The following is a 128,181-nucleotide window of genomic DNA, read 5'->3' as shown; positions in this document are numbered from 1 at the left end:
TCCTTCCTTCCTTCCTTCCTTCCTTCCTTCCTTCCTTCCTTCCTTCCTTCCTTCCTTTGTTTCTTTCTTTTGTTTTGTTTTGTTTTGTTTTGTTTTTTGAGACAAAAACCTTCTCTGTGTAGTTTTGGTGCCTGTCCTGGATCTCGCTCTGTAGACCAGGCTGGCCTCGAACTCACAGAGATCCGCCTGCCTCTGCCTCTCGAGTGCTGAGATTAAAGGCGTGCGCCACCACCGCCCGGCCCCTTCCTTTCTTAAATTGCTTCTATTGGGGCATTTTACCCCAGCCATGGCACTAGGACAGCACCTAATTCAAGTTGTGCAGGAGGCATCTTTATGGTCTGATGAGCTCTTCAAGGCCTCCGATTGCTGCCACAAGGGCACCTGAATTATGAAGGAGACGGCTTCTAAACAATACCAGTTACGAAATGTTATCCAAGAAGTGAGTGAGGGCCTTGTACATGGAGATGGGGTAAAGGAGTTCAGGGGATTGTGCCAATCGACAACGACATTGCATGAGGCTCCAGTAGTGAGTTGGCTTCCAGCCTTGTCCTTGTGAGACTGGACGTGGGGAGAGAAGCCTGTGGTGGTGACGTGGGGTGAAGGTGAGCCCAGTTTTGGATGGCCAGGGTCTGAGGTTGGGTGACAGGGAGATACACTTATTGAATTCATAATACCTCAGGTCATATGCGTATCAGTGCTTGGGGGTCACATCCGCATTGATGGCATGTATAAGTAAGTGTGTACCAGTGCAGTATAATGACCCCAAACCCAGTGGTTTAAATTACCACTTGGTTGTTTATAATTCTGTGGACAGGCCATCTGTGATGGACTCTGATAGAACGGCTCTTTGTAGTACCACAGAGTGAACCAGGAATTTGTGGTCAGTTGGTGGCCAAAGCCTCTTGCTTGCTGGTAAGCAGATGGCTTTGAGCAGGAGTAATGAGCAAGCATCGTAACTGGGCTGTGGGATAGCATCCAGCCGGCTCATCCACACTCTTTCAGATGATAATGCTTACAAGATTTGCAAGAGTACCAAGGGAGGGCAAACCATACTACGTGAGCATTTTCCAAGTCTGGGCTTGTGTCTCATTGGTTAAAGAAATTTATTTGGTCACTCCTAGAATCCCGGTAGGAGTGGGTTACTATATGGACACACAAAAGGCAGAGCAGATTGGGACTGTCACTCAAAGCATACATGTGTCCTCATCCTTGAGGCTCGTGGGGATAGGAAGGAAGACAGGAAAGAATGGTGCTTTTACACAAATATACACATACTCTTCACACTTGCATGTCTGGCATATCCTTCCACTTTCGTTCACCTGGGAAATGCCAGACCCCATGAAATGTTGTCACTATGCCTCAGCACGCCGATCCAACATCATGGATACAAACCTTTAAATGTCAAAGGAAGGCCGAAATAGCATCATATTGACACAGCCATGCAGACATGGAGAAAACTGTCAGTTTGTCAGGATCTAGGATCAGCTAGGAGACACGCGTCAGGGCACATCTGTGAGGAATTAGATTACATTAACTAAGGCGGAAGACCCGCCTTAACCAAGGGCAGCAGCATCCTATTTCCCGGGGTCTGGGCCTGAATAAAGAGAAAGGGAGCTGAGCACTAGCTTGTCTTTCTGCTTCCTGACTGAGGATGTGATGTGACTGGGTGCCTCATGCTCCAGCTTCGTGACAGGTGCACCATGATGGACTGTACTCTCAGCCAAACAAACCCTGCTTTCCTTACACTGCTTTGGTTAGGCATTTTGTTACAGCATAGACAAGTCCCTAATACAGGCTTTTCCCACCCAACCCTATTACTCTCATGTTCCCGGTATGATAGACTTCCTCCCAAAAATGTCCCTCCACCTCGCTGTGGTCAAATCCGTGAGACTTGGCTCTGAGTTCCAGAGCTGATCTTCATCGCACCTCTCACTCAGAGAGGTGCCAAAAGGAAGCAGATTCCACCGTGCAGAGCCACGATATCAGTGCTTTGGACAGACCCAGGCCACAGATCCAAATGAAGAGTCACCCAGAACCCAGGAGGACAGCCAGGAATAGAATTCAGGCCAACATAGCCGGGCGGTGGTGGCGCACGCCTTTAATCCCAGCACTCGGGAGGCAAAGCCAGGCGGATCTCTGTGAGTTCAAGGCCAGCCTGGGACTACCAAGTGAGTTCCAGGAAAGGTGCAAAGCTACACAGAGAAACCTGTCTCGAAAAACCAAAAAAAAAAAAAAAAAAAAGAATTCAGGCCAACACACATTTTCAAGGTTAGACAGAGAAAGAAACCTATGGAAATGAAGAGGAAATGGAAAATTGCGAAGCAGACTGTTAAGGGCACCAAGAGAAGGAGATGTCAGCCCCTGTACAACCACGCCCCAGGGCAGGCTCGTGCTCAGAGGAGCTGACGACTCGGCCTCCAAGGGTTTTGTGTGCTTTTTGTTAGCTGTTGTTATAGTTTGATGTTTTGTCTTCCTTCCTTCCTTCTTTCCTTCCTTCCTTCCTTCCTTTCTTTCTTTCTTTCTTTCTTTCTTTCTTTCTTTCTTTCTTTTTCTTTCTTTCTTTCTTTCTTTCATTCTTTTAGAGAGAGAGAAAAAAAACCCTGAAGTTGGGTGGCTGGGGAGATTGAGAAGTCCTGGGAGGACTTGGGGAGAGGGGAAAGAATATAATCAAGATATATTACATGATATGTCATATAAATGGCCGGGCGGTGGTGGTGCACGCCTTTAATCTTAGCACTCAGGAGGCGGAGGCAGGTGGATCTCTGTGAGTTCGAAGCCAGTGAGTTCCCGGACAGGCACCAAAACTACACAGAGAAACCTTGTCTCGAAAAACCAAAACAAACAAACAAACAAACAAACAAAAAAGAAATATAACATAAATGCAAAAAAAAAAAAACAAAAACAAAAAAAAAAAGAAAAGATGCCCTATAAGTGACCGCTGACGACATCAATATGGCAGTCAAGCAGGGTTCTTGCCTTGCTTTGCTCTGGGTTTTACAGCAATAGGAAAAGGCAGAATTTTTTTTTTCAGGGCATAAATACTGCCAGCATAGTCGGATTGCAGCTTGAGAAAATGTTTTAAGAATGAGTAAGCAAGATGTATGAATATTTGTGAATGAAGCACGGCAAGGCAGAACTAGGTAAGAAACAGGATAAGTCTTGATGTAAAAACAACACTCTAAATATGGAATGACTGGCATTTTATGAAATCTTTGTTTGTTTGAGAAAGTGTTTCTCTCTGTATCCCGGACTGTCCTGTAACTAGCTCCGTAGACCAGCCTGGCCTCGCACTCACAGAGATCCACCTGCCTCTACCTCCCAAGTGCTGGGATTAAAGGTGTGTGTCACCACTGCCCAGTTTATGAAATCTCTTTTAAAAGACAGGAAATGTGCCTATTTTAAGCCTTTAAAAGCCTGTTTTCATGACTTATCCATGTCGTGTTGTTAAGGGGTCTTCTTGGGGCCAACACAATTGACACCACAGTCAATGCAGACAAGGAAAATCTACTGTAATCAAGCCGCCACAGGGCCTGAGTAGGGCCACAGAACAGACTTGGGAGCTGAACTGTGACCCGGAGCCAGAATGTGAGAGGGCTTTGAAGCCTGAAAATCACAAACATCTGTGTCAAGTTCAGTTACATTTTCCACCAATCGGGATTCGAAGATTAGAACTTTCCTAGAAACATCCACTAAGCCATCTCTCCAGACCCTGTATTTCTTGCTAAATATTTGAGTTATATGCCTAGGTACTAGTTTACTGTACCCATGAGTTCTTGTTCTTTCTGTTCATTTTTCCACATGCCCAGTCACTGCTCTGCTGATATATCCCCTGGTGTTTTAGTTTCATTGAGTTCTATTTTATTCTCATCTCGATGTTTAAACTCATAGATTATTTAGAAGTGTTTAAAAACTTCAAAATGTCTAGCATCTTTCTTTTCATAATGAATGTTTCATCTCATTACCTTGGGGCTAGAGAACATGGCCTGTAGGATTTTCACTCTGATACTTGCTCAGACTTCTAGCAAGGGCAATCCTGTATATTCAAAAGTGTGTGTTTGGACTGGAGAGATGACTCTGTGTGTTTACTACCCTTACAGAGGACCCAACTTTGTTTCCCAGCACCTACACTGGGCAGCCCACAACTTTTAACTTTAACTCTAGGGGATCCAATGCCTTTGTGTGCGCGCGCACACACACACACACACACACACACACACACACACACACTTAATAAAACCAGGGCTGGAGAGATTGCTCAGTGGTTAAGAGCACTTGCTGCTTGTGTAGAGGACCCAGGTTCAGTTCCCAGCATCCACATGGTAGCTCACTACTGTCTGTGTCTCCAGTTACAGGAGATCAGGCTCTCTCTTCAGTGGACATACACACATGCAGGAAAAATACTCATACACATAAAAATATGTATCCTTAAAAATTAAAATAATAGCCGGGCGGTGGTGGTGCACGCCTTTAATCCCAGCACTCGGGAGGCAGAGCCAGGCGGATCTCTGTGAGTTCGAGGCCAGCCTGGGCTACCAAGTGAGTCCCAGGAAAGGCGCAAAGCTACACAGAGAAACCCTGTCTCAAAAAACCAAAAAAAAAAAAAAAAAAAATTAAAATAATAAAGGTTATATTTTCTCTTTACTTCAGGGCTTTGTGTTAATTAATTCAAGCTTGTTAAAATTTCTATACACTTAGATTTAAAAAATAAAAAATTTGCTGGGTGGTGCATGCCTTTTAATCCCACTTGGGAGGCAAAGGCAGGTATATCTCTGAGTTCAAGGTCAGCCTAGTCTATAGAGAGAGTTCCAGGACAGCCAGGGCTACAAAGAGAAGCCCTGTCTTAAAAAAAACAATAAAAAATTATTATTATTGTGTGTAAGACGTGTGTGAGTATAGTGCCATCACACATGTGGAGGTCAGAGAATTGTGTACAGTCACTTCTCCTCTTTCACCTTTACACGGGTTCCAGGATGAAACCCAGGTCACCTGGCTGGCCCACTCTGAACCACTGAGCAGCTCTGCAGCTCCATCATCTCTGCAGCTCCATCATCTCTGCAGCTCCATCATCTCTGCAGCTCCATCATCTCTGCAGCTCCATCTCTAGATCACCTTCCTGGGAAGGTGCTCAGGCTCCTTTTGCCATTCCAAACTCTCACAGTAGCATCTTCTTCATCTGGAGTCAAAGCTTTGTGTGTCTGAAGGTGCCCACAGCCTTGGGTCACATACCATTTGCTTCTTCAATGTGCATCAATCATCAGGAATGGGAAAGATGTGTGTTCTTGCTGTTATTCAGTAAATGCCACATGGCTACAATTCTTAGAGGGAGGCCTGAAGCAGGAGTACACCTAATAAATCATTCCATCCAACCATTCTATAAGCCGCAGATATCTAGTCTCTAGTCCCCAAAGAAGGAAAACACGTGCCTCTGTTTTTTTAACCAAGGAAAAGTTTTATTTAAACTGTGCAATCAATCAGTATGTAGACAGCAGTTTTCATAAACATTTTGGCATTTAAACTTTTATTCATTTTTTGGCATGACCTGTGGGGTAGAATATAAACTCCCCGGGGCGGGGTAGGGATACTAAGAAATATTTGCTATCATGCTCGGAAAAGAAAACAAACCCACATTATTAAACAAAAAATATGTTTTAAGAAGACATTTTAAGAAGTACATTCAAAAATCAAGGCAAACATTCACTTTCTTCATACGATGGAGCCTGCAGAGCTGGTCCCCTGAGTCAAGTAGAAATCGAATGTAGCTCAGCTCCACAGTCCACGAGGAAGCCAGCAAATGCTGCCCTTATAAGGAAGCAGAGAGTGGCAGGACCCAGAACACCCACTACATAAAATAACTTAACTGGCTCCCACACTTCATTAAATTCACATCTTTGAAATAGAAAAAAAAATTCCTACACATACAGACATAAACTTTTGTCCAACGACAGTAACAGACAGACAGATTTTCTTAATACCTGTCCTAAACTCTACCAAGTGGCTAAGGCAATGTCTGTGTTCAGGCTTCCCACCAGGAAAGGGTTTTAGTTTGGGAATGGAATGGAGGACGTAGAATGTGACAAATAAGAAACTCTATAACACCAGGCAACGAAGAGTGGTTTTTTTTTGTTTGTTTGTTTTTTAAGAGAGTTCAAAAGGAAAAGTAATTAACACTCTTTCTAAAGGTTTAAGTCAAGATGTGTTTCTCCATCATAGAATATGGCTGAGACAGAAACTTAAGGGAATCTGTATAACCTTGCAGATAATCGAAGGAGCGAAGCTGGCCGACGCTCGAGAAGAGTTCCTTTGTTAAAAAATGAAAGATGGGGCTGGGGGCAGAAGGATGTAACCCCTTTAATCTCACACTCAGAGGCTGAGCTCAAGGACAGTTAACTTCCCCACATTCCGCATCTCATCCTACGAACGGAAACTGCTTTCCCTCCTCTGCTGAAGAAATGCTAACGTTAGGGCGGAATCAGAAGCCGTTCTTCAGAACGGCAACAAGGCCAGTCTTGATCCAGAAATCAGAGCAAACTAGAGCTTTGGGGTCTAAACCATCCAGGAAAAGAACAACGAGAAGATGAAGCAGGAGAAAAAGGTTGGAGTGTCCCAGGAGATACCCATGCTGATGAAGAGAGGCAAGGTCGATGGGAAGCTTCAGAGTTGCCCAATCAGAAGGCTGCACATCCATCACTGCTTAAGTGAAGGCAGAAACCAGGCGGCAAGGCTGTATATGCCAATGTGCTTCGGAAAGAAAACTAACGATGAATCTGCCCTGTCTTGTTCATCTATCCAGGATCCCTTATGTGTGGAGACCTTCCCTCAACCCTTCTCCAGCAACATGATCCATGAGGAGAGAAAAACGGTTTTCAAAACTTTCTGATGAAGTCCAACACAGTTGGAGGGCAAACATTTAAGATACTTTCCCTTTGAAAACATAGAGAAGACCGGAGTTAGGAGTCGGGCGGTGGTGGCATATGCCTTAAATCCCAGCACTTGGGAGGCAAAGGCAGGTGGATCTCTGCGTTAAGGCCAGCCTGGTCTACAGACTGAGTTCCAGGATGGTCAGGGCTACACTAAGAAACCCTGTCTCAACACCCTCCACTGCTGGAAAAAAAGACAGGAGTTAGTAAGTGCATGAAGCTCACTTCCAAAAATGCTTAAAGTTAAAAAAAAAATGCTTAAAGTTGAATTGTCTTTGAAGGGTTTTAGAGACAGATTTTAATGTGCTTTCAACACACTACAGGGTCTATTTTTTTCCAGTCTTTGGAATTTAAAGGTCTCCCAGCGGCAAGGGAACATCAGATTTGCTATCTCTAGAAGACCTAGTACGATGCTACTGAGAGGAATTCCACAGAAGTCTACAGAGCAATCCCCAGAACCTGTGAGACTCTTACAATACATGACAAAAGAAACTTGGCAGACATGGTTCGTCAAGGACATCATCTTTGATCATGAAGGCCAGACAGTCTAACCAAATGAATACTCAGAACTGAAGAACCTTTCTTTTGGGGGGTCAGAAAAAGGGGAGGAGAGGGGCTACGTTGCTGGTTCTGAAGAAAAAGGGGTTCACAGTCTTTAGAAGTTAAAGAAGGTAAGGGAACAGCTTCTTCCCTGGACCTCAGAGGGATGCAGCCTCATCAGCAACTTCACTTTATCCTAGAGCTGGGGTGGTGGCCCACACCTATCATCTCAGGAGTATGAGGCAGGAGGACTGCCACCAGTTCAAAGCCAGCCTGGTTTACACAGCAAGTTCCAGGATGGCAGAATTTCCAAGCAAAAAAATTTCCTCAAAAAGGAAAAAAAAAAAAAAAAAAAAAAAAAGAGTTTGGACCTACAGAATTCTAAATCAGTTACATGTTGCTGTTCACAGACACCAAATTAGGGATAGTTTGTTAGAGGAAATTGCAAGAAAATCAATATGGTACCTGCCTGCTAGAAAAGCCTGCAACACACACATTGCATTAGCCCGTGAACCTCTATCCTGAGCATAGACAACCCAGCACAGACCTACGGTTGGTTGCCTTCCACACATCACTAAAACTCACAATTAGAGGAGCGGCTGTGCATGGTAGTCCCCAGAACCCACTGCTCTGTGCGCACAGATGGCAGGAGTGATTTTTGACTTCTACCACAGCAATTTTATCAGAGACACATGTAGTACATTTTCAGGCAGAGAAATCTGCAAAACACATGGTTGGCCTCAAAAATAGTAACAGCTCTTTACAATACAGTTCAAACTTTTTTTTTTCCACATCTGGTTTGCAAAATGGACATCTGATGATATGCAAATGTACAGAAGCGAATCATGAGTCACAACAGTCCCTGACCCACCCATGTATGGTAACGTTTCCTAGAATAACAACCCTCCTTATTTTGCTATGTAGAGCAGGCAGGCCTGGAACTCACCGAGATCTGCCTATCCTTCCTGGCTGTTGATTAAAGGAGTGTACCATGTCAGCTTTTGATGACCTGAAGAACTGTTTCCAACGGTGTCTCACTGAGGACTTTGAACAGTGCTCCTGAGTCGTCGGAGCTTTTTTCTTTTTTTGCAGAAGCCCTCCAGAAAGCACAGACGTGATCACACCCCAGTCACTGCCACATTGCTGGCGTGCTTATGTTTGAGGTAATGGTAGGAAAGCCTGTAGCATGTCAGCAGCGTCTAATTCCCTTGCTACTTTCCAAAAAAATCATTTAATGGATAAATCTGTCTTTTTTAAATCTCTAGGCTCTGTAAAAAAGCCATTCTTCACAAATCCAGGTTTCCATTTGAGATAGAAAGCCCAGCTTCTTTGATGTAATGAAACCCTTACAATTTAGGGACCACGTTTTAACTCAAAGCACTGCCCACCCAAACAGTGGCTCGTTTCATTTGCCTTCCTCAAGCTTCCTGAATCACCAGAGAATGACTTTACACAAGAGTGTAGATTATACAGGCAGATTTAGGGGTTCCCATAGTACCCAGTAACAGAGGCGCCTGATGTTATTGTATCTGTTGACCCATCACACTCATGGCCTCTTATGGAAGCATCACACCATTTAGCAAGAATATCCCTGTGGTTGAACCAGCAGATTTCACTGAAAATCCTTGGGATGCCCTCTGGACACAGAGGAGAGGTTCTGGAGAGAGATTTCATTAACATAAAAACAACAAACAACAGTTCAATGTACAGCTAAATTTCCCTATATTCGGAGGTAACCTTAAATATCTTTGGTTTTTAATTTCTTTTTAATTTGCGGATATAAAGTATTCAGATAAAAACACTGATAAATACCACTATGACTGTATTGCCTTTAACTATGTAAACTTAGTCTTTCGGGATTTTCTTTTTGCCACTAATGCTACATTCCCTATCTGCTTCTTCTAAATAAATTTATTTTAAATCTGCTCATCTTTACTTACAGGCTAAATTATATATTTTAATGGTCTTTGGTATGAAAATAACGATGAGCAGTATATTGTAATATTTGACATTAAAAATGACAGCCAGGTTATCAGCACTTCTAACAAATATGTCTTTGGAAAATGAAACAGTTACCAGTTTGCATATCAGCTTATTTGGAGTTGAAATATGATGAAGAAATAATACCATGAGAAAGAAATGCTAACCTTCACACTTTAGTTAGAATTTCATACTTCAGACTTCAAAGAAGCTTGCTTTCACCAAGCTGAGAGCCTCTGTTGAACATTAAATACCTTATTCTATGAGATCAAAATATTTATTTTAGTGGTAAGATTTGTTTTTTTTTTCTCTCCAACAAGTAATTTCAAGAATTTGAAATACATTAATACTATAGAGTTAAAGATTTCTTTACTCGCTGAATGAAAAAAAAAGCCCTACAGTTGAAACACTTTGTAACATCTTCTGGTGAGGAAATTACAACGTATTTTAAACATTCTGGTGACAGTGTAGTTAATGTCACTAGTCTAATTAAGTAACTGTAACTATCAATATAAACCCTGCAGTTTAGGGTTAGAAATTACTTGCAATTGAGTCTATTCATAGCTGTTATTAGTGAACTCAATTTAGGGTAATTATAATAGACATTTCATTTTCTATTAGAAATTCTTTGGTAAGAGAATTATGACTGCATAAGAATAGAATGGAAGGTTAAAAAATGAACTAGCAAATAGTTACAAGCTAAAGGTCTACTGGAACTAAGGGCCTATTCATCAACAAACAGCACTTTCTTCTGGGACAGTGTCCCCTCACACCCTTTCAGACGCCCCAGGCAGGGAACACAGTTCACGTGTGTGTGTGTGTGTGTGGCCCTAAGCCTGAAGTCTCACCTTTCCGTTCTGTTTGCTTTTGAAGATTGAGAACAGCCGATCCCCTCGGACCTCTCCGTTTCAGATACTGATAGAAGTTGGCCCACAGACTTCTACTGAACCAAACAACACCATACCCTGTCAATGCACCCGCCCATGTGTCATGAGCTCAAGAGAAACAAAACAAACAAACAACAACAAAACAAACAAACAACAGAAAAATTCCCTGAGTACAGGAAAGAACGGTAACACTAGAATAGCTTTTAAGAGGAGGTAGTATAAACAGGAGCACGCGGGCAGGGCAGGCCGGCTTTCTTGCCTCCCATTGTTCACCTAAAGCTCTGTTTTTTTCTTTCTTTTCTTTTTCTTTCTTTCTTTGCCCCCCCCCCCCCAAGTTGCCGAAAAGCCCACAACACAAGGAGAGGGACAGAACTGTGCTCAGAAGTGGCAGCTGGCCCACCTCGTGGATCGGGTTCTAAGCGCGTCCAATTTGGCACAAAACTTAGAATCACAATGAAAAAACCGTGGCAGGGTCATCGAGACAGATGACCCCAGGATGATTATCCAGCCGTTCCCTTGACTTTAGGACCCCGTTGGTCAGGACCTATTCCATCTGTAGAGGGAAGGTTTCAAGGGAAAAAACCCACAGAGGGTCCTTCCTTTAAAATGCAACTCAAAAGCCATTTCCAAAAAACCTGGGGGGAGGGCCAAACCCACGGTTTTGAAAGGCTGAGGACGTGCCTCTCTTCCGCGGCTCTCATTTTTTGTCCCTCCCATGCGGCTCAGCCCCTAGGTTGATGCCTCAGGACTGAGAAGGCCCTGCTCTAAGGGGCTGAGTCAACAACTTGCTGATTTCAAACCAGGCAGAGGATGAACTCACTCCTGGAGAGTGGGACAGTAAGCCAAGAGCTTAGCCGCTGGGGTGGTGGGGTACAATGTCCCCGGGGCAATCCTGCGCGCTTCAAAAAGAGAACATCACCAACAAGGTGCCAGGTAGCAAAAGAGCTATCGGTAAGACCCAAGCTTTGTTAAGGCAAATTTTTGGTACCCTTTTTCCTAAACATCTTCATGAATATTAAAAAGGTATAAGGCAAAAATTTTCACAATATATACTGGAAGGCACTGCTGTTATGAAAACCACAAGTTCATCTTATAGTCTACTGCTTCGTGGATCTTCGTTCTTGAGACTTCATGACACGTCTCCACCATTTGAAGCCAAACTGGGATTTTAAAAGAGAAAATCTGAACCATTAGAAAAAAAAATCCACTTTTCTACATTGTGTTTCGCAGCTAGCTTGGAAACTCTGAAGATGTTCCACCAAAGAGACAGCGTGGCCCTTGACGGACTGTGGGGCCAAGTGGAGGTGGCTTTTGCAGGCTGAAGGCAGGCTGGTTTGGGCTGGAGCACAGTACTCCCGACCTGGTGCTCCAATCCCAACAGCCTGGCAAGGCTATGTTCTCCTATATGCTATGGAATGGTTCTCTTCTCCAAAGAGACATATTTGTTTCATCCATTCAAATAAATATAGTCCCGAATTTTCTCCTCACAGCCAGAGGTCTTAACATTATCCAAATCACGCAGATGTCACAGTTGGGAAAAAAAACAAAAAAACAAAAAAACAGAGCTTCAGATCAACATTCTTCCTCATCTACCCATCGGGCTCCTCAGGCACACACATCACACACACAATGGACACACGGCGGCGGCGGCGGCGTCCCTAGGAAGTCCCGCTGACTCTGCCGCCGCCCAGAGAAACCAGCACTGAAGGAGGCAGCACAGCTCTTCAGAGTCCGCCAACAGCAAACTGAGGTAGCTATTCAGCAGAGGGCTCGGGCAGTCTTCCCTCCGCTCCAGTGATGTATCTGAGAACACAGTCAAGCATCCTGACTGCCCTTTTTCACATTGTTGACAGTTGAAACATTCAAAATTCGTGCGCTTAAAAATAATTAAAAAAATTTTTTAAGAGATTAAAAAAAAAACAAAAAAACAAAAACCAATAAACAGTTAAGACGTCAAGATTTTCACAGGCTTTGGCTCCCTGTTCATTGTCCTTCGAACAGATGCTTGTGAATCCCTGAGCATGGCTGTCTAGATGGGAAACCCCTCGGCAGCAAAGCGCGGCCCTGCAGACGGTGGCTGTGGGGCTGAGGAGGAAGTCTGCTCATCTGGCAAGGGCCCCGCAGGGTCTCCGTGCTTCTTCAGCACACCAGCTCCATCAGCATCACCACCGGCGAGGGAATTCGGGGTGGGGGGTGTGCCGCTGATGACCGAGGACAGGTGTATCTCATCATTGGACTCGTGGGAGAACCTTCCAGAATCCCCCGTCTCGTGGCTGCCTTCACTGTTTGCTGAATGCTCAGTGTCGAGGGCAGCCCCAAAGGGTCTTGGGAAGCCGGTGGTCTGGCCTGGGGGGCTGGGGGAGTCCTCATCGCTGATGAGCACGGTGGTGCCTGGCTGGTAAAAGCAGACGGGCTGAGTAAATCTTCTTGGAGTCTAGGCAGAAACAGATAAGGTAGCGATGAAACACCACACAGTCCACGTGCACGGACCAAAGGTCTCCACTGTGAATGGACTGCTGGGGTCAGTGGTTCCCACAGGCAGCTGGGAGCATTTCTGAACTGCTCTACCAACCGGAATGCTAAAGCCTTCCTTGGTGGGACTGGAGGACGGCTAAGTGGTTTAGACCACATACTGCCCTGGCAGAGAACCTGAGGTTAGCGCCTACCACCCACACCAGGTGACTCACAATCATCTCTAACTCCAGCTCCAGGTGATCCAACACCCTCTTCTGGCCTCCAAGGGTGGTACTCATGTACATATATCCACTCAGACAGGCACACACACATAATTAAAAGTTAAAAATCTTTAAAACAAAATACCCAAAACTTATGGTTATTTTGACACGAGCTCACGTCCCTCTCTTTTCTTACAGTCCTCACGGCCCACTGAAAACGACATCCCTGAGTACTGTCCCCCTGTCTTCCCGGCTGTCATTCACCACTGCTCTTCACAGACTAGAATCAGGACAATCTCAACTGACCTTTCGGCGGTCACTCAACACAGCTCTCCTCTGCCGGAAGAGAAGAACCTGGTCGGCCCAAGATGACTCACTTACATTCTCCCGTTTTCCTATTCCTTCCAATCATCATTTCTTATGTCATGGACAGAAAAGGATTCTCCCACGGGTGGATTACCTGTTCAACTTTCATCTTCTTGGTGTCTTGGAAAAAAAGCCACTTTTTCTTGGTGTTGTTTTTAATTATAGGACCATAGCTATTGATGATCAGATCAGTCCCTCCCTGAGGAAATACAAAGGGAAAACACCCCAGAATTAGAGATCTGAGTTTATCGCAAGAAGTACACAAAGGTTTTTAATGTCTAAAGAAGACAAAGGTCTCCGGGCAGTGGTGGCGCACGCCTTTAATCTCAGGACTCAGGAGACAGAGGCAGGTGGATCTCTCTGTGAGTTTGAGACAGTCTGGTCTACAGATTGAGTTCCAGGACAGTCAGGGCTACACAAAGAAACCACAAGTCTTGACAAAGACACGAAGTAGCACCCTCTGGTGACACTTCCTTGTAATATTCTGCTTCCTCAGACCATTAAGAGAAGGCTCTTTAGGTATCTACGTAGATATTTATTTATTTGTTTGTTGTTTATATTTTATGTGTACAAGTGTTTTGCCTGTGTGTACGTATGTATACCATGTGCCTGAGGAGGTCAGGAGGGAGTCAGATCCCTAGGAAGTGGAGTTACAGGTGGTTGTGAGCCACCACGTGGGTGCTGGGAATGGAACCTGGGTCCTCTAGAAGAGCAGAAAATGCTTCTAACTTCTGAGTCATCTCTCCAGCACGTATTTTTCTTATTTAAAAAAAAAATGTTCTTCGGAGGTGACAGAGCTGGCTCAATGGTTAAGAGCACAGGCTGTTCTTTCAGAGAACCAGGGACAAGTTACCAGGACCCATATGTCAGCTCATAACCATCTGTAACTCCAGTTCCAGAGGATCTCATGCTCTCTTCTCCCCTCCTTGGGCACTGGGCACACACATGATGCAGAGACATTATATGCAGGCAAAACACTCGTACATATAAAAGATTTATACAAAAGTGAATCTTAAAAAAATCTCCTTTGTATGTGATGTCCTCTGGGGGTCAATTCAGGCAACCACCATTCTCAATGTAAAATAATTTAATAAAAGTGTTGATGCCATAAGTGCAGGGAAGCCCAAATTATACTAAACAACAGCTAATGATGGTGTATCCCAGCTCCCCATAATCCTGTCTAATGTCTGTCTGTCCCCACCTCTTCCTGTATCTTCTATCCTTTGTGCTTTCATGTGTCCTCAACTTCTCCCCCCAAACTGTGGGTGGATGGATCATATAATTATAATTAACAGGGGTATGCATACAACACATTCAACACACTTTCCTGGTAAGTTAATGTCACACAAGGAGAGCAGCATCATGGAACGAACCTTCGCATCGATGAAGCTGCTGGGCATCATGGGTACCAAGGACTCTTCATTCTCTGTCGCCCTCTCCAGGTTCTTCCCCACGTCACTCCCCGCGGCTACAGAAGCACTGGCTCGGGATAACGGCTGGGTTCCGTTCTGTGCCGTCTTGGAGGCAGATGACTTCCTGAAATATTGGTAAGAAAAGAAAGCCTGCTCACCTGATAGAAGATATGGGCAAATGTACCAAATTTGGCATTTAATCAGAACTTTTTTTTTGACGCAGTGACTTGTGTATCCCAGACTGGCCTCAAGCTTGTAGAAGAGAATGACTTCGAATTTACTTTTTTGCTTTTAAAATTTTTACATTGATTTATTTACTGAGTGTGTGTGTGTGTGTGCAGACACACACACACACAGACACACACACACAGACACACAGACACACACACAAGTACATGTGGAGGTAAGGGATCAACTTGCAAGACTCGGTTCGCTCCTACCTCGTGGGTTTTCAGGACTGAACTCTGGTAGTCAGGCCTGTGAGCAAGCACCTGTACCCGCTGAGCCACCCAGAACCATCCTGAAGGCCCTTTGACCTTGAACTTGGTTCTTCCGTGCTACCCCGAGAGGTGTGTCCCCACACCTGGCTTTCTGTAGTGCTGGGGAAGGAACCCGGGGCTTGAGGACACAGCTGAGCACTCACGAACTGAGCAAGCTCCTCAGCCCCCAGCTTTCCAAACAATGGGCTTCTTCAATGCCTATGTCTCAGATAGAAATACTAGATCTTTAGCTTTATTCACTGCTGTGGTGTTTGTGATTTGCCTGACAGCTGATGGGTAACACATCTCTATTTACTTCATTAGCCTGTGGTTCCGGCCACTTGTCCTGTACCTCTCTTGGTGACTAACGCATGTCTGGTGTCACTACTTAGACATGAGATCATAAGGAATCCTCTGGGAAAGGGACGCGCTGGATCAAGTGTGCCATTAAAATAGACACAAAAGCAAAAGCCAGTCTCTCAAATATACTTCTCATTTTCTCAAAATGATATAGCAATGCAGAAACCAAATCCTCATTTAGGGATTTTTATTGGCACAGCAGTTTTTTGGGGTTTTTTTTCTTTTTTTTTTACTCCCAAATGGCAGGAAAATGATCTCAGTATGAATTCAGCACATTCCCGGCTGTAAAAACCCCATAACATAACACTCCTTTTAAGGAGGAAAACAACCCAGTTGATTCTACAAGGCACTTGATTTCAACTCGTTTCCTGCAGCTGCTGTCTTTGAAATGTTTTCTAGGCATTACAGCATCTCTCTCTTTGCATACATACATACGTACATTTTACATGTGTGTGCATGTGGAGAGCTGTGGTGGACCCAGGTGTCAATCCCTTCCCACCTTACATTTGAGGCTGAATCTCTCACTGCACGTGGAGCTCGCCATTTCCCCTAGACCGGCTGTAGGGATTTTCCCGCCTTTGCCTCTCGAAGGCTGGGATGATAGGCAGGTACCACCCCCGCCTTGCATCTCTGTGAGTCCTGGGATCTTTGGTTCTCACACTTGGCACCTTACCTGTGAGCCCTTCACCCCACGCCCTACACCAGCATCTCTAGCAAGCGAAACAAACGCACCTGGCTTTGCTTCGGTATACCAAGATGAGAACACAGATGAGGATGCAGGTCAAGGCTATGCCAACGCCTACGGCGATACCGGTCATTGACTTCTGGTCCAGATGGTAATAGCCTGAATAAACTAGAGCGGGGAGCACGTTTACACAGTCAGAAGAAACAACCACATTCCACACATCACAGTTCAGACAGCTGCTTTTCTGTAATTTGCCTTTATCTCATAGGGAAACTGTTGACATTACATTGAAGCAGAAAAGTCATGAATTGATTTTTGCCAGTGATTACAGAAGTCAATTTACCTTCTAGTATTGAAGATCAAGACCATATTTAAACAGCATACTATTATATCAAACAATGAACACCAATCTCGAATTTTATTTATTTGGTTTTTTTGGGGGGATAGGGTTTCTCTATGTAATAGTCCTGGCTGTCTAGGAACTAGATTTGTGGACCACGCTGGGCCTTGAACTCACATAGATCCACCTGCCTCCGCCTCTGGAGCGCTGGAACTAAAGGTGCTTGCCACCACACCTGGCCCCTTTCTGTTCTTAATTCTGACTGTCTGCTCTTCTTACCTTCTCCCGCACCAACCACTGAGTGACTGCCCTGTAGCTCCAGAGTTCTTAATGTGTATTCAGCAGGTAGCTTCTCTACTTACAGCTGCTCTCTTATTTCTCCACAGAAAAGCAGAGTGAGGTGTCCAGTCCTGGACCCCAGGGGGCACTGGCTCCCTTTAGACAGGTGGACATTGAGAGTCCTGAGTGGGGGTGGCTGCCGAACCACATTTCCCCCCTCCCAACTGTTTTTCTGGGTAAAGACTGTCTGGGAGAGCTGTTTTCCTTAGCGAAAGCCAGGTTCCTCCCGGCCTTGCTTCCACAACCACCTCTGCTGTGGTTTCCTGAGAACCTCCCAGGACGCTCACGCCCACCAGTATGCGGCTCATCTAGCCCAGCACAGCTGGAAAGCAACTGGGAGCTGAAAGTTCATTCTGGGGTGATTTTCCCTCTGCCTTCTAGGACCACAGAAGAGAGCCAGGCAGCCCAGAAACCCCAGAACTCCACCAGCAACAAGTCAGCAAACCAAGCCTGGAGCCTGGGGTGTGGCACCTGCGGGAGCTGAAGTCAAGTATTAGGGGAGGAAAACCCGTGACTGTGGCAGCATCCAGACCTTTGGCATCAGAAGCATCCAGACGCTTGGGTCTCTGGTTCGATTCCGAAGCGTCCCTGGGCAGGGCAACCAGCTCCACGGGATCGGAAAAGGGCCCTTCTCCCACCCCGTTGGATGCGGATATCTTGACGATGTACACGTTCCCCGCCACCAGGTTTTCCAGGAGAGCCATAGTCGTTGCCCCTAGAAACATACAAAAGAAGTAAACCTTTACAGCCATACAAACATGGACCTGCGTTTAAGAAGTATTTTTCTGGCCGGGCGGTGGTGGCGCACGCCTTTAATCCCAGCACTCGGGAGGCAGAGCCAGGCGGATCTCTGTGAGTTCGAGGCCAGCCTGGGCTACCAAGTGAGTCCCAGGAAAGGCGCAAAGCTACACAGAGAAACCCTGTCTCGAAAAACCAAAAAAAAAAAGAAGTATTTTTCTAAGGATAAATTGTTTAAAACAATGTTTTTTTTCCAGGGGTCTGGAGAGATGATGGCTCAGCCATTAAGAATGTTTGCTGAAGCTGGGAGGGGGTGGCACACGCCTTTAATTCCAGCACTCAGGAGGCAGAGGCAGGCGGATCTCTGTGAGTTCGAGGCCAGCCTGGTCTACATGGAGAAACCCTGTCTTGAAAAACAAAAAAAAAAAAGAATGTTTGCTGATGTTGCAGAAGGCCTGAGTTCAATTCCCAGCACCCACATCATGCAGCTATGCAGCTTACTCCAGCCTGTAACTCCAGCTCCAAAGGATCTAACACCCTCTTCTAGACTCCACAGTCACCCACACACATAGCATGCATAAAAACATAAATAAAAGTAGAAGTAAATCTTTAAAAACAATATTTTTACTGATTATTGGAAAACAGATTTAAATATGGATACATTGATAACTTCATTGTTGACATTTTAATTATTTGTACATGTGTACAAATGTATGAACACAGATTTTTCTGTTTGTTTACTTTTTCTTTTTGTTCTTTCCTGGAACTCGCTCTGTAGACCAGGCTGGTCTCGAACTCACAGAGATCTGCCTGCCTCTGCCTCCCGAGTGCTGGGATTAAAGGCGTACGCCACTACCATCTGGCCTGTTTGCTTTTTCAAAAACTATTTTTTGGTTTGGTATGGTGCTAGGATTGAACCCAGGTCCTTGTGCATGCTAGGCAAGCACTCTACTATCGAGCTACATTCGCACCCCAAATACATATTCACCTTGTGCACTTTCATAGCTTAATGTTTTCACTTAACACTGTACTATCCATATATAGACACCCCATAAAGACCTCTAGAAGAGTATTTTAAGTGGGTTTTTTTTGTTTGTTTGTTTTTTAAAAATTTGTTGTATTTATTTATTTGTTTTTGTTTTGTTTTGTTTTGTTTTTTCCCCCTGAGACAGGGTTTCTCTGTGTAGCTTTGGAGCCTGTCCTAGAACTCGCTCTGTAGACCAGGCTGGCCTCGAACTAACAGAGATCCGCCTGCCTCTGCCTCCCAAGTGCTGGGATTAAAGGATTGTTTTATTTTTAATGATATGTAAGTGCATGTGGAGTGTGGTACCCACAGATGCCAGAAGGGGCATCAGATTACATCTCGCTAGAGTTAGAGGCAGTTGTGAGCAGCCCTAATTCAGGTTCTGGATACTGAACTTGGGTCTTCTGAAGAGCAGTGTATTTTCTTAACCACTCTCCAGGTTCTTAGAAGGAATTCTTTAAACACAGCACATAGTTTTGTTTGAGTTAATATGAATATTTAAAATGTATGTAAGTTTATTTTATACTGTTTATTTATATTATATATGCCTCTATGATGCTTTACTCCTTATATACACATGACATTTAGAACACTCAATTATGGCCATTTCAACGCATACAGAAAGAATGGTACACGTAATGAGCCTGGGTCAACAGTTATAATTAGACTTTAAACAGCCAGTGTAAGAAAGAAATTCCAATGTAAGACCAATCTTTCTTTCTTAATTGTATTTGTTTAACTAACTAGGGTAACAGCTGTTTTAGACGACCCTGTTCTTCCTTCTTAAACAAGAACAGGGGCTGGAGAAACAGCTCAGCAGTTAAGAGTGTGTACTGCTCCTGCAGAGGACTTAAGTTCAAACCCGAGCACCCATGTTAAGTGGCTCATAACCGCGTAGAACTCCAGCTCCGCGGGACCAGGGCCTCTGGTCTCTGCAGGCACCTGCACTCACAAGCACATATCCCACAAAGACACACATATACACACATAATTAAAAATAATTTTAGCTGGGCATAGTGGTGCAGGCCTCTAGTCCCAGCACCCTGGAGGCAGAGGCAGAGGCAGGCCGATCTATGTGAGTTCGAGGCCAGCCTGGTCTATAATGCCAGTGCCGGGACAGCCAGGGTTACACAGAGAAACCATCTCAAAAACCAAAAGCAAACAAACAAAACTTAAAAAAAAAAATGAGGCTGGAGAGATGGCTCAGTGATTAAGAGCACTGGCTGCTCTGCCAGAGGACCTGGGTTCAATTCCCAGAACCCACATGGCAGCTCACAACTGTTTGTAACTCCAGTTCCAGGGGATCCAATGCCTTTTTGGCCTCCACAGACAGGCACCAGGCATGCAAGTGGTATACAAACATACATGCAGGCAAAATACCCACACACATAAAAACAAAATTAAAAGTTAAAAAAAATATTTAAATGAGAAAGAACACAAATACTTTCCAAATGTTGAATGAATCTTCCAGCAGCCGATTATCATAATGCTAAAACAAACAAAAAAAACCCCCACAGGTTTCCGTGGGAACCACAGAGACTGACGACCCCTCACAGGTTAACTTTCTTAGAACATTTTATTGCATTTCTGTTGCATGTGCACTGTGTGTATGTGGTTGTGTGTGCACTGGCATGCACGCGGAGCTCTCCTTTTCCCCTGGTATAAAGGGACCTACAAGAGCTTCAGAAAGCTTACAAGGGCTTGCTGCAGTCAACTGCAAAGCCAGGGCTGGCTTTTCCGGAGCACGTGCTAGGGAGCACCCAGCACGTAACTCTGTACCTCCAAAGGGAGGGAAGTGTGGGCAATCCCATAACTGAAGCCCTGATACAGCGGCTACTCTGCAGGTCACACACTGTGAGGTGGCCTGGCCATTAGTGGCAGTGTCAGGAGCCCAGCAGGACTTGTTTTCATGTTCTCTGGTTTCAACTTGGCCTGAAGAAAGTGTGAGTTACTTGAATAACCCAACTGCTAAGTAAACACAAGAAACCCTATTTAGAAGCAGGAAGAATCTGTACTGTGTACCTTGGATGCAGGCAGAGGCACTACAAAACAAAGATGTACCCTCACAAGTTAAAATTAGCTGGAGGGCCATTCCAATTTCTTCACAAGTAGAGATGAAAATTATGCTCCTGTTCTATCATTAAATACGTTTAATTTTTCAAAATGCTTGGCAAAAACTTACCACAAGCAAAAGCAAATTTTTCATTTAATTAAAAAAAAAAATGTTTCGGCCAGGTGGTGGTAGTGCACACCTTTAATCCCAACACTCAGGAGGCAGAGGCAGGTGGTTCTCTGTGAGTTCAAAGCCAGCCTGGTCTACAGAGCAAATTCCAGGATAGCCAGGGCTATGCACAGATAAACCCTGTCCCAAAAAAGTTTTATTTCATGAGACAAAGTCTTATGTACCCTAGGTTAGCCTCAAACTCACTATGTAGGCAAGGATGACCTTGAGCTGATCCTCCTGCCTATCACGACCAGTTTTATCCAGGCTGGGGATTAAACCCAGGGCTTCATGCATGCTAGGCAAGCATCCTAGAGGCTGAGCTACACCCCCAGCCCAATTAATTTAAGCTTTGTAAGTGAATCAGCACTATATGTAAACACACTCTTTCCATTCATCAAAAATGATTTCAGTTCAAAAAAAAAAGAAAAGAAAATGGCATAACATCTGTTCCCCTATGAGCACATGAGGCTTGTGTGTGAAGGTCAAAGGTCAACTTGCAGGTATCTGTTCTCTCCTTCCACCACATGGGTTCCAGGAATCAAACCCAGGAGGTCAGCCTTAATGACAAGCACCTTCACCTGATGGTCCCTCTTGCCAGCCGACTACCACAAATATTTTGATTCTCAAAAAAAAAAAAAAAAAATTAAATTCTTGGTCTATTTGGTATTAAATATGAACATAAATATGTATAAATTTACACATATTAAAGATCATCAGCAAGCCAGGCAGTGATGGTGCATGCCTTTAATCCCAACACTCGGGAGGCAGAGCCAGGAGGATCTCTGTGAGTTCGAGGTCATCCTGGTCTACAGAGTGAGATCCAGGACAGGCACCAAAACTACACAGAGAAACCCTGTCTCAAAAAATCAAAAAAAGAAAAAAAAAAAAAAAACAACAACAACACATTATCAGCTAGGCAGTGGTGGTGCACACCAGTACTGGGGGAGGAGAGACAGGCGGATCTCTGTGAGTTCGAGGCCAGCCTGGTCTACAGAGCAAGTTCCAGGACAGCCAGGACTACATAGAGAAACCCTGTTTCAAAAAATGGAAAGAAAAAAAAAAAAACTATCAGATATGACAAAATGCTTTTTCCCCCATCTTTTCCTACATTCTTACCTTTCTAAAACTGCTGTGTTCAGATACAAAAGAGTTTTCCATTTTAACTTTTTCTCTATTCTGAGCTGATCTCCTTGCTTTTTAAGTAACTGTAGGCTGACTTTTTCTATTTTCTCTCTCAAAACCAGGACTCCATTGCTTTTTCTTGTATTATTTACTTGTTCTTTCTGAGCCACAGCATTAACTATAAAGAAAGCTCTCTACATTTAACAAACGACAAAAGCTTTTCACAAGACTGTTCCTGAAAATCTCACCAAACGGAGCACGGATCATGTTTTCCTGCACACAATTATGTAGTTAGGAAGGGTGGTAGAGATGTAAAAGCCTGCAATTATTGTCCGTGTCTCCATGGAGCCAGAAATGAGGTAAGATATTCATTTCTGAGCTCTTTCCAGAACTCCCAAATGGGTCAATTTGAAAACAGGCAGAGGAAATGATCGCTTCCTTTTAGGAAGGTAAGAACGAAGTATTCAAAGCTTCGTGCTCAAGCGGCTCCTTATTAATATTTATGGCGCCTTATTAAATCAGATTTGTCACTTGGTCAAGTGTTGTGTCAATAAACCATCTTGGAAATGAGAGACGGAGGCTGAACCATGCGGTCAGGAGGACCCAAGCCGAGCTCCCAGCACCCAAGTCCGGCAGCTCACAACTGCCTGTCACTCCAGCTCCGGGGACTCAGCATTTTCCGCTGGCCTCTGCAGGCACTGCACACATGTGGTGCAGACCAATAAAGGCAAAAATAAATCTAAAACAAGACACATGTGGGGCCCTAAAAAGGGCAAAGAGGTTAAAGGCGCTTGCCGCCAAGTATGACAAACCAAGTCCAATCCCCAATACCCCACATAGTGGAGAGAACCAACCCCTCCCTGTTGTCCTCTGGCCTCCCTAACCACCCTGCTGCCACCCCCACCCCCACAAATGTTTATTTTTATTTTCAAAGAACATAAGCTTGACTATTGATACTAAAGAGCCCTCTGGGTTTCCACCTATTCACACCCCTGGGCAGCGCTAATTGTCACACGCTCCAGGCTTGGCCATGTCATTTACTGTATCTAATGGGACATCAGTAAATGTGACTCGGCCAAGGTTAGTGTCACATTGTTTCCAAAGGTTTATCTTTTTTTTTTTTTTTTTTTTTTTTTTTTTTTTTTTTTTTTTTAGGTTTTTTGAGACAGGGTTTCTCTGTATAGCTTTGCGCCTTTCCTGGAACTCACTTGGTAGCCCAGGCTGGCCTCGAACTCACAGAGATCCGCCTGGCTCTGCCTCCCGAGTGCTGGGATTAAAGGCGTGCGCCACCACCGCCCGGCCCAAAGGTTTATCTTTCCCTCCAGACTTTAAACCGCCCTCCCCACCGTTCCTAGACTCCTCACCCCTCTCAGACTCGAGATGCATGAAATCAATAAGAAAATACAATTGCTTGAAGTTCTAGAGGGGTCTGTGAAACTGCAAGACATGGACAAACATAATGACATCTAACTGTCAAGTCTGCAGTACTATCAACGCTGCCCGCCCTTGCAGAGGACCCAGGGTCACTTCCCAGCACCTACATGGTGGCTCAAAAGGCCTATTCTAAGAAATGTGATGCCCTCTTCAGGCCTATGTGAGGAACTGCATTCATATGCACAAACCCACAGTCACACATAATTAAAAACAAATTTTAAATCTTTGAAAAAAGGAAAATTCTCCAGCCGGTGGTGATGCGTACCTTTAATCCCAGCACTAGGGATGCAGAGGCAGGTGGATCTCTGTGAGTTCGAGGCCAGGCTGGTCTACAGAGTGAGATCCAGGACAGCCAGGGATATACAGAGAAACCTTGTCTTGAAATACCAAAAACCGGGCTGGAGAGATGGCTCAGTGGTTAAGAGCACTGACTGCTCTTCCAGAGGTCCTGAGTTCAATTCCCAGCAACCACATGGTGGCTCACAACCACTTGTAATGAGATCTGGTGCCCTCTTCTGGCCTTAAGGGATACATGCAGGCAGAATACTGTATACGTAATAATTAAATAAATCTTAAAAAAAAAAAAAAGGGAAAAAATGTATTACAATCCTTAAGTTTTCTGTTTTTTCTTTTTCTTCCAGGAGATAGGCGTGGGCTTGCTATAAGATTGGAATTTTTTTCATCTCAAAAGTGCCAGGATTACAGACGTGGACCACCACTCTGGACTCCTTAAACTTATAATTGCTCAACAAACCCACCTCTTCCCAGCATGTGTGGATTAAGGACATGCCAGAATAACACTTCAGATTCCCCACCTACACTCTGCCACATGGAGCATGTCCAAATGGGAGCCTGAAGATTTTTAAAAGAACGTAATGTTAAATGCACACAGTGAGAATACTAAGAATTTGGTAATTTAGTATTCCTCAGCTAAAAACAGACTAACGTTTAAGAATCTTACACAGGGGGCTGGAGAGATGGCCTACAGTCATAAATGCTGTATACATAATAAATAAATAAATCTTAAAAAAAAAAAAAAAGAATCTTAAACAGTGTTCTCAAGTCCTAATCAGGTTTTCTCTGTACTTAAAAAAACAAACAAAAAAAACCCCAAACAAACAAAAAACAAAAAACCTGGGGCCAGCAAGATAGCTCAGAAGGCAAAGGGCTTGCTGAGCGACCCTGACAACCCAAGTCTGATCCCCGGAACCTATGCCAGAGGCTGGATGTGGCGGCACACATCTGTTATCCCAGCACTCCTACGGTGAGGTGCGGGGGGAGAGAACTGACCAGAAGCTCTTGGGTCAGCGATCCGGGAGCACGCAGACGACGGGAGCACGCAGACAAAGGAACAAGTGAGAGAGATCCTGCCTGAACAAGGCGGAAGGCAAGGACCAAGCGTGAACACTGCTCTCTGACCGCCCCGCGTGCACCGAGACGCACGCATGCTCACACAGATACAATTAATGAGTTAACTGAATTGACAGATGGATTCCCAATGCTCACTGAACAAAACCAAAAAGCTTCAGTAATTTGCTACTTTCTACATAAGAACGTGAACTCGATGCGAGCTCCATATCGCTTCCCTGGGTGTCCGTCCCTGTGACACTGGTAACTTCCTGTCACCGTCCTTGACCACCGCTCCTCACACTCACCTTCTCGGTGGAGGACCTGCCACTCGCCCGCAATCCAGGCCTTCCTGGAAGCGTACAAGATGGTGTAGCGGGTCACAACTGTCTCTGGGCCGTCTGGGGGTTTCCAGGAAACAAGGGCAGTGTCGTCCTCGATCAGGGTCACCTTCACGCCCACCGGGGGGCCTGTGGGTGCTGTGGGGACATGAGAATGACACTGTATGAGCAGATCAGAGGGGTTATGAGCACGCCAATGCTGGCTGACAGACGGAGAACCACGGAGTCTGCACAACCAGTAACGATTGTAAGAAATCTGAACATCATAGCTTTTGAGGTTCGTTGTAATAACAGGAAATAGCTGAGGCTGGCCTTCAACACCTGACCCTTCTGTTTCCACCTCCCGAGAGCCGGAATGGGAAGACACCACCGTGTCTGGTTTGCGTGGTGCGAGTTTACCTAAGGGCTTTGTGCATGCAAGGCGATTCACCCAGCACTCGACCCAGCACTTTCCCGTTTAAACCAGTTTTAAAAAACCATAACGAAGAGGGTAGGGCTGGAGAGATGGCTCAGAGGTTAAGAGCACTGGCTGCTCTTCCAGAGGACCTGAGTTCAATTCCCAGCAACCACATGGTGGCTCACAACCATCTGTAATGAGATCTGGTGCCCTCTTCTGGCATTCAGGCAGAACACTGTGTAAATAAATAAATATTAAAAAAAAAAAAAAAAAGAGGGTAGACTCTAGATGTCAATGTCCGACATCTAAGGCACAGGATTTTCAGGACTTCTGAAATATTACTGTAAAGGACCGGTTAGAATGGCTATGGCAATAGTGTGCTTGCCCAGCGTGAGGCCACAGCAACACTTCCTAGTGCAGAGAGGGAAGGGGGGAGGAGTACAGGGTAGTATGTCATCTGTTCACCAGAGAAAGTCCCCGTCGGTACTGACTCCAAATTGTAGCTCCTTCTAAACTGTTTAGAACAATACCCAGATCCAGAAGGCTTGAAGCAAATGCTCCCAAGACTAAAGCGTTCAGCTGTTTCCCAAGACACTGAGAATCAGCGTGTTTATAGAACAGACTCAAATAAGAATTTCTGTGTGTGAACGTCAGTGAAATCATGAACATCAGCTGACTCCATGTTTAACAAGAGCTCAGAGTATGAAGAGGTGGGCTTTGGTGCTGTTTTTATGGGATATCATCAAAACCACCAGGGACACAAAACACTGCGCCTAGAGCCACAGGGGTCTCAGCTGGAGCACAGCCAGCTAGCTAGTCACATGACCAGCGATTCACAGGGCACCGGGAACAGCACCAGGCTGCCACTTATAGGAAAACGGGGTCTGAGGCGGGCTCCTAAGAGCATTAACAACCTCCTTCTGTTTTCAGTGAGCGGAGACTGAGGTTTGAACATCATGACTGACTGGAAAAAAAAAAAAAAAAAGAGGAGTCCTTAAAGGAACAGAAATTAAAGCTCACTGGCTTGTAAGTTTTCCTAAAAGGAAGAAAAAAAGACTTAAATATGATAGAGAAAAAATTCGAAAGGTAAGAAAATGAAGAAGCACATTTCAACTGGTAGGTGTTAGAGGCCGTCTTGCTCTCAAAGTGGCATACATACTTCCATTCTTCTTCTTCTAATCTCGGCTCACCCCTGAACTCACTATGTAGGTGAGGATAACCTTCAATGTCTAAGACCTGACTGTACTGTCTCAGTGGTGGTGCTCACCTTTAATTCCAGCACTCAGGAAGCAGAGGCTGCCTAGGCAATCTCTGTGAGTTTGAGGCCAGCTTGGTCTACAGAGCGAGTCCCAGGACAGCCAAGGCTACACAGAGAAACTCTGTCTGAAAAAATCCAAAAACCAAAAACCAAACCAAAACAAAACAAAAAGAATTCTTAATAGTTTTTTGTTTGTTTGTTTAAAGAGAGGCATGGTGGCACACGCCTTTAATCCCAGCACTTGGGATCAGAGGCAGGCAGCTCTCTCTGAGTTTGAGGCCAGTCTGGTCTACAGACTGAGTTCTATGATACCCATTTTGACTCTGTCTCAAAAAATCAAACAACAACAATAAAAACCAGTTTTAAAAACAAAACATATATAGGCAGAGGCAGGTGGATCTCTGTGAGTTTGAGGCCAGCCTGGAGATCTACAGAATGAGTAGGACTACAATGCAATGGACAGCCAGGACTGTTACAAAGAGAAATCTTGTCTCGAAAAACAAAAGAAAACCTCTCTCTCTCTCTCTCTCTCTCTCTCTCTCTCTCTCTCTCTCTCTCTCTTTATATATATATAAAATCCATAATGGGACTAGAGAGATGGCTCAGTGATTAAGAGCACCAGCTGCTATTCTAAAGGACCAGAGTTTGAGTCCCGGCACCTATATGGTGGTTCACAACTATCTGTACTCTAGTCCCAGAGGATCTGATGCTCTCTTCTGGCTTCTGCAGACACTGTACATATGTGCTGCACAGACATAATGCAGCCAAAACACCCAATCACATAATAAAGAAAAGAATGAATGAACGTGAATAAATAAAATTTAAGAGATGAACTCCATTGGGAAGCTGCAGTTCCTACCTTCTGGGAGTGTGGAATGGTAGACCACGGGGCTCCAGGGACTGGAGAGCTGCTCCACATGCAGCCGGACAGCAAATTCATACTTGGTGTTTGGTTCCAGTCCTTGAACCAACATGTGGGTCTCTGACCTGTATTAAAGAGGAAGGGGGTTGTTAGCGCCAGGAACAATTTCCAATAGTCAGTGTATCAATTCGTGTCAAGGAAGCATAGTTTTCAGAACTGAATGAACAACGGGAACCGAAACTTCCAGCCGTTTTAGATTACCAGCTCTGAGATGAGTGCTCACAGGCGAAGCCCGAGCTGAGCCCCAGTCAGCAGTAGGAAGTGTGAGCAGCCAGGAACACAAAGGAAACAACCAAGAAGGCAAGCTACATACGTTTGCAGGTAGAGAACCAGAGAGGCGTTCTGCAGGCCGACAGGGTTACAGCGGACAGTGTAGTTAACGACTTGGGCCATGGTAAATGCAGGCCTCCTCCAGTGCAGGAAGATGGAAGAGGAGGTGTTAGCCTTCGCATAGAGATGGTGGGGCGGCGGCGGCGGAGGGACCATGCGATCACGAACAGCTATGGAGAAATGCGACAGGAATTTACTGCTAAGGGTTGGTGCCGTAGGGAGCAGTATAATGGAAAATGAGAAAACACCCGCGTCGGTGGATCTGAGGTCTTTCCTCCACCAGTCTCATAGTGGTCTATCCCTGACTCACTCAGCTACCAAACTCTTCTGTGAGTTAGATACGGAGTCAAAGGCTTAACTGTTTGAAAAACAACAGTTCTAGACCGTTGTAGCAGCGCACGCTTTAACCCCAGCATTCGGAGGCAGGCGGTTCTCTGTGAGTTCGAGGCCAGCCTGTTCTACACAGTGAGTTCCAGAAAAGCCAGAGCTACAGAGTGAGGTCCTGTCTTGAAAAAAAAACCAAACCAAACAAACAACCCGCCCCCCCTAAAAAAAGCGAAGAAAGAAAAGGGGGAAAAAAATACTCCAGTGTGGTAGCAGATGCCTTTAATCTTAGGAGGCAGAGGCAGATCTCTGAGGTCAAGGCCAGCCTGGTCTATATAAGCAAGTTCCAGGACAGCCAGGGCTACACAGTGAGATCTTGTCTCAAAAAAAAAAAAAGCCCCCCAAAACAAAAATCCCCAATAACAACAAACCAGATGTTAAAGCAAGATACTAAGGTACTAGTCAAAGGCAGAGAAAGCCAGAGCTGCAAGAACACCACACAGAAGAAATTACAGAAACAGCTGGCCTCCAGGCAAAAGCAGACACAAGGAATTCAGTGTGTAGGTAACTGTGTGTTTTCCCCAGTTAATGCCTAGCCGTCTCCTGCTTGCAAAATTAAAATAGGTACTTAGAATTGAACACCCACTTTTCCTGAGTACCCACTTATTCAAGATGTGCCCAGCCGCTTGGAGGATATAAAGAAATCACCCCCCACCCCCACCCAGTCTTCCAAGTAGTAGCGAAACTGGATTTGAAACAAGGAGTGGGGTGGGGGGTATGTCTGAGCCACAGCACAGAGCTGTGTGGCTGTCACTCACACACGCATCCGGGAGTGCTGACGGTTTGGTCAGCCTGGTAGCCGTCTTCCATGTGGTTGTACGCCAGCAGCCTCACGTGGTATTTTCTTCTGGGGTCTAGAAAGGAAACCAGCAACACTTACTCAGACCAGCTTTCCCTCCGGCCATGGGCAGAGGCCGGGACATGGGCAGGCTTGGCATGAGCCTTTCCAAACATACGACAGTTCTCAGAACAGTGAACCTTTCTTTTCCCTATCCACTCACTTCCTGTGACACCACCACCCCGACTACTAGTTATCCTTAAGTTAACACATTTAACCCAATTTCAAACCGCCACAGGCGCTCCTCTTGAAATGACCAAATTTTCATTAAAATGTTTTGTCTTTACTTTTATTATAAATTACATTTTATTCCTTCATTTTGCATGTTCGTGTGTCCACGCCACCATCCCCAGGTGGCGGCGAGAGGACCACTTTGAGTCCGTTTTTCCCTTCCACTCTGAGAGTTCTGGAAATCGGCTTCATCAGACTTGGTGGGAAGCAACTTCACCCACTGAGGCATCTCACTGGCCTTAGTTATTCATGTTTTTAAGGATAGAGTCTTGCCCAGGCTGTCTTCAAATTCATTATGTACCCCACACACACACATAGTCCAGGCTGGCTTGGAATTCTACCCCCTCCTGACTCAGCCTCCCCTCCATGATGGATCCCCAAAGGTTATTTTATACAGACGCGTTTTGCTGAGGCAATTAAACTCAAGAGTAGTGTTTTCTCCCTCTGAGTTAGGGAGAATTAGTACAAATACCTTCCAGTAGACTCTCTGAGTATTCTAAGTGAGTCTCTTTCAAGAAAACTCCATTTTCAAGCCTTTATATAAACCAAGCGAGGTGAGCTGGAGCGCCCTCTACTGGTGTCTGTTAACTATCACAACATTAAAACGAAACCCATCCATAAAGTTTTTTTCAATGTACATGAATATTTATCTAAATCATTTTTCCTTAATCAAATAAAACACATTCTCATTCATAGCACAGTTGAGGAATTCATAGTTGTCCTAAGGGCACATACACATATTAAAAAATAATAAAACAACTCTTAAAATAACTCCATAGTGAATTCATTTAAAACTTGAAAAATAAACACATTTGTGAAATTCTCCAAAGTAATTTTTAAGATTTTTACATATCTACTTTAGAAGTTGATAAATAAATTTTAATATAAAGTATTAAATATATTTTAAAAGTGTCCTGGGCAGGCAAAAAGGCCCAGTGGGTGAGGGTACCTGCTGCCAAGTCTAACTACCTGACTTCAATACCCAGGATCCCCACAGAAGGACAGAAAACACCGTCTCAAAACACAAAATGTCTCTGTGAGTTCGAGGCCAGTCTGATCTACACAGGGAGTTCCAGGACAGCCAGAACTACATAGAAAGACTTTGTCTCAAGAAATCAGGCCAGCCGGGCGGTGGTGGCGGCGCATGCCTTTAATCCCAGCACTCGGGAGGCAGAGGCAGGTGGATCTCTGTGAGTTCGAGGCCAGCCTGGTCTACAGAGTGAGTTCCAGGACAGGCACCAAAACAACACAGAAAAACCCTATCTTAAAAAACAAACAAAAAGTTTCCATTTTTCTTTCCAATCCTTCCATCGAATCTATCAATCAAGTGAACTCCAGGCTCCGCCCTGCAGATACGCTGTGTTGCTACTCATGGAATGTGGTGCTAGGTCCCCATGAATTCAGAGTGCAATGTTGGCACATTTTTCTGCACTCAGTTAGAGGCTGGGTCTTTGGGAACGTCTGCTGATGGTAAAATGCCGTGCCAGGGATGGGGAGACACAGAAAGGGGAAGACGAGACAGACTTGTCCCAGAGCTCAACATGGTACAGCCCTTCTCAGAGAACACTGACTGAGGAGGGCTCTTAGAACGAGTGGAGAGCTCATTTCTCTGTTCTCTAGGATGGTGTGTGTGTGTGTGTGTGTGTGTGTGTGTGTGTGTGTGTGTGTGTGTGTACACATTCAAGTGTGCAGGTGATGTGCACAAACATGTGTCTGCATGTAGTCATATGGTTAGTGGTTGACACTGGGTGTCTTCCTGAGTTACCTCTCCATGTGAATCTTTGAGGCAGGGTCTCTCACGGAACCTAGAGCTTACTGAGTCAGCTAGGATGGCTGGCCGGCGAGCTTCAGGGATCCACTTGAATTAGTCCACTCCTGGCTTCTGTGTGGGTGTTGGGGTCCCAACTCAGGTCATCGTACTTGCATGGTAAACATTTTACCAACTGAGCCTCGTGGCACATTCCTGTAACCCCAGCGCCAGGAAGGCAGACACAGGATCCCTGAGGTTTGCTGCTCAGCCAGTCTACCCACACTGTGAATTCCAGGTTCAGCAAGAGACCCTGTCTCAAAACACAAAGTGGAAAGCAATAGAGGAACAGCCTCTGGCCACACACACACACACACACACACACACACACACACACACACACACCTGAAATTTATCAGTTGAAGAGGAAAACATAAAGCTTCATCATTAATAGAAGGAAGGGTACAAACTAATCAATTGAGCACAGAGAACTAACATTCGAAACAAGACGCAAAATCACAGAGACTAAACTGGACAAAACATAAAAGTTCTAACCCTGAGTTCTGCAGTCTCCCCACTCAGGTGGCAGAGCAGAGAATGGGGTCCACACGAGAACGCTGCTTGGAAAGGGTCCTCAGGCTGTCCCAGCCAGGCTGGAGTTAAGTACTGCCATACTCACAGTGTGTGGTCTCAAGACGCTCAGTAAACTTAGGTGATGTGGTCTGAAGGAAAACAGCAGAGCAAGGGAAGCAGCCCCAGAGGGCAGTGTGGGCCTTCTCAGGAAGGGAGAAGAGGAGGCGGACAGAAAGAATGCCAGTTCCCCAAACCCATTCACCACTCAGGTCTCTTTATTGCCTTAATTTTATTTTGAGATGGGTCTCCTTATGTTGGTCAGGTGGGCCTCGCCATCCTATTACCTCAGTCTCCCAAGCAGCTGCAATTACAGGCATGAGTCACCATAACGGTGCAAAGAGGTAACATTTGAACTTTGGGTTAAATGTGCTTTAAAGGGGTCTGGAGCGATGGCTCCCTGGTTAAGCATGCTTCCTGCTCTTGCAGAGAAGTTCAGTTCCTAGCACCCACATCAGGTGGCTCATAACCACCTTTCTATAACTTCAGCCCTGCCTGATGGGGTAGTGCATACCTTCAGTCCCAGCACTAGGGAGGCAGAGGATCTCTTGAGTTTGAAGCCATCCCGGTCTACAAAGCAAGTTTCAGGACAGCCAAGGCTACACAGAGAAACCCTGTCTCAGAAAGAAAACAAACAAACACAAACAAATAAACCTTCCAGCTCCTCCATGGGATCTGACACCCTCTTCTGGCCTCCATAGGTACCTGAACACTTATATATGGCATACACTCACACAGACACACACAAAAGGAAAAATAAAATTAAATACCCTTTAAAAAATGCTTTAAAAGTTGGAAATGTATAAAAATATTGGGTCAAGGGTGAAAAGCTTAAATGATTCGATTTAATATAAATTTAATCTTAAATGGTTTTAATTAAAAAAAAGGTGTGCGTGCCCCAGCACGCTTTCATGTGCGTGTGCACGTGTACACCACAAAAATGCACGTGGAGGCCCGAGAACAACTTTGTGGGATTAGTGCTGTCCACCTCTGTGGGACTCTGGAGCTCGAACTCTGGTCTCCAGAGTTGGACAGCAAGCACCTTTGAGCCATGTTGCTGGCCCCTAAATGTTTTGGTTAATAACAATTCAGCGCTGGAGTACCAGCTTGCATGAAGGTGGCTGTGGTCTGCAGCCAAATGAATGTGCCTCCTCTTCTCTAAGGAGTCAACTTCTAGTCCAAAAGGTAGGTCCTGGCACACTGCTGAGGTAGAGCCAGTGTCTTCCCTCTGCTGGCTCTGGGACTGGCCTTCCTTCCTGATTCATTCTCTCCCACAAGCTCATCGAGTAGGACTACTAGTCACACGAGGCCCAGTGAGGACCATGAGTCTGGCCAGCTGACCAAGAAAAGACTCCCAGGTGTCAGGTGAACATTTACAGTGTCTATCGAAAGTCAGGGGTTGTCTGAGACTCAAGGATTAAAAAAACAACAATACACAATTCTTGCTCTTACTTTGATTTTTTTTTTTAAATCATATGTACGTGTGTGTCTCTGTGTGTGTATGTCAGGTGCCCTTGGAAGCCCGAAGGAGTAGCAGTTCTCCCAGAACTAGAGTTACATGCATTTGTGAGCCTCCTGATGCGGTTGTTTGGAACCAAACTTGAGTTCTCTGGAAGCATAGTAAGCACTTTTTCAAGCCCTAAGTAATTTTCCCAGCCCCTGCTTTTCCTTAAAACATTTGTGTTACATCTTACTTTTTATTTTGTGTGCACACGTGTGTATATGTGTACGGGTGCACACATGCTGTGGAGAGCAGGCGACCAAGAGCAGCAGTTCTCTTCTACCACGTGTGTCCCAGGGATCAAACTCAGGTTGTTAGCTTTCCCATCAGGTGCCTTCAACCACGGAGCCATCTTGCTAGCCTCTGCTTTTACTCCGAATGCACCAAAGGAGATACTAATAAAAACCCTCTGCTGGGTGTGGTGGTGCACGCTTTCAATCTTAGTGCTCGGGAGTCAGAGGCAGGTGGATCTTTGTGAGCTCGAGAGCCTGGTCTACACAGCGCAGTCCAGGCCAGCCAGGGCCATACAGTGAGACCTTGTCTCAAAACAAAACGAAACGTCCATTCTTTATGTGTCACTTTCTAACTATATCGATCTAAGCAAGTTCCTCTTCTTCTAAACCTTGTTTGCACGTGGAAGCCAGAGACGCAAGGGGACCTCATCCATAGGGATTTTAAGAGTGTTAAGTAAAATTAGCCTAACAGGCATTCTGCACTGTCCCAGGGCTGGTAAAACACCCAAGCCTGCTGGGCGGTGGTGGCGCTCGCCTTTAATCCCAGCACTTGAGAGGCAGAGGCAGGCGGATCTTTGTGAGTTCGAGGCCAGCCTGGTCTACAGAGCGAGATCCAGGAAAGGTGCTATACAGAGAAACCCTGTCTCGAAAAACAAAAACAAAACAAAACAAAAAAACACCCAAGCCTGCTGCTGCGGCTAGGTGAGTGAAGCACCCTGAGAGAGAGAAGGCGGTCCCTGAACTGTAGACTCAACAGTGAGGGCATGGAAACTTCGACTCAGTTTAATAATTTCACACATCATCTTGTGGAGGTGTTTATAGACGAAAGACATCTGCTTATACAAAGCAGGTCTAGAGCCCAGGATGCCGGGAAATTAGCAACCAGCAAATCCTCAAGCTGAGCTCAATTCATGGTCCTCATTCGTATTCCCTGGCATGCAGGGAAGGTAAGGGTGTGTGTCTGACATGCATGTGACATTGAAGAGTCGTCAAGAAGGTTCGCTGCTCTCCCAGCCATGGCACTGAATCCTCCCAAAGGGGCAAACCCACCTTCGCCCGTGTCTCCCATATGAATCTAGGAAGCGCTCCTCTAACACCCCTAAAGACAATAAACTAAATAAATTATTTAGTCAATAAATGTCCTACCTGACTAAAAAACAGTAAAATGTTCCATGAATGAAATATGGAAGCGCTTGAGGGTTAGCACTAAAAACAGCCAGCAGATGGACCCTGAGATTAATCCAATCTGTTAGCTGTATCCGGTTCTGAGAATGAGTTACTACCCTTAATAGCTTCAAGCCACAACAAGAAAAGCAGAGGCCAAAAAAGTGACAGTCTCTGCAATGCCAAAATCTTTATAAGGCACGCTCAGCAGAAATCATTCCTATTCCACTGGAGCGGTATATGGCTTAACAATAATGGATTGCCAACCGCATCTTTTTTTCCTTAATTTTTATTTTATTTTTATCCGTGTGTCCAAATATAAGTAAAATAACTACAACTAAAATCCTGGCCTTTCCCGTTTTTACTAGAAAAACCTGCATTTTCCCTTTTTGCCACTAGATGGCATCTGTGTATGAGTCGGCAAGGAGTGTTATGACCCCATAGAGGGCGGGAGTGACTCAGGACACCCAACACAGGAACAGGGCCATGAAAGAGGGTCCAAACAGAATTCAGCTACTGAGTAAGTTCCATCAAACCATAGCCAGGATTAACTCTCAAGCAATGAGAAGAAAGGCTGAGGGCCCAGTGGTCATGAGTGCTCGCTGCTCTTTCAGAGGACCCGAGCTTTGTATCCAACACCCACACTGGCAGCCCACAATCACCTCTAACTTCAGCTCCAGGGGATCAAATCCCATCTTTTTTTTTGAGGGGGAGGGGGTTTCTGCAGGCATCTGTGCATTCATGTACGTACACACACACACACACACACACACACACACACACACACACACACACACACACAAGAGTCCAGTAGACTCTGGGATAAGACCATTTAAGTTTGTATTATGGTTCCTCGCCTGTAAGGTAGGGATTAAAGGAGTTTATACTTGTAAAGTGTTCGGAAGAACACTTTGTACTTATGTTTACTTCTAAACAACAAAATAACATGTAGGGAAGAAAAACAGTTTGGGCACTGGGGGATTCAGGTTTCAGGCTTAATGGCTGGCTCTGTGGCTGTGAACGTCACGGTTTCCTCATCGGAAATGTCTTCGAGGTTAGAAAGCTGACTACGAGATTATCAGTCTGAAACTGGTTTAGATACCAGATATTAAGGAATTTTGACGACAGTTTAAAGAGGTATGCAGGATAGGGGTAACTGCCGCAAAGTAATCTGTCAAAGCTCTAACAGTATTCGCAAGTGGGAACAGTTAGCTCTAACTCAGCGTGACACAGCACCAGAGTGGCAGCATTTGAGAAGCCAGGGGAAGCTGAGATGCAGGCCAGAAGATGAGCGCAGGCCAAAGGACCAGGGAGGGACGCGGGAGCCCAGGTCTGCGGCCATGAAGTTACAAGAGAGGTGGTCACATACAACAGTCAGGCTGGGAACAGACTTGGGAGAGCGGAGGGCAGCCAGGCGGGGCCCTGCAAACTGTACTGGAAATACACATATGGCGGGTGAGTAAATGGGGTTGTTGAGAAGAGGCACTGGGAAGCAGCAAGAACACTCCCCATTTCACCCCGGGGTGACCAACACAAGTGCAAGAGGACCCATGTGGCAAAGGGCTGCTGTCTTCAGCTTCCATGCTTTGGCCCATTTTATAGACCCAGTGGCCAATGGCTGCGCATGTCTGAAAAGCTGGATGGTAAAATGACTGAGAGTGTGCACGGAAGGAAAACACAGGAGCCCGAGAATGAGCCCCCTTCTCTCTCTTTCCGGGTTTTAGATTAGGTTATCTCTGAAAAGGGTCATCTGCTCTGCATAAGTGATGTTACTGTGATTCTTTGGGACAAGCCATATGTGCTGGAAAAGCAGGACAAGTCAGAAACGGAAATAGTGCCAAGTCCGCTTTCCGTCGCTGTGATAAAACACTGGTCAAAAGCAGGTGGGCAGGAAAGGGTTTACTTCAGCTAACAGTCGCTAGTCCGTCATGAAGGGAACTCAAGGCAGGAACTGACACAAGACCACGGAGGAGCGCTGCTTACGGGCTTGTGCCCGATGGCTTGCCCGGTTTGCTTCCTCATACCCTCCAGGACCACCTGCCCAGGGGTGGTACTGCCCACAGTGGGCTGTGCCCTCCCGTATCAATCATCAATCAAAGAGTGCCCCAGAGCCTTGCCTACAGGCCAATCTGGTGGGCATTTTCTCGGTTGAGGTTTTCTCTTCCCAGATGACTCTGGCTTGTGTCAAGTTAAAAAACAAACAGCTGGGTGGTGGTGGCGCACACCTTTAATCCCAGGCAGAGGCAGGTGGATCTCTGTGAGTTCGAGGTCAGCCTGGTCTACAGAGCGAGTTCCAGGCTTCAAAGCTACACAGAGAAACCCTGTCTTGAACCACCCCCCTCAAAAAAAAAAAAAAAAAAACCAAAACGAAATCCAAAAAACTAACTAGCACAAATAGGAATAAATTACTCTAAGGAGAAAACATTTGAGTCAGCTATGCACAAGCCTGTATTTCCAGCACTTAGGAGGTAGAGGCAGGAGACCATGGTTCCAGGCACCCCCCCCATATACAATTGATACCTTGTTTCAAAAGTAAAACGAACAAATAAACAGTTTTTTTTAAACAATTCCAGTTCTCCAGCATTCTGATCATTGTTCTATTTTTACACTTTATTTAAACCTATAAAACACAAAATGTAAAAGGCTCTCTTAGTAGGGAATTTTCATATTTCTCCCAAACACCATCAAGTGCTCCCTAGGGATGGACTGAGGCTGTAACCCTGATGGGCACGGAGCTCAGACCGACCATATGAACAGTGCCGCCATAGGAACCCTTTGGCCCGAGTCCTGGAAATCCCACACCAGAAAACAATTATTTACAAAGCATGGGCTGTGGACCAACGATACAGATAAGGCAGGGTTATGAAGACCAGCCTTTGTTTCCCGAAGTTGCTGCTTGTTCACGAGGCCCCGGGATCCTCCAGAAGAGCCCGGCCAGAGCCAGAGGTCAGGGTTTGATAAAATTAGGAGAAAACTTGAGGTCAAGACCATGAGAAAACTTCACAGGAGCAGAGTAATCCACCCTTCCAGCCATTTCTCAAATTCAGCTCTAAAGTGCAGAGAGTTTTAATTGCCTATTTTTCTATGGAAAACTCCCAGGTGGTGGGAAAAGTAATCCTCCGGCATCAAAGGAACAGGAAGTAATCCTCTAGACTTTAGCCTCGTCCTCTGCCTCTTCTTCAAGGGACAAACCTGATTAAACACCCTCAAGGAAACAGCGTTGAGTGTTGTTTTAAAAATTACTATGTACTGTGGTAAGTTATTTAGTTCTAACTCTGCCATGGATTTTTCATTTCTGGTGGTGGATGAGTGTACACAAACGGATTTGAAAGTTAAAGTGTAAAACACAATGTGAAGCTCCACAGCTTTAGAATGGTTGTTTTAACCATACAGAAGAAGTTCACTGAAATATATATATATATAGTTCTGGGGTCTGATTAACTTCAGGGTGTGGCTTTTTTAAAATAAGGGTATTTTTATTTAAATTGTGTGTGTGTGTGTAAAGGTTTTTAAAAAGAAAATAAAGAGTGCTGTTTTAAGAATCACCATGTATTGCTTTACATTGTTTACTCAAAGGGCCGCCCGAGAAAGCTTCGCTGATAGCAACCACAATATGCCTCAATTAAGACAGCTTCAAAGCCCAAGCAAGTCAAGCTGGAATATGTTTTCAAAGGTAAAGGGCACTCTCAAACTTTGCTGGCCTGAGGTCAGCGCACGTAAAGATACTAAAAGGGGACACGGGAATGAAGTTAGGAAGGTGAGGGGCTCTGCAGGGGGAAGCCCAGCACCCCACCGCATGTCCACTTTTCATTTCATCTTTTGTGCGGCCAGGTTTTGTGCAAGGCTGCTCGGGGGCCCATTGTTCGCCAGCAACCCCGACCAGAGCTCTCCTTGGTCTGCCCAGCCAGGGTGACTGCACTGCCCTGGAGCCTGGCCCTTCCGAACAATACCGCCCATATAATTATTCCGAGAGAAGGCCGGCGGTAGGGGCTGCTGTGACACCTGGGTCGTGGCCTCTGACACAGAATCTGGGGCCAGCCCAAGTCTGGTCCAGAAGGCGGAGAGACAGGAAAACTGCTAAGGGGGATGGGTGGGAAAGGCGGGCCGAGCAGCGCCGGGCTCTAAGGCATCACCACACTTGAGCAGAGCACAGGAAGCCCAACTTGCATTTCAACAGTGGGGCGGGCCTCCAGTTTCCCAAGTGGCTGCAGTTTCTCCACTGTCGAGACATTATTGGAGGAGCAGGTCCCTTGTTTCTTTGTTTTTAATAAATTTTTTTTTTTTTTTCAGAGCTGAGGACCGAACCCAGGGCCTTGTGCTTGCAAGGCAAGCGCTCTACCACTGAGCTAAATCCCCAACCCTGTTTTTAATAAATTTTTAGGGGGCACGCAAATATAATGGGTTTCATTATTTTCACACACACACCTGTATCACCATTCTAAGTTCCCATCTATACCACCACATAGCAGGTCTTTTCAGGACCCATTCTTAGGTGATCAGCACGCCTATTACTAGAATAGGGAAAAGAAAATTCAGAGCCTCAAATGTTTTACTCAAATGTGTTAGTGTGCTGAATTAAAGTCAGGTTTTTAGCTGAGAATGCCAATTTTGCTTTAATTTGCTTAGATTAAAAATTTGTCCCCTTATATTTACAAGTTGATTTTCTGCATGCCTGTTGATCACGGATTTTTTTACTCTGTTTGAGTTATGAACACGCTTCACATTTACTCCAACGACTGTGCCAAAATGTTACAAAATTGTTCTGTGAGTATGTGAACTGCAAAGTCCCCCACACAGCTTTCCCGCAAGCCAAAGGGAGGGTATTTGTCTGAACCTGAAATGACTGGAGCCCTTTTGTTTGGCTTCCTGAAGGGTCTTAAGACAAATAACACCTCTCCCTGCAGTGACAACATCCCTTCTCTCCAACTGAATGGAGGATAATTGGAGGGAAAGTCCTTTCCATGTGACATTTTAGAAACCATTTCCTACCAAAATAAGCACACACTACCGGCAATCTCTACCAGAAAAACCTCTCTATCACAGCTGGAACTGTTCGAGACCTGGACAGAGGCAAAAGGCTTTCCCAATTACTGCACGCGCAATATTTTGATCATGTTATTTCTTTTAGGATCATGCGTTTTTACTTTTATATGTCAGATGCCAAGACGTCTTCTTTTTTAAATAGTTATTTTTTAGAAGATGTGGTTGAAGACGTGGTTTCCCACAGCACGATTAATCAAAGTTTAGGCGTAAAGCTCTCAACGTGAACACTGCCGGAAGAGAACCTGAATTATTGGCACACTGAACAACTAATCTAAAAGTGACATAACCCCGCCCCCACCCCCACCCCCGCTGCCACTGAAGGGGTCAAATATTCCACACTTTTGTCTAGGGAGACACCTTTCCTTGTGGGTCAGCATGGAAGAAAGGCAGCCCAGGGGTCCCATTTTCTAAGCTCAGACTCCCACCACACCATCGACAAATAGAGAGAAGCTGTTGACAAGCATTTCCTGTGGGTAAGGAGGGGAAAGAGAAGATTCCAAAAGAACAGCAGTTTAGGGGCTAGCGAGATGGCTCAGCAGCTAAGAGACATGTCTGTTTCCCAGAGGACCCGGGTTTGATTCCCAGCACAAACATAGAGGCATTCTACTGTCTGGGGATCTGACACCCTCTTCTGACCTCTGGGTACCAGGCACACACATGGACACAGACGTACATGCAGGCAAAGCACTCATACACAGAAGATAAAATAAAATGGTAATTCAAAAGCAGAACAGTTTAACTGTCCCCAAATTCGAAACAGTAGCACACGAACAGTATTAATAAGGCTGTGTTCACGTATAAGCACCCAAATAATTTAAGAGTAAAATGGGCCAGATGTGGCGGGGGGGGGGGGGGGGCGGCAGTCCTTCAATCCGAACACTCAGGAGGCAGAGAGAAGCAGAACTCTCCGAGTTTGCGGCCAGCCTGTTTTACAGTGAGTTCTAGATAAGTTAGGGCTGCACCGTGAGACCCTGCCTAAAAGCAAACAGATGGAAATCAAGTGAATGGACTGCTTAGTATGAATAAATTTCAACTCTAACAAAATAAAGAACGTCAGCGTATCTCGTAAGACAATTGGAGGCTATCATAATTACAAGTGAGGTTTACTTCAAATCGCCACATAAGAAAATGAAGAAGGTCCTTTCTTCAGTCATGCTAGGATTTTCATCAAGAGCAGAGCCTGCCCAGAGGCCCCCAGAGGAAGCCTGGGAGCCTCACACACTACTGTACCTACCTCACATTGTTTAAGTAGCTGCTCTGTCTGCCCCACATACATCAGGGCCTTACAAACAATATTTTTATAGACGGGCAGAGGAAGCCCATTCATGACAGCCGAACTTCCCCTGAAGCCATGAAATAAATTTCCTTCCAGGACTAACACTTCTCCACCTCCCAGTCACGGACTCACCGTGGCATTTTGACCCTTTTGTGAAGCAACGTGAAAATATCATCCATCATTCTCTGAGCCACAGGGACTTGGGTGGAGGGGCACATTGCAAAAACATCTGTAGCTTGATAACCATTCCTCGAACATGTAACCCTTGGTGGTTCAAAGCATGCTTACAGGATGGGAGAGATGTAGGAAGACGGCCTGAAACAGCTCTTCAATTTCTTCCCAAGTGGGAAGCGCACTGTTGAAAGAGCAGCCTCATCAATCACGTGTAAAGCCCTCACTGCTGACTTAGGCCTCCTCAGAAGTTACAAGGCACACTGTTACAACTTACTTAAACGCACTGAGCACATCACTGGGAAATCTAGTTTAATGTTAGCGCTTAACAAGAGAATCCTTGGACGCAAGCAAACATTTTAATTGGCTACTAAGTAGCAGATGCAAATTCTAATCAAATCATCAATCTTTCAGATACCTAAAGACAACGAAACCCTTTGGGATAGTGGAAGGTTTTCTGTGTGTGTGTGTGTGTGTGTGTGTGTGTGTGTGTGTGTGTGTGTGTATGTGTATTTTAATTTTCAAATTAATGTATTTATTTTGTGAGTACAAGTATCAGGGTGAATATGCCATAGTGTACGTGTGGAGATCAGAGGACAACTTTTAGGAATCATTTCTCTCCTTGTACCACATGGGTCCCAGGGATCAAACTCAGGTCGTATTCAGGCTTGGATAGCAAGCATCTTTACTCATGAAGCCATCTCCCAGCCTTGGGTCATTTTTTATTTAAGACGAAAATGCAGGGGCTAGAGAAATGGCTTAGTGAGTAAGAGCACTTGTCTGGGGACCTCAATTCGGATCTCACATAAAAAGCGTGGCCATGTGCTCCTGGAACCCTGGAGCTGTGGGAAGTGGAGACAGGAGGGTCATTGGGGTGCTGGCTTCAGGTTCAGTGAGAGATCCTGTCTCAAAGGAATAAGGTGGAGAATGACAGAAGCAGATACCTGACATCCTCTGACACGTGTGTACACAAGCACATACACCCCACATGACATCCTCTGACACGTGTGTACACAAGCACATACACCCCACATGACATCCTCTGACACGTGTGTACACAAGCACATATACCCCCCATGAATTACACTCACACATGCACACACACTCACACTAGTACACACCCCCATTCACACACACTCATTCTCAGTGAGTCCCACTGAAGACCGGTGTGTAAAATGTACGTAGACGGGACTGCGGGAACCAAGCACTGAGCCAGACAAAGGAGTGACGGAGTCAACCCACAGCTGAGTGAAAGAGGCAAAAGCCATCACCACAGCCTCCCAGAGAGTCCCTCTTCACTGTTGGAAGTTCTCAGAGTCTATGAGCAATTTCTACAGCTGTGTCGGGTCAGACTGGAAGCCCGCAGGCCACGAGTTTTCTTCTTAGACAAAAGGCCACTTTCTGAAGAGGGGGGTCGTAACTATTCAAGAGAAGATAATCCCAAACTAAAAGATAATCCCGTCTGCCTATCCAGACGGGATGTGAATATCCTATCCAGACGGGATGTGAATATCAAGAAAACAACAATCTGGGGGCTGGAGAGGTGGCTCAGTGGTTAAGAGCACTGGCGGGGGTCCTGGGTTTTGTTGCCAGCATCCACCTGGTGGCTCACAATCATCTGTAACTCAGTCTCGAGGGATCTGATGCCCTCTTCTGGCCTCTGTGGGCATCAGGCACACACATGCTGCACATACATACATATATATATACATGCAGGCAAAACATCCACACGCATAAAACACTCTTTAAAAAAGAAAAATGATTTTGAACATTTCATCTGTGATTATCTTGAAGTCACCCAAAATCTTGCACCCAGTTGAATAACCCTAGAGACCACGGGAGTCCCCGTTCTCACCAGTGTCCACCATTATCAAGTGTCAGGTAGGGATTTAACAGATGTGAGAGGATCTCCAACAATTTCATGTACAGTAAAATTTTTCTAGGATACTGTATTTCAATAATTTAATTAATCTATCCTAGCCCTTTCCTAATACTCCCGTGTCTCCTAGCTAACAACGCTTTTAACTACAGAAAAGCTCTGAAACTGAGTTTCTGACAACTGTGCAGAACTTTTCAGTTGCCACAAAGCAGCCAAATCCGGTTTCAGTAACTTTCCAACCTTTATTTATCTTTGCCCCAATTCATTCATCTCAGTATATTCAATTGAAAAGGCCAGTGAGATGCCTCAGTGGGTAAAGACACTTGTCACCAAGGCTGATGACCTCAGTTTGACCTTTGGGACCCACCCAGTAGAAAAGGAGAACCAACTCATTCAAGTTGTCTACACACACACACACACACACACACACACACACACACACACACACACAAACTGTAGCACATCTCTCCCACCCCAATACACTCTCACACACATACACACACACGAACAAATAAATATGTGACACAGATGTGACTGAGAGATTTGTTTTCACATTTATTTATGTGTACAAGGGTGTCTGTGTGTGTTCATGTACATGGGTGCCCTTGGAGGTCAGAATGGGGCATTGAACCCTTGGAGCTGGAGTTACAGGGTGGTGTGAGATGCCGGATATGAGTGCTGGGAACTGAACCCAGGCCTCTAGAAGACTAGAAAGCATTCTTAACCACTCAACTATCTTCTCTGGCCCCAATATGTATAATTTTAAAACTTTAAACATGTTCATTATTATGTTCTTTTAATTTTTGTGTGTGTGCTTGTGTGTTTATGTGTACCACATGCGGAGACGAGCAGCGGGCATCAGGTCCCCTGGACCCGCAGTTATGGACAGCTGCGAACAGGCACGTGGGTGCTGGGAACAGAACCTGGGCCCTCTACGAGAGCAAGTGCTCTTAACTTCTGGGCCATCTCTCCATCTGTTAAAAACAGATTTTTGTGGGCCTGTAGAGCTCAGCGGAGAGTGCTTGCCCAGCAGACACAAGGCCCTGAGTTTGTCCCCAGGACCCCCCACTTCTCTACAAATTTAGTATTTTTTCCTTATGATCAAATGTAGGTTTATTATATAATTTTATAAAATTCATATAAACAAAGAAAAAACGATTTTGATACCAGCATCTAAAGCTAAAGCACTGTTATTTAATTCTATTTCCTATCCATGTGCACTATATTTAGGGTTTTAAAACCTGCATTTTATAATCTGCTTTTTGTACTCACCAAATCCTGTGAACTAGCAGGCCATTAAATGTTACTGTTTTGTTTTATTTTTAAAGAGTTTAAATTTTTATGTGTAGGGGAGGTGGGGGAGGGAGTGGAGAGGAGGAAGGGGAGGCTGTGGTTGGGATGTAAAATAAATAAATTAAATTTCAAGAAAATTTTTTATGTGTGTGAGTGTTTTGCCCACAGGTATGTTTGTATGCTACACTCACTCACTGCCCACAGATGCCAGAAGAGGGAGTCGGATCCCTAGGAACTGGACTTACAGGCAGTTCTGAGTTACCCTGTGGGTGTCAGGAACTGAACCCAGGTCCTCTGGAAGAATGGCCAGTGCTCTTAACTGCTGAGCCATCTCTTCACACACACACACACACACACACACACACACACACACACACACACACACACACACACACACACACACACGGTGAGGATGGCAGCATGATGTATAAATGTGAAGTAATGATCATGGTAAGACAGATTTACACACCCTCCCTAGGAAGCTGTACAACCCATGAGAAGTAGGTGAGATATGCTGCCTACATTTTGCACAGCTTCAAACGGTATGGCCATCCAAGCTTGCTCAGAAAGCAAGCCGCCACCACCAAGTTCAGCCAAGGGACCCCCACGGCCCGGGAACCAACTCCTATGGCTAATTCAAGAGGCAAGCACCTCCTGTGCCCTCTGCCTTTGCAAAGTCTTGGAAGACACTAAGCTTCTCAACTGAAATTGAAAAACACATTTCAGCCAGTCACGGCGGAAGGACAGTGAAGAACTCTTCTGAATGTTACAGGTGTGCATTCAAGTCAACGGATAGGTTGAACTGCCCAGGCAGGGCGGCACAGGCCAGTGACCCCAGCACTCAGGAGGCTGAGGCAGGAGGATGGGAAGGTTGAGTTCAGCCTGGGCTACACAGTGAGACCCCATCTCAAAACTGCTTTTTCTCCACCCTCCAATCTCACATTTTTTAGACGGGAGCCTTCACCAGGGGTTAGCCTGTGCCCATGACTGCTGTGACCGTGGCCTGCGTCTGACCTTATTTAATTCCTCTGCTGTTCCCTCAGGGTCCCTCATCTAGTTAACTACTACAGATCCTTCAGGTCAGTTCAGTGTCATCCTCTCAGAGAAAACCACCCAACCCCATGCTCAGATTGTCCACTGCCCATTATTATACAAGCCTTTGTCTCTTTACACCCTTCCAACACAATACTCACTACAGTTTGTAATTATAATTTATGGGGCAACCTGATGAATGTCCTTGTCTTTCTCTAGACTATAAAGCTACAGTATGGTCTAGCTATGCCTGAAATATTAGATGCAGAATTTTAGAACAGTAGTCTTCAATTTTTAAAATTTTGCGTCCCACTAATAATTTTATTTGAATTAGTGCATGTGCGTGTGTATGTATGTGTGTGTGCACACGCAGGTATGTGTGCATATATGCATGTATGATCACTGGTCCTCAGGTGTCACACACCTGGGTTTCTTGTTGGCCTCAGGCTCATATACCAGACTAAACTAGACGATCCTCAAGCCCCAGAGGTCCTTACGCCTCGGCCTCCCAGCATGGGGATACAAGTGTACACCACCACACGCAGCCTTTCATGTGGGTTCTGGGGAGAGAACGCGGCTCTTCATGTTTATACAGCAAGCACTGTACCAATGACGGATCTTCTCAGTGGCAATAATTTTACTTTTAATTTTTCCAACATTTTTTCTTCTGTAGTACTGAGGAGAGAACCAGACCCTTGCACTAAGTGTCCTACCGCTTGGCTGCACCCCAGCCCCAGTAATATTCTTACTACCATTTGTGCTTATTATACAGGCCTTTATTTACTTACATGGGTGACACACATTTTATTTCATCAAGAAATAAACATTCATAACTATCTTTAAAAGCTAAGACAAAAACACTTGCCATGAAGGGCCTCACAGCGTCCCCCCTCACTCACAGCGTCCCTCCTCACTCACAGAGGTCCCCCCTCGCTCACAGCGGTTCCCCCCCTGCTCACAGCGTCCCCTCTCACTCACAGCGGTCTCCGCTCACTCACAGTGGTCCCCCCTCACTCACAGCGGTCCCCCCCACTCACAGCGGTCTCCCCCACTCACAGCATCCCCCCTCACTCACAGCATCCCCTCTCACTCACAGCGTCCCCCCTCACTCACAGCGGTCCCCCATCACAGCATTCCCCCCTCACTCACAGCATCCCCCCTCACTCACAGCATCCCCCCTCACTCACAGCGGTCCCCCCTCACTCACAGCATCCCCCCTCACTCACAGCGTCCCCCCTCACTTACAGAAAGGATAATGAGATCAAAGCTTACAATTCATTTACAGTAAGTTTTTAAAAAACAAAGTTCAAAATAAAATCCACAAGGGTAATTACTGCTGTACAGCTGACTTTCCCCCCCATCCGCCCAGAAGTTTCTTTCATGTGCTAATGGTAGCATTAAAAAAAATTTCTTTCCCTCTTCTTTAACTTAGCTCTTTAAGGACCTCACACATCTAAGAATTCCTTACATTCACCAGAACCTTCCAGAGAAGTCTGAGGGTCAACACCGGGACAGCAATGATTTAATTTCCTACAAGGCCTCTTCCTTCTTTAAGACACGACAAGCATGAACTGTGATTACAGACTTAAAAAAAAAAAATGGGAGACTGCAAAGTTTAGCAAGGACCTCCATTCCTAAAAACAATGACTGGAAATTGTGGCCCATGAAACAGTGAGGAACCCTTAGTACCCCAACCAGCAGCTAGTGGGGGAGCCTTGCATGTGGGTACACAGAAGGGGAGCGGGAAGTACAATTGTAAATTTAGTTTAATGCACTTCCAAACACAGACTCGGTAGACAATAGTGAGGTGATTGAGAAGAGAGAGAAAGAAATTCGAGAGGCTATGAAGTATCAGTTGAATAATTATTACACGGATCTATTATCATCAGATGGAAAACATGTCACTTTTTTAAGTATCTTGAAGTATCCCATGCAATGATGCTTAAAAATTTCCCCGCAGAGGCAAATAGGGGAAATCGTGTGTTTTGTTTTTTACGTGATCCCCAGTCTCCTTTCTTTCAATTATGGCCATTTTTTTGAGAATGTTTCCTGTTGCTTTGCTTTCTCTTAAACGAATAAGCAAAGAAAACTAAAACCAAGTGAACTAAGGCTGTATTTCAGAGGCAGGTTTTTGCTGAGCACAGGCAAGGCCCTGGCTCGATCGGGTGCCCCGAAACTAAAGCTGGACAGTGAAACTATCCAGGTATTTCTAACAGGAACTTAACTTGCTAGAGCTGGCAAGGTGTGGGGACATGTTCGGAGCCAGGCAGTAGATGGCAAAACCATGCCCGCCCCCAACCCCCCATGATATCAGACCCTAGAGTTGAGGGCACATCACAATCACAATTGGTATTCCGCTCCACAGACTGGAGGGAAAACCGAACAAAACATCCCAGCTATTTAAAAGAACGGCACTTCCTCACCCAGCTTATGTTCTCCGCAGGGGCCTGGTTTTATTCAGGACTCCTTTCAGGCCAGTGTGTGAAGTGACTACTGTAAATCTTTGCCCAGCGCCAAAGGTCAAAGGGCTCTCGGCAGTTACCTGTGCTGAGGGCACACTGGCTTCTCCATTCCTCCTCTCCCTTTTTTCCTAAGCGTGAAGGCAAGCTCGTGAATCACATCGAGCTAATTTAGAGCCTAAAAAAAAAAAAAGCTTCGAGCCTAGGGACAGACCGCTTTCCTGAGAAAAACGGACAAACATCAACTCCTCAGTCCTCCACAAAGAGACCAGATGCAGCTGAGCCCCTCTCCCACCACACAGCTGCTAAAACAGTAAAACTTCAAAACCACAAAAGGGCAGGCCACTTAGGCAAATGCCCCAGTTTTGTTCTAGGGAGGGAGGAAAACTTTTGCTTTACTGTTTTTTTGTTTTGTTTTGTTTTTTGTTTTTTTTTTTTTGTTTTAAGTAGCTAGGACGCCGCCTTCTGCTTACATGCTGCAGCTCTTTTAATTAACTGGACAAATGTTTTTCGGAGAGCACTGCCCATACTCCAGATTTTCAAAGGGAGGGGACTGTTCAAGGCAGGCCTTTAAAGTTGGGGGTGTGGGGGGAAACCAGCAAATTCTTCTCAAAGATTTTGTTGTGTTTGACATGGAAAAATTAAACTTTATTTTTAAAAGCTGGCGATAACTCTAAGAAATGTGGGAGCACGCTATTTCTGTTTTCTCTCCAGAATATTTTTTTAATGAACTAAAGCCATGCATGGCACCCCACTGCCTTGAGCTCAGTCTCATACCCCAGGATTCACAGCAGAAGCGAGGGTCCCCGGCATGTAGGAGGAAGAGCGGAGAGCCTGCGCTCAGTACTGCATGCATCACAGGAAAAGTTACAGGAGCACTTTCAAACACGGAGGACTCACAGCCATCATCTGCGACTAGCTCGGAAGTCTGATTTCAGTCTCTACACTTCTGCCACAATAGGGTGAGTCCAACCCCTTTATTTCTTTCCTCTTTCCCATAAAATGGATTTTTTTAATTCTTTGAAAATGTTCATAAATATATACGCTATATCTCAATCATATCCACCCTTCACTCTTATCTCCACCGGCCTCCGGACCCTCTCCCTCCCGCCAACTTCCTGTCCTCCATATGTACATATGCGTGTGTATATATACATATGTAACATGCATGCATTTTTAACTCACTTGAGTCCAACTAGTTCTGCCCCTAGGTGTAAGGATTGCGTCATTACGTCACCAGCCTGTGACGGCGTCCCAGCCTAAAAAGCCGGCGTACCCTCTCTGTGCTCCCTCTTTTCCGGATTCCCCTCCAGGTGGTCTCTATCTCTGTCTCTGTCTCTGTCTCTGTCTCTCTCGCCTAATAAAGCTCTAGAAAGGTAACCATGGCTCGCGATTCTTCCGCCACCACAGCATCCAGCGCTCTCTGCCGTCAGCATGGCCACCACGGCCGGCGCTCAGCCAGACATGAGCGCCGCCTTAACCAACACTAGGTGCTTAGGCTGGGTGATCCATGGGGACTTGGAGAATCTACCAGTCGTCATAACCTCAAAGAAAAGTGTCTCTCCCTCCCCTAACAGTCACAAATGGCCACCTTGTACTTCCCAGGTAAAGTCCCTGTACCTTTAGTGCTAACAGATAGAGACTCGGTGTATAGGATTGCATCATACTGCCGCCATATCAATTCAGAAAGAATTTCCATTTCTGGAGGTCTTAGGAATCCCCCCCGCAACAGGAATCCACTGGAAGGTGTAACTCAGAAAATAACATCTGCAGTTTCACCTGTCTATCGCAAGAAGGAAAACGTCAGTGAGGTTTGTCTGAGTGCCCGCCCACCCCACCCCACACAGTGACTTAACTCTCTTTTTTAACAAGCCCACTGATGGGTCTCTTCTACTCAAGTCTTTGTTTTTTTCTCTCAAGACAGCCCAGCCAGAAATACTGGGTCCCAGGCATGTGGCACACATCTTTAATGCCATCACTCAGGAGGCAGAGGCAGGTGGATTTCTGAGTTCAAGGCCAGCCTGGTCTTCAGAGGGAGTTCCAGGACAGCCAGGGCTGCACAGAGAAATGGTGTGTAAGCTAATAAATCCTTCCCCCACTCAAATGTCTTCTTTTCAAGTATTTGTCAGAGCCATGAGAAAAATAACTACTATCCACAGAACACTAACCTGCTGGGGGCACTTCCACAGAGGAGTCATGATTAAAACCGAACACAGTATTTCCTACTCCGGAACCTGGCTGTCCTCCCGAAGACCTCCTCACAATGCAATAGCACCCACTCCACTGTCTTCCTCGGGACCATCACATTTAAATACACCTCATGCCCGCTGTATTTAAAACCCATCTGATTTAACAATCGTCACAACTAGGACACACAATTCTGTCACTGTCTAGACGTTTCCACGCTGCCCCTGGGCGGGCAAGACCTACCCCTACCCAAATTGTTGGCAATCACTGAGCTGTTTGTAGCTCCCCTTTCAGCCCCCTGAAAGCAGTCATCTGAGATGTTACCTTTGGTCAATGGCCCATTACTGCTCAGAGTGTCCTTGAGATTCATCCTGGTTGTTTTTTTTTTTTTTTTCTTGCCAATACCAACACAGCTTATTTATTTTTATTGCTAAGTGCTTTTTTTTTTTTTTTGGTTTTTCGAGACAGGGTTTCTCTGTGTAGCTTTGCACCTTTTCCTGGAACTCACTTGGTAGCCCAGGCTGGCCTCGAACTCACAGAGATCCGCCTGGCTCTGCCTCCCGAGTGCTGGGATTAAAGGCATGCGCCACCACCGCCCGGCTGCTAAGTGCTTTTATATGGATATGCTGGACATTTGGATTGTTTCAGAAAATTCTGGACTGAGCTAGCCATACATTGTGTACACATTCTTGTGTGAATCTAAGGTTTATTTTGTGTGGTGCCTGAATACATGCCTGCAGAGGAGGATATCAGGTGTCTTAATTCATCATTCTCCATTGTATTCCCTTGAGACAGGGTCTCTCATGGAACCTGGAGTGCTCGGGCTAGGTTTCTCAGCCAGGCTGGCCGGCCAGCCAGCTTAGATCCTCCTGTCTCTGCCTCATCCTCAGGGCTGGGCTACAGGTGTGCACAGCTATGCCAACCTTTTAAAAATGGGTTCTAGGGACCTGAACGCAGGTCCTCATGCTTGTACAGTAAGTTCTCTTACCCACCGAATCATCTCCCCAGCCCTAAACTTTTCTGCATTTCTAAAAGAATAAACATTGAAGAAGGGATTGCTGGGTTATGTGGCATGGACATACTTTCCTAAGAAAGAACTGAACATGTCAGGCATAATGGTACATGCCTTTAATCCTAGCACTTGGGAGGCAGAGGCAGGTGGATCTCTGCAAGTTCAAGGCCAGCCTGATCTACATAATGAGTTCCAGGATAGCCAGGGCTATGTAGAAGGACAGTGACTCAAAAAATATTTTAGGTATTCCAATAGATATGTGTTTTGTTTAAGATTTTAAAAATAATCTTACTGATTTAGCATTATTGTGTGTGTGTGTGTGTACATGTGTGCACACACACTGTGGAGGTTTCCTGGAATCACTTCTCTCCTTCCACATTCACAGAGGTCTCAGGGATTGAAGTTAGGTCATCAGATCCGTATTGCTGGGCAGCCTCTACCCACTTGGCCACTTCACCAGACCTTGTTCAGATTTTTTAAACTGTACCGTCCATAGACTCTTCAGCCATAACCCTTGCCTCCCAAGGCCTCTCCCAGGCTGTACCTCTGGGCTTCCCATTGGTTAAGCCCCACTACTCATCCACCATCTTCTCGATGAGCTACCTTCTCAGTTCACACGCTGCTCAACTTCGATTACTATAACAAGATGCTGAGCGATCTTTCATCTGCAGTAACCCTCTCCTTACTCACCCGACAGCCACACCACTATCAGTCATCTCTCTAGAACAAGCCATTACAGTTTCCCATTTGAAGACCGGAGCAGTGGGATGGTGATGCTTGAGAGCACACAGTCCTTACACCGTGGGTCTGAGCTGAGTCTAGAGCCTTTATCCTCTGCACTTCGCTCCCACACAACCACGCTTCAGCCACGGCGTATCAAAGAGGCTGCCTGTTGAATCTTCTTGATGTTGTGCATTTTAAGCACCTCTGATGAGAATGAATTTCTTCCACACCACCAGGCCAAAGAGTCTTCTTTACGTGGTAAAAAAAATTTAGTCATTTATTCTCTGAGCTTCTAGAACACTTGGCCTGTGTGGCAATTTTATCTATTAGCAGCACAGCTTCCAAGAAACACTGCAAAGTCCTCTACACCCAACTGAAAATTCCTGGAAGTTGGCAAGCCAGCTTATGCCCATACTTTATGTGCCAACACAGTGCCCGCCCGATACAGTAGGTATGTTCAATAAATATGCAAGATTGAAAATCAGAAAAACAATTAAACAACTGCAAATACATTAAAGTTAAAACACATGATTTGGGATGATAAAAAACTTGACTAGAGTTTTATAAAACAAAATATAACAAATTTGTATAGAAAAACAATCATAAATATACCTAAGTGCTCAGAAAAAAGTACATTTCACATCCATCTTAAAACTAGAAATTTTGCTTTTCCGGAATCTACAGGGCTGGTTCGGGGGTTGAGTCAGGGGTTGAGTGTCCTGATCTTGCAGAGAACTGGAGTCTCTCTCATCAGGCAGCGCCTAACCGCCTGTAACTCCAGGTCTAGGGGATCCGATGCCCTCTTCTGGCCTCTTCGGGCAACAGTACTCACACATGCACAGACCTACACACACATACACATAATTTTTTAAAAAATCCTTTAAAAAAGAAAAGAAATTTTGATTTTCTCGTGGTCTTCGTCTCCTAGGCAGCAGTATCTTCACAAAGAGTCAAGCTAAGAACCACAGGGACCAAAGAACCCTGTGGGGACAGTGCTGATTCCCGGGTTCACTGTCAGTGGCCACTGAAGCTCATCATCAGAGATTTCTAGATTTAGGTCATTTTCTGATTTGTAAGACGAGGCGTCTGTGACATAATTCTAGCAGTAGCCAATGAGAACCGAGAACCACTGGCCCCTGCAGTACAGACCTCTTGAGTTCCACTGAACACTGTGCCCACTGTATTCCACAGAGCCATGGAAGGCTTTGAAAACAGGACTGGAGTGCCAAGAGCCCGTCACATGGCTGAGTGGGCTGACAAATACTCTCTTTCTGAAGGGCTGCTCAAGGCTCCCAGGTTCACCTAGGGAGTTTAAAACACATCATTTACGTCGTGAATGAGTTAAGTCTGTGGCTATTTGTTTCCTTGTTCATCCCACAACCCAAAATCAAATTAATCTGACAGTCTCATTCTTCCTAATACGAGTCTAGAGTAATTCATCCTTCTCAGGGGACAGAATGCGCTTTCAGACTTGGCATTGGGACCCCCCTGGGAGCTAACTCAAGCAAAGGGAATACTAAATTAAAACGCCTGGACAGGCACAGACTTGGCTGTAAAGCTGGTTAACCAAAGTGTCAATGCTCTTATACATGAAAAGTGTACAATACTCTTATACATGAAGTCACAGGTATGGAGGAGCCCAAAGTTCAGTATTTCAGTGAACTTCCAGGCATACTGCTTGGTCTTGGGATGGAATTTTGAAAAGAAACTATATAAAGTCTGCACTTGAAGCCTGGTGGTGGTGGTGGTGCATGCCTTTAATCCCAGCACTTGGGAGGCAACAGCAGGTGGATCTCTGTGAGTTCAAGGCCAGCCTGGTCTACAGAGCAAGGTCCAGGACAGCCAAGACTACACACAAAGAAACCCTGTCTCAAAAAACAACAACAACAAAAAAAGGTCTGCACTGGAAACTGACAAAGTATGCCTGTGACCCAGCCTATGACATCAGGTGGTCCAGTCTTCTGACATTGTGTTGTTTTACTTTACAAATAGTCAGGTTTCCTTCATAGCTATGCTGGCCTTTGAGTCACGGGTTGGACATGTCTAGATACAACTGGTTGGAAAATTGACAGAATACTGTTTGGGGCTGGGCGTGGGAGTATATAACCTATAACCTTAGCATTTGGGAGACTAAGGCAGGAAGACCACAAGTTCAAGTCCAGCCTGGGCTACAAAGTAAGAAATAAAAAAAAAAAGGGGTGGGTGGGCTAGGGATATGGGGGTGTAGCTCAGTGGCAGAGCACTTATTTACCTAGCACATGCAAAACCCCAGACTCAATTCTTATGAAAAAAACAAAAACAACAACAACAACAAAAAACAAAAAACCTATTTTGTGGCATGTCAAAATCCCATCAAATTCCTTTCTCGGTGTCCACAAATAAAGTGGTATTGGAAGACAATCACAAACGGATTCATAGGGTTTGGTTTGTTCGTTTTGTTTTCTGAGACAGTGTCTCTCTGTGTCCCCATGCAGCCTCAACCACGTGATGCCCCCACTTGAGCCTCCTGAGTGCTGGGAAGGCAGATCTGTGTTTTCCAAGGCAGCCTCAGTGTGGCAGCAGCAAGCTGAATTCCTGTGGAGGCATTGTATAGCCCAGGGCTTTAGACTGCCATAAAGAGTACAGACTGCCCTCCCAGAGGATCTGAGTTCAGGTCTCAGCAGCCAGGCTGGACAGCTCAGAACCACCTATACCTCTTCCAGGGAATCGAACGCCTCCGGCTTCTACAGACACTTACTTGCACTCACCTGGACATATTTTCTCACCTTCTACATACACGTAATGAAAATAAAATCTTTAAAAAAAAAAAAAGTAAAAAACTAGGTGGCTTACACAGTGGGGGTCTCATTCTGTAACCCAGACTGGCCTCAAATTCTCTGCCAACCCTGCCTTAAACTCTCAAGGGCTGGGATTACAGGTGGAAGTCCGCACTATCAGAAAGATCTGGGTTTTTTGTTGTTGTTGTTTTTGTTTGTTTGTTTGTTCTCTTTTTCTGTAGTCGGATTTTTCTTTGGGTCAAAAGCTCACAATAACGACACAGAGACTTATAATTATGAACGCTTGGTCTTAGCTTAGCTTGTTGTTTTGTTTTTTTTTTTTTTTTTTTTTTGGTTTTTCGAGACAGGGTTTCTCTGTGTAGCTTTGCGCCTTTTTCCTGGAACTCACTTGGTAGCCCAGGCTGGCCTCGAACTCACAGAGATCCGCCTGGCTCTGCCTCCTGAGTGCTGGGATTAAAGGCGTGCGCCACCACCGCCCGGCTAGTTTAGCTTGTTTTTAACTGGCTCTTATAACTTGAACTAACCTATTTCTATTCATCTATGTTCTGCCATGTACCACCCATCCGGCTTTCTCTATGTCTCCTCGAGTCTCTCTCAAGTGCCAAGATTCCTCCTCCTCCTTCCTCTCTCTGCCCCAAAGTCCTGCCTACACCTCCTGCCTAGCTATTGGTCATTCAGCTTTTTATTACACCAATCATAGCAATACACCTTCACACGGTGTACAAATATCCCACAGCATTTTAATTATTTTTATTTTATGTGTATGGGTGTTTTGTCTGCCTGACATGCATGTCTGGTGTCCAAGGAGTCCAGAAGAGAGCATCAGATCCCCTGGAATTCAAAGTTACAGTTTTGAGTTGCTATATGGGTGCTAGGGACTAAAACCAGGTCTCCTGGAAGAGCAACCAGTGCTCTTAACCACTGAGCCATCTCTCCAGCACCAAGACCATTTCTTAATGTGATCCTTGCCAAGCAGAACACTGCTGTTTGAACGTCAAGTCTATTTAATTGTAATCCTTAAGAAGAAAAAAGCCAACTGTGTAGCCTGCCTATAACCAGGAAAGGAAAAATCCTTACGTAGCTGCGAGAAACGTAAGTCAAAGTGTAACTCTGCTCACTGACAGAAACCAAGACACTGTGAGAAATCTTCAGTTTAGGGGAGAGGGGCAGGGAAGGGAGAATGGGAAAGTCCCAACTTGTCTGACATCCCCTACCCCGATTCCTTCTCTTTCTAGAACTTCACGAGACTAAACCACCTTAGGCTCTAGTGGCCCCATATCTGGGCTGTTTATTTCATGATTGAATCTTTTCTTTCTAGATACTTAACTAGACTTCCCATCTTCTAATTATTTTGTAATACATGCCTTCCCTTCTTTCCTTGGGAAAATAAAAAGCAGATTAGGACCCCATCCTCATGACCTCACTTAACCATCATCATGCTCACACAGATCCTATTTCTAAACACGGAACGTTGGGGCTTCAACACAGGGCTTTTGTGAAGACCAAAGAATTCAGGCCACAACACACACAAAAGCTAGAGGATTTACTCTCCAGCTCATCAGGAGAAAATTTTGCTGACCCCTGGCTTGGATTCTCTATTCTCAAAAGTAGGAAGAAATGCAAAACCTTTAGACTGCATCTGAACTCACTGAATAAAATCTGTGGCTTAACAAGAATTATGGTTAATTTACACACACACACACACACACACACACACACACACACACACACACACACACACACACACACATACGTACAAGCAGGAAGATCAGGAGTTCAAGACCAACCTTGGGCAAATTCCAGATCAACTATGGAACCCTGTCTCAAAAACCCAAACATACATCATCATCACCACCAACAAAATAGGGGGAAAACTTTTTCTGAATACCAGCTCCACCCTGGGAGATCAATTTTTCCCTAGGCTGGGATCCAATCCCAGGCTTCATCTGTGCTATCCAAATGCTCCGCCACTAAACTCCATTCTCAGCTCTGGGGAAAGCATTTTACAAACAGGAACAGCTGGCATCTCTTGTGGGCTTCGGATGCTGTTTGCAGGGTGCTGTACCAGCCTCCACCTGCATCATTTCACTCTGCCCTCCTCACATTCTAAAACAGGTGTGATTAGTACCATCTCCATCTAAAAAATTAAGCCAAGAGCTGCGACTTGCCATCGAGCCGCAGAATTGGAGTCAATCCTAGGCAAGAGAAATATGCTTCCTTAGCTGGTATTTTTGTCTGATCTGTCAGAATGCTGGAAATGATGGATTGTGAGGGAGCGGTGGCGGGCACCTGTGGATTCCCAAGATAACCACAGGAAGACCTGACATCGGGCAGGATTCTTTCCAAATTGAAAGAATAAATCTGAAGATATGCCTCTAGCTACAATTGGCTTGTGGAAACAGTCCTACTTCAGTCAGACACACTAATGTCAGAATTTTTTTGTTTTGTTTTGTTTGTTTGAGACAGAGTTTCTCTGTGTAACTTCCCTGGCTGTCCTGGAACTCGCTCTGTAGATCAGGCTGGCCTCAAACTCACCGAAATCCTCCTGCCTCTGCTTCCCGAGCACTGGGATTTAAGGGACTTAAGGTGTGAGCCACCGCCACGGGTCCACTAATATCAGGATTTTTTTGGCTGCTGAGATGGCTTAGCCAATAAAAGCACTTGCTGCCAAGACTGACAAGCTAAGTTTGATCCCCAGAACCCCATGGTGCAAGACAAGAACTGACTTTGTCCTCTGGTCTCCATAGGCACACTGTGACATGTGCATACTCACATACTCATTCAAAATAAAATCAAATAAGTGTAAAATTCATTTTTTAAAAAAGAAATAATTAAGAGGAATTTTTTTCAATCTACTATCAGGGAACATAGATGTCTTATTAATTTTTTCTTTATTGTGTGATAAGTATTGCAAACATTTATCTTGTAACTCAGATGAACACTCAAAGAGGCAAGGGAAAAATATGAGCAAATCCTGAAGGGCCCTCAACACAACACTCACAACAAATCCCACCAACGACTAAGTCACAAGCTGATGCTTCTTCTTCTCCCCATAAAAAAGCCAGATCCCAGGAAACTGCATTTTAAAGTCAAACCTGAACAAACTAGAAACAATTAATTATTTCTTCCTCTCTATAGAAATTCATATCATACTTTATTATTAAATGCTGGGGATTGGACCCCAGGCCTTGGACATATAAAGCTATTATACATTATATTAGACTATTATACATTATAGGCTAGTATACATTATATATTTTATATATTATATATACTATACACACACACACACACACACACACACACACAACCACATATTTTACTATTAAAGGCATGAGAATTTCTTCAACCCACAGACAAAGTACTCCACATCTTAAGGAACTGAGTTTTGAGGTAGATGTTAGAGTAAAATGATCTAAAATACCTCCCACTAATAACACCAATTAAATTTAGTTAACCGGGCATGTGCAGGAACATGGGGCAAACCAGCTAATTAAATATCATTTGGCTTCATCCTTACTGCTTTAAGTGGAAATCGGACCCCTCAAATCTTTTCGTCATCTTTTTTTTAAACATTTAAATTAACTTAAAGATATAAATTCATTTGCTTTTCTGTCTTTTAGAACAAAGAATTGTGCGTATTCCTAGGGAGATCATGTCCCAATAACATACTTTTTAAATTGAAAACTTAATTACCAGGAATGAGAGCGGCGGCGACGGCAGGGGGGGGTGTTTCTAAAGGCATCAGTGGGGGTTAGTGTGAAAATGAAATTTCGAGAAAGCACTTCGTTATGTAAAACTGACACTCGATTGGCCAGCAGAGGCGTGTACACTCATTTCCAAGCCCACTTAGTGAAGCTGGCCCCACTCCGGGCACCTTCCCAAGCCAAGGCTCTGTGAAAGCCGGCATTCACCAGGCCAGGCACAAACAGGGTTCCCTTAACCTACTGCCCTCTGGACACATCACTCTCTGTTAAACAGGCAGCCACTGCCAGATGCTCTGGTTAAAAATGGTCCCAGATGGTCAGCTGTCCCCTTCACGGAACACCCTGCCCCTTCCCACATATTAACATGTGCCTGCCGAAAGCTTGGCCAGGCCCTGGTGGGAACGGAATAAAAACGATGAGAATCGGGGGTCTCAGGTTCGAAGGCACCTTGAAGACAGTCTGCTCAACAGCTGAACAGTACTCGAACCCACACAACCGCCTCCCTGCCAGCCACTCAGGTGGTTACTAGCAGATGCAGAGATACTGAACCTGCTGCCTAGCGAGGAAACACCTACGGCCACAGAGGCCTTGTTACCTTGAACTCGAGCAATCAGGCTAATTCCGCAGTCAGGAAACTCGGGGCTACTTAAATTGATACGGCGTGTCCACCACCCCAAAGTCATGTTCTAGTTGATGCATTTAAAGTGATTTGACGAGCCTGGAGAGATGGTGAGTGACATGCTTGCCTCACAAGCATGACGATCTCTGTTTGGATCCAGTAGCACATGCAGAAAAATACAACCTATGTAATCCCAGCACTGGGAAGGCAGAGGCAGGCAGGGGGTCCTGTCCCTGGTGCTTGCTGGTTAGTTTATGTAGCCGATGGGTGAGCTCCAAGTTCAGTGAGGGAACTTGTCTCCAAAAAGTAAGGTGAGATCAAAAGGAAAACAACAGACACTGACCTCCAGCTTCCACACATATGTGTGTACAGGTACATAAGTACACGGGGAAACACGGCACTTCCCCCACACAGGTGATTTTTTAAATGGAGCTACCTCAGATGGCATGCATAACAGATGTTACAGCAAAAAAACGGCAAGAGCAGCCGGGTGGTGGTGGCACACGCCTTTAATCCCAGCACTCGGGAGGTAGAGCCAGGCGGATCTCCGTGAGTTCGAGGCCAGCCTGGTCTACAGAGCGAGATCCAGGACAGGCACCAAAACTACACAGAGAAACCCTGTCTCGGAAAAACAAAAAACAAAAACAAAAAAAAAAAACCCATAATAGTTTACAGTTTGGAAAGCTATTATTTGGAGAGCATCACAGTTCTAAATAAATAAATAATAAAAATAAAATCAGTGGGCCTACCTCCCTTCCTCTATCTCTCCCCAAATGAATGAATCAAGGAACACTTCTGTATATATGCGTCTCTTCCTTATTTCGTCCATCCACAGATACATGTATGTATACACATCTCTAGAGAAAGCTTAAATGCTAACTAGCTGGGGCTGGAGAGGTGGCTCCGTAGTTAAGAGCACACACTGTTTTTCCAGAGGATCTGAACTCTCACTACCCACCCTGGGCAGCTCACACCCACTTCCAGGAGCTCTGACACTCCCTTCCAGCCCCTGAGGGCACCTGCAGTCCCATACACATACCCACCCACCCCCCACAGATGCATACACATGGTAAAATAAATAAATCTTAACGAGATGTTAAAGAACTGCTTTTAACTACTGGTGATTTTGTTTTTCTGAGACAGGCTGCCCTTGAACTTGCTACATAGCTGAAGGTGGTCTAAAGTCCTCATCCTCTCCACCTTCTCTGGAGTGTGGGGATTACAGATGTGTGCCACCATGCCCCGCTTACTGCCTAAGTCTCAATGCACCATTTCTGAGCTTCTTGCAAAAGCAGAGCTTAGTTTATTTCATTTTCTAACTATTATTCAACTTAAGATAAGCTAGCTGGAATGTATGCCCAAGAAGCATGTTGAGGAACATGTTTCTGTTTCTCCTACACACTTCAACGTCTTTAACAACGAGAACAATCGAAGTACTGGGTTTGAGCTGTAGATTCGTTCTTGTATATTTTCTGAACATTTACTCATTTTATCCATATGAGTGTTTTGCCCGCATATATCTGTCTGTGTGCTTATGTGTGTGCCTGGAGCCCTAGGGGGCCAGAAGAGGTTGTCAGATCCCCGGGGACTGGAGTTACAGATGGTTACGAGCGGCCACGTGAGTGCTTGTGTCCTCTGGATCAGTGGCAAGTGCTCTTAACTGCTGAGCCATCCCTCTAGGCCCCCCAAATTATCTTGATTTATGTGTCTGCAGGAGTATCTACATGTGAGTGCAAACGATCCCCTGAAGTGGCAGTTACAGGTGGTGTGAGCTGCCATATGGACGCACGGAACCAGATTCTGGTCCGGTGCAATAGCAGCTCTGAACCACTGGGCCACCTCCAGCCCTGATCTACAGCTTTTCATCAACTGCCTCACAGCCCGTTTCCCACTGGATACAAGCAACAAGTCCCCTCTCATCAATGATGAACTCACGGAAAGGGAGGGCACACTGAGAAGCCACAGGGAAACATAAACATGGAAAGCTCGGGGCCCTCGAGGCTGGGCTAACATCATCGTAACCAGTAGATTAAGGACGCTGGACCTGGACCATATGTCACTGCTCATCATTTATAAGCTTCTTGACAGAGATCGGCAGTAAATTTATTTAACCGAATGCAGATTAAATTAAAAACCAAATAATAAGATTACAAGCAAAACACCATCTGGAAAACCATGGCAAGGGACCATGGGATGGATTTCTGTGCTCCTGCATCCGAGGACAGGTTCACAGCATGTCCTGTTGACCCAGGGATGGAAATGATGATTCCCCACACTAGGACCACTGGGCCTCTCCCCTTACATCATCTCCAAAGGCTAATCTAGAAGGAAAAGCCACAGTGCTTCCTAAGCTCCGACTGTGTGCATAAGATGCCACAACAATCCAGTGAGTCTCTGCAGATCTCCCAGTGTGTGTCTCTCTGTCTCAGCGTTCCTCTCTCCCTCCTTCCCTCTTTCTCTCTCATTACAGAGCTGGGGATTGAAGCTAGGGCTTCATGCACGTTAGGCAAGCACTCCACCACTGAGTCATATCCCAGCCCCAACTTCATAATTTGTTAAACACGATTACATCACACAGTTCTTTTCCCACATAAAGAAAATAAAACAAGAACAAGCCATTTTCTCTGAGAACACAGACGAAGCCATAAACAGGGATTGAGTGTTTTATCTCTAGTGTGTCTGAGACCATGGAGTAAATATTTACAGTCATGTGGGACAGAGGTAAGAGCATTATTATACACCATTTATGTAAACTGTTTGATACCAATCAACCAAATTCTAAGTTAAACGTATTTACTATTATTCAATCACTTTACAAAATCTTCACTCTACAGTCTTATTCTTTATTTTGTGTGTGTGTGTGTGTGTGTGTGTGTGTGTGTGTGTGTGTGTGTGTGAAAAGACAGGTGTATAATGTGAGTGCAGGCATCCACACGTCAGCATGCATGTGGAAGACAGAGGATAATTTTCAGGCGTCAGTTCCCTCCTTCCCCCCTGACATGGGGGCAATGACCTCAGGTCACCGGGCTTGCACACAAGTGCTTCTGCCCACTAAGCCATCTTGCCGGCCCCTATAATCCTCTTCTACATCCATCGGATACCCATAATAACAGGATCTCCCCGTACCAACAGTGATCTTTAAAAAGAAAAACAGACTCCCAGAGCGGGAGGCAAGGAGAAGAACTGTGTAAGGACACAGAGACATCGGTTCTTTGTAATCGAGTCAATTCTCTTCCATCCAATAACCCTTTCCCCAGTCGGCCGCAGCAAGAGGATAAAGGATCTGCACAATACAGACACACTCACCCAAGCCACTCAGCGTATACAGCAGGTCGCCGGTGTCTAGGAAAATAGGTCCATTCTCCTGCTGCCCTTCCTCTTTATAAAACAGCTTGTAGCCCTGAATGGCAGCTGGGTCCTCAGTGTCTTGCAGCCACCTCACGGAGATGGTCGTACAGTTCAGGGGTTCCAAATGCAGTTCAGGAGACTTAGGGGCTAGAAGAGACAGCACTGTGTCAACACCCCACAGTCCACAGGAAGCCAGGGGGCAGCACACACCTCTCTCTCAGCGTCAAGCCGATGTTGCAAAGTCCAACCATCATACTTTGACCTAACGTTCAAACTTCCACAGTGACAAGCCAGCAGGATGACTCAGTGGGGAAAGGAGCTTGCTGCCAAATCTGACGAACTGAGTTCAATCCCCAGGTCCAACAAAGTGGAAGAAGAGACTAAGTCCCACATGTTCTCTGCTTTCCACACATGACTTCGTATGCACACACACACACACACACACACACACACACGCAAAAAAAAATACGTTTACAAATTTCACAACGATGTTTAGTATAGAAATAGGATTTAAATATACTACCTAAAAGACTAAGACATGCACATAGCAAGAGAGCATCTATGTTCGTATATGTAATTATTTTAAAATAGCCAATTGTGTGTTCTAATTTTTACTGTAGAGTATTTCCAGTCAAATGACAACAGACCAGTCATGTTAGACCCCACATCAGTAATAGTCTACGTTTCCACCTGTCTTTTGAAACTAATGACTTAAGAACACACTACACTATGCAGTAGGTCTCAGTTTCTATGGCCCCTCTGGAAGCCAGTCTGACTGGGACTCCTGAAGGTTTTGCTAAGCAAACTAACGGAGCGATCAGCAGCTTTTCCCACAAATGGGCAAACAGAAAACCTGAGTCAAAGGCTTGATTTGTTTATGAACCCAGGACCTTGCAAGCGCTCTACTAACCACACTACAGCCCACTCCTCTTTTTACACTTTCTCCTTAATAGGTTTTCATGTCCCACGCTGGCTTCAAACTCAAAAACCACAGCCAGCGATGAACTTCCAACCCTCCTGCCTCTACTCCTCTCTAGTGCTGGGATTATGGGCCAGCAAGTGAGCCACGAGACCTGGTGTGGAGAGCCCTAGGTGCTGCAGCCTGGACTTTGTGCACGTTAGGAAACCGCCCTACCAACTGAGCTATGGCACCAGTTCCAAGGAAAAGCTTAGGATTTTTCAATTAAGTTCATAAACTGTGTAATATCTGCAAACATTGACACACAAATTTAAAATATGAGATGGAAAAAAAAATATGGGATGGAGAGATGACTCAACAGTTAAGAACATGGGCTGCCCTTCCAGAGGACCAGGGTTCCATTCCCAGCACCCACATGGCGGCTCACAACCATCTGTTACCCGGTTCCAGGGATCTGATGCCCTCTTCTGGCCTCTGTGGGCACTGCACACAAGTGATGCACAGACATGCATGCCGGCAAAACACTCATACATACACAAAAAATAGAAAATAAGAATTTTAAAAATAAGACATAGATATATTACGTGTAACTAGGAGTGGAAAATTCTAATTCAAACGTAAAACACTATTTCTCTTTCTGAAAAGTCCTTGGGAGGTGTTACCTTTCACGCTCGTGGCTTTGGGCGTCCTGTGTGAGGTCCACACCGATGACTCTCCCAGCCCCACGCGGGTGGCAGCAGTAATCCGGACCAGATAGACACTGTCAGGCTTCAGGCCTTCCAGGAGGTACTCGTGCACAGTCCCTGGGAGCTCCACAACTTGGATGGAATTCTCAGTGCTCAGGCGGAAGGACAGCCGATACAGCACCACTTGGCCCCGCCGGTACTTTGCCGGGATGGGCAGCCAGGAGACGAGAATGTCGGTGGGACTTCGGCTCGTCAAGCTAATTTCGGGAGGTCTCAGGGGCACTAGTGAAATGAGGAAATACGTTGTTCATAAAGATTTACAATCACGATGCTACTCAGCACCGTCACACTTGTGGGATCCTCTTAACGGCAACACACAACGGGGTTACTGTGGAGACGCTTCCGGCTGGAGCAGAGGCTCTCAGCGAAGCCAGCTTCCGGCCAGAAGAAAGGAAATACAGTGAGGGTGCCATCAGAGCACGCAGTCTGCGGTGATGGTTAGGTGGTTGCCCAAGATGAATATCATTATTTGCTAACCACACAATGTGAGACAAATTCACAAATAAGTCTACCAAAGTCCCTCTGAAGCAAGGGAGAGTATGTCACAGTATAGCAAGGAAGCCCGGGCTCCAGAACTGCAACCAAGAAGTTTTCAACGTGTAAGAGTCTCGTATTAAAAAAAAATGAATGTGGGGCTGGAGTAATGTCTCAGTGGTTAAGAACACCGACTGCTCTTCCAGAGGTCCTGAGTTCAATTCCCAGCAACCACATGGTGGCTCACAACCACTTGTAATGAGATCTGGCGCCCTCTTCTGGCCTGCAGGGACACATGCAGGCAGAATACTGTATACATAATAAATAAATAAATGTAGAAAAAATAAAAATTAAAAAAAAATAATAAAAAATGAATGTGAGCCGGGCAGTGGTGGTGCACACCTTTAATCCCAGCACTTGGGAGGCAGAGGCAGGCAGATCTCAGTGAGTTCAAGGCCAGCCTGGTCTACAAAGCAAGTTCCAGGACAGCCAGGGCTGTTATACAGAGAAATCCTATCTTGAAAAACAAACAAACAAAAAAAAGTGAATTTTATTATTTTTAATTATTACGTTTATTTATGTGTTTGTGTGTGAGCCTGAGCATGCCCTGATGTTGTAGGGCAGCATCCTCTGAACTGAAGTATTCCCTACAGGAGCTCATGAGACTCCCGGGATACACCAAGTGTCAAGCTTGGCAGATTCTCGAAGGCCCCTTTACAGAAGTAAACGACGGCTTGGGCAGGGGACACTGACCAGCCTGTGCAGAGGGGGGGTTCCTGCCTACACAACCTCATCTTTTTTTAAAAAACCATCCACTACCTTCTTAAAAGAGTTATTTCCTCAGTATGAGTGTTTGCCCGTATGTAAGTTTGTATACTATACACATGCAGTGCCCACAGAGCAGGCGAGGGCACCAGATGCCCTGGAACTAAACTTACAGCCAATTTTGAAAAATAAAATCTGTTTTTTTTTTAAGTGTCCTTTATCACGTTACGACAAAAAGGTAAGGCTGAGACCCGAGAGAGCAACTGGCCTGTGGCGGCTTAACCGAACCGTTTTCGTTTAACCAAACAGGCTTACTCACTGGAAGTGACCAAGTCTACAAATGTCCGCACTTGAGGACCCAGAACTGTGCTTCCTTACCATCCTCTAGAGTGTTCTGGGTCACATGGTCCGACATCTGGCTGGCTCCCATGGGCATGTACGCCACGATGTAGAAAGTGTAGTTGCTGGCCGGTTCTAAGTCATCGATGATGTAATGAGTTGTGTCGTTTCCAAGGACCACCTGATACTCCTCATTATTTAAGCCTAGACCAAAGGATCCACGTTTAAAAATGACAAATATTCAGCCAGGCAGTGGTGACATATACCTTTAGCCCCAGCACGTGGTAGTCAGAGGCAGACGGGTCTCTGTGAGTTCGAGGCCAGCCTTCGTCTACAAGCAAGTTCCAGGACAGAGCTACACAGAGAAACCCTGTTTCAAAATAAACAAGACAAACATTCAAAATAAAATTAGCAAGGCCTTTCTTTTCTCCTCGTGGCTATCTCTGTTGCCTCCTATGACCCTGCACACAACGCCCTTCAGTGCACAGAAAGCTCCTTATTGCCTAAAAGCAACGAAGCTCTTTGTCTAAAAATTACTGGTTGGAACATTTCCTAAAAAGAATCCACCTTCTCTAAGGTCGTCTACCACCTAGTCAAAACAGGAGGGGCTGTGAAGAGTGAGTGAGTGAGGCAGGAGAGCGCGGCACAACGGACCACTGTACCCCAGCAAGCAAACGTCCTCGCTTAAACTCCGGCTTTCTGTTGAACATAAACAGAGAGACGGCGGCGGGGAATACACAGATTCTGCTTTTTGCAAAAACAAACCGAATGAAAAGCTGGCCTGCCAAGGATCTCATTCTGCCGCACGGGTCAACACAGGTCTTTCTGTTCTTAATACTAAAAGTGAAACGGAAGAGGGTCCCACGGTGAGCGTTCAGGTTTTTAAAGAGGGAAACAAATTCTCGGGGCTGCTTTGGTAAAACGCACGAGGCAAGGTACAGGAGGGGTTCTGTCTGTGTGGACTTAATTCCTGCGGGCAGACCTGGGGGACCGGGCGCGGCACCGCCAGCCACGGCGCAGGCGCACACCGGTCCACAGGCCGCTGGTCAACTCTATCCCACTGGTCTCAGCACCGGGCCCTCCTCCCTGCCCTGGACTGATAAACAAAACAGAAGGCACATTCCAGCACCGAGTTTTCCCACATTTCTGAATTAACTTCATAGCATTTTAATTAGACGAGATTAGAGGCGTTTCACAACACACTGGCTAATGGCTCGTTAATTAGGAACCGCATAGCACAATTTCTGACCCACTACACAAAGTCCTCGAGTTCAAATGAAAAAGCCTTGTGCTGCCCCTGAATAGAGCGCTGAGCGGCCTGCGGGGCTCTAATGAAGCCAGCACAATGGTGAACAAGAGTGGGGCCCCCCAAAGCCAGCTTTCCTTTCACCTTCCCGAGCCAGCGGAGAGAAGGAACACACTCCAGCATGCTCTCACCAGAACGTTCTTCTTGCTACCGGGGCCCTCGATTTACATTCAGAATATCCCTTTTCAAAACGCTGCCTCCGAGTGTAAAAACCAAAGCGCAAACCACCTGCCTCCGCAGACAACGTGAGCCCAGCACCATTCTTGAGGGTTCACCCTGGTCCTAACGCAAGCTGCTTACAAGCCAGACGGCTCCTGTAGAAAACTAGCCCGTGTAAACCTGAGTCAGGGAGAAATCCCGGGGATTTGTGAACAGCTCTTCTGCTTCTGCAACAATTTTGTCCAAAAGTCAGATAAAAAAGGACTTTATTCTTTTTTTTTTTTTTTTTTTTTTTTTTTTGGTTTTTTCGAGACAGGGTTTCTCTGTGTATCTTTGCGCCTTTCCTGAAGGACTTTATTCTTAATCCTCCGAACACCAGTTCTTGTTCAGAATAACAAGAACTAGAAGAGATTTGATATTTAACTTTTTCAGACTTAGGTGTGTATGTGTATTTGTGTAGGTGAGTGCCTACATTTTTGTATGTGCCTGTGCCAAAGGATGCCAGAAGAGAGGGCTGGATCCTGAGAGCTAGAGGTATGGGCAGTAGGAAGCACCTGATGTGGGTTTTGAGAACCGAACCCAGGTCCTCAGCAAAAGCAGCTAGTGCCTGTACCACTGAACTGTTTCTCTAGCTCTGATATTTAATTTGATATGAGATACCACAAAAATGTCTTGTTAACTTTTTATATAACGTTTTTTTTCTTCTGGTGGTACTGAGGATTGAACCCAGGGCCTTACACATGCTATCTGAGGGTTCTTCCACTGAGCTATATCCCAGCCAGTCTTGTTTAATTTTCTTTCAAAATGAAAATATTCAACATACATAGAATTGAAAATAGCACAATTTCTGGGTGGTGGTGGCAGTTCCTTTTAATTCCAGCAATCAGGAGGCAGAGGCAGGCGAATCTGTATGAGTTCAAGGCCAGCCTGGTCTTCAGAGTGAGTTCCAGGACAGCCAGGGCTACACAGAGAAACCCTGTCTCAGAAAACAAAAAACAAACAAACAAGACTTTTCAGTATGGCTGCGTTGGGTCATGCTCCTGACAGTGACTTCTCACCCATGTTCTCTAAGTCACCCCAATAACCTTATTGGTGGGACAGAGCTTTGATTTGTCACTGGGATCTTAGACGGAGACAAGAGTTGATGTGATATAGTCCCCTTGGGTGAAATTCTCTCAGCTGTTATTCATTCTGAAGACAAATATTTTGTTTTGGTTTGGATAAGATACAAGCTTAGGTAGCCCAGGTTGGCCTCAAATTTGCTATGTAGTCAAGGATGGCCTTGAACTTCTGATTTGCCTGCCTCTACCTCCCAAGTGTTCAGATCACAGGCATGTGTCACCACATCGGGTTCCTGTAGTTCTGGGGATCAAACCCAGGGCCTCATGCATGCCAGGTAAGCACTTTCCCTACTGAGCCTTGTCTCTGGCTGCTGAGAACAAACCCAGGATAGCAAACAATGCTTAGGAGAGGCTCCCAGGTTGGGGATTTAGTCAGTGGTAGAGAGCTTGCCTAGCAAGCACAAGGCCCTGGGTTCGGTCCTCTGCTCCAGGGGTGGGGGTTGGGGGGTAGGGGGTGGCAGGGGAGGCTCCCAAGTCATTCACCTTCTGCTCTCATGTAGTGCACAGAGTAGGCGATGACCTTGTCTGAGTTGTACAGTGGCCTCTCCCAAGCGAGAAGGATGGCGGAGCTCGACATGGTTTCGGCATGAACGTTATACGGAGCGCTGGGTCTGTCTTCCGACATGACCACGGTCAGTCTGGCTCGAGACAGAGCAGAGCCTTGGCTGTTTTCGGCCATGCACTGATAAAAAGCATCATCTTCAGGGATAATCTGGTTAATTACCAATTTGCTGAGGAAAGAAAAAAAAAATTTATATCCATAAAAAAAAATTCCAGTGATGACATTAAAAAGCTATTGCTAAATGTACTCTCCCTTTATATGAGAACAACCAGTTCTAATAAAAAATAATCTACATTAATTACTTAAAATTATTCTGATTTATATTCTCAGTCTTCATCAGTATTTACGGTAGCTGAATTTTCTTTGCTTTAATTACTTTTTTTTTTAATGGTGTTTAATAGAAAAGCGTATTACTCTCTTCCACTGTCTAAACTTAACTCATATTGCAATGCACACATGAAGTTCAGGTCAACAAAAAAATTTAAAGTTTTGATTAAATTATGTTACAAGAATAAAAACTGTGTGTGTGTGCGCGTGCGCGTGCGTGTGCGTGTGCGTGTGTGTGTGTGTGTGTGTGTGTGTGTGTGTGTGTGTGTATTGTGGGATATTTTATAGTCTGTGAAGATGTATTGCTATGATTGGTAGAATAAAAAGCTGAACAGCCAATAGCTAGGCAGGAGACTATAGGCGGGAATTCTGGGCAGAGAAAGAATTCTGGGAAGCAGAAAGGCAGAGTTGCCGGCCAGATGCAGAGGAAGCAGGATGGGCAGTACGGAGCTGAGGTCACAAACCACAAGGAAGAATGTAGATTAAAAACTCTGGGTAGGCCGGGCGGTGGTGACGCACACCTTTAATCCCAGCACTTGGGAGGCAGAGCCAGGCGGATCTCTGTGAGTCGAGGCCAGCCTGGGCTACCAAGTGAGTTCCAGGAAAGGCGCAAAGCTACACAGAGAAATCCTGTCTCGAAAAACCAAAAAAAAAAAAAAAAAAACTCTGGGTAAATTTAAGTTATAAGAACTAGTCAGGAACAAGCCTAAGCTAAGGCTGAGCTTTCATAATTAATAAGTCTCCATGTCATTATTTGTGGCTGGCAGTCCCAATGAGAAAGTACTCCTACATATATATGTATAATATATATATTATATATATATGAGAAAGTACTACTATATATGTGTGTGTGTGTGTGTGTGTGTGTGTGTGTGTGTGTGTGTGTGTATTTCTTTTCAAGACAGGTTCTCATAATGTAGCCCTGGCTGTCCTATAACTCTCTATGTAGACCAGGCTGATCTCAAATTCACAGATATCCGCCTACCTCTGTCTCCCAAGTGCTGGGATTAAAAGTGTGCGCCACCATGACCAGCCAAGTTTCACTCTTTTTTTTTTTTTAATTTATTTTTATTTTATGGGCATTGGTGTTCTGCCTGCATGTATGTCCGTGTGAGGCTGTCAGGTCCCCTGGAACAGGAGTTATAGACAGTTATGAGCTGCCATGTGGGTGCTGGGAATTGAACCCAGGTCCTGTGGAAGAACAGTCAATGCTCTTAACTGCTGAGCCATCTCTCCAGCCCCTCAAGTTGCATTCTTAAAGTCATTAAGTTTGAACCCTTGAGGGACTATCAGGAAGTAACTTACTTCATTCTTGTTTTTTTCATTTGCTGGGAGAAGGAGCTAAGACCCCCAGAGTCCATGTTTGCTGGGGTCACTTAGCTAGTGGCCTACCAAGGCTAGAACTGCCATCCAGGGGACTGTTTGGCATGTGCTCCGTTATAACACATCACATTAGATCCACGTATGAAATACAAAATGACAGACGGCACACTAATGCTATAAACGTTAATTTCTTACATTTAATGTTAACTGACAAGATTATGTGGTGATTGACGCTACTATAGCCAATTCATGTAAAAACTAATAAAGGCATTGTTTTATTTAGAAGTAGCATGGCTTACCTGTTGTACATTTTAATCCTGCCGTTTGAATGTATCCTTCTTCCATTTTTCAACCAGGACATTTTGGGTGAGGGGATTCCCTCCGCCTGACACACAAACCGTGCAGTACCAGCTCGTGGTCTTGTTAAACTTTCAGGCCATTCAACAAATGAAGGAGGAGCTATTTCAAAAGGAAAAAAAATTATATATATATATATATTATATATAACATATATATATATGTTCCATAGTTCCAATAGGAATGACAAAAAGAAGAATATATGGGACAAACCCCATGTGTAACGATGTCAGAGAGTCTGAATCTTCTACACCAGCTAGGTATGTGTGAGGGGAGCTTTCCTTGTCAACTTGACACAACCTAGAGTCATCCAGGGGAGGGACTGTCTACCCTGGGTTGCCCCGTGGACGTGTCTGTGGAGGGCTGTCTTACTGGTACTGAAAGACACAGTCCACTGTAGGTGGCACCACTCCCTAGGCAGGGAATCCTGACCTGTACGGAGAGGGGAAATCAAGCCGAACACAAGCCAGCAAGCGAGCATGCGTGCATCCGTTTCACCCTCCTCCTGACTATGGATGTGAGTAGCTATCTGAGCCCCTTGGCTTCCCCACAATGATGGACGATAACCTGGAAGTAACTGCAAGCTAAAATTTACCCTTTCTCCTCTACATGGCTTTGGTAGAGGTGAGGTATTTCATCACAGCAATAGAAACAGAACTAGGAGAGTGCTTTTCTGATGCTCAGCACCTACTTTCCTCCACCGAGACCACCTGTGAACACATACTCACACCCACAACCCATCTTAACTAAACCCAATGAGAGGACACTTGTGATCACAGTCACCAAGAGATTGAGTGTAGATTGTTAGATGAGAAGGAGAAGGGAAACGTAAACAAGGAGGCGCTTGAAGCTATGCACACAAACATGCTGACTTCACTACATGATTGCAGAGCTGTATTGTAACACAGGGATTTAGTTTTGTTTCCCCTAAAACTTACTGCTGGCTTTTCAGTACTTACTATCAACCTCCCTATCACTGCTGCCAAACTCGGGAGTTAAAAGAAAGCCATGTAGGGCTAGAGGATGCCTCAAGGGTTATGAGCATTTGTTGCCCTTACAGAGAACTCAAGTTCATTTCCCAGCACCCACATTGGGCAGCTCACAACCTCCTGTAAATCCAGCTCCAGGGAATACGGTGCCCTCTTCTGGCACCTTTGGGCACTGCACTCACATGCATAAACCTATACACATACATACACATAATTAAAAACAATACCTTAAAAAAGAAAACCATGAAAGAAATTAAAATGGCAAATATTGAAACATAAGCATCTCCTGAGTATAGAAAGAATGCATACCTAATACAGTTAAAGTTGCCATGGCAACCGTGAAGTTGCGAGTGCCAGGGGTGGTGGCCCGACAAACATACACTCCAGTATGCTGTAGTTTGACATCTGATATTATGAGATTGCCATTTCCAAGTACCCGAGTGTTAAAGACATCAATGGATTTGTGATCTATTTCAAAGAGAACATGTAAATTGAAACAACGCACTTCATCTGAAATTATGCCAAATGACCACTATTCGTGAAATCAATCATTAAAAAGTAGCAATTTCTCGGGAGCATAAGCTTTCCTTACATTGCAAAGCTAAAAAGAAGTCATTCAGATTTAACTGCCAAATGTGTCTTATCTGTAAAACACACATCTTATCCGTTTCACTAAAAAGAATGAAGTTCCAAGGAAGGACTCCCTTGCATCCCCGCCTCCCGCACCCCCCCCCACCCCCCCCCACCCCACCCCCACCCCCCGCAGTCAGTGAGGAGGACAGATTACCAAGACGGCTCCAGGAAATGATGGGTTTGGGATATCCTGTGGCCATGCATTCTAGAACGACAGTCTGATGCAGAGACACAGTTACATTCTGTGGACCGGCTACAATGGTCGGCATGTAGAAGGGTCTGGACTCATTAGCTTTGGGCAGGAAAAGACAGAATACATAAATCATAAGAAACATTAAAACGCCAATTCTTACTCTTTCATTTATTCTTTCATTGTTTTGAGACAGGATCTCACGTAGCCTAGGTTAGCTTCCAATTCCCTATACACTCAGGGATGGCCTTCAACGCCTGCTCTCTACCCCAAGGGTCCTGGGATTACAGGTGGGTGCCGTCCCACCCAGCTTACCTTTGCTTTCCATTCATTTCCTCTGACACTCAGTCCCTTCCTGCCTTCCTTCCTGTGTGGAATGTGTGTGCACAGGGACCCTGTTTGTCACTCTCCCCTTTATTCCTGTGCGGCAGGGTCTCTCACTGAACCTGGGGTTAGGCTGGCAGCCAGCAGGCTACCATGATCTCCTTGTCTCTGCAGGTTGAGAGTGCTCCAGATTCCCAGCTTTGTGGACTGCCACCCATGCTGGGGTGGGCTTTGGTGACACAGCTGTCTTTGAGTCATTTCTGACTAACCCTTCCCCCACATTCCTGTAAGTAACCCCAATAAAACTCATTGGTTTACTTTGGTGGTGTCTGTACTTTGGTCTGTAATGGAATCCCTAACTTGGGTGGCACGTATCTGTCTCCCCTGAAAAAGTCTGTCACGTGACACCCCCAAAATGCGTATCCATTAGCAGTTAGTGCTTACGCTGAAGAATATCATATTAGAAACAAACATCTTTATTGGCAATGGACTCTTTCTGTCCCCTGTCTGTATTTTATGCTTTTAAAAACAAAAGTGAAAAATTTATAAAGCAATCATTCCATATTTCTCAAGGAGGTTGACACAGAAAACACACTTGCCTGGGAAAGATTTGCTTAGTAAAAGGCTTTGTTCCAAATAGATTGCAATACAGGCATGGTGGCACACACCTGTAATCCCAGCCTTGGAGGAGGCGGAAGCAGAAGGGTTACAAGTTCAAGGCTAGGATGGAGCACAGAGAAAGTCTCTATCTGAAAACAAGAAACTCAAACCCACTCTATGACAAGAATTTAAATGCCATCAAAATTCTGACGGACAGAACACAACCAGGAGGAAAGTAGGCAGGACAATAAAAAATCTCCTAAGAATGTGAGAAAACAAACCAACAAAAACCACGTTAGCATGGTACCTGGAATTATGGTGAGAGAGGCCTCCATGCTTTTACGCTTATGAGCTACAGTCGCCGCAACACAGCGGTAATTCCCAGCATCCTCCGGGCCAGCATCATAGATCTGCAATACTCCGGATGGCAGGGCAGTCACCCTGTTGAGACAAGAAATGTAACTGAACTTTCTGTAGATCTTTATACTTTACTAAACTTTTTGCTGACAGAAATGAACACATTCAATCCTTTTAGCCATGGCAGAAACAATACTGTGAAGACCTTTTAACGTAGGAGCCTTGGCTGGGGTATGGAAGAGAACCAGATTCCCAACCCTGAAAAATAACACCAGTGAACACATTAGCTTGATTCTATGATTTCCATTTGAGTCACGACAGGTCTCTGAGATGTAAATAATTCTACAGTACACAGTTTGTGAAATCTAGCACTCTCGTTTAACAGATCGGATCTTGTTAACATTCTTGTGCTGATTGAGCTGATAATGGCTCAGATCTTAGCATGATTTTATTCTCAAAATCCTGACCCTTTTTTTTTTTTTTTTTTTTTGATCCCACTAAGAGCTATTTATTCTGCACGACCCAGTTTCTAAAACAGGGTCACAACCCCATATAGGATCACAAAACTTGAATGTGGGGCAGTCATTAAAAAATGGGCAATAGTAAAAGGTGTCTATATGTTCAACAATAAAAATTAATTCGAGGGCTGGAGAGATGGCTCAGTGGTTATGAGCACTGGCTGCTTGTCCAGAGGTCCTGAGTTCAATTCCCAGCAACCTCATGGTGGCTCACAACCAACTGTAATGAGATCTGGTGCCCTCTTCTGGCCTGTAGACACACATGCAGACAGAGCACAGTATACATAATAAATAAATAAATCTAAAAAAAAACTTAAAAAAAAATCAATTCGATATAAAAATACACAATGCATCTGAGCTGTTTCTGGTGAGTGGGCCCGTGTGGCATCATGTGACTTCACTTCTGAACACAGCACATTCGCACTTCACACTGTGAAAGCTGTCACACCACACGCCACCCATGAATACTATCTGAAACAGCCAGGCTCAGATTCAAGACAACCATGTGCTAGGAAATGAAGTGTCTTCACTGAATATACAAAGTTTTCTGTCCTTAATGAAATATAATGGCCTGATTATAGAAAACAAATACTTTTAGCAATTTCACAGCTGTAAATATCAAATTAGTGTATCTTTAGATTGAGCAGTATTAGGGTGCTTAATCTTAATACTGTTTGAGTTGTTGACTTAAGTTCAATAAACATTGTTAAATGAAGCAGAGCAGCGGTGGCACATGCCTTTAATCCCAGTACTCTGGAGGCAGAGGCAGGTAGATCTCTGTGAGTTTAAGGCCAGCCTGGTCTACAGAGTATGATCCAGGACAGCCAGAGTTACACAGCAAAACCTTGTCTCAAAACAAACAAACAAAAAGATGATAAATAAATTTTGGCTCTAAATTAAGATAGAATTCTAACAATCTTTAAAGTGTCCCTGAACATACTTCTGCTATTTCTTACGGTGTATTTATTTGAAGCAGTGCTCTTAGTATTGAGAAATATAATGGAGCTGGAGAGATGGGTCAGTGGTTAAGAGCACTGGCTGCTCTTCCAGAGTACCAGGATTCAACTTCCAGCACCCACATGATTGCCCACAACTGTCCATAGCTCTAGTTCCCGGGGATCCGACACCCCTCTGGCTTCTGCAGGCACCGCATACAAGTGACGCACAGACACACGTGCAGGTAAAACACTCATACACATAAAGTATAAAAAAAACGCTGAGCTGAAAAACTTCGTGAATGTGTTACTTTTCCTGTAGCATCAAATACTCCACTGAGACTTAGTTCTTTATGTAAAAATAGACAAGTATATCCACCTCATTTCTGGGAACAAATTTGCTTTCATCTTTAATAGCAAAATTATATGTCTACCAAAAATTGTTTTAAAATAAATATCATTTCATGTTTGATTTTTATACCTATTTTATATACCTAGGATCATGTAAAAAAAATTTCTCAGGAGCAGCTGGGAGTAGAAAAGGTTTAAGATACAGGCAGCGGTGGCCCACGCCTTTAATCCCAGCACACAGGAGACAGAGGCAGGCGGATCTCTGAGTTCAAGGCCAGCCAGGTCTACAGAGTAAGTTCCAGGACAGGCAGGGCTACACAGAGAAACCCTGTCTCAAAAAAACAAAAACAAACAAACAACAACAAAAAAAAAAGGTTTAAGATAATTCTTTTTTGTTTGGTTGGTTTTTTGTTTGTTTTTTGAGACAAGGATTCTCTGTGTATCCTTGGCTGTCTTGGAACTCACTCTGTAGACCAGGCTGGCCTTGAACTCAAGAGATCCGCCTGTCTCTGCCTCCCGAGAGCTGGGATTAAAGGCCTGTGCCGCCACCACCTGGCCTAAGATATTCTTGAATTAGATTTTTTCTTTTTCTTCAATGAAACACTTCACAATTTTCCCCCATCTTAGTGTTCTAACATTTTAGCAAATGATTTTTGTATACTTCAGCGCAGAGCAAGAATAAAACTTTTTTTTTTAAATATTTATTTATGTTACATGTGTGTATGTGTGCATGTGTCTGAGCATCTGTTCATGTACCACATGCCTGCGCTGCTGGGAGGAGATCAGAAGCACAGAATCCCTTGAAACTAGTTACAGGTGGCTGTGAGCTTCAGTGCGGGTGCTGGGACCAAATCTCCGAAAGAGTGAGTGCGTTTATCCACTGACCCATCTCTCCAGTCCTGATGATGGGATTCCTTTTTGTTTTTAATTTATTTAATTTTATTTTATGTGCATTGGTATGAAGGTGTCAGATCCCCTGGAACTGGAGTTACAGACAGTTGTGAGCTGCCATGTAGGTGCTGGGAACTGAACCCTGGTCCTCTGGAAGAACAGCCAGTGTTCTTAACCAATGAGCCATCTCTCAAGGTCCGAGATGAAATTCTTTTTTTTTTTTTTTTCTTTCTTTCTTTTTTTGTTTTTTTTTTCCAAGACAGGGTTTCTCTGTGCAATTTTGGTGCCTGTCCTGGATCTTGCTCTGTAGCCCAGGCTGGCCTCGAACTCACAGAGATCCCCTGGCTCTGCCTCATGAGTGCTGAGATTAAAGGCGTGTGCCACCACCACCCAGCGTTGATGGAATTCTTAATCTGAGTTTGAAATGTCTTAGGAAATCAATTATTGCCACCCCAAATGAAAATGAACTCCATGATATTTTCCCCCCTCAGAAGCTTTGTGTGAAGCCTTATGTCCCATATCCAAATAAGCATTGCTACATTTACCTGTCCATGGTTATAGGCAGGGCTGTCCTATTGAACTCCCATGTTATGACGGCAGGGGGGTTTGATGAAATCTTGCAAGAAAATCTAGCAACTCCCCCTTCCTGGACTTCAGTAGAAACTGGATGGACTTCGAACGCAGAAATAGCTGTGACAAGATTGGACAAGTTTAGAATCAGCACATAGCAGCGCATTCGGCAATAGCATTCATTACACAGCACAGTTTACCAGATCTGAACTCCTGCTCAGGTCACCGTAATTGAAGTAGTACAAAGATGATTTCATGAATACTTTGAGAAAAAGCCGGGGGGGGGGGGGGGCAACTTGGGGAGTCTGTCTTTCCTAGTCTTTAAAATTCTAAACATAGTCTTAGGAAACCATCTATTAGAGAGAAAACATAGACATAACTGAAGGAAAAATAATGATTCAAAATGGTTATGTAGTTATACACCCAAATACAGTACAAGCCAAATTCTACTGGTTATCGGAGGGGAGGGGAAAAAAAGACGAACTAGGGCTGGAGAGATGGCTCCGAAGAGCAAGCATTGCTCTTGCGGAGGAGCTGAGTTCGATTCCCAGAACCCACACTAGGTAGCTTACAACTGCTTGTAACTCTGGCTCTGGCATGAGTGTGTACACGCACGCATGCACACATACACACACACAATTAAAAATAAGTTTTTCTTCAACTGTAATAAAGACAAACTATCCAGGTCAAAACTATTTCTGTGAACTGGCTTTTAAAGAATCCAGTGAATTCTGAAGAAAGTGGAGAATATATAAATTGAGGCAAGAGAGGCAGCCTAACAGGAGCGCAGAGGGAAAGAATGGTAGCCTGCGTATGCAGGATGTGAGGAAACCAGAAGACTATGGTAGGACATTTCAGATGAACCCGCAATACCTCAGGATGAACTGAGGAGTCTTAAGAGTCCAGCTGGCTTTAAAGAGGAACGGTGAACCAAAAGACTCTGGGGTACCACACACCAGCGCCGCTTCTCTGGGGTTGCTCAGGTGAAGGCAGGACAGATAACTGTTTGTGCGGGAACACAGGGCCTCAGAGAAGCACAAAGGCTGTCTTCAGGCTCATGCATTTCCAAAGTGGAGCTAAATCCTGAAGTGCTGATGTTTCTGGAGTCGATTCTTCGTCCCTATCCTAAGGGGTCTCCAGGGAGCCATGCCAGGGTCTACAGTCCTGCATGTTGAAGGAGCGCAGACATCAGGCAGAGCCAAGTGTCTCTTCCCTCAGCTAACCTTCCAAGACATAAAGACAGGGACCCGAGCATGGGCGAACTCCCTTCCTGAGACTCCAGTAAAAATGCCTTCAGGGTATCGATAGAGACAGAAAGCAGAAGGAAAAGTATGAAAAAGTAGGGCCTAGCCTGATTCTCCATTACACTGGGAAGGGCAAAAGTCACAGAAGGCTGCCAAATTCCACCTTGGGCTTGGCTTCAGTTTTCTGTAGATAGTTTATTGGCCTTTAGAGGTACCGGGCTATAGAAGTCAAAATATTCTCAGAAGGATTTACTTTCAAAACACTGGACAGAGGTAAAGTCATACTTCATTTGTGTCAGTAACGAATATTTCCATTCCTGCGGAACAGCAGTCATCAGTCTACAGATACCAGTAGATTCTCAGAGTAGAAACTGTTTTCAAAATAATCATCATTTGCTGTTTTAGTTTTCATTTCTCTTGAGTGTACAGAGTTTTCTGAAAGCTATAAGCTGGGAAGTATTGCCAACAGACCCAATCAATACAGAAGCAAAGGACCACTGTACACACTCCTGTTAATCAAAGTAAAGGGATTTATATAACTACAAAACAATACCAGGGCTAGAGAGATGGCTCAGTGGTTAAGGGCACTGGCTGCTCTTGCAGAGGACCTGCGCTGAGCTCCACTACCTACATCAAGCAGGTCACAACTGTCTGTAACTCCAGTTTGAGGAGACCTGACGCCCTCTTCAGGCCTCCAAGAGTATATGCACGCATATGGAACACAGACATACAGGTGGGCAAATACACACATACACAGAAATAAAAGTTTTGTAAAAATAAAACTAATAATAATACACATTTCATTAACTCCTACTTTAAAAAACAATTATATTAATGTGTTATTTATATTACTAAGTAATGGACCAATGTTTTCATTTTTTTAAATTTATTTTTATTTTATGTACAATGGTGTTTTGTCTGTATATATGTCTGTGTGAGGGTGTCAGATCCTTGGAACTAGAGTACAGACAAGTGTGAGCTGCCCTGTGGGTGCTGGGAACTGAGCCCGGGTCCTCTGGAAGAGCAGCCAGCACTCTTAAGGGCTAAGCCATCTCTCCAGCCCCCAGTGTTCTCATTTCCAAGTAATGAAGGCCTAATAATTAAACCAGCCAGTTTCATTATTAATAGCAATTAGCAATAGATTTAAGTGCTGGGCATGGTTCCACACGCCTTTAATCCCAGCACTCAGGAGGCAGAGGCAGGCGGATCTTTGTGAGTTCAAGCCCAGCCTGGTCTACACAGTCAGTTCTAGGCCCACCAAGGCTGTAAGTGCAAGACAGACAAAACAACAAAACCAAAAACAAAACAAACAAAAGAAGATGTGGTGATTTGGAATTTGCCTCCACAACTAAGGAAACCTGCTGAGATCAGGCATGTGTCAGGGGTTTCCCTGAAGAGAGGACTAGAGAGGCCATTTCATGAAGCTGTAAAGTTGAAGTCTGGATTGCCATGGAGACCTCAAGATGTTAGAGATGCCAGAGCTGTAGGATACCTGCTGAGGAAAGCTGCTAATGGAGTGGAACCAGCCAAAGAAAAAGAATTGTGTTGCCGTCAACAAAGCTGAACGGAGTTGGAGATCTGAAAAGTTCTCTGACATCAGACATGGACATGCAGAGTTTGGAGTTTGCCTGGCTGGTTTTTGGTCTTGCTTTGGTCCAGGATTTCCTCACTACTCTCCCTTCCCTACGTTTTGAAATAATAATGTATATCCTGTGCCACGATATGTTGGAACTGTGTGATCTGTTTTTTTATTTTGATTTTACAGGGGATTACAGTTAAGAGATTGCATGAATCTCAAAAGAGACTTTGAACTTTGGACTTTAAATAAGTTTGAGACTGTTAAAGACTATGGGGACTTTTGAAGTTGAACTGAATGCATTTTTGCATTATGATATGACTACAAGCATTTGGGGGCCAGGAAATGGAATGTGGTGGTTTGAGAAAAAAAAAAAAAAGGCCCCCAAAGGAAGTGGCCCTATTAGGAGGTGTGGTCTTGTTGGAGTGGGTGTGGTCTTGATGGAGGAAGTGTGTCACTGTGGAGGCGGGCACTGGGGTCTCATATAGGCTCAACCCAGGGTCTCTGACCACTTCCTGTTGTCTGCAAGTCAATATGTAAGACACTCGACTACTTCTCCAGCACCATGTCTGCCTGCTCATCACCATGTCGTACCATCACGATAATGGACTGAACCCCTGAAAATGTGAGCCACCCCAATTAAATGTTTTCCTTTATAAGAGTTGCTGTGGTCATGTCTCATGAGAACAATAGAAACCCTAACTAAGACAGAAGTTATGTGACATAAAAGATTTTGGGGTCCTCAAAAAGTTTTTAAAAGAGTATAAGGAGTAACATTAAAAGTTCTAGAACCAGTGCTGGAGAGATGGTTCAGGGGTTAAGAGCACTGGCTGCCTTTCCAGAGGTCCTGATTTCAATCCCCATCAACCACATGGTGGCTCACGACCATCTGTAATGAGATCTGGTGCCTTCTTCTGATATATAGGCAGAACACTGTATACATAAATATATTTTTTTAAAGTTATAGAACCACTATCCAAGAACATCAAACTCTAAATATCAATAAAAATTTTCCTTAAAAAAAAAAAAAATCATGGGGGCTGGAGAGATGGCTCAGAGCTTAAGAGCACCAGCAGGCAGCTCTTCCAGAGGTCCTGAGTTCAATTCCCAGCAACCACGTGGTGGCTCACAACCATCTATAATGAGATCTGGTACCCTCTTCTGGCATGCAGGCAGACATGCAGGCAGAACACTGCACATAATTAATAAATAAATATTAAAAAAAAAAAAAAAACATGCTCGGCAGTGGTGGCACATGCCTTTTAATCCCAGCACTCGGGAAGCAGAGGCAGGTGGATTTCTGTGAGGCCAGCCTGCTCTACAGACTGAGTTCCAGGACAGCCAGGACTATTTCACAGAGAAACCTTGTCCTGAAAAACAAAAAATAAAAACAAAACAAAAAACAAATTTTCCTTTAATGAAAAAAAAAAAAAACCAGAAAACAAAAAACAACTCATTTCTAGGCCGGGCGGTGGTGGCGCACGCCTTTAATCCCAGCACTCGGGAGGCAGAGCCAGGCAGATCTCTGTGAGTTCGAGGCCAGCCTGGGCTACCAAGTGAGTTCCAGGAAAGGCGCAAAGCTACACAGAGAAACCCTGTCTCGAAAAACCAAAAAAAAAAAAAAAAAACAACTCATTTCTTTTGTGTGTCCTGGGGGAGGGGGCACACACATCCGCCACACCACGAATATGATGATCACAGGGAAACTAGCAGGAGTTGGTTTTCTCCTTCCACTGTGTGGGTGCCAGGGATCAAACGCAGGTCCTAGGCTTGTTGGCAGCAAGCACCTTTACCAACTAAACCATCTCACTGGCCCCAACTTTTCATTTTGATGGTTTCTGTAGTTACTTTCTAGGACACTTAGCTACAAACACATTAATTCTAGACTGACCTCAGACCACCACTGCTATTCATCTACTAAAGACCTCGATGGCTAGGTCTTCCTGGGAAAGAAGGCTGGGAGATGGCTGGAGAAGTGTCCGCTGCGCAAGCTTGAGGAGCCGACCCCTAGAAAGCACATTCAGAGCCAGGTTTGTGCCTACATTCCCAACCTGGGCAGGGGGAAATGGGATGATCCCTGGAACTGGGGTCCCGGCCTAAATAAAAAGCAGCAGGTGAGGCGAGCACCCGCACTCACCTCTCCCTATTTCTCGACGACAGATGCAACGTGACCAGCTGCCTACGCTCCTGCTCCCGACTCCCGGCAGCAGGGACTGTACCCACAACCCTGAGTCAAAATAACCCTTTCTTCCTTCAGTTGCCTTTCTCAGGTATTTCATCACGACAGCAAGAAAAGTAACTAATCATTCCCTTTAAAAAAAAAAATGTTCTACACTTCTACCAGCGTTTGACGGACACAGCAGCACCTCACTCGCGGTGGCTTCATTTGTTAACTTCTGGGCCTCCGTAGGTTAGCCTGCTAATGCTAAAGCCATAGTCTCACACACACAGAAAAATTGATTCCAATTCAAATGCTATAAAAAAAGTATCATCACAGGGGGCTGGAGAGATGGCTCAGAGGTTAAGAGTACTAACTGCTCTTCCAGAGGTCCTGAGTTCAATCCCCAGCACCCACATGGTGGCTCACAACCATCTATGAGATTTAGTGCCCTCTTCTGACCTGCAGGCAGAACACTGTATACATAATAAATAATTTTTTTTAATGTGTCATCACAGAATTCCTCCTTTTAATTTTTTCAGTTAGGGGCTGGAAAGATGGCTCAGTGGTTTAAAGCACAATGCACTGCTCTCCCGGAGGATCTTAGCTCATTTCCCAGCATCCATGTCAGGTGGCTCACAACCGCCAGCATCTCTGACCTCTGAGACACCACACACACACACACACACACACACACACACACACACACACACACACACACACACACACACAAATTCTGCCTTTAATGCCAGTACTGGAGAGGCAGGCAGGCAGTTCTCTCTGAGTTCAAGGTTACCCTGGTCTACATAGTGAGTTCCAGGCCAGCCAGGGCTACACAGTAAGACTCTGTCTCAAAGCAAAATGTAAGTATGGGCCTGGGGAGATAGCTCAGCTGTTAAAAGTGCTGGCTGCTTTTCCAGAGGACCTGGATTCAATTCCTAGCACTCACATGACAGCTCATTGCTGTATGGTAACTCCTGTTTCAGGGGATTCAACACCCTCACACATATAGGCAGGCAAAATACCAATGTACATAAAATAAAAATAGTTATTTTAAAAATAAAAAATTAAAGATAAATATATAAGTTAAATCTTTAAAATGGTAAGCTTAATTGCCAGACAGATGGAATGCATGTATCCTTGGTAAAGCAAAGAAAAGGATGTAATGGTTAATGCCAAATGTGTGTATCTTCTTCTTGACTGGGTACCGTCAACAGGCTAGCTCTGGGGAGGTGGGAAAAGCAGTTTGGCATCAATTACTTCAAAACCAAACTCTATTTAAGCAGTCACTTTTAAATTATACAAAGGCACATTTAGCAGATCTGGACACTGAAGCCAGGGGTCTCACACACTAAGAAAAAATGTCACCACTGAGACATGACTCAGCCTCTAAAGCTTCCCATAAATCGCTATGGTTTGGCTGTAAAATGTCCCCTCCAACCAGAAAAAAAATGTATCTCTGTTCTTAAAGATATTCTATAAAATTAGGGTACAAAGGAGCCAATTTCCATGAATCACACACTAACATCAACCCTACTGTTCACATGATTACGTGACTCATCTATCCAGTGCCAAGCCATGTGGATTGGCTCTGAATTATACAGTAACAGGCCACATTAACTGACTCCTAACTGGAAAAATATTTTAATCCTATTCATTTCAGAAAACTTTTAGACAAAAGTGATCCCTCCTAAGTTTACCATTCAACAAATATTTGTCTGGTGTCTGGTGCACCCTAGGTGGCCATAATCCAGTGAAGGACAAAAGCCAGGAGGGTTACATTCAGGAATCTAAGAGGAGAGAGAGGTATTTAACCAAACTGCTGTGTAAGTTGGTAGCTCAAACTTCAAAAAACGCTGGGAAGGTAAATTAGTATAGAATGGGACAACACAGGTTTCCAGCCTTTTCTGACATAATAGTTTAACACGTCTTGTTGCTCGGTCCTGTTCTGTGAGTGGTATATATTACAGTTTATTTAATTCCCCAAGCTGTGTCATCAAAATATTCAGCTGAAAAAAACTGAGGTACGGGGAAAGGAAGCGTCTCACTCAAGGGCTTCCAGCCAGTTAAGCGGTCGGCACTGAGATCCGAAGCCTGGCAGTTACCAAGACTCTGACTTCTCTTGTAAGCCTGAGACACTTAGTTTTTAGGCAAGATGAGAACCGGAGACTCTCTACCTCAGACTGGCTGTCTAGCTGGCTGAGAGCGTGTGTCAAATCCCTGAATTTCTGACCAGAGAGATACCTTTAGAACTTCTGCGTAGAGCTGATGATGAAGCCCAGTGGCAGAGCGCTCACCCAGCGTGGACAAAGCCTGCAGTCCCCAGCCCCGTGGAGAACACTGAACAAATAAAACCTTGTGCGCACTGACATTTACTAAGGCTATCATTTCATCTTTGCATAGGAGAGTACGTAAACTAAGTTATAAAGTTTATTTAAGGAGCCATATATCTTAAAAAAAAAATATCGAGTCAGGTATGGCGGCACCCACTCCAGACTGCAGATGGAGGGTTACAAGCTTGAAGGCAGTCTGGCTCCAGGCATGGCTTCTATTTTGATTATTCTTTTTCCATTTTTCTCGTGTGTATGGTGTGTACATGTGTATGTGCACATTTTTTTTTTCATGTACATGGACACATATGTATGCACATGCAGGCCGGAGGCGGATGTCTGGAATCATTCTCACTCTCCCACCTTAGTCCCTGAGGCAGGGTCTCTCAAACAAAATCAGAGCTTGAAGCTGTGGCTAGTCTCCCTAGGCACTTCAGGGAATCCCACTTCCTCCTCTGAGGGCTGGAATTCCAGGAAGGTTGCTGCCCCAACCCGGCAATGACTTGGGCTTCTGAGAATCTGAACTCTGGTCTCATGTCTGCATGGTAAACACTTCGGCCACGGGGATGGCTCAGGGAGCCATCTCCCAAGCCCTGGTTATTATTTTTGTAATAGGGCATTGAGCTGAATAAGTGAATGCTGCAGTGAGTGCTGGGGCCTTCTAAGACTTCATTGTGGGACCTTTTCGTTGTCCACATTTTTTTGCTCTTTATTTAAGTGACAAATTTAAGTATCCTCTCGAAAATCTCAGCTTCCTTCCTGATGTGGACTTTGTTTCTTCAAGAAAGGTACGCCTTTACAAGCCTACAGCCTCCCCGTGAAACCTGACCTCCCTCCACAGTCAGAGCTAAACAAGCCAAGAGCTTCACAAGGAGCCCTTCAAGTAGTGCTGTTAGAGACCAGAGCTCTATAAAACAGCCCGGACACAAGGTCCCCCCAAAACACGCGCTGTCCTCAAAAACAACCTTGCAAACACAATAACTGTAAGTGCCTATTTGATTTGTGATTTCCTCTTCTTCCTCTGCCCACTTAATCATTTTCCGTGATTTATAGCCAGGGCTGTTAACGATGCTCAGACAAAAATGGTCTCTAAACTTGTACTGGGATCGGAAAGCAACTTATAATTGATTCTACACCAGAAATGACGTTCCACTAGTTAAGTGGACACACCAACATTAGCTTGCACGTTAAGTCAGCAGGACATTCTTAAAAGCCAGGCACGGTGGCAGAGTGCTTTAATCCCAGCACTCGGGAGGCAGAGACAGGTGGATTCTCTGTGAATTCCAGGCCAGTCAAGGATACAGAAGGAGACTGTCTCAAAACACAAGCAAAACAAACAAACAAACAAACAAAAACCAAGCAAACAAATAAAAAAGTCAGAATAAATAAAATACTTAATATACATTGCCTTTTTAGAAAAATAGAAAAGTATAGACACATTATTTGTAATAATAGCTCATTTGATAACTTTATAGGCTCTTCTCAGTGTAAGAAAACGTTACTTACTTTTAAAAGCTACCAATAAAAATGTGCACATAAAGGGTTCTTACACTAACATAAGTCAAAATGTTGATGTGCAGTTTAAACAGCCAGTCCCAGCACCGCAGGTCGGCACTGAGCTCCAGGTCGACAGCACCAAGTGCCACTCCCCCACTCTTCCCAGGGGGATACCATAGGGCAGGGGAACACAGACAACAGTCAACAGTCACTTTCCAGAGCTTCCAGCTTCCACCGTCTTTAAGCCACCCATCAGCAGCTTTGGAGGAAATCTGCCAGCAGCTCCTCAAGAACACAGGGTGACGACTTCTTCTCCTTCTCCTCCTCCTCCTCCTCCTCCTCCTCCTCCTCCTCCTCCTCCTCCTCCTCCTCCTCCTTTTTGTTTTGTTTTGTTTTGTTTTTCGAGACAGAGTTTCTCTGTGTAGCTTTGCGCCTTTCCTGGAACTCACTTGGTAGCCCAGGCTGGCCTCGAACTCACAGAGATCCGCCTGGCTCTGCCTCCCGAGTGCTGGGATTAAAGGCGTGTGCCACCGCCGCCACCCCCCCCCCCACCCCCCACCCCTCCGGAGAACACTGGGGGACTTCTAACTCTGACTCTCCAACATCCACAGCTTCAGAGATTTGTCACTGAGTTTTATACCTATTAACTTAAAGTTTATTTCTACGTCACTGGTGTTTCAGGTCAACAATGCAGGCTTTACTAACCAAAACACAGTAATAACTGCCTCATCAGATCTCACTTCCTTGTACTCGGAGACCGCCTGTCAGGCACAGAGAGAGATCTGGGCATCACTTAATCACAGTCTGAAGGTATCAGAAGGTATAAACCAACCAAGGAATAAGCTTCAAACTTACTATAGCTTTAAGACTGGGCAAGACAGGGAAGGAGAGATGGCTCGGCTGCGGCGGTTAAGAACACACATGGCTCTTGCAGAGGACCTGACTTTGATTTCCAGCACACAGGACGGACAGCTCACAACCATCTGCATGCAACTCCAGCTCTGGGGGTTCCAACAGGAATGGCCTTATGGCCTCCGTAGAAATCAGCCCTCAAGTGCGCGCACACATGTACACACACACACACACACACACAATGTAATTAAAATAATAAAAAAAATTTTATAACTTCGTAATTTAACTCAAGTCCTGGTCTCTTTCATCAAGATTATAAATTTTTCTAGTCCAGATAATGTATCTTCCCCGTCTGTCTGTTGTCAGGAATAAGCAGTGCACCCAACAAAGGCGTCCTGAATTAACTCGCCACACAGCATCACCACCACTCTCGAACTCAGGGAGTTCTCCCCTCTTCTCCCTGAGAACAATACAGCTTGTACACATCCCACCACACAACACTGGGCAAATCACTGTGTCCCAAAAAGTCAGGTTCTTAAAGGGATTATAACAGGGTATCATAGAATACTTCATAGAGATGACTGTTCTAGATACGGCTACTGTAGCCATTAAAAAAAAAAAAGAACAAAAACAAAAACCCAAGCTGGAGAATGGCTCACTGGATAAAGGTGCTTGGTACCAAGCCCGAGGACCTGCACTGGGTCTCTGGAACGCACCCAGTAGGACAGACCCTATTCCCTCAAGCTATGCTCTAATCTCCACACATATACCAGGTCACACACGTGTTTCCCCAACACACAAAATAAATGTCACAAAAAAATGTAAAAGGACTCTTAATCCTCAATGTACTCTAAACACGTAAGGATGCATAAGGAAGGGATGTGGGTAGGCTCTCTGGGGCGTCTGCTGGCACGTCCCTTGCCTTCCCACCTCCTGGCACCCTTCCAATGCACACTCCACAAAAGAACAAGCGTCATTGTTCCAACATCTGTCCCCTAAAATTGCAAAGAGCCTAAGAACAAGGCACAGGCAGTGACTTCCATGGGCCTAAAGTCAGAGTGCTTTAAATACGACAACCGTCCGCCGTCCAAAGTCCGCTTGAAGGAGCCAGCTCACAGCTCAGGATGACAGCCGGGGAGGGTGCTTAGGGGGCGCGAGAACAGACGACGTACAGTTGGTGGGAATTTTTTCACACCGAATACTTTCGGCACCATTACTTCGTAAGTTCTAGCCCCGGCAGAGGCAGAGAAATGTTAGGACCTGTATGTACATAAACTCACGGACAACAGAACGTACCAGGACACCGGGCGGGACACCTGAGAGAAAAGATGCAGACTGTGATACAGTCTGAAGGACTCTGGACCAGCACAGAGCAGAGGACTCTTCCTCTGGGGACCAGGATGAACAAAGTACACGATTTATGGAGAGGACTCACCAGGCCCCAGCCCTCCTGCTGGGCCGATGGATTCTGGGGGAGGGGCGGTCATTGTCTTCAGCTGTGAGCCCTGTAGGCTCCAAGGACAGCTCCAAACCCATTAAACTCAGTGGGTCACAGAACAAAACAGAATGACATGGATGTGGGAAGACTTCTGGGGGAGGGCTGACGGGAGAGGGGTAGGGGAGGGTAACCACATGTAGTATATACACACAAAACTGTCAAAAAAAGAATGAATTTAATGAAAGTTATAAAACAATATATGGTGACTGTAAAAAAAAATTTGCGGGGGGGGGGGGGGGGTGCTGGGAAAACTATCCAGTGGGTAAAGTACTTGCTATTCAAGTATTCAGAGCCGTGTTTGGATCCCCAGCATGCAAAGCTAGGCATGGCTACCTGCAAAGACCTGTAACCCTAATGCTGGGAGGTGAAGACGAGGTTCTGGAGGCCTGCTGGCCAGCCAGTCTAAACAAAATAGTCAGTTCTAGTTCAGTGTGAGACCTTGTCACAACAAATAAGGTAGAGAGTCACGAAGATATCTGAAGTCAATCTCTGGCCTCCAAACGCATTGGCATCTGCGCACACACACACACACACACAGAGAGAGAGAGAGAGAAATGAAGGGTAGAGAGCAATAGAGGAAGACACTCAATATTGACCTCTGGCCTCCACACACATGCACACACACAGACATCACACACACACACACACACACACACACACACACGCACACACACACACGCACACACACACATGAACATGTACTTATACCACATATGCCAAAAAACTCACATATAACTGAAGCCCAAAAAGTTTTACTGTATAGTAATTGAAAGTAAATCTCAAAAAGGTCCTTGTCCTTTCTATGAAACAGACTTGTTTAATTTTTTTAAGACCGTTTAAAATTTTTTGAGGTTTTATTTTTATGCGTACAAATGTTTGCCTGAATGTATGTCTGTGCACCATGTGTGTGTAGTACCTGCCGAGGCCAGAAGAGGACACTGGATCCCCTGGGAGCGGAGTTAATAGACAGTTGTGAACTGCCATGCTGAGAACTGAACCCAGGTCCTCTGGAAGAGCAGCCAGTGCTGTTAACCACTGAGCCATCTCTCCAGTCTCTCTACGTAGTTTTTAAGGATAAAAGCCATATAGTAAGCAGGATAACAACACACAGATTTTTATTGTTTTTATTTGTTTCGAGATAAGGTCTCACTGTGTAGCCCTGGTTGGCCTGGAATTTGCTCTGTAGACCAGGATGGTCTTGAACTCAGAGATCCACCTGCATCTTCCCCCTAAATTCTAGGATCAAAGGTATGTACTACCACACCCAGCACATACAGATTTTAAAAGCTGAATCCTGGGCCAGCAAGAAAACTCAGTGGGTAAAGGTGTTTGTGTCCAAGGCTGACGATCTGAGTTTGATCTCTGGGACTAACATGGTAGAAGAAGAAAAGTGACTTCAAGTTGTTCTCTGATGTACACACACAACATACATGTGAATACAGTGATGGCTGGGTGGGTGGGTGGGTGGGTGGATGGATGAATGGATGGATGGATGGATGGATTGATAGATGAATGATGGATGGATGGATTATGGATGGATGGATGGATGGATGGATGGATGGATGGATGGATGGGTAAACATAAAAGCTCAGTCCTGAAGACCACCCTCCCTCTTTTATGAAATTATCCTCACTTCCGATGTAGAACTAGAGATACTTCGCATATCCCCAAGATCATGGACGCTCTTCTTTGCTTCTCTGTTTTCTCAGCTTACAACATGGATACGAAGAGCACTCTAAAGATACGTGACAAACACACTCAACACAGCCTAGGATATGTTGCTTCAGTTCTGCATTCTCCTATACAGACTCATCTACTGACCAGTCAGTCACTCTACCTATTATCCATCTATCCTGTATCTTTATGTAGATAGAGAGAGAATCTACGTAGGGCTCTATCTACAGATTACATACAAGAAGTAGTGTAATGTACACATAATAATTATCTGGAGGCATATCGGGGGCTAAAATGAAAATTGTCTCTGTAGTAACATACACAAATAGCATCCGTTAAACAAAATTTATCTTGCCTGCCAGGAATGCATTTACGTTCCTGAGGGCAGAGTGGGAATTTCAATCCCTACTTGTGGAAATGGTGACAGGGCAAGCCACCACTGCTGAGAGGCCAGGAGTTAGTCACATACGGTTTGTCAATGCACCTGAAGACACGACCCTCCACAGCCCTCCATAAAGACACACTGCAGGCGGCAGTTCTGGTGAAGCCATTTTTAGAGGCTGCCAACCCAGAGCTTCCTGCACACTGAAGTCAGTGGCTGGAATTCCACACCAACCTCCAGTCTCCTACACTCAACCTCAGTCAGGTTCCACCAGGCCAGACTTAGCACTGTTGAAAATCTGGTTCTAGAACCAACTGATACAATACAAGGACTCTCAGGCAAGAAATAAATTGTTGTGTGTGTGCACTTGCTATGGAGGCCAGAGACAACCTTGAATAGCCTTCCTCGGGAGCCACCTACCTCAGGTTTTTGCTTTTGTTTGTTTTGTTTGTTTGTTTGCTTGTTTTGTTTTCTTGAGACAGGTTCTCTCGCTAGCCTGGGCTCGCCACATAGGCTGACTGACCACCAAGCCCCAGAGATCCACCGTTCTCTCCTCCTTAGCACTGGGATTACAAGTGCATGCTACCACATCCAGATTTTTATGTGGGTTCTGGGGGTCAAACTCAAGTCTCCTTTACAGACTGATCCATCCCCCCAGCCTAAGACGTGGACCTTAAAAACACAGAGACAGGCTTTTGGAACTCATGTTTGGCCAAGACTGTCGAGCATTCAAGCATGGCTGGCACCCCCCCCTCAGCTGACGTACAGTCAGTCTCCTGAGCTGGCACATGGTGCATTCACCCTAAAGAGATCACCAGAGACCAGGGAACATCTGGATATGAGGCAGCTTCTCAGACCATGAGGGGCACCAGAGACAGAGTCGGAAATCTGACCCTCCATGAGGAAGTTTTGCTCTTAATTAAAATTTGAGGAACGATCTGAGGACAAGACAAACCACACAACTCAGTAAAACGAGGAATACATCAGAAGAATATAGGGAGGGGCTGGTGGGACGGCTCAGTGCACAAAAGTCACTTCCTCAAAAACCAGGCAGCCTCAGTTCCATCCCTGGAATGAGGATGAAAGGAAAAAAACCAACTCCACAAAGTTGTCCTCTGACCTTTATGAACATGCTCTAGCACATGCGTGTGCGCGCACGCACACACACACACACACGCACACACACACACAGAGAGAATATTTTTTGCAGGGAACGTACAGGGAAGCATGAGGCGTGGTGATGATTCAGTAGATAAAGAGTTTGCTGATCAATCCTGAGGAGCAGAGTTCAGATCACTAGCATCCACGTCAATGCCGGGTGGGCATGGTGGCACACCTGTAAGTACACATGAGGAAAGACCTCCAGCGCTCAGGAGGGAATCCCCAGATAACCAGCCCTTGTCAGTGAGTTCTCGGTTCAATTCAGAGAGCCTGCCTCAAGGAATAAGGTGGACCAGCAGAAGAAGAAAACCCCCTGACACCAGCCTTGGGCTTCTAGACTCACACACACACACACACACACACACACACACACACACACACACACACACATGCTCACACACGCTCACACACACGTGCTCACACACATGCACCATGTGAACATACATACACACCTGCACACATACCACACACATAAGCATTTTCAATGACAACAACAGGTAAGCCATTAAATAAGTCTTCTATAATGATGAAACTGTCATAACATTATTACTGGTGTTCCTAGTTTGCTTCCTAGAGCTGGTAAACTGCTCACTTTGCCTTCCATTTTTCCCAACCACTATTTATTCGGAGCTTTAAAAAAAAATCACTAAAAAAACCCCACCCCACATAATCAGTCTCCATATGGCACTCCCATAATCCAGACAGAATCCTGTTAGTTTGCAGTAAAATCTGATCTCTCTTTGAAAGGCATCCCCAAGTGGGATCTTCCTCCTCTCAGATTATCTGTCTCCCAGCAGCCGTGTGTGGTCACAGAGTGTAGGGCACATGCTAACGCATTTATCAAGTGATTATTCCTGGCCCCTCTGCTGGCAAAAACAAGCAGGAAACCGTAGAGGAAAAAAAAACCATGCACAGTGAGCCACAGTAACAGGCTTCAAAGCCGTTCGACTTGTGTGGCTCCCGCGAATTCCAGGAGACGAGAAAAAGGCCTCTTTGCTTTGTCTTTCCCAGACCACTGCCCTTCAGCAGTGTGCCAAGTGACCGCCTTATATTGCCCGATCGCAGAGATGCCTTTCTTAGGCCTTGTTGTTATTCCATAAAGAATTAGTTCTGCTTAATAGCTCAACTGTGCAGGAAGAACATTCCACACAGTTTTACACCGTGCACTCGTCACAGGCGGAAGACTCAAGAATGCATTAAAGAGTGCGCCTTTGTAACCAAATCTGTCACTTAGCAACCTTGTCCATGTGGAAATTCAAAATAAGAAAAATCTCAAGCTCACAACAGAAGTATTTCCGGTTCGGACTGTTTTTGCTTTCAGAAATGGCTATTCTCAAAGACTTTAAATACCTACTCGGGAGCTGCAGTACATCAAATTCCTTCTTGATAAATTTCACGGTGTTGTTCTCTATTGTTTAGATAGATGGGTAATGGAAAGATGGATGATTGATGGGTGGATGGGTGAGTATATGGACGGATGATGGATGGAACAATGAATGGATGGATAATGGGTAGGTAGATAGATGATGGGTAGATGATGGGACAGAAGGAATGGGTGGATGGATGAATAGGTAGATAGTTAATAACTAATAGTGGATAGACAGATGGACAGATAGATGGTAGATAGATGGATGATTGATGGATGATAGATTATAGATGAGTAGATGGATGGATGGATGGATGGATGGCTAGATGGATGGATGATAATAGATGGACAGGTGGATATATGATAGTTGAACAGAATCCTGCCATTTCACATAATATAAAACAGCTTCCTCAGAATACAAAAGACCTGGTTTTCTTTTCCATATAACTAGATACCTGTTCTACAATATAACTTTAAAATGTATTACATAAATTATGCCGGGCAGTGGTGGCGCACGCCTTTAATCCCAGCACTCGGGAGGCAGAGGCAGGTGGATCTCTGTGAGTTCGAGGCCAGCCTGGTCTCCAAAGCGAATTCCAGGAACGGCGCAAAGCTACACAGAGAAACCCTGTCTCGAAAAAACCAAAAAAAAAAAAAAATGTATTACATAAATTAAAAAATTGAGACCAGGTATGATGGTGCCTATCTTTAATCCCAGGGCACTGAAGGCAGAGGCCCAGTTCTGTGAGTTGCAGGCCAGGTAGGACTACATAGGAAGACCCTGTCATATACATATACATATATACACATAACATACACACACACACACACACACACACACACACGACAAATTCACAAGGCAATGATTAAAAACCAGCTCTTCTAGTTCTTCTTCATGGCACCTCCTAGGTGACAGGCTGCATCAAGATGAAGCTGAGTATCTCTTTCCCAGCCACCGGCTGACAGAAACTCATTGAAATAGACGATGAACACAAACGTCATACTTTCCATGAGAAGCACATGGCCACAGAAGTAGCTGCTGATGCTCTGGGTGAAGAGTGGAAGGGCTGTGTGGTCCAAATCCACAGTGGGAACTAAAAATAAGGTTTTCCCATGAAGCAAGTTGTCTTGACCCACACATAGCAGAGTGAGTCTGATGTGGAGTAAGGAGCCTTCTTGTTATAGAACAAGGAAAACTAGAGAGAGCAAGCCAAGTCTGTTTGGGGATGCACCTTAGATGTCAAACTGAAGGTTCTCAACTTGATTTTTGTTAGAAAAAAAACAACACAAGGGCAGGTATGCCTGGACTGGTAGATACAACTGTGCCTCCACAGTTGGGAACCAAAAGAGCCAGCAGAACCTACAGACTCTTCAGTCTTTCTTAAGATGATGCCCACTAATATGTTGTAGCGCACTGGCTGCTCTTCCAGAGGACCCGGGTTCAATTCCCAGAACCACATGGCAGCTCACAACTGTCTGTGACTCCAGTTCCAGGGGACCTGATATCCTCCCACAGACATACATGCAGGCAAAACACCAATGCACATAAAATAAAAATAAATAAATTCTTAAAGAAAGAAAGCCCTTAAACAAGAAGGTAAGAGGCCCAAGACCAAAGCACCTGAGATCAAGGGAATCATCACTTCACATATGTCCTGCAACGCAAATGTCAATGCATTGTTCTGAAGAAACAAACACAGTAAGAAAAACAAGAAGAAAACAGAAAAATGTGCCAAACTTTTGGCTAAGGAAGGAAGCCAAAGAAAAATAGCAAGAGCACATTGCCAAGAGACACAGGCCGCCCTCACTGAGAGCTTGCCTTAGTTAGGGTTTCTATTCCTGTGATAAAACATCCTCTTCTGGCATGCAGGCAGAACACTGTCTACAGAATAAATAAATCTAAAAAGAAAACAAAACACATGGAGGAAGGGGTTTATTTCAGTTTACACTTTCAGGTATCAGTCCATCACTGAGGGAAGTCAGGGCAGGAACCCAGAGACAGGAACCAGAGGCAGGAACTGAAGCAGAAGCCCTGGGGGTGTGCTACTTACTAGACTATCAGGGATTGCTCAGCCTGCTTTCTTTTTAAAGATTTATTTACTATGTATACAGAAGAGGGTGCCAGATCTCATTATAGATGGTTGTGAGCCACCATGTGGTTGCTGGGAATTGAACTCAGGACCTCTGGAAGAGCAGTGAGTGCTCTTAACCTCTGAGTCATCTCTCCAGCCCCCTCAGTCTGCTTTCTTACAGCACCAAGGACCACCAGCCCAGGGGTGACAGCACCCACAGTGGGCTGGGCGTTCCCGTATCAACCATTATTAGTCAAGAAAATGTCCCACAGACTGGTTTCGCAGGCCAATCCTATGGAAGCATTTCCTTGATCAAGATTCTGCCTAGATGACCCTGGCTTGTGTCAAGTCGGCATAAAAACTAGTCAGCGTAGAGCTTCTACTTCTGAGTCCAATCAAAAATGAGTCTTTAAGAGTAACAAGTAAGTTATCAGACCTTGAAAAAAAATAATACCCAAGCTTACATCTCTATTCTCTCTTTTTAATAAACCTTCTAATAGCTGCTAAAGACAGAGGCAGTGTATGTGTGTTACTGGACACAGAACTAGGACCACTGAGCTGTACCCCAAACACTTTTTTTCTGAAACAGGGTCTTGATAGATTGCCTAGTCTGTGACCTTCTTCTTTAAGACACCTGAGTAGCTGGGGTTATAGACATGAGCTATCATGCTCAGCTAGAAGCAAGGCAATTTAACTCAAACAGAAAAAAGTTATATACATATACAGAGAGAGACAGACAGACAGACAGATACACACATATATATAATCGTGTGTAGTTATATATATATATATATATATATATATATATATATATATATATATATGCCAGATGACCTGTTAAAATGAATTGACATTGACTTCTAAACTTGTCACAACATGACAAATTCATTTAATAATATCATAGCTCGCTTTGTGAAAACATGTATATGTACATATGTGTAGTATTGGTATGTACATTTGCATGCACACACATGGAGGTCCAAGGTTGACACCGGGTGTATCCCTCTACTGTTTTCCACCTGCTGAACCTAGAGCTTACTGTTTCTGCAAGCTTGCCAGCCAGCCCGCTCAAAAGATCCCATCTCCATCTCCTGTGTGCCTGAATTACAGGCCGGCCTCTGTGCCCACCTCGCACTCACATGGGTCCTGGGGATCGAACTTGGCTCCTCAGGCTTGCCCAGCAAGCACTTTATCAGCTGGGTCATCGCTCCAGCCCTCCCTTTTAGAATTTTTCTCTGCTAAAGTAGAAGTTCAGAAACATAAAAGCAGAGAACTGTGGGCCACAGGCACACAGAAAGCACTAAGACATGTTTAATACACCAAGTCCAACAGTGCGTAGTTTATAGGGGTGGAGTCAAACTCGAAGCTCCCACTTCACCTGCCACTGAGGGTCACATTCACCTGTGAAGGGGAGGGTTAACTGGTAGGATTTTCGTGACGACGTTAGCAGCGGAGAGAGCCAAGCAGCTTGACTGTTTCTTTGATGGCTTATAATTAAAACCATACAAAAGATTTCATATTCAATGGAAGATGGAGGCTAAAAAGACCGTAAAACCGATTTCCCTGATTAATAGCAAAACTAGTCACACCGCACAGAGACATGCCAGCATCGTTCAAATTACAATAATGATTCCCAGGTTCCGTCCTCACAGCCCAGTGCCCCAGGACTGGTGTCCAAATGATTATGATTTTGATACAGACAAAATGGCATTCAGGACCAGCTGTGTGTACAGCTGGGTTACCCAGCTCGGTGCCACTAACTTTTCATGGCTTCATGTAAATGGTCCATATGGCTTAAGGAGACCTGATCTTCTGTTAAGGAAACGATCAACAATGGGGCCTGGCTATTTAAAGACATCTGGAAAACACCAACGCTTTGGAGGCGAATACAACGTAGTTTTCAACTGTTCTGTGATGAGCACTGAGTGAGAGGGCTGGAGGACTGGGAAGCCTAACTTCCCATGGCCACGGGCCGGTGGTAGACAGTCTATAGTCTTGGGAAAGCATGGAGGACATCGCTCAAGAGGACAGAAGCAGAAGAATCAAAAGAAAAGGAGGTGGTGAGATGCCCAGTCATCCAAGAGCTCACTGCACAAATAGAAGGACCTGAGTTCGGATCCCCAGCACCCACGTAGAAGCCAGGCATGGCCATGTCCCAAGCGAGGGAAGTGGACACAGGAAGGCCCCTGGGGCTCACGAGCCAGTGGGTCTAGCTGAGTTAGGGAGCTCCAGGCTCAGGAAAAGACTTTGTCTCAAAAAATAATGTGGAAAGTGACTGAGGAAGACCTCCAGCTCTATCTCTAGTCTACACACACATGCACACACACACACACACACACACACACACACACACACACACACACACACAAAACCCACAAAACTCTGCCCTGAAATAAAAAGTGTTAAGCAAATAGATGAAAATTCTCAGTGAATGGTACACAGAAAGGGGGGGGGGGGAGTCCAAGGAAAGAAGAGACATAAAGTATTGGCGTGGTTTTAAAAGGCCCAGTGACAGGCTACACACAGAATCGAAATTTCACCTAGAGATCTCGGTGCTGACCCTTAGTCTGTGTCCTGCTTGATGAGTTAGTGCCTACCGTGACTGGTGTAAACCCGAAAGAGAGGCAATCTGAATTTCCAGGTTAACGGGGTAGTTTGCATTTGCCTTCAAAGACAAGGACGTTTCCCTGAGATAATCCCCACTGTAAGCTGATTCACTCACTTTATCAGCAGAGGTATTAAACTCTCAGGAACCCTGTTAATGGAAAGCTGCTAGCCCCCCACCCCCACCCCCTTCCTAAAAGCAAGAGTTCTGAGTTGACAGGGGACCCGAGGGCATCTGAAGCCTTTATAAGTGACCTCAGGCCCACACCAGGCCCCACACAGGCCCTTCAGTGTTTGAAAAGGCAACAGGAAGTTCTTAATCCCCCTTCCCTTAGGAGGAGATAAAGGCCTTTGATTTGGGATCACAACGTCCAGGGTCCAAGGGAGGATGGAGGATCCCATCCGCACAGCCCTGAGCATGGAAGGTCAGCGCGGAACAAACAGAACACCAGCTCCAACACGCAAGGGCCAACCCTTAAGCCAAAAGAGCAGGAAGAGGCTCAGCCAGGAACACAGCCTCTCCTCCCTGCTCTGTGGCTAATTGCTAACTCCAAGTGCAGGAGAGCTAAGAGAGAGCCTTTGTGATGAGACACACAGATAACCACTCACTTCTTAGCTCACACCAGTTGGAACAGCCAAGCCAGCCAAGGCTCCTAAAACCTGTTCACAGTAATTTACACACACCCCTGCATAAAGATACAAAAACTATCACGTAGACAGAGTGTGCAGTAGCATTCTCTTTGGAACTCAGTTGCCACCAATTTGTAACGGTACTGAAAAATCAACAGATTCCCCAGATTAAATTTTATATTCATTGGGGCTAGAAAGATGGCTCGGCAATTAAGAGCTTTTTTTGCTTTCTTAGGGGACCTGAGTTCAGTTCACAGCATTCAATAGTGGCACCTCACAACTGCCTGTAACTCCAGCTCCAGGGGATCTGACGCCCTCTTCTGGACTCTGTAGGGACCTGCACTCACACATGCACATACCCACACAAACAGATATACACATAATTTAAAAATAAAAGTCTGGCCGGGCGGTGGTGGCACACGCCTTTAATCCCAGCACTAGGGAGGCAGAGCCAGGCGGATCTTTGTGAGTTCGAGGCCAGCTTGGTCTACAGAGCGAGATCCAGGAAAGGCGCAAAGCTACACAGAGAAACCCTGTCTCGAAAAACAAACAAACAAAAATAATAAAAGTCTAGGTGGTGGTGGGGCACGGCACACCTTTAGGCCCAGTACTCAGGAGGTAGAGGCAGGTGGATCTCTGTGAGTTCAAGGCCAGCCTGGACTACAGAGTGAGTTCCAGGACAGCCAGGGTGGTTACACAGAGAAACTCTGTGCTGTGGAATAATCCTTTTGCACATTGTAAAGATTTGTCACTTGAATTGGTTTAATAAAAAGCTGATTGTTCCATAGCTGGATTTTTGGGGCAGAGAGAATAATGGGAAGAAGGGCAGAGTCAGGAGACACCAGCCAGATGCCCAGGAAGCTGGAAGTGTAGAAAATGAGGTAACAAGCCATGAGCCACATAGAGGATAGATAAGAAATATGGGTTAATTTAAATGTAAGAGTTAGCTAGTAACAAGCTTGAGCTACGGGCCAAGCATTTACAATTAATATTAAGTCTCCATGTCAGTTATTTGGGAAGTGGATTATGGGACCGAAATTCCCACCTACTAACCCTGTCACAAAAACAAACAGATAAATAAAATAAATCTAAAAAACTTTAACTATATTCCAATATAATAATAATCAAAACTAGCTTTTCTGCGATACACCATTCATGTGTTCAAGAACAGCAGAGCAGTTCCTCTGCTGGGTATAGAACTACTTCCTTACCTCCTACCTAACCCCTAAGACTCAAAAGGAAGTTAGCCTTTAGCTGGCAGGGGTGGGGGGTGAGCACAGAGGTTTCAAAACACCAAGAGGATTTTAACAGGATTCTGTAGTAACTTCACAATATAGCAACTATCTTAGAGTCAAGTTCTGCGGTTCCAACCTCCAAGAATACAATTCAATCTTTTTTTTTTTTTTTCCTAAATAGTCTCCATGGGGCTTGGGGACGTGGTAAGCATTGTTAAAATCTGCAAAAATCACTGTTAGTGTCAGCAAATTCTTATCATACGCAGTTTTTGGATGCTCAGTTTCCGCTAGGCTCTAACGGATGGGTCCATATGACTCCCTCATTAGCATCTATCAGACTCCTGGCTGCCCAGGTTGTCCTGATCCAAAGGGCTGTCCAACAGCCAACCCAATGAATCTTGGGTCAGAACCAGCTATTCTGAACGGTCTGTGAACACCCTGAGGAAACCACGGTGTTCACAACTGCTTGCTCCAGATACTACGGTGCAGCCTCGGCCACGACGGCTACAAACAGTTTATATACGATTTGTGCTATGATAAGCACTGGCGAACTCAAGATGACCTTGCAAAAATTTCTGTCCAGGTCGGAGAGAAATCTTGTCCCCTGGTGACTGGTCCAATAGAGAGCCTGCTGTGACTGGTACACAGGGAACAGTACTGCGATTGGTGGAAACACAAACCCTCATTTGCATAAGAGGGTTGCTAGGACTGGCCCAAGCCCCTCCTTTGGCGGCACAAGCAGGATGCTTGGCTCTCTTGGTGAGATAGCTGCCTCTCTGGTGTTTCCACATCAGGCTCAATAAAAGGCCTCTCTTGCATATTTTGGGAGAGTGGGCTGGGCTAGAAGTATGAAGGAAACAGGGGCGGTGACAGAGGGTGCGCGGCCGGAAGTGGCTGCGGCAGGTGGCCGCCACAGAGGTAAAGCTGTGGGATGCTGCCGGTGCACTGGGTGGCAGGAGTGGGAGAGACCAGAGTCACCAAAGCCTTGACCAGTGGCAGAGTCAGCGCTCAGCTGGAAAGATGGAGGAAGAGCCACAGACTGCCCGCCAGGAGCACCAGAAGGGAATCCTGACTTCCTACACAAGAGCGGAGACGCTTGCAGAACTAAGGGCTTTGGGAGGAAGAAAGACCATGGAAGGAGGAGGAAGAGGAAGGAACAGGAAAGGGAGGAGCGAAGAAGGGGAGAAAGAAAGAAGGGAGGTGGAGGGATGGAGGAGGTGGAGGGATGGAGGAGGAGGAGGAAGTAGAAAAAGCCCAATGAACCTTGGGTCAGAGGAAGAGGATGATGACGACGACGACGATGATGATGATGATGATGATGATGATGATGACGATGATGATGATGATGATGACGATGATGATGATGATGATGATGACAGGTCTCCGCCTTTCTTTTCTAAGTGCGTTAGCTTTTTAGACAATTCTCGCCATGCTGACCACCCTGGCCCTGAACTCACAACCTCCTCAGGGCTTGGATTCCAGGTGTTCACATTACAACTAGCTAGCAGTCACACTTTAGTTATGAAAAATTCTTAAGAGTCACCACAGAGTACAAAAGCATCATTTTACAGAAAGGCACATAACGAAAGTATGTACACAGCCGGGCGGTGGTGGCACACGCCTTTAATCCCAGCACTCGGGAGGCAGGCGGATCTCTGTGAGTTCAAGGCCGGCCTGTTCTACAGAGCGAGATCCAGGACAGGCACCAAAGCTACACAGAGAAACCCTGTCTCGAAGAAAAAAAAAAAAGTATGTACACACATGTACATATGCGGGGCATGGACACACACCTATTGCCACAACACTCAATGGCATGCCATGAGGAAATTCAAAGGTGCCATGAGGAAATTCAAAGGATTTGCTCACATCTGTGGGCACCCCCCCCACACACACACGGCAAACACAAATGCTCACTATCCGATGGAATTCATCATTATTAGATACAAACCAGTACAGTGGCTGTGGTCAAAACTCAAGCAAATTAAAACCAGTGGCTGTAGCTACTAAATAGCAAAATATTTTGAAAAGCAACAAAATCTCAGGGTGTTGGGGGCCACGGATGGTGGTGTTGGCCAGTAAAGGGAGCTGCCACCTCATCTAGTGACCTCAGTTCTCAGAACTCACATGGTAGAAACAGAGAACTGGGTCCTGAAAGTTGTCTCCTGACTTCCACACACCCACTGTCACACACACACACACACACACACACACACACACACACACACACACAATTTTCTAATCCTTTTGTTTTTAAAGCAGAAAACCCAGCCACCGAAACAACATAAATTTCATGATATGCAGAAAGCAACATCCAACTTCCCACCCTTTCCCATTCCGGCCCTTGTCACAGACATTTGGCTTTTCTAGAAAAGCAGGAAAACAACTGTGTATGTTTACCATAGGTTACATGTTCTAATTTATTTTAAGCAGACTGTTTTAAATAATATATGACAATATAGATAAAAATCACATTTGACACAGGCTGGCGCATTCTAACGGACCATTTCCCATTCCAAGTATTTTTTTTCCCCAAAAAATCCTAGAAAAGCAAAGCATTAGCTCTTCCTGGATTCTGCTGGTCCTCAACCACCCTGAGAAATCTTAGAAGAAAAAGGCTCTCTCCTGCTGATTTATGAGATGTTTCTTTCAACCATCACTCCTTAGCAATTCTATGCAAGACGGAAGAGGCAAAGGTCCAGGGCGCAGTGGCCGGGATCAGCATCTGAAAGCTCTCATTCTCCCAAAGAAAGAAAGTGACGACCTTTGACATCCTGCTAAGGTGTCAAAGCAAATGCTCATAAATGTGCGTCAATAACGAAGCAGAAATCAATCACTTCATTTAATCTCATCAATTATTATGGAGGGGGACACAATGCGCCCCCAGAGCCACACACAGTTCAGCCACTTTGTGACACCCATGCTATTTCGTTAAGTTCATTTTTCCCTGTATTACATTTTTTAAAAAGGCATAACTCCACTATCACAGATGAAAAGCATCCAACCATTTAAAGTTAATGTATCTCCCATTTTTTTCTCTCCTAAATAAAACTTGAAAAAAAAATCTATGCAAATTTTTAACAAACTGTTTCACTGGATCTTCTTACATATAATGAGGCAACTGTAACAATAGTCCCTCACGACTAAAACTTCTCATAAGCAATTTCACAAACTGGAAACTGGCTTTATAAACTAACACTTTCATACTCAAATCTTCGGGGTGGATGCTTTTTTTTTTTTCAAAATTTTATTTATTTTATGTATATGTGCACTTTGCCAGCATGGAAGTCTGTGCCCACAGAAGCCAGAAGGGGGCACTGGATATCTGGAATTGAATTTATAGACTGGTGTGAACTGCCATGTTGGTGCTGGGAACCCACCAGATCTTTGGAAGGAGAAACCGGTGCTCTTAACCACTGAGCCATCTCTCGAGCCCTGGGGTAGAGAGTCTTTGCAACAATGGCCTCTTGCATACAGACAAATGCCCTGCCACAGCTACTGCTGGGCTCAGCCTCTGCAGTTTACTGGAACAAAGTAACTGAACGGCTGGAAAACTAACAGTACCCACATCAGGAGTTAAGAGAGCCTCTGACTGTGCCCTTTGATTTTACTGAACTATTCCAAATGTTTAGGTGTAAGAGAGAAACTGTTGAGGCTGTTGCATGGGAATACTCTTACGAGCACACAAAATGAGGGCTGGGCTTGAAACTCAAAGGCCCAGTATTTGCCTATCAGGCATGCCACCCTGGGTTCCCCCAGCACACAAAAAGCAAGACAGAAAAAAAAAAGTATGGAAAAAAGTGAGTTTGTTTGTTTTAAATCTAGCTTTCCCTCCTAAGCTGACAGGCTAAAGTTCTAAAAATGTACTCAGAAGATCAGTTTAATGGAGGACGGCAAAGAAGACGTCAATGAACAAATAATGGAGCTTGCTAATGGCTTCACATACTCCGTCGGCATTAGTTTTAAGTAGCATGTTCCCCCAGGCAGAACTGTATAACGTTCGTGCACCTAAAATGTATCGGCAGTTTAACCATGTACCTGACATCACCTAAGCTTCTGATAATTATTTTGACACTGTTGGAATGGTCAAGAAACATCAAATGTGGGGCAATACTGTGGTTACTGCCCAGCCACTGCCCCCTTTACATACAGCCCATAAAGGATTTGTCTACAAAAACTCTCAGATATCATTTTACTAAATCATAGCTTAGTAGTATGATTTCGCCTTTTAAAACAGTATCAAGACAGGGTGGGGAATTGCTCGCCACACCAGCGTAGGGACTAGAATTCAAATCCTCAGAACTCACGAAGAAGCCAGCTGTGGCCATAAATAAGCACCTGTAATTCCAGTACCAGTCGGGGTGGACAGACAGAAGGATCTCTGTAGCTTGCGGGCCACTTGTCTGCACATTTTGCTTGATTCCTGGATGTTTTTCATGACAACTCATGCCAGACACCTAAAACTAACATTTCATGACCTTGCCCCTTATTCTCCATCTCAGCTGATGGCTACACCACTTACCAGGTCACTCAGATCAGGAACACCAGCATCGGGGCTGGGTCCGAGTTTGCTTTCTGTTACTGTGAGAAAACACTGACAAAAAACAACTTGAGCCGGGCGGTGATGGCGCACACCTTTAATCCCAGCACTCAGGAGGCAGAGGCAGGCGGATCTCTGAGTTCGAGGCCAGCCTGGGCTACAGAGCAAGTTCCAGGGCACCCAGCACTACACAGAGAAACCCTATCTCAAAAAACCTAAAAAAATAAATATAACTTAAGGAGGAAAAGGTTTATTTCATCTTCCAACTCTCAGGTTTCTATCACGGAGGGAAGTCAGGAAAGGAACTCAAGGTAGGAACCAAAGCAGGGGCCCTGGAGGAGAGCTGCTTAGATGCTTATTCCTCCTGGTTTGCTCAGCCTTATAGAGCCCAGGACCACCTGCCTAGGGATGGCAGCACCCTGTGTGGGCAGGGCCCTCCCACATCAATCATTAATCAGGAAAAAGTCCTACATGGGACTGGAGAGATGGCTCAGAGGTTAAGAATGCTGGCTGTTCTTCAATTCCCAGCACCCACAAGGCAACTCACAACTGTCTGTAACTCCAGTTCCAGGGGACCCGAGACCCTCACACAGACAAAACACCAATGCACATAAAATAAAAATAGAAGAAAGAAAGAAAGAACCTTGAAAAAAGAAAAGAAAAAGAAAATGTCCTACAGACAATCGGAAGGAGCCAATCCCTCTCTTGAGGCTCCCTCTTTCCCGGCGACTCTAACTTGTATCAACTTGACAAAAACTAGTAACCTGCATACTCTGTAGGAGTGAGGTCTAGAGTTCAGATCCTCAGCACCACAAGAATGTTGGGCAAGGGTGGCACCCACCTGCAATCCCAGCGCCTGGGAGGCAGAGACGGGATCCCCAACGTACCTTGGCCGGCTACACTACCTGCATCACAAGCTCTGGCTTCAGTGAGAGACCCTGCCGCTAATAGAAGGTTGATCGATGGAGAAAAACACTCAATACCTTCTTGTTGTTGCTGTTTGTTTTGTTTCGTTGGTTTTTCCAGACAAACGATAGCTGAGGAAGCTCGTCACTACTGTTCTACAGGAAAGGCTACCGGGAGTCTGACAGATTGAAAAGGAAGGACACAGGGCAGTTCTCAAATCCACCCAAACACGAAAGCGTCACCAATTTTGTTCTTACTTATGTGAATCTATGTGTCTGTGTACATATAGGCACACGTGTGTGTGGGACCCGGCGGCGGCGGAGGCCAGATGGACGTGTCACAATACTCTGGGGCTGGGGTTACAGGTGGCTGTGAGCTACCTGACGCCAGTGCTGGGAATAAAACTGGGGTCCTTGGAAGAGCTGGAGTGGCTAACCACTGAGCCATCTCTCCGGCCCAGCAGTTTCCATCTAAACCTCCCTGTTCCATTCTACGTATTATAAATAATTACTTTATTTAGGATGTGTGTGCAAGCTCAAACGGAGGACCCTGTCTCAACTTCTAAGTGGGAGAATGATCAGAAATACCCAACACTAACCTCTGGCCTCCACATGCGCACGCACGCGCAGACACACACACACGCACACACACACACACACACACACACCACAAATACATACGACATAAAAGAGAAACATCTTCAATTTCAGTGTCAATTCTGTTACATTCCTTTTCTATAGTGTGGATTTGATAATAACTACTTGAATATGAAAAGACCTGTTTCCACACAAGGAGACCCAAATGCAGGCAAAACATTTGTACACATAAAATAAAAATTAAAACTCAAAGCCGGGCATAGCCTTTAATCCTAACACTTGGGAGACAGGAACAGGTAGATCTCTGTGAGTTTGAGACCAGCCTGGTTTACAGAGAAACCCTGTCTTAAAAACAAAACAAAACATAAAACATTTAAGAAATCATATCCTGTCACTTAGATACTCAGGCAGCTTCAAAAAAGCCTTTAGCAATCACACAGCTTTAGTCAACGTAGTCCTTCCACTAAAATTATGTGAAAGACATTACTACCTGCGTTGGTGAGATGGGGCAGCCAAACCTGAAGATCTGAGTTCAAACCCCAGGACCCACACGGTGAAAACAAGAGAACCAACCACTACAAGATGTCATGTGGTCTCTAGCATGACACACACACACACATGCCTTCACACACACAAACACAGCAATAACGAATAAATGAACTCAAAGGTGGATTTTTTTAATTGCTAAGTTAGAACATGAATGGGAATTTCTGGGAACACAGAAAACTCAGTGGGTAAGTCGTGCACCTGCTGCCAAGCCTGGTAACGTGAGTTCCAGCGAGGACCCCCATGGTGGAAGGAGAGAACTGACTCCTACAAGGTGTCTGTGGTCCTCCACAGGTGCACTGTGACACACACACACACACACACACACACACACACACACACACACATTTTGTTTGTTTGGTTTGGTTTTGGTTTTTGGAGACAGGGTTTCTCTGTGTAGCTCTGGCTGTCCTGGAATTCACTGTGTACACCAGGCTAGTCTCAAACCCAGAGATCCACCTGCCTCTGCCTCCCAAGTGCTAAGATTTATGGCTCGGCACCACCATCACCACCTGGCTAACAACTTTTTACCATTCAACTTATTCAGAAAACAGTAACTGGTATATATAAAAAAAAATCTCTTACAAAAAGTTGTGCCACACACACACCCTTTTGTGAGATAGGGTTGCTCTGTGTGACAGCCCATGTCGCTTTACAGACCAGGCTGGTCTCGAACTCACAGAGATCCACCTGCCTCTGCCTCCTGAGTGCTGGAATTGAAAGTATGCACTACCAAGCCGGGCGGTGGTGGCGCGCGCCTTTAATCCCAGCACTCGGGAGGCAGAGCCAGGCGGATCTCTGTGAGTTCGAGGCCAGCCTGGGCTACCAAGTGAGTTCCAGGAAAGGCGCAAAGCTACACAGAGAAACCCTGTCTCGAAAAACCAAAAAAAAAAAAAAAAAAAAAAAAAAAAAAAGAAAGTATGCACTACCAAGCTCAGCTTTTTTTTTTTTAATGCTGACATCAAAACATTTTTTTCCTATTCTAAATCCACTTTGAGGTCAATATTTTAATCTGAATTACTTTAAACCCAATCAAAGGGACTCACACTAATTTAGACGGAAGGCTGAGGAAAATTAAACCTTGCCGTACTAATGGAAACTGAGGGCAGCGGTGTTGCCTGTTCTACACAAAGCTCTCAAGAAAAAGGCTTAACTATATTTTTAAAATGCTGAATCGATACACATCAGAATTTAGAATTAATTTTTATAAAATTGTATTCCACATGTGCAAACTTTCTGAGAAGCATAGCCGTATAGAATTGGAACACTTCTAGAGTCTTAAGAATTGGGGTTGGAGGGGCTGGAGACGTGACTCACGAAGAGCACTCAAGGACCTGGGCGACTCACACAGCTGCCCACAGCTACAGCTCCAGAGGATTGAACCCCTTCCAGCCTCTCAGGGAACTGCATGCACACGGTACACACACATACACACAGGCAAATACCCATGCACATAAATAAAAATAAATCATAAAAGAAAGAAAGAAAAAGAAAATAGTCCAGTCATGCTAGAACTATCAGATGTTGGCAAAGTGAGTTCTTGCTATAGAGAAGTCCAGGGTTTAATCTCTACTACTGCAAAAATAAACATAAAAAAAAAACAGTATCTAAATTATCTAGATTTGGCTTTAAACCTCCCATGATTAAATACTAGCCAAGTTACTTTAATTTTCTTCTCAGGGACTTAAATGGTTCTGGTATAATGGGGCCGAACAAAATCTCCTGGAGTAAAGATTTAGGGCTGAAGAGATGGCTCAGAGCGTCAAGTGTCTGTTGCACAAGTGTGAGGACCCAGGTTCAGATCTCCCCCCCACATATAAACACCAGGTAGAACAGCGCACACTGTTACCCCAGAGCCAGAGAGACAGAGACAGGCACGTCTCTGGGGCTCATTGGCTAGCCAGACTACCATTAACGAGCTTTGGGTTCAGTGAGTCTCCACGTCTCAAAACAGGTGGGAAGAGGCTAAAGAACACACTAGATACTGACCTCTGGCCTCTCCAAGCACAGGCAAACACATGTATCCACAGGCATACCCATGGAACATACACACACACACACACACACACACACACACACACACACACGACACCTTGAGAAAGATGAAATCTGAAATCTACAATTCCTGCTGCTAGTGAGTAATCTAAAACAAATATTTTAGAAACAATCACTTGAAATTTTGTCTGCAAACTTCCCTGTGTGCTGGTAAACACCAGTCAGGCCCAGTGCCTTCCCCTTTACTTGATCCTGGGGCCCTCTCAAGATGCTACCATCCTTGCCAGGCGGTGGGTGGTGCACGCCTTTAATCTCAGCACTCGGGAGGCAGAGGCAGGCGGATCTCTGAATCTTTGGCCAGCCTGGTCTACAGAGTGAGTTCCAGAACAGGCACCAAAGCTACACAGAGAAACCCTGCCTTGGAAAAAATAAAAATAAAGACAGAAAAAAAGATGCTACCATGCTGGCATCACTATGAGCAGAAGTTAAAAGGCTTCCGCTCAAAACAAGAGGAGGGTACTGCTGATTCACAAGAAGGAAGAGACTCGTGTTGTGTTTACCATTCACCCACATGCTACCACGCAGCCAACGTTCTGGGGCCTGTCAATGTCACAACGTGCAGAACACCCCAAGACACTCTCTTGGGTAGGAGTTTCCTTCTGCCCGCAGAAGTATCAGTGGTCCTCCAACACAAGTGTCCGGGTTTTTCTGGCTGTCACAGAGGAACTGGGAGGGACTCAAAGGCCAGGGATGCTGGAACACAGCATGGAAGACATCAGGTAACACCACCACCATGAGCCACTATCCGGCCAAAATTTCGAACTATGCCAAAACTTAGGAACTCTGAGAATGTTACCCACCACCAGAAATACCTTTATAGACACTTTACTGAGGCCTGGGGGTTGTTGGTAGCACAGATGACATGTCCCTGAGTTTTACTATGGTATGAGTATAATTAAAAATTGCAAAACAAATGCCAGTAAGATGGCTCATCAGAGTAAAGGGCCTGCCACCAAGCCTGAGGGCCTGAGTTCAATCCCCAGTGCCCACAGAATGGAAGAGACAACAACTGAGGCCCCTTGTCCCCTGATTCTCATCTCTACGTGCATGAGATCTCATATACGCACACACACACACACAACTAAATAAAGCTATCATAACTTTTCATTAAAAATTGTAAAACAGGGCCGGGTGGTGGTGGCGCATGCCTTTAATCCCAGCACTCGGGAGGCAGAGGCAGACGGATGTCTGTGAGTTCAAGGCCAGCCTGGTCTACAGAGGGAGATCCAGGACAGGCACCAAAACTACACAGAGAAACCCTGTCTCAAAAAAACAAAAACAAAACAAAACAAAACAAAAAACCTATAAAACAGTAAGAAGGCTTAGATTTAGGAGGATTATTGCAAAAGAATATGACTTATCTCAAGTAGTCCTCATGGAGCTGGGAAGAGCACACAACCAGTCAAGTGTGCACCAGTCATGTGTGAGATCATGAGTTTGAACCCCAACTCTACAAAAAAAGCCACAGAGACACACACTGTGATCCCAGCACCAAGGCGCAGAGAGGCAGATCCCTGGGTCTCACTGACCAGCCAGCCCTGCCTTGTCCCAGCAAGCTCCAGGACAGTGAGACACCCTGTTCCCAAAAGAGGCAGACAGCATCTGAGAAAGATACTTCTGTCCTACACAGGCACACTAATACACACACACACACACACACACACACACACACACACACACACACACAGAGTATAAAGCAGTACCACGAAAGAAAATTTTTAAGTAACTGCAATAGGGGCTGGAGAGATGACTCAGTGGTTAAGAGAACTGACTGCTCTTGCAGAGGACCTGGGTTCAGTTCCCAGCACTCACACGGCAGCCCACAACTGCCTGTAACACCAATTCCAGAAGATCCAATGCCTTCTTCAAGACTTACAGACACCAGGCACACACATGGTATATGGAAATACATGAAGACAAAAACACTCGTACACGTGAAATAAACAAATAAATCCTAAAAATAAAAATGAGTGCCACACAGCCAGCAAAGGCCTTTAATGCCAGCACTCCGGAGGCAGAGGCAGGCAGATCTCTATGAGTACAAGGCCAGCCTCGTCTACAGAGTGAGTTCCAGGACAGTCAGGGCCACATAGAAAAACTCTGTCTTGAAAAACAATCAATCAATAAATAAGTAATTTAAATGTCTGTAGTTTCCTAAAGAAAGCATTAAAAAGGATTTTCTTTTCCACAGTGCCCAGCACTAATGCGAGTGAGAACATCAGTGTGAAACAGTCTCCACATTCCTCACAGTCTCCTGGTTAATCTAATCGCTGCCTACGCAGTCCAACATACATCTATAAACACTCCTGAAAGGGCGAGCCCTCCAGAAACCAAGAAAACAAACATCTTAAATTCATGCCTTCGGCTTAGTCTGTAAGAATTTGGCTTTTTAAGGTTCATCAAAAGCGGTTTCTAAGAATCTGAGGTTCTTTGTTTTTGTTTTTTTCTTAATGAAAAAAAAAGTAAGGAATTTTTTAAAAGTCAGGAAAGAATTTGCAAGGTCAGTGTGACAGGAGATCTTTGCCAGGGTGCCGCCTCCACCCTCTGCACGCACAGCCTGCCAGCACCACAGCACCGGAGAGGCTGTGGTACCTCTTGTCGTGTTTTACCCAGCATCTCCACCAACTACTTCCCTCTTCGAGCTGTGTCTGCCTGCTGCCAGGTTCAGGAACTGCAAACAGTATGCCAACAACTGCCTCGCTAGCTGCTTCCTTTCTTTTCTTTTGCGGGGTTCGGGGGTGGGATGGGGGTGGGTTGAAACAGGGTTTCTCAGCGCAGTTTTGGTGCCTGTCCTGGATCTCGCTCTGTAGACCAGGCTGGCCTCGAACTCACAGAGATCCACCTGGCTCTGCCTCCCGAGTGCTGGGATTAAAGGCGTGCGCCACCGACGTCCGGCCCTGCTTCCTTTCTTACTTACCAAGGTGTAAGCAATGAATTTAAAGACAGCTGTAGCAAAGGGGCCAGGCGATATAAACTCAAAGTATTACAACAGACCTACTTGAGATGTTTTTAAGAGTTTTTTTTTTTTAACTCAAGTCATCAAAGTTGTTTTTAGGAATTCAAGCAGAGGGGGCTGGAGAGATGGTTCAGCAATGAAGAGCACTTGTTTTTTGTTATATTTTGTTTTTTTGGTTTTTCAAGACAGATTTCTCTGTGTAACAGTTCTGGCTGTCCTAGAACTCACTTTGTATCCCAGGCTGGCCTCGAACTCACAGAGATCCATCTGCCTCTGCCTCCCAAGTGCTGGGACTACAGGTGTGAGGCACCACACATGCCTTTTTCTTTTCTTTTTTAAGTTTTTTCCTTTTTTTTTTTTTTAATATGATCATTGCTGTTTTGCCTGCATGTGTATCTGTGTGAGGGTGTCAGAAGCCCTGGAACCGGAGTTACGGACAGGTGTGAACTGCAATACGGGTGCCCGGAATGGAACCCGGATCCTCTGGAAGGCAGCCGGTGCTCTTAACCTCTGAGCCATCTCTCCAGGCCCACTTGCTGCTCTTATAGGGGACCAGAGTTCAGTTCCCAACACCCACATCAAGATGCTGACAACTGTCTGAAACACCCTCCAGTTTCAGGGGATCTGGCAGCATCCATGGGTACCAGGCATGTATGCAGTGCACAGACTGGCAGGCAGGCACTCACCCATAGGCATAAAATAAAAATAAATAAATAAATATATATATATATATATATATATATATTTTTTTTTTTTTTAAAGAGAGCAATCATGACTCAACATGGCTGATTATTCTGCAAGTAAGTCTTCATCAGTTTACTAGCTGAATCCTAGTTTACTAGCAGCGACCCTAGCTGAACAACTCTGGCTATAAGACCTTGTCTTCCACCCACAGTTAAAAATATGGCTTTCCCAGAGGTAACCGCAAAGGCATCTGGTTTATTAGCTGAAATATGAATTAAACCTAAAGCCTTGCTTCAAAGATTAGTTTTCTGCTGGTCTCTTGAATTGCTGGGGGCTTCCTGGACAGGCCCAGCTGTTAAATTTGAGAGCACAGATGCCCAGGGGTTGTACAAACAAGCCCTCGGCTGTGAAGATCTTTCTTCGGAATCATCAGAGACAGCTGACCGAAAGTGTATAGACCCAGGCCCCTTTTGAGATTTCATTTTACAAATGGGGAGAAATAAAACAAACACATTTGTGCGGGTTTTGTGTGTGTGTGTGTGTGTGTGTGTGTGTGTGTGTCTTCAAGAAACATAGAACTCTACCCTCTTGCTGGATCCTGCTTTGCTTCAAAAAAAGAAAGAAAAAAAAAATCCACCCACTTTGAAAAGAGGGAGCTAGTGTTACCAGTGGCAGAAAATGAGATGAGAATCACACATCAGCTCGGAAAAACTGGTTCCCTGGCCCAGATTATCAGGCCCCTGATAAGCAGACCTTAAGTAGAGAGATCTTCAGAGGGCAGGGTGGCTGAGGAGAAGCCTGCAGGACCAGGTGTGTGCAGCTTTTACTGAGCTGACGTCACGTAGCCAGGACAACTGAAGGGAATTTAAACAGATCGTTCAACCCACACACTCTCTAGGATATCGGGAAGCAGTAACTTAGCCTTATTTTTACAGGGTTGGCAGACTGGTCTCTCAAAATACGACTGTGAGATCCGTGATAGAACTGCTGAATTAGGGCAGGTGACTGCTAAGAGTTTGTGTGTCTCATAGATAAGATACGCCCCCTAGAAATCTACAAACTCACCATCCCCCTTTCCAAACATTATTTTAAAAGTTTTTTGTTGTTGTTGTTGTTTTGTTTTGTTTTGTTTTTTTTCCCCTGAGGCAGGGTTTCTCTGTGTAACAGTCCTGGAACTCTTGTAGACCAGGCTGGCCTCAAACTCACTGAGATCCACCTGCCTCTGCCTCCCGAGTGCTGGGGTTAAAGGCATGTGCCACCACCGCCCCGCTGTTTTAAATGCTTTTAATGTTCTTTACATTTCAAATTAAACTTTAGGTAATAATTGATAAATTACACCCACAAAATAAAAATCTTAAACTGAAGCAGTTGCATGTTATTCATGAAAAACATGTCCTACTAAAGGCAATGATTTCTTGCCACTTAAAAGTCATAGAAATGGTTTGCCTAGACAACTTCAGTGGGGCTAAAATTAACCTCAAATTTTTAAAAAGCATTATGAAGTTGAGAGAATTCCTATGTGCTCTCATCCTATCCAGAGGCTTCAATTTCCACCTTTTATGAAAAGGAAACAAACAGCGAGCTTCCTGTTCAGTCCTCGCTGCTGGCCAGACTTTTACACATCACAGCATACGCCCGCCCGCCTCCTCCTTTACTTGCCTTATCTTAATTTAAACTTGTTGAAATATGAGACTGTTTAAAGCACACTAATGTTTTCCTATGAGATTTATCTTACGCCAGCATTAAGGACTCGAGGATCATCAAGACAGCTCTCTGGTCATTTGGTATTCCTAAAATATTTTAATTGCAGTGTTTATATAAGAAAGACTTAGCACTCAAGTCGGTGAAATTTCGATGTACTAAAACTTAACCTATTTACATTTCTAGCCCCTATTTTAATGATCTGATTAGCATTATATGCAACTGGGCTCCCCACATCCTTCCCCTCTCTTTTCTAATTACATGAAAATTGTAAAAAGGGGACAAGAAAATGGCTATCAATACAAAGGATTACTTAAAAAATAGCTATATATTACTTTAACCCTATGTTTTCCTTTCAAAAACGGGATGCCTTGGCAAAAGTAAGCTAGACACATTCTTTTGTGCTTGGGTGCACAACCGGAAAGCCAAGCCTCCAGGCCTTGGGGAAGAGCCCTGCGCTGATGTGCTGCGAGATAAGGCCCCACAGTGACACTTAAGGAAGGGCCTGCTCGCATTCGAATTCTGCATTCCTCAAGAACAATTCATGGCAATAAGCAACTTTGCAGAAGAGCCACATGAAAGCTGGGGCCAATGAATGAGGGTCATCTGCTCTTTATCACAGGGTAAACCTCACCCCGGCCAGCGTCTAACCTTTTAACCTTGCCGATTCCTAATTTACACATGAATAATGGAATTCTGGCCCAGAGTGCAACTTTCCGCTTCTAGCTGCTAAATTCAGAAACTAAGACTCAGCCAGTGTGTTAAAAAACCCCAGAGTGGCACAGATTAAAGTGTTAGATTACAGGTAGCTGCTACCACCACTAAACCAAAAGACGCATTCGCTCATAAAATCCCTCAGGAAACAAAAAGCACACACTTGTACCCTGCTGCTATCAGTAAGTGGAAGAACTAGCTTTGAAAACACAGAGACAACAGAATGCCCACTTAATGCTCCTCTCTTCCTGCTCACTTTGGATAACATCTGCACAGGAAGAGCGATTAAAGTCCCTGTCACAAGACACGGCCTCTTAAACGACAAAACTGTTTGACTCCAGGATCGCGGAGAGCCTTCTTATTTCTAAAGAAAAAAATCTAAATTTAAATCCGCTGTGCATTTCTTGTTTTAAAATCTATAATCGTGACTGGATGAAAGTACCCCATCTAAGCAGTTCATCTGGGAAGTTTTGTTTGTTTCTGAGGGTCTGTGAGATGGCTGGGGGTGGGGGTGGGGGGCAGGTAAATAAATGTTTCTAAGACAGGGCCTTGATATATAGTCCGAACTGGCCCAGAACTCGCTATCCTCCTGCCTCAGCCATCCACATGACGGGATCACAGCTATGTGGCACACCAGATTTTTCAATGCAAAGTTTTATATTTATAACATGAAGATTAGGTCATCCCCTTTCCACAATACTTTGCAAAATGATTAATACGCAAATAGGTACTATTAAAAAGAATTTTAAAGATACAAAAATGTGAAGATACTCAATATGTTAAAAGTTTTTTGAATGATTGGTTGGGTTGTTTTGGTTTTTTGTTTGTTTGTTTGTTTGTTTGTTTGTTTTGGGGGGTGGTTTAGGAGGTTAGAACTGAACCCAGACACTCATGCATGCTAAACACATGTTCCAACACTTCATCACTAACCCAGCCCCTGTTAGTAATATCTGCTTCATTTCAGATTTTATTTATGGAGTCAGAAAGCTGGGTGAGCTATGGGATTCTGTCAGGCTTCTCAGGAGGTCCTGGAAGCAAGTGTGGTCCTGATAAATGTTTGTCTTTTAAACCCTGTCCACTCCCCTCCACCACCCTCTTCCCCACAAAGGCAACACAAACTATAGTTCCTTGGCATGGAAAAAAAAAAATGATTCCACGAATCTGAAAAGATGGGAAAAGAAGAATCGCAGAGTACATTACACAAGACTCAAGTGAACAGAGTAAGGCTAAAATGCACATTCTCCTCAAAGTGATACTGTACAGCGAAACTAGTACTCAATAAAAGAAAGATTTCAATGGCCAATGATCAAAGCCAAAGAAAACAGCAGGGGGTCTTGAGGGTGGAGTTTATCAGAAATCTTTTCGGGGGGGGGGGGGGGTTATGCTCTTCTTTGGCGGGGGTGGGGGTGGGGCGAGGCTTGGAAGCGTCTCTAATTTGCCAACATAGTTGAACACAAATATCACTCTGCTTGCGGTTATTTTCTACAATTCATCATCACCACACATTTACATCAATTACCTCTCTAAGTGCAGCAGAAACATGCCCCTGAGCTGTAGTTAAGTCACCTGGGAAACTCCAAGCCACCTCCCAAGCTTGAACTGTGGAGTGGAGATCTTGGATAACGCACTCCCTAGAGGTTATGTGGTTATCTCCAGAACGTGCTCGTCCGTTGTACACTTTGTGAACGGGTCAGTGTGTGTATGGTGCAAAGATCTGCCCTTCAGAGGCCAACAGCACAGCCCGAGCTGTTAAACTCTTTCCAGCATCCCACTTCCTGGAGTGTTGCTTGGTCACATGAAGAGGTGGTGACCTGAAAGAGTTCCCTTACCTGTCCTAGGCCGGTCCTGACACCTAGCAGTTAGGGAGGTCAACCGCCACCCAATGGATCATAAGGCTGACAGTTGCTTGGATGATGTTAACACAAAGGAAATCCTTAGACAACAGACTTTATGAAAACTGGAGAAAATAAATGAGCAGATCTGGTTTAATTCCATTAGGCCTACTACAGAAAGGGCCTTGATCTCCTTCCCTCCCAGCTGGAAAAGACGCAACATACTTCAAAGGCTTGAGAGTTACTGACCAATGCCCTCCCTCTCTTACAATCAGAAAGCAACATGGGTGATCTATGAGAGATAGAAGGTTGGGCTGTAAGAAAGATTTAGCACTCAAGAGCCAGCCACCCAGCAGAAAGACTTGCTTGGGATTGTTTCCACTCAGTGAATTCCCAAAGACTGAAATTTTACAACAGCTTTCTTTGTACTGGCCAAACGTCTTCCTGTAATCCTTACAGTGTGCAACATTTGAAATGAAGATAGTCACCTGGCATTTTCAAAGTCTAATTTGCATTTAGTTCCCAACAACTCAAGCTTGTTTCGGATTTCTCTGCACGTCTTCATTAGCGCCAGCTGTATCATCTCTGGTAAAATTCTTAACGCGTGTATGATTTTAGTGCTACTCATAAGCCAATAAAAAAAACTGTTACCGCCAAGAAGAACTGAAACACTTACTTGACAACGTCAGATGAGCTTTCTGACTAAGAATGGCTCCGTATTTGTTGACTGCCAAGCACTGATAAAATCCTTCATCCGACTGCTCTCCTCGCCTGCCTTCCACCTCACTCATGTATAAAGAGCCGTTAGAGAGAACCTGGATCCGTTTATTTTCGGACAATTTTGCTCCATTTTTTAACCACGTGACCTTAATGGGACCTTCTCCATGAGCCTGGCAATCTAAAAGGACCGGGTCTTTCCTTGTGACAGTCACATCCTGTGGTTCTCTCATGAAAAACAGTTCGCTAAAGCTCCACACTCCTGCAAAGAAAAAGGAAGAAAGGGATATATCCAGAATTACAGGTAAAAAGTCATCTAGCACACAACTGTAAAACGCATATTTGTGGTATAAGGCACTTTCTCCAGCCACGATGGTTAACTTCCAAGGACCTTAGCAACTGCAAACCCTTTCAACAAGTCGGAGAGGTGGCCTTTTACAATGTCTACACTCAAAACATGGGAAGATTCGGATACCTTCTATGAAGCCTAAGAATTTGGTTCTCAGGTTTCTGGCCAGAGATCCAAAATCATCAGAACTCACCAGCACAAGCCATATGCTACTTTTACAAGCTTGTCAAAAAGATCTTGAACAGGGTTAAGTCATAAAAGTCTAATTTTACAAGAAATCATTAGCAAAACTCCAACTCTGTGAACAAGCGAGTTTATTTCCTTGTCTCCTGAAGTGTTTTTGGAAAACCCGGCACCTACTCCTTTGGGAAGCACGTTTATCTTTTGTGACAAATTACAAGTTTGCATTTTTTTTTTCCTATCTGCCCTTTTACGGCAGGGATGCTGTCTCCTCTCCTTAAAAGAAATCCATTTACTTCATTTCTGCCAAGCCAGCTAGGTATTTAAAGGACACACAATAGACTTTGAAAAGTTGGTAACTCTGGCTGCTTGTGCTCAGTGGGTGATCGGATTAGGAAACCTTTATTTCACTTTTTTCGAGCTACCAACTGTTGGAAAAAAATGCGTGACTAATTGGTCCTTACTGTCTAATAGGGATAGGAGATTGCTTAATCAACCAATACACATTTTTATCAGAGCAGAGGAAATGCTTTATCCAAGCACACACAAGCCCCTGGTCCCCCAGAATAAGGCATGTGTTGCCTCTTCCATTTAGAGCAAAAGCACGTTGACCTGGGCCAACATAAAGTTAGGGGTCTTGGTGGGAGACTTTATCTTTTTTTAAACACTTCTCCTGCTCAGTTTGAAGCCCAGATTACAAATACACAGCAATGATTTATCTATTTCCGATCAAGACAGATCCTGAAAAACCCCAGAGTCTGGAGCTCGGGACTTCCACTAAGGTCTGCCCAGGGCAGCTACCCTAACAGCCCCATGCAGCCTGCAACCACTCCGGAAGACGCCCATTGTGTTTCTGAGCTGCATCCTACTTTGATCCTTTCTCTTGCTAACTGAAACTAACTCTTCCAGAAAAAAAGAAAAAGGGAAAAAAAAGAAAAAGCAGTGCTTGTAACTTATAAAAAGTCAAGCCCCTTAACACCTTTTCAAACCCCCTCCTTCCCCTAACATTCACTTTACACGTTTCCGTCTTTGAAGAAACCAAGATTGAAGAAAGGGAGATAAATTTATGCAAGTTTGTGCAAGGCTAATCTGAAGGTTTCAGGAACCTCCTGCCGAGACCTTAGAGACCTACATGCAGCAAGTAAATTCTATCCAGACACCTTCCTCTCTGCCTCTCTGGGGGCACAAATGGGCCACGCAACTTTCAAGCTCCTTCTCCTTGCAATTCCACCCTCCCATCTCCTTGCTCAGTTTCGAGCTGCGGAAGCGGGGGGCGCCCGGCTCGGCCACCCCGAGACCTGAGGGACCCATTGCAAACCCTAGAAACGGCGCGCGATCGCGGCGCCCCCCTGCGCGGCGAGGCTGCCACTCAGGAAACAATATAAATAAAACCACGTGCGGCCGCGGCCCGGGACGCTACGCGGAACCCCGGGCTGGCCTCAGCGCGGACAATGGCGTGAGCAGGGCGAGTGGACAGCGGCCCCGGGGAGACTCGGCCTCGGCCTCGGAGCGCTCGGAGCGCGCATCCCGAGGGAACCCGGCCGGCCGCACCACCCGGGGCATCCCGGCCCGTCCCCCTCCCCGCGCACGGCCGCGCACACTCGCTCTGGGAGCGCGCCCACCTGGAACCGAGCCGAGCGGCGGCAGCAGCAGCAGCAACAGCAGCAGCAGCAGGGGCGGCATCCCCGGGCGCACGGGAGGCGCCATTCAGCGGGGCTGCGCGGGCATGCTCCCGGGCCGTGCGCCCGCGCCCGCTGCTCCCGCTGCTCTCCTGGACCCGCGGCTCCGGCTGCACCCGCTGCTCCGGCGTGGCGAGGCGACGCGCCGCTTGCAGGCGCACGGACCCCCGCGCGCGCGCGCGCCAGGCCGCGGGGACCACGCGCGTCGCGTCCAGCCCGGGGCGGAGGGAGGCTGCAGAGGGCGGCGCAGTGGACAGCCTGGCCGGCCGGGGACTACTTTCTACATCTGGCCCCTGGGCCCCGCACGGCGAGGTCGGCGCTGCTGGCGGAGGGACACGCTGCGATCGCTCGGGCGACCCCGGGGACAGGGGGAGGGCCCCGCCGGACAATGCACCTGGGGGTCAGGCCCCCGCCCCTCAGCCTGCGCGCCACGGCCGGCCACCGGGCCACAAAGGCCAATCCTCCTGGCCGCGGCCAGCCCCCCGGGGCCCTTCTCCCTCCTGCCGGCCAGTTGAGGATTCTGCACGGAGGAGGGGGGTGGGGTGGAGGGATGGTGTTGAGAGATGTGGAAAGGCCAGAGACTTCTCCCCTGATGGCCCCCTGCCCATCCCCCTGCTTTGCTCAGCCGCCCAGACCCTGTTCCAGGGAAGTCCAGTTCCCACTTCTGAGGCTTGTCAGCGCCCCTGGAGGCATCCTATGGCGACACCCCCCACCCCCTACCACCCACATTTGGAGACTTCTTATCATCCCTGGTCCCATCAGATACAGCCGTCCGTGGCTTCAAAATCATCTAAGAGAGCCCTAAAATTAGCAGTTACCTTTGGGGGAGAATTTTTAACTCTGCTTCAAGTTAATTAAGTTTTTAATGTGTGAGAACTAAGTACATACAGGCCCTTGTCCTGGGAGCAGAGGCGAGATCAGAGGCTATCCAGAGCTTGATGTACCAGGCCAGACTTTGGTGGGTTACCTGCTTAAAAGTTAGGCTGATGAAAGGAGACACCAGCGATGGGAATTTGTTCACAGCTCTTGAAATTAATTAAGGCTAACCAGAGGAGTCGAAACGTACATTTAAAGAGTGCGAACAGGGGGGCTACCCCTTCGCCTTTACACGTGGATTAGCGTTTGCTAATCCCGATCTAAATCTTTGGCACATGACGAGGGCACAGGCTAAAAGCTAACTTTAATTAAAGCCGCTGACGGAAATCTAGCTTTTGTCACAAACTGCCTTTAGCAAGTTTCAGGAATCCTTCTGGTTGTGCGGGAGAGGGTGGAAGCAGGAGGGGGGGAGTGGTTTTGGAAATCCATTAGGACCCCCGCATTACTTACCCTCAAACTTACTTAAAAGTCAATCTACTTTGCAGTTTCATTTTAACCCCATGTAAAACAGCAGTACCCTTGGCTCTGTTGCCTCCAAATCCGTATTATAATACAGATGCGTTTGAACAATTTCTAAACCTCAGAATAAAAATTCGTGGAAAAGGAAAAATTGTTTGGGGTACTAAAATGCAGTACTGCAGTGAGGTGCTTAATTATTGACTCTTAAACTACATTCCTGTTTGGATTGTTTTGAGACAGGGTCTCACTTTGTAGTCCAGACTAACCTGGACATCACTTGTATGTGGTCCAGGCTGGCACGGAACAATCTGGCTAGGTTTTCCTTTATTGTATGATTATTTCCTTCTCCCTCTTGATTTCGTATTCTCAAGCCAGGGAAAGTGCTCCTGTTTCCTGGATAAGAACTGCTAATAAGATGGTTTCATTCAGTTACAACTGGGGACCTTAAGACTCGAACCTGGTGTTTGCCTTGAGGAAGGCTATTTGCAGTGAGTCCACATGGAAGGGGAGGAAGTAATATATTAAACAACCCGTTGAATCGAGTCGAGCATGTATTAACCGTACCATACTGGACAGGAGCAAAGTTCCTCTGACCATAGATATGTTATGCCATGTTGTAAGACTCGTGGTCTATGCAGCAGTTTTCATATACATTCATTGGCCCGCACGCGCGCACGCGCGCGTGGTCAACCTAGGAGATAAATAGAGATGTTGGGAGGAAAAGGGTTTATCACCTCACAGATAACAGTGCATCACTGAGGGAAGTCAGGACAGGAAACTGGAGGCAGGATGCAGAGCCTATTGAGGGGTACTACTTCCTGGCTTGTATGTATATATAATGTATATTGATATTATATATGTATATAATATATAATGTATATTGATATTATATGTGTATATAATATATGTATATGTATATAATCGTCCAGGACCACCAGCCCATGAGCTGGACCCTACCACATCAATCCTCAGGTAAAGAAAATGCGCAAAGGTCTGCCCACAGGCCAATATGATGTGGATGTTTTCTCGGTTGAGTTTCCCTCTCCCAAACGACTCTAGCTTGTGCCAGATTGACATAAATTAGCCATCGCAGATGTTCTTATTAGTAATATCTCCTATGTAATTTGAAGAAATGGATTTAGCCAAGGTCACCCATTAAGAAGCGGTAACTCGGGGCCAGGGTTCATGTTTTCTAATTTCCAAGTTTTACCTGTTTTTTGTTGTTGTTTTTTTGGATAGACTCCTCTTTTTAAGTAGTTATTCTCGTACTAGAGTCTGAACCTCAGGCCCCCTTTTTGCTGGGCAAACACTACCATTGAGCTGCACCCCGCCCCCAGCCTCTTGTCTTCTCTATTTGTATCATTTTTAAGTATGTATGGGTGTCTTTGTGTGGTTATGTGCTCAAGAGTACAGGTGCCCATGGAGGCCAGAAAAAGGGATTAGATCCCCTCGAGCTGGATTTACTTATGGTTGTGAGCCTCCTGTTGTGGGTAATGTGAAGTGGACTCAGGTCCTCCCGAAAAGCTGTATGTGTTTTTAACTGTTGAGCTATCTCTCATTTTATTTTTGAGACGGGGTCTTATGTAGCAGAGACTAGCCTTGAACTCTAGAACTTCCTGTGTTCACCTCCCAAGGGCTGTGATTACAGGTGTGTACCAATTTATTCTGTGGTTGGGGATCAAACCCAGGGCCTCGAGCATGGAGGCAAGTCTCCACTAATTGACCTCTATCCCCAGCCTCCCTTGTCTACTTAAAAACAAAACAAGCTGGGAGGTGGTGGCACACACCTTTAATCCCAGCACTCAGGAGGCAGAGGCAGGCTGATCTCTGTGAGTTTGAGGACAGCCTGGTCTACAGAACTTGTTCCTCCAGGACAGCCAGGGCTACACAGAAACCCTGTCTCCGGGAACCAAAAATCAAACCAAACAAACAAAAAACCTATTCTGACAAGAATGTACTGCGTATTTCTTTGAATAACACAGTACGTATCTCCTGAGAAATTGCTCTCACATATTATTACTCTCGCATAATGTGCTGAGTCCCATAGCTACTGAAGAGTTTACAATCCAGCAATTGAAATGACCCATCATTTCCATCCAGAAGCACATGTTACATACACTAGACGACACCACAGTGGTAAAGCCTGGTTTGGGGTTTCTGACACACTCAAGTTCAGATTTCAATATTGTGTAAACAAGTTACTGAAGTTCTCAAACCTAATCTATTTAATGGGAAGGAGGATAACGCCAGTGGGCTACAGGGATAGACTAGCATGTAGGGAAGGCACCTGCTCCCCAGCTCTGTAAGTAATTGCCTGGTTACTGTTTGGTAAGCAGATAGTCCCCCAGTAATGACAAGTCTTCATCCTTTCAGGCAGGCCTGGTTTTGAGAAGTTCATTTCTGAGAATCAAATCTGATTGACTTGGAGATGACTTTAAAAGTAAAAACCTCCCTCTTCAGGAGTGCCTGTGTGGTTCTGAAGGAGTTAAGACATGCCTGGATGTCCAGCCTCCTAAGGTTTTCCATTAGAGAATGAGGCTTATTGAGACAACTGCTTACACCTTGTTTTACTTCCTGCTTGGAAACAAGGTCACTGATTTTCAGACCGAAAGAGCAGGTCGTATATACTGAAATTAAAGAACAGAAGGGGCCAGGGAAATGGCCCAGGTGGTAAAGAGCTGCACAACCATGACAGCCTGAGTTCAGATCCCCAACACCCACATGAAACCCAACCACAGCAGTGCACATCTGTAGTCCAGACAATGAGGAGGGCCAGGGAGGTGGGGTGGGTCCTAGGGACTCACTGGTGAGCCAGCCTAGCCAAATCCATGACCTCCAGGTTCCGCAGGAGACCCTGTCTCCAACAAGAAAGATAGAAGGGCTGGAGAGATGGCTCAGTGGTTAAGACCACTTGCTTCTTACAGAGGGCCTTGTTCAGTCCCCAGCGGGCACACAGGCATAGCTTCAGTTCTAGGGAGACAGTGACCTTTCCTGGCCTGCAGAGGCACCGGGCACACACACAGTGCATTCACGTGCGTGCAGGCAAAGCACTCATAGGCATAAAATAAAAATAAATAAATCTTTTTAAAAAATGTTTTTTTGAGACAGGGTTTCTCTGTGTAGCCTTGGCTGTCCTGGAATTCACCCTGTAGCCCAGGCTGGCCTCAAACTCACAGAGATCTGCCAGCCTCTGCCTTGAGTGTGGGAATTAAAGGTGTGTGCCACCACACCCAGCTTCTTTCTGATTTTTTTTGTTTGTTTGTTTGTTTTTGTTTTTCAAGACAGGATTTCTCTGTGTTACAGCCCTGGCTGTCCTGGAACTCGCTTTGTAAACCAGGCTGGCCTCAAACCCACAGAGATCTGCCTGCCTCTGGGATTAAAGTCGTGCACCACCACTGCCAGGCTCTGAAATCTTTTTGACAACAACAACAACAACACATCTATTCTTGGGCTGAGGAGATGGTGAAGTTACCTTGCAAGCAGGAGGATCCCAAGTACCCAAGTAAAAAGACATCCGCAGTAGCGTGCACCTGTAATCCCAGCTCTCGGGGAGCAGAGACAGCAGATCCCTGAAAGCTCACTGAGCCGCTTAGTCTGGTGAAGTTCCTGGCCAGTGGAAGACTTCTCTCAAACAAAAGGAGGAAAGCACCTGAAGAATGGTACCCAGCGTTGTCCTCTGACTTCCACATGTGCGTCCTCACCCACACATCCTCACATACCCCCCAACCCACACATCTCTTCTCGCCATTGGCTCTTGCAGCTGCTAGCGCCTCAGTTTTTGGTGTCTCTCTTCTCTGAGCCATGGCAGACTTCCCCAAAGCCTTCCAATCCTCTGTCCCAATCCATTTTTTTAGTTATTACCAGGTAAACTTGTCTGTAATCAGCTTTTGCTTGTCATCGAAACCCTTTCACTATCCCCTTGTTGCCTGTAAAATTCCCCCGCATTCCTTACAAACGCCTTGATTCTGATGGTCTCAGCTATGGCTCCAACCTGCCTTCACAGCTTTATGGTCAGTATTTCCCTTATTCTTATGTTTGCCTTAGGATACCTAAATTATCCACTGACCTCTGTAGGGACTTCTCCCTGAAGCCTAAATATTCTCCTTACCCTTGTTCACATCCACACTCTAACTGAGATCTTTCCTAACCTTAACTATACTTATGGAGAAGGCACAGAGATTTTGTGTAAAACTTTATGGCATTTTCATGCTGCATGGCTTGTTCATATTCTGTCACTCAGCATCTGGCACCTTGAGGGTACCCACCACGCTCTGATTTACCTTGTTCTCCTCACAGCATGAAGGACACTGCTGTGTAGTCTAGAACTGAATAGATACATTTTTAAAGATATGTTTGTGTTTGCCTGCGTGTGTGTGTGTGTGGTGTGTGTGTATGTGCACCACGTGCATGCCTGGTGTCCAAGGAGACCAAGAAGAGGACGTTGGATACCCTGGAACTGGAGTTAAGGATGGTTGTAAACCATCATATGGGAATTGAACCAGGTCCTCTGGAAGAGCAATACATGCTTTTAACGGTTGAGCCATCTGAATAGATATTTCTTTTTTTTTTTTAAATAAATCATTTAACTTTATTTTATGTGCATTGGTATGAAAGTGTCTGATCCCCCCTGGAGCTGGAGTTATAGTTAGTTGTGAGGTGACATGTGGATGCTGGGATTTGAACCCAGGTCCTCTAGAAGAACAGCCAGTGCTCTTAACTACTGAGCCATCTCTCCAGCCCCCTAGATATTTCTTTTTTTAAAAACAATTTTTTTAAGAAAATTTTTTCATTCATTTTACACCTTGATGGGACACCTCATGCAGCCTTGAGGCAGGGGAAGGGCTTGGGCCTGCCTCTACTGGATGTGCCTCCCCATGGGAGGCCTTCCCTTCTTGTGGGTAGATATTTCTTATATGAAAGGATAATGAGTTACTATAGCATAATGCTGATTAAAAAGGTGCATATGGAGCTGAAGATGTAGTTCACTTGGTGGAATGTTTACCTAGCACACACAAAGCTCAAGGTTCTCGATTGACTCGTGCCTGTAACCCCAGCACCCAGGAGGTAGAGGATCAGAAATTCACGATTGTCCTCTGCTAATAGCAAGCACCAGGATAGCCTGCAATGCAGGAGACCCTGTCTTAAAACAAACAAATGGAAAGCAATTTCCAGAAAGGTCTTTGAGAGATTACGAAGTTCCTTACTTGTCACTGTCTAGGGGATAATGATCATTTCTGCCTTTAGGATATGTTTACCTGAATTTACATTTAGCATAATGCAAAACCAATATAGTGTATGACAGAAAGAATTTTTCTCACTGAACCTACCGGAACAGGCTTGCAATCCCAGCTAGCTGGGAAGCTGAGGCAGGAGAATTGCACATTCGGAGCCTGCTTAGGCTGCAGGGTGAGTTCAAGGCCAGCTTGGGGAACTTAGTGAGCTCTATCTCAAGAGTAAAAAGTAAGAAGAAGGCTGGAGCTGTACGTCAGTGGAGCATTTGTTTAGCACACCTGAGGCCAGAGACGCAATCCCTGTACTGAGAAGAAGAAGAAGGTATGTGTCCCACTTTGGGTAGCTGTCTAGGAAGAGAGAACCTAAGGGTCTGCGTGTGCACATCTGTCACAGAAAGATTTCTGAGAGAAGAGGTTTAGTAAATTGGAGCCTGAAGCAATTTGCCAGACACCAGAACTGCGGAGGCCCTTCGGCAGATGCTGCTGCTCCTCCTCTGCCTTGCGTGGACCAGCAAACCACAGACAACAGGTAAAGCTGGCTATGTGGTAGATGGGAAAGAGATAGCCATTGTGACAGGCCACCAGACCTCAGCACAACTTAACACTATGTCAGAGACACTGAGGTGCCATTCTGACCCACGTGTCCAGCATGAAGACCTTAACCCCTGTCACATTGAGAACAAAGACCCACTCCATCAAAGCCCATAGTCCTGGGCAAGTCTCTGAATGTTCCAACCTTGCTTTTTGGCTTCTGTTAGTTCTACTTCTGGTTAACTGTTCTTGTTAACTGAGGTGTGTCAACCCAGGATGTGGGTTTTATGCTTAAAGCTCACGCTGAGAAAGGCTCAGGACTACATTCAGGTCCTGAACACACAGAGTGCTTGCCAGCCTCTTAATACAGGCTTTCTATTGGCTTAAATCCATGTCCAGGTGGTCTTCTCTGATGGATACCCCACAACAGCATAATGTCTACTTTCTGGATAATTCAACTGCATTTGATGGATAGGAGTCAGATTTGCGTGCAGGAAAATTAATCCCAACACTCAGGAGGCAGAGGCAGGTGGATCTCTGAGTTTAAGGCCAGCCTGGTCTGCAGAGGGAGTTCCAAGACAGCCAGGGCTACACAGAGAAACCCTGTCTCAAAAAACAAACAAACAACAAACAAAAAAATCTGATTTATATATAGTTTATAAGAAAAGACCTCAGCTCCGTGGCTGCCACTGAAAACTTAGCTTATTTATTGAGTACATTGTCCAGGACAAGGACAGTGTGAGCTCACAGGTGTCTATTATGCTTATCCCAGAATTTAAAAGCAAGGACAGGCCATCCTGTGTAAAATGTTTGGAAACCAAGATAGCAGTAACATCAGCTCCAGCAATAGCCAATCAGAGAGATCCCAGGCTATGAAGGGTCAAGAAACTTCTGGAAGGTCATAGACAAGCAAATGAAATGTGCAATTGAAATGTGAGCTGGCGCTTTCAGAGTCCCATTGATTTGTGTGTAGATGTCTCCCGACTCATACCGAGGCTGCTGCTAGGCACCTGCTTATCTTCAACAGCGTTCATCGATCTGTAGTAGACAGGATTTGCTGTCGATGGAACTTTTTTTTTTTTTTTTGAGACAGGTCTCCTGTATTTCAGACTAGTCTCTAACTTGCTGCGTTGCTGGGGCTGACCTTTAACTTCTGATTCTCCTGCTTCCTCCTGAGTGCTGGGATTAGAGGGGTTCACCACCACAACTCTCTCAGGAGGTACCAGGGCTTGAACCAAGGGCCTTGTGCATGTTACGCAGTCATTCTGACAACTGAACTATCTGTAGCTCTTAACTGAGCTTTCCTTCCTTCCTCCCTCCTTCCCTCCCTCCCTTCCGTCTTTTTTTTTATATATATATATACATTTAGGGCCATGTAGTGGTGGATCTCTGAGTTCAAGGACAGCCTGGTCTACAGAGTGAGTTCCAGGACGGCCAGGACTACACAGAGAAACCCTGTCTTGGGGGAAAAAAATTACACTTAGTAGCTAGAGGGATGGCTCGGCAGTAGAGAGCACTTGTTGCTCTTGCAAATGACCCAGGCTTGGTTCCTAGAACCCACATGGTGGCTCACAACTATCCATAGCTACAGTTCCAGGGAACTACAGTTCCAGGGGGCCCAATGTCTTCTGACCTCTGTGGGAGTCAGGCATGCATGGGTATGCATACATACATGCAGACAAAATACTCATACATGAAAAATAAGTCAAAAACAATTTTAAAATACCATTTATTCACTCATCTCTCTCTGTCTCTCTTCCTCTCTCTCTCTGTCTCTGTCTCTGTCTCTCTGTCTCTGTCTCTGTCTCTGTCTCTCTCTCTCTCTCTCTCTCTCTCTCTCTCTCTCTCTCTCTCTCTCTCTGGCATAGGTGCCACTCTGCATGTGTGGGAGGTCAGAGGTCAGCTTTGGCGACCTGCTTCTCCCCTAGTATATGGTCCCAGGGATGAATGAAAACCAGTCATTTTGTTTGTCATCTCTTAAGGGCATGGCTAGAGCCCTCAAGGAAAAGATCACCTGGTCAGAGAGATGGCTCAGAGGGGGTAGGCACTTGCTGCCAAACCGGAAGCCCTGAGTTCAGTCCCTGGGATTTGTAAGACTGATCCTTGACCTGTCTTCAGCAACGGTCTTTGGTTTCTATTAGCGTTGTCTTCCCGGCTTTGCTTGATAGAACGTAAGAGGTGGGGACGGGAAACTTGAAGATACTGATGGAGGTGTCCTAGAGGTCT

At 45.3% G+C, this 128,181-nt stretch overlaps 1 protein-coding gene across 1 annotated transcript; it reads right to left on the bottom strand.

Annotated features, from left to right (window-relative positions):
• Positions 1 to 10,645: 10,645 nt before the first annotated feature.
• Prtg (protogenin) lies at positions 10,646 to 119,007 on the bottom strand. Its single transcript, XM_052714155.1, has 20 exons — positions 118,802 to 119,007; positions 116,610 to 116,912; positions 77,103 to 77,247; positions 73,813 to 73,946; positions 72,546 to 72,683; positions 72,068 to 72,226; positions 70,712 to 70,871; positions 68,684 to 68,931; positions 65,654 to 65,818; positions 63,953 to 64,258; positions 62,330 to 62,518; positions 29,260 to 29,355; positions 28,101 to 28,287; positions 27,725 to 27,852; positions 25,178 to 25,348; positions 17,513 to 17,695; positions 16,349 to 16,469; positions 14,739 to 14,901; positions 13,460 to 13,564; positions 10,646 to 12,758 (listed from the first exon to the last, which is right to left on the bottom strand). The coding sequence occupies exons 1-20, from the start codon at positions 118,884 to 118,886 to the stop codon at positions 12,354 to 12,356; spliced, it is 3,591 nt and encodes a 1,196-aa protein (XP_052570115.1). The 5' UTR covers positions 118,887 to 119,007; the 3' UTR covers positions 10,646 to 12,353.
• Positions 119,008 to 128,181: the final 9,174 nt, after the last annotated feature.

The sequence above is a fragment of the Peromyscus californicus genome, unplaced genomic scaffold (genome assembly GCF_007827085.1).
Source record: "Peromyscus californicus insignis strain IS unplaced genomic scaffold, ASM782708v3 Scaffold_11__1_contigs__length_118956290, whole genome shotgun sequence".
Lineage (NCBI taxonomy): Eukaryota > Metazoa > Chordata > Mammalia > Rodentia > Cricetidae > Peromyscus > Peromyscus californicus.
This window is presented reverse-complemented; position numbering and strand designations above follow the sequence as displayed.

Coding starts and splice junctions, on each gene's coding strand:
- Prtg (XM_052714155.1), bottom strand. CDS start 118,886: ATGGCGCCTCCCGTGCGCCCGGGGATGCCGCCCCTGCTGCTGCTGCTG. Junction 17,696..25,177: donor GCAGGTCCTCCACCGAGAAG/GTGAGTGTGAGG, acceptor GTATGTTTCTAG/GGGCAACGACTATGGCTCTC. Junction 16,470..17,512: donor GGATGCTTCTGATGCCAAAG/GTCTGGATGCTG, acceptor TCCCCGCTCTAG/TTTATTCAGGCTATTACCAT.